This window comes from Carcharodon carcharias, chromosome 14 (genome assembly GCF_017639515.1).
Source record: "Carcharodon carcharias isolate sCarCar2 chromosome 14, sCarCar2.pri, whole genome shotgun sequence".
Taxonomy (NCBI): Eukaryota; Metazoa; Chordata; class Chondrichthyes; order Lamniformes; family Lamnidae; genus Carcharodon; species Carcharodon carcharias.
In genome coordinates, this window is record NC_054480.1 from 143271734 (window position 1) to 143392994 (window position 121261).

At 43.0% G+C, this 121261-nt stretch overlaps 1 protein-coding gene across 2 annotated transcripts; it reads left to right on the forward strand.

Annotated features, from left to right (window-relative positions):
• Positions 1-31357: 31357 nt before the first annotated feature.
• Positions 31358-110490, forward strand: LOC121287322 (nuclear receptor ROR-beta-like). Of its 2 annotated transcripts, none has more exons than XM_041205102.1 (10): positions 31358-31405; positions 85631-85716; positions 91624-91765; positions 93631-94044; positions 96452-96573; positions 98271-98403; positions 101343-101450; positions 101975-102085; positions 103822-103934; positions 107122-110490. In XM_041205102.1, exons 1-10 carry the CDS (start codon positions 31399-31401, stop codon positions 107281-107283), a joined length of 1398 nt encoding a protein of 465 aa, XP_041061036.1. In that variant the 5' UTR covers positions 31358-31398; the 3' UTR covers positions 107284-110490. The 2 variants fall into 2 exon arrangements, with proteins under 2 accessions (XP_041061036.1, XP_041061035.1); XM_041205101.1 differs by lacking the exon at positions 31358-31405 and adding an exon at positions 71987-72123.
• The last annotated feature ends 10771 nt before the right edge of the window (positions 110491-121261 follow it).

Sequence of the window (121261 nt, forward strand, 5' to 3'; positions counted from 1 at the left end):
AGGATGTTGTGCTTCAGTTATACAGGGCATTGGTGAGACCTCGAATACTGTGTGCAGTTTTGGTCTCTTAAGGAAGGTTGTAAATGCATTGGAGGCGGTTCAGAGGAGGTTTACTAGATTGATACCTAGAATGAGTGGGTTGTCTTATGAGGAAAGGTTGGACAAACTGGAGTTTAGAAGAGTGAGGGGTGATTTGATTGAAGTTTACAAGATCCTGAACGGCCTTGACAAGGTGGACGTGGAAAGGATGTTTCCTCTTGTGGGTGAGTCCAGAGCTAGGGGGCACTGTTTTAAAATTAAGGGTCGCCCTTTTAGGTCAGAAATGAGGAGAATTTTTTTCTCTCAGAGGGTTGTGCAACTTTGGAACACTCTGCCTCAGAAGGTGGTGGAGGTGGGATCATTGAATATTTTTAAGGCAGAGGTGGATAGATTCTTGGTAGGCAAGGGAATCAAAGGTTATTGGGGTTAGATGAGAATTTGGAAATCAGAATACAGGAAGATCGGTCATGATCTTATTGAATGGCGGAGCAGGCTGGAGGGGCTGAACGGTCTACTCCTGTTCCTATTTCTTATGTTCTTATGTTCATCGATAGGAAAAACAATGTACAGATTTGCCCTGGCAAATAATGTGGTGGTGATCTCCCTGTTCCCAGTAGTAGCCTGGAAGTGTCCTGAGGCAAGGAAAAGGGCAGTGGTTACTTATACAGCCATTGGCAAGGCATTGCCCAGTGGCCCAGCAGGTAGAAGGTCTTCTTGTAGGAGGTTGCAAAGATCAACAGCAGCCTACGTGGAGAACTGAAACTTTTTTATGCACTGCTCCTCAAGGATTTAGATTTGAGTCTACAGACCTTGTTCACTGGGTTTAGGCTTTCTTTATTCACCCCTGTTAGCTGCTTATGACACACAGGCACATGCACCTGCTTCTTTTCTTTGATGTTGAGATCCCTACTGCCGCTGTTGATGTTGCTCCTCTTCTTCCTTCTCTTCATCACACAGTATAATTCAGTAAAAAGGCACCCGTAATAAGCCTTTGTCTGCTTTTTCAGGATGAGCGAGGAAAGTAATTAATCAGAAACAAACAATATCTAATGTTAAAATCCCAATAAAGCTCCCTCTTATACAGACGCCAATTATCTGAGTGCCTGCAACTGAATATTTCTTTAAATACTGCACCCTGCTACCTATGGAACTAATCCATTAAGCTTTATCCAGTGTTATAGGCAATGGAGAAGAGTTCAGGTTTTTGTTGTTAATATTGAGTTAGGCTCTTAATTCCATTTTGGAATCCAAATTGGCAATCTATTCATAGGTCTCACCTGCCTTTGGCAAGGATCTTTGCTGACTAGAAAGTTCAGCTGACAAAATGGTGGGAGGCAGAAAGAAAATGACAACTAGACCGTCTGTACTTTAGTGTAATTTCTATTGCCCCCACAACCCATTCATGTCCAGTTGTAGGAGGGGAAGTGTTAAGATGTTCCCCTTGGCTGGTGAGCTAAACATAGAAATTATTTTGAACGTCTATTCTTTTTGTCTTTCTGGTCCTTGATGGATTCTTCAGGTGGAATTTTCCCATCCCACAGTTGGTTTTTGGCAGACGGAAGCGGAGAATCCAGCAACAGACAAAAAGTCAGAAATCCACCAGCGCAAAAACAGTTAGCAACTTGCCCAGTGGTGGGTTCATGGTGGGTCAGTTATCCCACCGACTAGTGGCATGAACACCATTTGCATTCATTGACATGTCATGAATGCTCATTCAAATAGCCGCTCACCGGGATTTTGTCAGGCCCTCCAATCTTGCATCACGCCGGTGGGAACTCACGTCAGCCTCAAACCCATTTGAAAAGGGGTGGTGTGCACAACCCGCACCTCAGTGCGCTGGTAACTTTGAGGTGAGTGAAACAAACATAACCTACCTGCCATAGCGCTGCCCCGGTCTTGTTACGATGAACGCCACACTGCTGGGACTGTAGGATTGGTCGCCTCCTGCTCTTTGCCCACATGGTCCAGAGGAACACCCCTGTGCTGTGATACTCCTGCAAAAATGTACTCATGGTACTCATCAGAAGCTAGCACTTCACCGGGCGGGTGGACTGTGAGACAAGGGTGGGGTTGATGAACACGAGGTGGGCAACGGGGAGGGAGGGCTGTGGAAAGGCAGTGAGGAGGAAGGGAGAACACAAGTGGGCCTTTCTGTGGTCACTCTCTAACCTCTTGTTGCTGCAAGAGTGAGCAGGAGTCCGCTTAGGAAGATAGGAAGAAGCCCTCCTTGCGATGAAAGCCTCTGAAAGCCAATGGCTTCATTAACACCGTTAAAGGGCTACTCAGACTCAGTGGCTTCACATCACAATCGCTGGATCTCAAGCATAACACAAGAATGTAGAATTTGGGAATGCGGGCAATAGTGAAGGAGGCAGAGCTGTATCATGTGTGGCATTCCATCAATGAAGGTCTGTCATGTGTTCACTAGATTTGACACTCCTAATGAGCATGAGCAACTGTTTGGTCATTAGTATTCCACATCAGAGATTGGAGCACAGAGCTAGGTTGGGTCACTCATCTCAATTAAACTTTAGCATCCCACGCATGGCTGAAGTTTTATATATTTGTGACAAAAACAGAATTACCTGGAAAAACTCAGCAGGTCTGGCGGAGAAGAAAAGAGTTGACATTTCGAGTCCTCATGACCCTTCGACAGAACTTGAGTTCGAGTCCAAGAAAGAGTTGAAATATAAGCTGGTTTAAGGTGTGTGTTGGGGGGGGGGGCAGAGAGAGAGAGAGAGGTGGAGTGGGGGTGTGGTTGCAGGGACAAACAAGCAGTGATAGAAGCAGATCATCAAAAGATGTCAACAACAATAATACAAAAGAACACATAGGTGTTAAAGTTAAAGTTGGTGATATTATCTAAACGAATGTGCTAATTAAGAATGGATGGTAGGGGACTCAAGGTATAGCTCTAGTGGGGGTGCGGAGAGCATAAAAGATGTAAAAAAATATATAAAATAAATAAATAATTTTTTTTTTCTCTTTTTATAATGGAAATAGGTGGGAAAAGGAAAATCTATATAATTTATTGGAAAAAAAAGAAAAGGAAGGGGGAAACAGAAAGGGGGCGGGGATGGGGGAGGGAGCTCACGACCTAAAGTTGTTGAATTCAATATTCAGTCCGGAAGGCTGTAAAGTCCCTAGTCGGAAGATGAGGTGCTGTTCCTCCAGTTTGCGTTGGGCTTCACTGGAACAATGCAGCAAGCCAAGGACAGACATGTGGGCAACAGAGCAGGGTGGAGCGTTAAAATGGCAAGCGACAGGGAGGTTTGGGTCATTCTTGCGGACAGACCGCAGGTGTTCTGCAAAGCGGTCGCCCAGTTTACGTTTGGCCTCTCCAATGTAGAGGAGACCACATTGGGAGCAACGAATGCAGTAGACTAAGTTGGGGGAAACGCAAGTGAAATGCTGCTTCACTTGAAAGGAGTGTTTGGGCCCTTGGACGGTGAGGAGAGAGGAAGTGAAGGGGCAGGTGTTGCATCTTTTGCGTGGGCATGGGGTGGTGCCATAGGAGGGGGTTGAGGAGTAGGGGGTGATGGAGGAGTGGACCAGGGTGTCCCGGAGGGAGCGATCCCTACGGAATGCCGATAAGGTGGGTGAAGGGAAGATGTGTTTGATGGTGGCATCATGCCGGAGTTGGCGGAAATGGCGGAGGATGATCCTTTGAATGCGGAGGCTGGTGGGGTGATAAGTGAGGACAAGGGGGACCCTATCATGTTTCTGGGAGGGAGGAGAAGGCGTGAGGGCGGATGCGCGGGAGATGGGCCGGACACGGTTGAGGGCCCTGTCAACAACCGTGGGTGGAAAACCTCGGTTAAGGAAGAAGGAGGACATGTCAGAGGAACTGTTTTTGAAGGTAACATCATCGGAACAGATGCGACTGAGGCGAAGGAACTGAGAGAATGGGATGGAGTCCTTACAGGAAGCGGGGTGTGAGGAGCTGTAGTCGAGATAGCTGTGGGAGTCGGTGGGTTTGTAATGGATATTGGTGGACAGTCTATCACCAGAGATTGAGACAGAGAGGTCAAGGAAGGGAAGGGAAGTGTCAGAGATGGACCATGTGAAAATGATGGAGGGGTGGAGATTGGAAGCAAAATTAATAAATTTTTCCAAGTCCCGACGAGAGCATGAAGCGGCACCGAAGTAATCATCGATGTACCGGAGAAAGAGTTGTGGAAGGGGGCCGGAGTAGGACTGGAACAAGGAATGTTCCACATACCCCATAAAGAGACAGGCATAGCTGGGGCCCATGCGGGTACCCATAGCCACAACTTTTATTTGGAGGAAGTGAGAGGAGTTGAAGGAGAAATTGTTCAGCGTGAGAACAAGTTCAGCCAGACGGAGGAGAGTAGTGGTGGATGGGGATTGTTCGGGCCTCTGTTCGAGGAAGAAGCTAAGGGCCCTCAGACCATCCTGGTGGGGGATGGAGGTGTAGAGGGATTGGACGTCCATGGTGAAGAGGAAGCGGTTGGGGCCAGGGAACTGGAAATTGTTGATGTGACGTAAGGTGTCAGAGGAATCACGGATGTAGGTGGGAAGGGACTGGACAAGGGGAGAGAGAAGGGAGTCAAGATAACGAGAAATGAGTTCTGTGGGGCAGGAGCAAGCTGAGACGAAAGGTCTACCGGGGCAGTTCTGTTTATGGATTTTGGGTAGGAGATAGAAGCGGGCCGTCCGAGGTTGGGCGACTATCAGGTTTATATATTTGTGATTCCACCTTGATCACCTCAATGTGTGTGCTAGTGTCTCAGGGACAAGGCAGTGTCAGCCACCATGCAGGTAGGGCAGGAGGAACTATGGGCTATTACAGTTTCCAAACGTGTCATCTTCTGAGCTTCACTTCCTTGCTCCTTGAATCATTATCGTCTTCAATGTTTCCTTTCAGAGAGAAGACAAGAGCACGTATAGATCCAGGGCTCAATGCTGTCTTTGTCAGGGTCCTAGTGCAATGGAGGAAGTGAAGGTGGGGAGAGGCGACTCCGCCTGCAGCTCCACCAGGAGGGATATGGTCAAGCAGAGTCAGAGCATGAACAGGCAGGTCAGAAAGAGAGACCAAGACAACGGGGGCGATGCGTCAGACTTAGGGATTATCGTGGAAGAGTCTCCTATTTACAAATGAGTGTGACAATGCCATGCACATCCATGCTTGTCCCAAGCTCTGGCACATCACATATGCCACATTCTTCATGAAGACTTGATGCCAAGTGGTGTTGGAGGCCAGTGGCTTTGAAGGTGACGAAAGCGTGAAATTTCTTTTCCTCTGGTTCTTTCCAAGGATCAACAGGAGACCTATGCAGCCTCTCTCGGTCCACAACACATCGATGCATAAAGGAGGTCACAGATGCCATTTACAGGAAGGCCCATCATTATGTCAAGTTTGTTCTGGACGAAGATAGCTGCAAGATTCACTGACTTCACCACCATCTAATGATGCAAACGCTGCTGTGATTGAGATGTGGACATGCCTGTGGATCTCCTCCTCCTGTACATGTCTTTTCTTCTGCCACTTTACCATTGAGGAGGCTCAACTGCCGCTAGAATATCAATGCTGATTATAGGGAAGGAAACAGTTAAAGAAGTTCAATTGCTAACTATTAGGTTGTTTAACTAAGTACCATTTGGTTGTATAAAAGGGATAACAGCTGAGACTAGTTCTGTCTGTGGAGAGTTTTATGACAAGCAATAAAACTCTGTTTGAAGGAGTCTGTCTTCGTTTCAGTCTTCATTTCTAAACAATTATTGGAACTTAACAGTGGTAGCAGAGGACAGTTCCTGCTTGTAAGTAAGAAGATTGGAAACTAAGCTTTCTTTAGACAAAAGTTTGTATTTGGAGTTAACTTTAAAAACAGAATGGTTTTGAGTCACTCAAAAAAATATCCCAAAAAATGGCTGAATCAAAATGTTGAGTGTGAGGGTATGATTACCCACCGATGTTTTACGAGCGTCAGCCATACGACCAATGGAAAATGAAGTAAACATGTGGACGCAGGTTACATCTTTGCAAAAACAAAGGATGGCTTTGGCATTTTTGCTACCATATGAAAGCAAAATAAGATACAAAGTATTTTCAGAGTTGGAGCCTGAGCATTTAGACACAGATGAATGTTTGGAAACTTTATTAGATTTTATGGATAAGATCTATCAAAAAGATGATTTATTAAGTGTTTATGAAGCATGGTCCGATTTTGACGTATTTAGAAAGTTGGGAGAAAATTCCATAGAAGATTACATAATGGAATTCAGTAGACTCTCTGCAAGATTGCACAAGTTCCGCCTAGAAATTCCCCAATCGGTGCTGGCTTTCAAGTTACTAGACTGTGCCAGAGTATCGAATGTGAACGAGGCTTCTAGTTTTGACGCAAGTTAAGTTTGCAGAACGGCACACACTGCTAGAACAGATTTCAAAAACTCTTTTAAAAAAAAAAAATTTCTCGGAAAACATTCCTTTCCGGCAGCGTTCACGGCACAAATGAGCCATTCGGTGATAAGGAAACATAGGAACTAGGAGCAGGAGTAGGCCATTTGGCCCTTCAAGCCTGCTCCGCAATTCAACATCATCATGGCTGATCCTCTATCTCAACGCCATATTCCCGCTTTCTCTCCATACCCCTTGATGCCCCTAATATCCAAAAAATTATCCATTTCTTTCTTGAATATACTCAGTGACCCGGCCTCCACAGCCTCTGTGGTAGAGAATTCCACAGCTTGACTACCCTCTTAAGTGAAGAAATGTTTCCTCATCTCAGTCCTAAATGGCCTGCCCAGTATCCTGAGACTGTGGCCCCTGGTTCTAGACTCTTCAACCAGGGGAAACACCCTCCCTGCATCCAGTCTGCCTATCCCTGTTAGAATTTGATACGCTTCAATCAGATCTCCCCTCATTCTTATAAACTCTAGTGAATACAGGCCTAGTTGACCCAATCTCTCCTAATACAACAGTCCTGCCATCCCTGGTATCAGCCTGTGAACCTTTGCTGCACTCCCTCTATGCAAGTATATCCTTCCTTAGGTAGGGAGACCAAAACTGCATGCAATACTCCAGGTGTCATCTCACCAAGGCCTTGTATAACTGCACTAAGACATCCCTATTTCTGACCTCAAATCCTCTTGTAATGAAGGCCAACATACCATTTGCCTTCCTAATTGCTTGCTGCAACTGTTTACTTTCATTGACTGGTGTACAAGGACACTCCGATCCCTTTGTATATCCACATTTCCCAATATATCACCATTTAAATAATACTCTGCCTTTCTGTTTTTCACACCGAAGCATATAACTTCACATTTATCCATGGTATACTGCATCTGCTATGTGTTTGCCCACATGCACAACTTGTCTAAATCATCCTTGCATTCTCCCCATAACTCACAACCCTGCCCAGTTTTCTGTCATCAGCAAACTTGGAAATATTGCATTTGGTTTCCTCATCCAAGTCATTTATGTATATCGTGAATAGCTGGAGCCCAAGCACTGATCCCTGCGGTACACCATTAGTCACCGCCTGCCATCCGGAAAAAGACCCATTTATTCCCACTCTGTTTCCGGTCTGTCAACCAATTCTCAATCCATGCCAGTATATTACCCCCAGTCCCATTTGCTTTAATTTTGCCCACTAGCCTCTTAGGTGGAACATTATCAAAAGCCTTCTTGAAATCCAAATACACCACATTCACTGGTTCTCCCTTATCTATTCTACTAGTTACACCCTCAAAAAAACTCCAGTAGATTAGTTAAGCATGATTTCCCTTTCATAAACCCATGCAAATTTTGTCTAATCCAGCTAATGCTTTCCAAGTGTTCTGTTACCACATCTTTTATAATAGACTCTAGCATTTTCCCCACTACTGATGTTAGGCCAACTGGTCTGTAATTCTGTTTTTTTTCCTCTCCCTCCTTTTTTAAATAATGCGGTTACATTTTCCACCCTCCGATCTGTATGAACTGTTTCAGAGTCATAGTCAGAGTCAAAATTCATAGAATTTTGGAATATGACCATAAATGCATCTAATATTTCCAGGGCCACTTCCTTTAATATTCTGGAATGTTGATTATCCGGCCCTGGGGACTTTTCAGCCTTTCAGCCATTAATTTCTTGAACACTATTTTTTTCACTAATACTGATTTTCTTCAATTCCTCCATCTCACTAGACCCTTGGTTCCCTAACATTTCCTGGAAATTGTTTGTGTCCTCTTTTGGGAAGACAGAACCAAATGTGTGTTCAATTCTCCTGCCATGTCTTTGTTCCCCATTATAATTTTCCCCCATTTCTGACTGTAAGGGACCCACATTTGTCATTGCTAATCTTTTTTTCTTCACGTTTATAGAAGCTTTTACAGTCATTTTTTAATGTTCCCTGCAAGTTTACTCTTGTACTCCATTTTCCCCTTCTTGATCAATCTTTTTGACCACTTTTGTTGAATTCTAAACTGCTGTCAGTCTTCAGGCTTGCTGCTTTTTCTGGCAACTTTACATGTCTCCTTTTTGGATCAAATACTATCCCTAATTTATTTTGTAATCCATGGTTGAGCCACCTTTCCAGTATTACTTTTGCACCAGACAAAATTGAATTATTGTTGTAATTCATGCATACGTTCATTAAATATTAGCCATTGCCTATCCAATGTCAAACCTTTTAGTGAGGTTCCCCAATCCATCATTGCCAACTCGCACCTCATTCCCTTGTAGTTCCCTTTATTTAGATTCAAGACCTTAGTTTTGAATTCAACTTCTTCACTCTCTGTATTAATTCTATCATTTTATGGTCGCTCTTCCCCAAGATTGTTAATTAATCCTTTCTCATTGCAAAATACACAGGCTAGGATAGCCTGCTCTCTAGTTGGTTCCTCAATGTATTAGCCCTCCCCCTTCAGAATGCCCTGCAGCCTTTCTGAGACATCCTTGACCCTGGCACCATGGAGGCAACATACAATCCTGCAGTCTCTTTTGCAACCACAGAAACACCTGTCTGTTCTCCTTACTATTGAACCCCCTATCCCTATAGCCCTGCCACTCTTGTTCCTCCCCTCTTATGCAGCAGAGCTACCCATGGTGCCATGGACTTGGCTCCTGCTGCTTTCCCCTGAGAAGTCATCTCCCCCAACAGTATCCAAAACAGTATATCTGTTAGAGAGGGGGGTGGACACAGGGGTCTCCTGCACTACCTGCCTTCCTCTACTCTGCCTGGTGGTTACCCATTCCCTTTCTGCCTGTTCAGTCTTTACCTGCGGTGTGACCACCTCACTGACTGTGCTCTCCATGACAATCTCAGCATCACGGATGCTCCACAGTGGATCCACCTGCAGCTCCAGCTCCGAAATGCAGTTAGCCAGTAGCTGCAGCTGGACACACTTCCTGCACACATGGTCACCAGGGACACTGGAAATGTCCATGACTTCCCACATAGTGCAGGAGGAGCATATCAAGTGTGCGAGTTCTGCGGCCATGACTTCCCTTTAGATTAAGCTCATTAGTTACTCCCTCTAAAGAATACTAACTATGCTAGGGGTCTTATTCCACTCCAAACACTCCCACTACAGTCCAAAGTCCTCACCTTATTTTGTTTAAGCTAATGGACTGCAGCAGTTTAATTAGTAGAAGTACTCACCTGATCCTACTTGCCAATCAGCTGCCTCCCCTGCATCGTGTCACTTTTGGAGTTGTGATATCACTTCAAACTCCACTGCCTGAGGGTCCTGAGAGATCTCCTCTCCCGTCTCGGCCTCTGTTTTTCATGCCCTTTTATACCGCTCTCACTGGCCTCTCCTCTCCAGTCTAAAACTCACCTTCTTCCAACCCAAACAACAGCTTTTAGTTAATTGCTAAATTAAAGAAAGACTAGACTTTAGATAGAATTTAACCCTTAAGCTCACCAATCTCCAGCCAAAACTCACTACTGCAGCCAAATAAAACACTGCAGTGCAGAAAAAGTTGGCAATATAAGATAGACTACTCTTATATTCTCTGAACCTAGCCTCTGAAAATCTGATTAAGCCAGTTATCTAATTAACTAGTTACAGTTGCAAGCAGAGCCTGTATGAGCCCTGTTTTAAGGCTGGACTAAAACTCACCTTCCAACCCTAACAGCAACTTTTAATTCATTGCTAAATTAAAGAAAGACTAGATTTTAGATAGAATTTAACCCTTAAACTCCCTGAATCACCAATCTCCAACTGAAGCTCTCTACTGCAGCCAAACACAGCACAGTAAATGGAGGATACAGTGTTAACAGGATAGCGAGATCATTTAAAAACAGGACAGAGGCGTCAGTATGAAAGGAGATTTGTAACTAGAAACAATGAGGACAGAATCACCTTGGACAATTATGGCAAGAGAAAAGAATTAGCGATTTATGATAAAAGAATGAATCCCAGAAATGCCCAGGGTGTGGTCAATCAGTGTTTTAGATGTGATTCAAAATACCATAATGCAATGAACTGTCCTAAACGATATAATAAAGTGTTTGAAATTAAACATGAGACAGAAGACTCAGAAGAAGATGGAAATATTGACCGAAGAGAGGGCATTGTATTAGTTACAAGAAGTTTCAGCTCAGTGATAAATGTCTTGGTGGCAGAGCCCTTTAACTGTACGGCGCTTGACAGCGGATGCACGTCTACAGTCTGTGGAATAGGCTGGTTAAAATGCTACCCAGACTCCTTAAATGACAAAGATTGGACTAAGGTTAAGGAATTTGAGAGTTCCACCAGTTTTAGATTTGGAAATGATAATATCCTAAAATCTTCAAAAAGGGTAGCGATTCCCTGTAAGATAGCTGGAATCAATCATTTCATCAGCACGGATGTAGTGTCTAGTGAAATACCATTACTGTTGAGCAGACCATCAATGAAGAAAGCGCAAATGAAGCTGGACATGGAAAATGACAAGGCTAATGTATTTGGAAAACCTGTGGATTTACAATTTATGTAATCTGACACTATTGTATTCCTTTAATGAAACCTAACATTTCTACTAAAGAGGTGAAAGAAGTGTTATTAGGATCAGGGAATAGGAATTTGGAAAACAAATTGTGTTAAAATTGCATTGGTTTTCCACAATCCTTCGCAAAGAATAAAAATTTTGCTAAGGGATGAAGAGTACACTAAACTTATAGAGGAGATAAGCGATAGATGTGATATATGTGAGAAATACAGAAGGACACTGTCATGGCCCATAGTGAATCGACCTTTAGCAAGGGATTTCAATGAAGTCATGGTGATAGATTTAAATGTGTGGGATAAAGAAAATAACATTTTTATTTTACATTTCGCAGATTTGGCGACAAAGTTTAGCCAGTCGACAATCATGTACAGTAAAGAAAAGAAAATAATTGGATCAGGTAATGGAGAAGTGGATAGGGACTGGATTGAGGCCACCAGTGAAATTCCTCACTGGTAATGGGGGTGGATTTGCTAACAATGAGTTCTGGGATATGTGTGAAAACATGAATATCATAGTTATGAATATCACAGCTGAAAGGCCCTTTAGTTACAGAGTGTGTGAAATGAATCATGCGGTTAAAGGTGAGATGTTTCATAAAATATTGGCAGATAGACCAAGCTGTAAATTAACATCAGCTCCAGCATGGGCTGTCCAAGCCAATAATTCACTGCAGATGGTTGGGGGCTATAATCCATATCAGTTGGTTTTTGGTAGAAACCCAAAAGTTCCTTCAGTCCTGAGTGATCGTCCCCCAGCTTGGGAGGGAACTACAATTAGCTCTACCTTTTCTGAGCATTTAAATGCACTACACGCAGGTTAAAGAGTGTTCTTTAAAGCCAAAGTTTCAGAAAGAATTCGGCGAGCTGTAAGATACAATGTACAACAATTGGAAAGTATTTTCAATCAGGGAGATGTGGTATAGTGTAAAAGAGAAGGACTTAATGAGTGGAAAGTTCTGGGAAAGATTATAGGCAAAGACGGTAAAACAGTCCTTTTACAACATGGGAACCAGACTAGTTGGGTACACTCATCAAGGTTAGTTGGTGCAGATTACAAATTTGTGTGTCTGGAAAGAGTAGGAAGGGACGAGGAACCATGTACTTATCACATATGCTGCATGGCTGTGAGGACCAGTTAGCTGAAGTTGACAGGGCGTCTGAAGATGGAGATAGTAATTTGGACAAAGAAGATGGAGTGATTTGTCCCAGAGGACAACTGCCAAAAGCTGGCATTAAAGTTACATACTTGCCAGAAGGGGCCAGTCAATGACGGGTTGAAACAATTGTAGATAGAACAGGGAAGGCTACTGGAAAACATAAAACTGGTTAAATGTACAAGAAAAAGGGTAGGAAGTTAGGCCTATGGATTTGGAACATGACATACAAAAATGGAAGGTATGAAAACACAGTATCAGTTTAGACAGTGGGTGTGGGAGTGAACATGCCTCTCGGAAGAGATCATGAACTGTTGCAAGAATATCTATAAACGGGAGAGGGAAATCAAACAGTAATATCCGGAGTGGGATAGAAGGCAGGATGGAGGGCGTAGCTTAACAAGGGCAAGGAATACGGCACAGACTAGTAACGCTACTAGGAGCAGAAGCCCATGTGATCAAGAAGTCTTAGTAGCTTCAAACAAATTGGACAATAAATTAATAAAGGATGCCAAACAGCAAGATCTACATCAACAACAACAGAAAATGCTGGAAAAACTCAGCAGGTCTTGCAGCATCTGTGGACAGAAAGACAGAGTTAACGTTTCGAGTCCGTAAGACTTGTTCAGAACTAAAGAGAAATAAAAATGTGGTGAAATATAGATTGTTTCAAGGAAAGATTCCTGATGGGACTTATAAAGCTAAAGCCAGGCTGGTAGCACGAGAGCTGGAGGAAAAATTGAGTGACCGGGCTATAAGAGTAGATTGACCTACGGCAGGGAAAGTTATGCTGAAGATCTTTTTAGGTCTATTTGCTACAAATGCTTGGCAATGTAAGTCCACTGAGGGCGGGAAATTGGGGGTTGAGGCCAAAATGAAATCAGCCATGATCGTATTGAATGGCAGGGCAGGCTCGAGGGGCTGAATTGCCTACTCTTGCTCCTAGTTCTTATGTTCTTAAAGCTGCTTTTGTGCAAGGACACCAACTTCAAAGGGAAGTTGTTTTCCATCCATCAAAAGAGGAACCAAACGTAGAAGGAACTCTTTGGAAGTTAAGTAAATGTGTATACGGTGTAAATGATGCCTCCAGAGTTTGGTATTTCTCAGTGAGGTCAGTTTTGTTAAAGTTGAGCTATCTTCAGTTGGAAGCAGACCCAGCAATGTTTTATTGGCAGCATGGAGGGAAACTTGCAGGCATCTTTATGATGCATGTAGATAATTTTTCTGGTAGTAGCGAATTTGAAACAACAGTCATTAATGGGCTCAGAATGGAGTTTTAAATTGGAAGCCAGGGTTCTGGTGTATTTAAGTACATTGGATTAGAAATCAGGCAGAGCAGATCACACGTCCTTTTACATCAGCAATCCTATTTAGAGAATGTCAATCTCATTGCAATTAGTTGTGGTAGGGCCTCCCAGAAAATATGCAGTGACTTCTGAAACAGAAAAAGAGCAACTTTAAAGTCTAATTGGGCAACTCAATTGGCTAGGCAAACAAACAAAGCCAGGCATCAGTTTTGACGTTTTGGAATTGAGTGCTAAAATGAACAATACCAAGGTTGAAGAAATCATTAGAGAAAACAAAATGTTGACACAATTAAAAATGGAGCAGTGCATTTTGAAATTATGTTGATATCACAGGAATGTGAATCTCACAGTGGGACACTATCACTGACTGAGAGGAGGGCTAAACCTTGAAATAAGTGAGGGCATCTCCTATGCTTATCTATGTACTATATTGTTGGGTGATGTTAGAAAAATTAAAGTTTTTGTGTTCAGTGATGTGTCTTACGCAAATCTATGTGATGGATTTTCGAGTGCGGGAGGATTTATAATATTTCTCATGGGGGATAAAGGCAAATGTTGCCCTCTGGCATGGGAATCGAAAAGATTGTTGAGGCAGTAGATATGGCATTCTTTATATCAAAGATACTGGCAGAAGTTTTAAATGGAAAAGGGTATTCAGACACGGTATCTATCGAATGTCTTATAGATAACAAGTCACATTGGGGAAAATGTTCGCTCTACAAAGTGCATTAACAAGAAGAGATTGCGAATTGACATTGCAAGCTTAAGACAGATTCTCAAGAAAAAGGAGCTTGCCAAGGTCAAAAGGATTGATAGCAGCTACCGATTGTCTGACGGCTTCACCAAAAGAGGAGCGAGCTTCAAGAAGTAACGAGAGATCCTCAAAGAGGGACATCATTTTCACAGGAAAAATTTGTGTGGTCATTTCTATACATGTGTTTTTATTTATTTTTAAGGAGGGGAATAAGGTCAATTTATTGAATGAAAAATATATATTGTTGTTTGTTATCATTTTTTTGTGTGATTATATAAACAGAGTTACTTTCTTTTTAAGAAGAGGGGAATCTGTTAGCGAAGGAAACAATTAAAGAAGTTCAACTGCTAATTACTAGGTTGTCTAACTAAGTATCCATTTGTTTGTATAAAAGGGATAACAGCTGAGACCAGTTCTGTCTGTGGAGAGTTTTATGACAAGCAATAAAACTCTGTCTGAAGGAGTCTGTCTTGGTTTCAGTCTTCATTTCTAAACAACTCTTGGAACTTAACACCGATGAACTGCCCTCACTCAATGGTGTTCCTTCAGGAAGAAGGGTTAGAAATGCTTACATCACATACTTCCAATAAAGATTTAAACACATCTCCCTGACATCACAAAAGGGTGCGGAGACTAGTTCAACCAAGGCTGACATCACAGGAATGTGAATCTCAGTGGAACGCTATCACTGAGTGAGAGGAGGGCTAAACCTTGAAATAAGTGAGGGCATATCCTATACTTATCTATATACTTCTGCTATTACATTACCAGATGCACGTACTAACATAACAATATACATACAAATCCTCCGTATCAACAGAAATCATTTCAGCTCAGTGCCCAGGTTTTTAAATGTCCAATTTTCCCTTTAAGCTTCAAGCTCTTGATAAAGCAACTGCAATCAGATTTTCTCATCCAGCTACATGTATAATGTGTAGATTAAATGGTTGCAGTAATAAATTCCATCTGAATAGCCTTGCACTTCTGTCTCAAAATTTGTCCAGAAACTTTAAAGAATTTTGTTCTGCATAACCAATTGTCTCTGACGAATTGTTTGCCACTTAAATTTCAAAATGCTGCAACACTAACACCAAACCCAAAGTGTCCTTTTTGATCGTTGAATATCTTCCCCATTGTACATTCAACTTCTGTGAAAAATACCCTACCAGCTTTTCAATTCCATTTTCACCTTGTAACAGTACAGCCCCAATGCCTATATCACTGGTCTCAATGGCCAACTTAAATTGCTTGGCGTAATTGGGTACTGCCAAAACTGGTGTTGTAGTTAATACAGTTTTCAAATTGTCAAATGCCTTGCGTCCACTGAAACTTATTGTTCTTTTTTGATTGTTCAGCCAGTGGAGCAACCACTTGGCTAAAATTTGGTGCAAATTTCTGATAAAACCCACTCATGCCCAGAAATCTCAAAACTTCTCATTTTGTTGCAGGCAATCTAAAATAGCCTTGACTTTCACATCTCTCGGAGCCACCTCACCATGTCCAATGGTAAGGCCTAGATACATAACTTGCGCTTTTGCAAATTCACTTTTAGCCAAATTCACCACCAAATTAATTTCTTCTATTCAAGTAATTAATTCTTCCAGATGTTGTAAATGCTCCTCCCACGTCTGACTGAAAACTATCAGGTCATCAATATAAACAGCACAATTGCTCAGCCCCACAATTACGTTGTTTGTCATCTCTGAAATGTTGCAGGTGCATTTTTCATACCAAACATCATGACTTTAAACTGATATATGCACCTGGTGTCACAAAAGCTGACATCTCCTTTGCTTTCTCCGATAACGGTACTTGCCAATACTCTTTTAGCAAGTCAACCTCTGTGATAAATTTTGATTGTCCCACTTTCTCAGTACAATCTTCCAACTATGGTATAGGATATGAATTCACTCTTGTCACCACATTCATCTTTTGATAGTCCACACACCATCTTTGTGTTCCATCTGGTTTTGGTACCAGTACAATAGGTGAACTTCAGTTACTGCAACTAGACTCAATACTGTCATTTTGAAGCATGAATTCTATTTGTTTCTGTACTTGTGATAACTTTGCCAGATTTAATCTATAAGGATGTCGCCTTATCGATGATGAAATTTCTACAGACACATCATGTATGGTTAAATCTGTCCTTCCCACCTTATTTCCGCAAATAGGTTTGTATGACTGCAATAGCTTTTCAAATCACTTTGACACTTGTCTGGAAAGTAATGCAATTTTATACTTAAATTTTCAAGTACCCCCTCATTATCCAATTTGATTAGAGGAAAATAAATCTCAGAATACAGCATTTCTACATCTTTCTCATTATCTACTACCACTAACACCTCCTTTTGGCCCTCTTCCACATCAAAGTATTTTTAAGCATATTTACATGACACCCCTCTGCTTCTTCTATCTGGAGTATTTATTAAACAATATACTTCACTCAATTTTTTTTCAATAATGTAGGGCCCACTAAACCCTGCCTTTAATGAGTCACCCAGTACTGGTAACAGAACTAACACTTTCTCTCATCAACAAAACTATGAGCGGTACCTTTCCTGTCTGCTTTCACTTTCATCACTTGCTGTGATATCTTTAAGTGTTTCCTAGCTAACTCATATGCTTTGTCCAATCACTCTCTGAAATTTGATACACAATCCAGGAGAATAGTTTCTGAATTTTGACCCACCAATTTCTCATGAATCAATTTCAGTGGTCCCCTTACCTCATGACCATAAACTAGTTCGTAAGGACTGAAACCAGTCAATGCATTAGCAGAGTCCCTAATAGCAAACGACAAGAATGGAATTCCCCTATTTCAATCCTCTGGATAATTCTGACTTTACACTCTCTTCATAATTTTTAGAGTTTGAGGCCATCTTTCCAAAGATCCTTGTGACTCTGGATGAGAAGCTGTAGACTTCAACTGCTTTATTCCTAAACTGTTCATTGCTTCCTTAAATGCAAGTAATAGATTTTGCCTCTGCTTCTGAGTAAGCTGTGTGATATAAATGTTTCATTTGCAAGTCCTTTTTCTGTAACTCTATTAACCTCTTTGAGTTAAACACTTCAGCTGAATTGTCTTCTAGTCTTTCTTCCTGAACAACCTTATCAAACACAGTGTCAGCTAATTGGATCTCCACACCTTCTCCCTGCCTTTCTACATCCTGTTCTTCTTGTTTCAACCTCTGAGCCTATGATCTCGTTATCACACAATCTGGAAACAATCCAGGATGCTCTCTGCAACAATTCTCTTTAAGACACCTCTATGGGCTAATCAACTACCATAAGCATCACCCACATCTGTGATCTAGCAATAACATTACTTAGAATAAACTGAACCCCTGCAAAGGGCAATTTTTCCATTACTCCAACAATCACCTCACCTGTTTTCCACTTATTCTTTGGTCAGAAATTTTTGTTCCAAGGGCAGGCAAGCGCCCAACCCGAATGGGAGTGGAATAGTGCGCGATGATGTCGGGCGAGTGTTCCAACATCATCGCGTACTCTCTCGATATTTCACTCAATGGGCGTGCACAAGAGGTGGCAGTGCGCCTGCCAACAATTAAGAAGCCTATTAAGGCCTTTAATCAATTAATTAAATGGAATTTTTCACTGCCCATCCAACCGTTCAGTTGGCTGGTGGGTGAGTAGGCCAGGCGGCCTTTGCTTTTAGACAAAACCTCATCAACAGGCAGGATGAGGTTTCAGACAGTAAATAAAAAACAATTAAAAAAATTTTAAACTCATTTTTAACATGTTCCTGCTTATGTGACAGAATCACGTGAGGGGACATGTTTTCCTTATTTATAAAATCTTTCCTTCTAATGTTAAAAATCTTCAGCTCCCTAAGGCAGCTCTTCTGTGCCTTCAGGGAGCTTTCACTGAGCACACCCACCACCCCCCCCACCCCACCCCCCCACGCATGCGCACACTTCATCACTCGCACTCCTCCTGCCCCCATCTCGACAGCGCTGAGGCTCTGAGTGCGCCTTTTATGTTGGCTGGCCGTTATTAGATCAGCCAACGTGAAATTGCGGCCAGGGCCCAATTATGGGCGGCAGTTGGTTTCAAGGCTGTTTCTGGGCCCACCCGACCAACGAGGTAAAAATCCTGCCCTTTTAAATTTACCTTCTACAATGGAATAGATTTAGCATCTCCATGAACTGCACTTATTATCACTTGTTCCTGCAATAATCCCTCTGAACAACAAATATCACTATTAAGCATTGACTAGCCCCTGTGTCTCTAATTTTAACATCGTTACCTACTCCACCCTGTACACATGGAATGACTTTCCCTTCACACACAAAATCTTTAAATATTTCTGCATTCAGCTCCTCAGAATTCTCTTGGGTGAATTGTGAACACATTCCCACTTCTTTATCTTTCACTGATTCTTCCTGTTTTACCTGTACACAAACCATTGGTTTCTCCTGCGCCTGAACCTCAGAACCCACAGTACTTTTACTTCCAGAACTTTTCTGCACCCCTATAATTCCAGCAGATTTTCCCTGCACTTTCTAGCACACAGATTTTGTATGTCCAACTTTATTACAATAAAAACACCTCAATTTGCGAAGGTCACTCTACTCTCAGCACCTTCCTGTTTATTCTGAGAAAAACTTTCTGCGAATTTCCACTTACTTCTTCTAATCCCTGACTACCCACCTTCCTTTCACCTTCCCATTTTCTATCCTTTTCTGATTTAAAAGGGTGATGAAAAATAGCTTTAGCTCTATGAACTAACTCATAATTATCAGCTATCTCTGTTCTTCCACATGAATTCTCACTACTGAAGGAGTTGAATCTTTAAATTCTTCCAAAAGACTTACTTTTCACCCTTTGTTTACCATGTTTACATCAAAGCCTTCAGACCAGCTGCCTTTAACCCAATTAAGTCACACACTCACACACACATAGCACTATTTTACAATACATTTCATAACATTAAGAGAATTATATCTTCCTGACAGGCGTGTGAGCGCCATGATGGTTCTTCCAGAGCTTCCTCTTTGGAAGTGGTCTGGGGGCTCACACAGGTGCTGGACTGGCTTAGGGGCCTCGATCTGCTGATGCCTAGAAAATAGAAAATAGAGTTTCAGTTAATGAGCATGAGCTAAACAAGACTGCACATGACTCACTGTCATTGTCAGGATTTGATGAGGTGATAGAGCTGTGATCCGTACTAGGTTGCTGGGAGACCCAATCCCCACTTCCCCACTGGAGTGATCCCCGTCCTATCCAGCCAGCTCAGCTGCAGCCTCCACAAATTCAGTGAGGACAATGATGTCGACTGTCCCTCCCTCAGTCTGTCATCTCTTGCGCCTGTTGTGCACCAGCTTGGCCTGTATGAAGAAGAAGGAAAGGCCTGTGATGAGAAGGGAGGGAGCAGAGGTTGGGTGAGGTGCACGTCCCCTGTGTGTGGTGAGCCCTTTCCAGAAGGGCCAGAGGATGGAGTGTGAGCTACATATTAGTTGGGATGTGAAAGTCTCGGTGAGAGAATGACGTTGATGTGTGTCCCCCGCCAATGGTTGCATGAGATCCCTGAAGAGGGTAGGCGTTTGCGTGCACGATGCCAATGGTAAGAGTTTGATATTGGAGGGAGTTGAAGGATGACTTTCTCTGGTGGAGCGGATGAGATCATTCATCCTTTTCCTGCACTGGGTGGCATTTTGGATGCAGTTGCCAGGCGCACTGACCTGCTCTGCGACAGCCTCCCATGCTGGAGAGCACTTCCTGCAGCCATCCCTGGGATAGAGCACTTGCCTGTGCATCTGCACCCCTCTGATCAAGACCTGGAGGGCCTGGTGGGTGAAGTGAGGTGCTGCCTTCTTCTTGAGGCTCTTGGCCACCTTCTTCTGGCTGCAAGACATCTCTGACGGGCTGGAGTGAATGAAATTGTGTGTTGAGCTGGCCTTTAAATATAGTGCCTGGACCTTCAAACCTGCCAGCTGATGGCAAGTGGATGAATCACTCCCAAGTATCATATCAGACTGATATGCATCTGTGAATAATTAATAACCCTCCAAGCGTGGAATTGGGTGCGAGTTCCCACCATTGCGGCCAGTGGGGCTGGCACTGCAGAAACCACCCACTTAGTCTCAGTAATGGAAAATTCCACCCTTCATTACTGCCCTGCAGAAGGCCAATGTAAGTTGTTTACAACCCAATATTAATTTTTCATTTTAACAAATCATCATATACTCAGGGCTAAGCATTTCTTTTACCAACTGGACACCTTACTGACCAGCTCCTTAACAAATGCATATATTAATTTTCTCATTAATATTCAGGGAACATTTTTCATGTGTAAAATGATAATTAGGTGGCTTCAAAAATATTTTAGTCACTGAGGGGTAGAGAGTGGGCAATGGATTTGCATGAAATTACTTGGTGTATTATTCTAGCATTGTCACTAACCATAAGTTAAACCGCAGATGAATTATACGTCCCATGTGCTTGTATTTTAAACCCTTTAAAGAGTTGAGAATAAACATTGCTTTCAATATTATCAGCCAGAGCCATTTCCGCTAGGTATATTCACTGAGAAGTGAAATCTCACTTGTTTTGAATTGGATTCACTTATTTTGGTTTTAAGGTATGGTCTTAAAGCAAAGTCATGGAAGGTGTCATCAACAGCGCTATCAGGTGGCACAAAGTCACCAATAACCTGCTCACTGACACTCAGTTGGGTTCCACCAGGGCCACTCAGCACATGACCTCATTACAGCCTTGGTCAAACGTGAGATGAATCCCAGAGGTGAGGTGAGGTGAGAGCAACCGACTGAGTGTGGCATCAAGGAACCCTAGCAAAACTAGAGTCAATGGAAATCAGGAGTAAAACTCTCCACTGGTTGGAGTAATACCTAGCAAAAAGGAAGGTAGTTGTAGTTCTTGCAGGTCAATCATTTCAGTCCCAGAGCATCACCGCAAGAGTTCCTCAGTGTCCTAGGCCCAATTATCTTCAGCTGCTTCATCAAAGACCTTTCCTCCATAATAAGATCAGAAGTGTGATGTTCATTGTTAATTGTACGATGTTTAGGACTATTCATAATTCCTCAGATACTGAAACAGTCCATGTCCATATGCAGCAAGATATGAACAACATTCAGGCTTAGGCTAATAAGTTGCAAGTAACATTCATGCCACACAGGAGAGAATCCAACCATCTCCCCTTGACATTGAATGGAATTATTGTCGTTGAATCCCCCCCTTTCAACAGCCTGGGGGTTAGCCTGGACGGAAATTGAACTGGACCAGCCACATAAATACTGTGGCTACAAGAGCAAGTCAGAGACTGGGAATTCCATGGCAAGTAACTCATCTCCTGACTCCCCAAAGCCTGTCCATCATCTACAAGGCGCAAGTCAGGAATGTGATGGAATACTCTCCATGCCTGGTGCAATGCAGCTCCCAAAACAGTCAAGAAGCTTGACGCAATCCAGGACAAAGCAGCCCTGCTTGATTGGCATCCCATCCATCACCTTCAACATTCATTCCTTCTGCCAGTGATGGACCATGGCAGCAGTGTGTACCATCCACAAGATGCACTGTAAACAACTCACCAAAGCTCCTTCGACAGCACCTTCTACCACTTCAATGGACAAGGGCTGCAGAGCCATGGGAACACCACCACCTACAAGTCCCCCTCCAAGCCACGCACCATCCTGGCTTCGAACTGTATCACCATTCCTTCACTGTCGCTGGGTCAAATCCATGGAACTCTCTTCCTAAAAGCATTGTGGCTATACCATGGACTGAAGAGGTAAAAGAAGGTGGCTGACCAGCACCTTCTCAAGGGCAGTTAGGTTCAGGCAATAAATGCTGGTTTGGCCAGCAACACCCATATCCCTGAAAAATCGGTAATAGAAACAGAAAATGCTGGAAAAACTCAGCAGGTCTGACAGCATCTGTGGAGAGAGAAATAGAGTTAATGTTTCAGCTTTGAAGAAGAATCATACGGACTCAAAACGTTAGCTTTGTTTCTCTCTCCACAGTTGCTGCCCGACCTGCTGAGTTTTTCTAGCATTTTCTGTTTTTATTTAAGACTTCCAACATCCGCTTTTATTAAGAAAAATCAGTATTTGCACAAATCTCTTTTGAAAGCTAATATATTTTAAATCAATTTATAATCTGGCTCTTTTTGCATCATAAATATCACCCTCAACATTTCCTTGAAGTTATCAACTCTGTCTGACGAGGACCTTATCATAACTAACACCGTGTTCAGCCCGGTGAGACAAGCGAAAGAACAAGAGGGCACAAATTTAAGGCAATTGGCAAAATAAGTAATGGTGACATGAGGAGAAACTGTTTCACATGGTGAGTGTTTAAGGTCGAGAACGCGCTGCCTGAGAGTGTGGTGGAGGCAGGTTTAATTGAGGCATTTAAGAGGGAATCGAACTATTACTTGAAAAATGTGCAGGGTTACAGGGAGAAGGCGGGGAAATAGCACCAGGTGGATTGCTCATTCAGAGAGCCGATGCAGACCCGACAGGCTGAATGGCCTCCTTCTGTGCTGTAACAATTCTGTGATTCATGTGATGCATTAAAAAATATTCATCCGTGCATGTTTCTGCCTCCTCACCCACTGTTCTTCCTGTTGGTTCCTCCCTTCATCACAGTGTACAACCTTCAATATATTTATTTATTTAATAAATATTTGGGATAGTGCGCATGCTCTGCCCAAAGGCTGGTCCTTTAATCATTGTCTGCTGATGCTTCAGCCTAAGCTGTTTTCTTAGCAGTTTTTGGCAGTGGTGGTTTGCCATTGCCTTTCACTCTCAGGTACAGGGCAAGGAGCCGACCTAAGCCAGAACGGGAATCGAACCCACCCTGTTGGCATTACTCTGAACCACACACTTGCCACCCAACCAACAGAGCTTACCAGCCCCAAAAATAAATATATATATTATATAAATAAATACATTGAATGTTGTACACTATGAAACCACACAGTGTTAATTATTACATCTTTGGGGGATTATGCATTAATAATATAACACTGAATAATGCCAATTTATTAACATACATATCTCCAGGCTTACATTTCATCTATTCCTTTCTTTCTCACATGATTTGTATTTCTAAGTATGCATTATTGTGCCTAAAGAGTTTTAGTATCAAGCACTATGTTCCAATTTATTTTGTATCACCCAAAATATTTATCCACATTTGCATGCTGAGTAGGAGGGTATTACATGACAACTTACTTGGTCAGTAATAGTGTTTGATACAATGCAAAATCTTAATTGGAGTGATTTCAAAAAACCACTGGAGTACTTTGGAAGTGTAGGCACAACTGTGCTGTAGAAAACATGTAATGTTAAGTCTTAAGTCTAGGAAATCAGTGTCAGTCTCTTCACTGACATTGATAAAACTGGTCCAGTATATGCTAAATATATCCATTATTTCCACAGAGGACGCACAATGGCGAATTATACAGCAATTTCCTATGTTTCTATCTCTGCAGTCTCCTTACTGGTTGTTGTATAGGATCTCCGTCTAATTTACTGTGTATATTATTCCAAAAGGACAATAAACTCAACTGTTCAAATTATCCAAAAATCTATCAAGCACTTTCTGAAACAATTGCCAGATATCTGCCCATTTTCCTTTCCCCCTGCAAACTATCATTAACTATGATGCAACAGCAGGTAATTATTCTCCTTCCTTCAAATACTAGACTGATTTACAATAGTACAAGTCCACTTTTATACCGGACAGTTCGGTTTTCAACTGGCCAGTTGTCTGTCCGGTACCTGTATGTCCGGTAGTTTTATTTTCAAACCCTTTTGTTTTCTATTCTCTTGTCCATTTCCCCATTCTACATGCACCCCGCACCAAAACACGCCTTTATCCAAGAACAATCGGGTCAGCCAGGTTCGTGGCCTACCATTCTTAGCCAGTGTTGGTGCTGGTGTCCCGACCCTCAGTCCAGGGAGCAGCCTGGTCTCCCAGCAGAGTGGAGGCATTGTGGAGATCGCGATAGACACAGCATTAATTTGCTTGCTACCTTCCAGCGGCCAGGCGGGTTGATATTTATTGTCAGGTTTATCACGTCAGTCCATATGGAGAGGTGTTAAGTGGCTGCACCCTAGTGATCAGTAGGGCAATGTATGTATGTGTAAAATTCCAGCTACAGTTCTCAAATTATTGTCCAGTGTATATTTGGTACGCCTGCCGTGCTGATGGGAAAACTTGTGGGGAAAGGGCATAGTGTACTCAACTCAAAGCAGAGACTGTATAAGGTGCCCTGCATCTGACAGAGAGAATGAAGTCCGGTGTCCAGCATTCTTGAGCTCCCTATACAGTTGTTGGAATTTTTCTGACATGTGCAACAGCTAATTTATACGGGCAGGCATCTGGAAGCATCCAAATCAACTCCAATATAGTTAGATGCCATCAACTGTGAAGCCAAGTAGCTAACTTAGAAAATACATATTAGCAGAAGATGGTTGGAATTTGGATGGAATCAGACTTCCTTGCACCCTTACAGTTCATGTACTAAAATGGTCATCTTGTTTTACATTTCTCCTTTAGCGTCCTTTTTTATGGCTTCACAGTACATTGGGGTTATTTTGGTGAAAGGGTGAAAATATGTGCTGAATGGCTGCTGTGCTAATAAGGATTAAATGGTTGAAGGTCTGGTTTTAGCGCACAATTTTAGTCCTAAATACTGATTACCATAATATGAACTTGCCTGGAGGTGCTAAACCAGACACAAGCACCGATAAGATAGAATTCTCATGAGGCAGTATACGTGGGGTTCCAATTGTGCGTGGCTACATCAAGCTGAATGTAGACCCTCGGTACACAAACACAAAGTGTCACTACGTGCAGATGTTCTACCTGTCCTCGGTGTTGTGAAGGATGGGTCTGGCCACGCTGCCGCGGAACGCTCCAAGTAGTTGGACCGTGCCGTACCACCTGTCCCTCATGGAAAAATTTATGCAGAGAAACACCTTAGACCACAAGTCCATCAGGCAGTGGTCGGCACGTAACATCTTAGAGGCCCTGAGGGAAAAGGAGAGGGTGGATCCTGTGGGATGGTTCCCCGAGCAGACTGTCAAAGTCATTTGGCAGAATGCCTCATCGCCAGAACTTTCCAACAAGCACCAAGATGTAGCTTGGCTGGTGGTGAGAAAGGCCCTCCCCGTCAGATCCTTCCTCCACACCAGGAGTCTCACCCCCTCCGCACATTGCCCTCAAGGTGGCTGTGGTGGGGAAGAGACCATTGTTCACCTCCTTTGCAAAGAAGATTTGGAGAGAGATGCAGTGGTTTCTGTCGAGGTTCATCCCGAGCAGTTCTGTGACACAGGACTCTGTGCTCTACAGGCTATTCCCAGGGACATACACCAAGACAAACATCAACTGCAGCTGGAGGATCAACAACTCAGTGAAAAATATTCTTTGGTCTGCCCAAAACTTGTTGGTCTTCCAGTGTAAAGAGTTGTCCCCGATCGAGTGTTGCAGACTGGCCCATTCCAAGGTCCAGGACTACGTGCTGAGGGACGCACTAAAGCTTGGGGCAGCCGCCGCAAAGGCACAATGGGGAAAGGTCGCTGTCTAAGTGCACCGAGGGGCTGGGAATTGTATAGACCCCTCAGGCTGTATGACTCACAAGGAATGTATGCAGTGAATACTAAATGTATCATAATTGTAATGGAGCACCTCAGAGTGCAACATGATTTATGTCGATAACTTGAATACCATTGCATTGACTGTCTGTAATGACCATATTGAAATGCCTGTAAATGATTGTAGTGAAGCACCTCATGATCTATGTAGAAAAGTTGAATATGATTGCGCTTTTTGTGATGGCCAATTTGAAATGTTTTGTAATGTTCTTCAGATTTTTTTTTGAGGGAAAAATATACTTTACTCGTAAAATGTGGGTTCTCTCAACCACCTCCGCTGCAGAGTGTTCTGGCTGAGCAGCATGTTTCAGGGACTGAGTGAGAGGGTGCACAGGTGCTCAGAAATGGTCCTAGTGAGTCAAGTTCAGAGGAGGAAGGACATTCTATACCTGCAAGGTTGGGGTGGGGAAGTGGGGTGATGGTAGGGATCCATCTTGCACCCCCCCCCCCTCCGTCCTTCACTTCTGCAGCAGCTGGGGCTGCTCTGCATGGCCTCATGTCCTTCTCCCATTCCCCCTGGAGGCTACAGGGCACCCTTAGCAAAATGCCCATGGCCAGACACTCCTTTCTCCAGGTGACTCTTATACTAATTCCAATAAGGGGCAGAAGCACAGCACTGTTCTTTTTTAGGTGCATTTCCAGAATAAATGTTGGTGAAGTCTTGACAAAACGTTACAGAAACCACTCCAATGTATTTCAAAAGTCCTCTTCAATTCTCCAGCAGCAAGTGAACAGTAAAAGATGATACACTTTTAAGTAAGAATTCTCAGAAACAACTTGGTTACTCCCAATCAGCCGGTCGCTGTCAGGAGAGGGCACTTGGTCAAGAGCTATCCACCAAAATGCCATGCAGCCTCCTAAGGAGTGCTAACAGGCAATTTAAGTATCAATCATACCTGAAAACAATCCTCAGGATGGCTGCTTCGAGCACAAGCTTCAACTCCTTTGCCAAGAAGGCGTCTTGTGCTAAATGCAGGCTAAACCAACATTTCAGCCAAGACCCCCACCTCACCCACCTTGGAGGGTTTTTAGCACCAAAAGTATCCAGGTAAATTGCCCCAATGAACTTCAAAACAATTTTAAGCGAGTTGGTCTAAGGAGTAAAATGTAACAGTGACTTTGATGTAGGTTTACCTCCTTACTATTAGTAAATCTTGACTTTAAACTGATGATCATTCAAAAGTACATTTATGCAAGTTCAAGTATTTTCACTGTTGGGGAAACAACCTGTGTCAGCATTAAGCACTCCCACTCAATCCTAGTGCTGTTTGGAATTAGGTAAGGTGAATTGCCTTCATCATTGTACCAATAATGTACCCCTATTCATCGGTCTATGGGATATGACTCCAATAATGTGGTACAAAACACAACACGTAGCATCTTTAATGGAATAAAATGTCCCAAGGTACTTCACTAGACCATTATTAGACAGAATTTGACACCAAGCCATGTACGGTGATATTAGGGCAGATGACCAAAATCTCAGTTGTAGGTGTAGGAGCATCTTAAAGGAGAAATGAGAGGTAGAGAGACAATGTTTAGGAAGAGAATTCCAGAATTTGAGGCCTTGGCAGCTGAAGAGAAGACTGCAAATGATGAAGCGATTCAAATCAGGGATACTCAAGAGGCCGGAATTGGAGAAGCATGGATCTCAGGGGGTTGTTGGGCTGGAAGAGATTGCTGAGATAGGGAAGAGCGAGGCCATGGACGGATTTAAAAACAAGATTTTTAAAAATCACGTCATTGTTTAAATGAGAGCCAATATATTTCCATTTCCAGTCATCCTAGCGCTGGTGTAAATGGCACTGCTAATTTAGTTTCATGTTGCTGAATTATCTGCAATTTCTTTTTACTGTAGGCTTGCAGCCAATGGAAATTATATTGATACAACCCAAATCTTCTTAGGATCCCCCCAACTTACAAGGTGAGATGACTTTTATCCCATGAATTTGGGCTGGATTCAAATCAATATCAAAGGGATGAAAAGTCAGCCTCCTAGAGTATCACCTTAGATTCCTGGCGATATTTAACAGGCGTCTATTTGTTTGGGAAGACTTTGCACTGTTGATTTCTCCTTCAATAAACTAATCTTGAACTGTGAGTAAAACATTTCAGAACTCATATTGCACACAAGATGTGAGGTCAGGCAGAATTATATTCCTTATTTATGATGGTCTTTGGAAATCATTGGCACTCAGAGGTTTAATAGTCACCCGAGTTGAAACTCTCTTTTTCCTTCAAAACAGTCATTGCATCTCAAAAGTGATTAATTAAGAAGCCTGCTAAGATACTTCAATAATGTCATAAGGCACCATATAATTATGAAATTGCCCTTGTAGACAATACATTAACTTTTGAATGTTTTTAAATGTAAACTTTTAGTTAAAGTCATTTGGTAGTATAGAACTTGTGTATTGATGAAAAAAGAGACATGCTATCAAAACTTTTTGTCTTGCACACATCAGGACAGCTCGCAAGAACAACAATTTATACTGCATGAGAAGAGAGTGCTGATTGGTTGGCAGGTGGATTCTGATTGGTGGAGGCATCGCCATGGAGAATGCAGCACGGACCAGTTAACTGCCCAGCTTTGTTCAAATTCAAATCGAGCAGGTCAACAATGATAAGTCAAGGCATTGCGCTGGGGAATGATCCAGGAAGTGAGTGTTCCCCAAGCTTTTGTTTAGTTGAAAAAGATGCAATGAGTGGACATGTTCCCTCTGTCTGCAAAAGATAGGGCCCTGTGTGTGAATATATGTGGCCTCTGGCATGTGTAAGTGAGTTATGCTGATAGCCTGACTATCTTAAGTTGGTTTCAGTGTAATTCTTAGCACAATCAGGATTGTTTAGCAAGTATTGGGTATGGTCAGTACTTAGCCTGTTACAAACAGCTAAAGGGACATGCTTTTTGATGTGATTTTGTTTGAATGTGATCAAAGTTGCGCAGTTAACTATTCCATGCTGCATTCTCCATTCTCATGCAGCATACATTGTTGTTCCCCTTTATTGTTGGTAATTTCTTGCAAGCTGTCCTCATGAGTGCAAGACAAAAAGCTTTGATAGCATGTCTCTTTTTCAGCAATAAACTTATATTTCTACATTTGTAGTACTTTAACCCTAAGAACAGAAATATCAAATATGCATGCTAAACTGACCATAATTTCTGGTGAAACTCAGCAGGTCTGACAGCACCTGCAGAGAGGAACGTAGTTTTTATTTTTATTTTTATTTTTGTTTTGGATTTCCAGCATCCGCAGTTTTTTGCTTTTAATTTATTATAATTTCTGGTGATCATTGTTGCTTGCTATATGATTAATTGCAATGATCAGAAATCATTATAGCCTGCTTTGCATGTTGCTCTGCAGTTAGTGTCTCAGAATGCACCGACAATTGGTATTCACTGAGATGAGAATCAAAATCTACAATTTAAGTAAACCCAATCCTAGAAAGTCCACTGTATAGATAAAAGCTATGCTACCCAAAAGTGAATGCATATCACCAGTGTTTAAGTGATGGTTATAAATCAAACCATTTTCTCCCTTGTAGTTGATAACAATCTGAAACTCTGGGAGTAAATTGTAATCACTGCTGTGCACTGGTTATTCACTTACCTTTGATCTCAGCATTGGGAAACAATGGGCACTTTGCACTCAGCGCTGCCAAGAAAATTTGGGCAGTGGCTTGTCTTTCTATTTTCAACAGTGTTATGATTCTAAAGACCTTGGCTTCAGCCTGCGACTGAAACTTGCTATTTAACTATGATTGATGAAATATGAATTTGCAATACATAAAGATCTGACTGGAGGAAAAGGTGCTCCGATACCTGACAAAATGTGTCTGCACTCACTTTGTGCCACATGCCCACAAGTAATTGTGCAATGTTTTATTTCCTCCAATTTATTAGTTTAGTTAAATCTCAAAAGGCAAATTTGTATTAGGCCAATTAAAAGTACAGGCGGGTCTCGACTGATCTTCACCTCCAGTTCCAGTTTTGGGTTGGGGTGTTCTCAGGAATGGAGCCTTTGATACGAATACTCATGTGATTTAAAAGATTCTTCCAAATCGCTGTCAACGTGATCACTTGCCTTTCAACATGGAAATCACATGATTTGCAATGGTTTTAAACAATAAAACTGGTTTTGATTACTGCCTTTCAGGTAAATATCATATTATATCTTATCACATGAACTTCCAGGATATAGAAATAAATACAAGCATCACTTGCCATTTAAGCGAACATTAAAAACACATCTCAGGTCCTTGTGAAAACAATTTTACTGTAGGATATTACAAAAGTTCACAGGTAACATTTGACTTCCTTGATTGTATCCAAAAAGTTGCTACTATGGTAACAAGTTTCCTTTAAACATGAAAATCATTTTTTTCCTAGTGTAGCAAGGGAGTGAGGGGGTGGGGCCAAAGGAGGGCAAGGGAGTGGAGGGTGGGGCCAAAGGAGGGCAAGGGAGTGGAGGGTGGGGCCAAAGGAGGGCAAGGGAGTGGGGGGTGGCCAAGGAGGGCAAGGGAGTGGGGGGTGGGGGGGCAAGGAAGTGGGGGAGGGCAAGGGAATAGGGGGGCCAAGGAAGGCAAGGAAGTGGAGGGGCCATGGAGGGGAAGGGAGTGAGGGAGGGCAAGGAAATGGGGGTGGCCAAGGAAGGCAAGGGAGTGGAGGGGCCATGGAGGGCAAGGGAGTGGGGGAGGGGGCGCAAGGAGGGAAAGGGACTTGGAGGGCAAGGGAGTTGGTGGGGGGCAAGGATGGCGAGAGTGGGGGAGGGCAAGAGAGGAGGAAGGAGGGCTGCCGGAGGGGGATAAGGAAGAAGGTTGGCGGACGAGGCAAGGGATGAGGGTGGATGAGGTGGGGGGGGGGAGGGGAAGGAGGGCGAGCAAGCGAGGGAGGGAGGAACGAGGGAGAGGAAGGGGGAACAGGGAGAGAAAGGGTGGGACGGGGGAGGACGGGTGCAATGGGGGAGGAAGGGGCAGGGGAGACGGATAAGGTGGGGGGAGTGGTGGTGGTGAGAGGGGGAGGGGGTGAGGGAAGATGGGGGCGTGGGGGGGGGTGGGAGGAGTGAGTGGGAGGGAAGGCAAGTTGTAAGGGGCAAGAGAGGGAGGGGAAGGGATGAAGGGAGGAGGCAGAGAAGTGGCTGGCTGAGGGTGGGGGAAAGAGACAGCGGCTGCCAAACCTGGGCTTGCGGAGGGAGGAGATGGTGCCGAGTGGATTAGCTGTGTGGTAATAGGTCAATGGAAGGGGAGCGGCTCCCGGTAAAAATAGGAGGAGGCAAAGGCGGAGCGAGCGCGGCTGGAGAGGCGAATCATGTGAAGGTTGCACATGCCGCCCGCTGCCGCTGGAAACTGGGCGAGAATTTGGGGTTGGAATTGATGAGAGAGCGAGTCAGTCCCCAGCTCCATCCCTGATATCAACTGAGCAAACAAACCAGCGCGGGGAGATTGGCTCCTCTTATTGTTTGTTTTTTATTCCCCTTTTCCACCTGAACACCCCCCCCCCCCTACCCCCTCCACCACCACCACCTTGTTCCAGGCGATCACCCTGCAAATAGCAGACATGAGAGGTAAGTCCAGCGATGCGGTGGGTGGGTGGGGGGGGTTGGGGGGTAGCGGTGGAGGTCGATTTCCTCTTTTTTAAAAAAAGAAACTTTAAAAAAAAAACGTTTACTTTCGATTCTGTGTGTCCGAGGAGAGTTTGTAGTTTATTTGCTGTTCCCAAAAGCGGGGAGATGGTTTAACGCCAGCGCCTTTGGGGCGAATCCCGCACATTCCCTGTGATAAATAGTCAGGTTTAAGTTTGAAGTCCCGACGCTTGGGTTCGCGGCTCTGTCTCTGAGGATGAGTCTTAATCTGTTTTATTTTCTCACTCGCTAGTTTGGTGTCTGGAGCGAGCTGTCAGCCTTGGATGCTTTCGCTAAATTGTCCTTTTCTAACCCGTTTGCATTTCAGTTAGGTGCGACCCATTCTATACATTTCATCTCCATGTGTGTTTAATTCTTCAGTTGTCTTTGCATTAGAGGGGTTGTTCTTGCTGAATAGCATTGCCTCACTTTACAATCCTTGCGACCCAGATCACTGCTGATTTCCAGATTTTATATATATATCTATATCTATATTTGAACGGAGCGGGTTACAAAGTTCGCCTGTAATATTGTATGTAAAATCCGCGGGTTGTAACTTTATCTCATCTGCAAGGACGTTGCTATTTTACTGATTTGTTTTGATCTGGAACTTTGTTTATTTGCCTGTAGGTGTGCTCATCCCGTGCAGTTCCGTTTTGCTTTAAATGTAGTTCTGATGTCTGTGCACTTTGTGTGCACGTTTTGCAATGGCGTACTTTTGCACGGGTTTATTTAAAATGATTATTTCGGCGTGTGCACTGCATCAAGGCGAGGCGGTGTGCTGATCAGCTGTCAGACTGCGAGAGCGTCCCAGTGACCTAGATCTGTCAGGGGGGATCAGTCCGAGGAAGAGAGTGTGGTGGGGTGAGAGGGAGGGGGCGGTGGTGGCTGTGTGGATGCGGGGTGGGGGTCGCTAAGTGCTCCTGTGTATCTCAGTCCTTGTGTCTGCTGAACAATGATGTACACAATCAGAGCAGACAAAGAGAAACATACACCTACCTACTGTAATTGATGTGCCTACTGCAGCTTTTTCGTACAGAATGGAGTAAATGTCTCCTCAGCGTGACTTTTTTTTCCAAAGCAATCAAAGTTCAAGGAGTTTCCACCCTCAATTTCCTCAACTGTATATTAAAAATAATATTGATTAGCGCTGAACTTTAGTAATTGTACCACTGGTTTACCAGGAGTCCAACAGCGTCCATCACCATTCATAGGATTCGGTGTGCAGTCTAACTTCAATCTTTGTTCATATCCAGGGGAGGAGAGAAAGTCGTACACACATGCCATTTATTTGTATGTACTTCTCAGAAAAGGCAAAGATTTAACCACGTTTGATATCTCTTGTTACATTTTTAAAACAAAATCTGAATTTAAAAACAAAACAATGAATTTTAGAAATCTGAAATTGAAGTCAGAATATAAGAAAGTAAGCTTCATTGGAACCTGAAATGTTACCTTGGTTTCTGTTCCAGCTACTGAATGACCTGCCCAGCATTCTCCATTAATTTGTATCCTACTGAACAAATTTTGATAATGTTCAGTGTAAAATATGTGGACACCTTTTGGGAACAAATACTTTAAGAATTTGGGAAAATTCCTAATTCACTGTTTGTACAATCGTAAGGTCTGTGCATCTGTTATGTAGTTGTACACTTTAAGATCGCAGGCATCCAACATAAAATGAAGGGTAAGAAGATGGATAGAATGAAGAAGGCAGAGATCTTTGTAGGTGTTGGTACATTGCCTGAGCGCCTTTAGTTGCTACGTTTGGTCACCCTGTGAATTTTCCCATCAGCGGCACAGTTCTAATTATTTTCTGACTATAGCAATACTATCAGAATAATGGGTGGTGCTAAATGTAGGATGCTGCATGGTTGGCGATTTTTAAGAGAATGGCTGTTATAATCCTCTGCTGGGGAGGCAGATGGAGCCCTGTTGGTTTCGACTCCATCTGATGTGACGTGCAATAGGTGTGAATAAAATCTAAATGTTAAAGAAGGAAAGGCTCTAATTAGATTTCCGGGAGTGAAGATATTAAGCTACTTTGAGATAACCATGGTATTTAAATGTTGGATTTAGTGCATTTTGATTTTCCATTTGATTTTGTACTCAGAGTAACAAATGAAAAGCACTTTCAAAGTGAACTGCATGTTCAAAATATACATGTTCTATTTTATACCAGCTGCAAGACATAGGGAAGATGATACATGAGCAGAATCGTAGATTTTTGAAATTCATGGAGTCTGTAAACTAGGAGTTTTAATCCCTCTCACTCTTGCTTGTCTTTTCAACACATTAGATGTGGTTCTTTCACACAAAGTATCGTTCGATTGGGGAGTGAATGGATTTGCTTTAGACTTCTCCACTTTAACCCTCCCCTTTCCCAAATGTAAATATTACATCATTTGCAAGAGCCTTCACCTCATGGCCTGAAAGACACCTGGCAACGAGAAACTAGAGCGTGTAGTAACTTATTCTGAAATCAGTGCCATTACCTTTTCTGCCATCCCTTTTTTGTGCAGCATATTTAGATTACATCACCAATATTGAAATTTTTCCTTACTACCTGAACACCAAGGATGTGAAAAAACAACCTGTACTACATTAATTGAAAAATTAATTGACCTTAGGTCTTCAAGTATGATTTGAAGTACCTAATTAAACTGAAGTCTCTTCAGTAGTATATAGCTACTCGCCTGTACAAAGTAGGACAATAGATGTCAGAATGCAGAAGTCACATTTTTAAAACAAAATGCAAGTTGCAAAATTTGGTGATTTGTGCATCAGATTTTGGGGCAAATTATCTAATCAGAATGCCATTTCATTCTGTACTAGCATGTTTTAAAAATCTCAGTACCAGCGTTTAACCACAGTGTTTGCTCTTCAAGTCTGTTCTGTTCTGGAGCTGTTCAGATTTCAAAGTTCACTGCATCAAATGCAATTGATTGACAGCTTTTAGAACCAAACATACTAAACAAACCATCAACGCCTTCTATAGAGCCGGTCAGTGCAGAACTAGGGTGGAGTCAGATTCTGCACGAGCACCAGAATTGCACAGATGGTTAAGAGAAAAATGGAGTGTTGCCATGTCATTGGTTATATAACCATGTAGTCAGAACCCAGCCAAGGTTGGTCTGTTACTGATAAATTTATTGTGGAGATATTTAGCATTACACAGATGATTCCATTGGGATGATGTACTGTATTTTTCCAGTTTTGTTTTGTTTTTCTTATGGTCTTACAGCTTGAACCTTTTTTTTATCCACCTTCTGCCATCTCGTGCTAGTTAATTAACTTTTAAATATTGAATTTAATTTGTTGACAGTGTTAAAAATAAAAGTTACCACCTTTCAAAGAATATAGCAATTGCCAATGTACACCGTATCAGTGCTAATGCTCAGCCTTTGGTGTTTTCTTAATTGACTTTTTTTAAAGTATATATGCAGCATGCCAAGAATGACTATTAATTCTTGGTGCTCTGAAGCTTTTACACAATGATCAGCCTGCTATTGGCATTGGGAAATTGTGTAGATTGACTTACTAAAGACTGAGAACAAGACACGTTCTCTTACTAAAGTGAACTCTCACTTGCTAGGGCTCCTCTTTGAGCATAATTTAGAAAAATAGCTCACTTCTGCCACAGCTGTTCATGGAAAATAAAATCAGAGCTGCAGCTATGTAACTAGAGTCAGGGATTTTGTCAAAGTTGTTGGAAAGATATTCTTCGGAGCACTGTCAATTATCAGAAAAATGGACACTCGGATCTCAGCAGTTTTGCTTTTCTGGTGTCAAAGGACTGTAATTTGAAAACTTTTTTGAAATGGAGGCCTGGTAAACTGAGTTAATCTGCAGCAGGAGAAAGCTATAGCCTTTTGATAGATCTTTCAAATATTTTGTTATAAAAGAAATCAAAAACTAGCAGCCTTGATTCTGAAGACAGTTTGACCCTCATCTAAAAGCATTCAGATTGGCGAGAGAGAAAGAATGTTTCCCACTATAAATAGACATTTGCTGAGGTAATGTACCAAGAGTAGTTGTTGGCTGTGAGAAGTTGTTTCTTTGTGAAATTTGTTTTGGGATGAAGTTTTATCTTTTTCCCATCAAAGTTTTGGTTTCGTACAAGCTGCAAGACATCTTGCACAGAATTGGATGATACAAATACCAGGCTGAGTTTCTCACATGTTGCTGTCTCTGTTCCATTATACTCGTCTTCTACCCATTTAGGGTAGGGAGTGGCTTTGCAAGATTTTTGAACAGAAATTTATGGTGTCAGATGATAAACAAGATAGTAAAGGCAGGATCAAATATTTTTAACAGCATTTAGAAGGCCACTTCTCTATAAGGAACCAGCACAGCATAAGGGGATACTCTTGCATTGATGAGAAGTGAACATCTGTCTTCATGAATGGGAAATCAGGTTTGAGCCAGAACCAAAATGGAGGTCCTGGTAATCAAAATCTAATCTGTTCTGGCATAGATTTGCAATGCTTTTGCCTACAATGGAACCGTCACTGCACACTGCACCTACCGATTGGTAGCTCGTTACCGTAGCATCATTCACAAATGACTGACAATTGACCGTCTAAATCAATCTCTGGAAGGTGTTTACTAATTTATGTATATTCAAAAATATATTTTGACAGACTTGCTTATTCCAGCGTCGCTGTATTCTGAATGAAATCTAGACGTGGCCTCTTTTTAAAATGTATATGAAACCTTTCTAATACTTCGGTTTGACGTTTTTTTATATCATTAAAAAAACCTAAAACATGGCGCATAGCTTTATGAATTCTCATTGCTGGTTCAGGTGTGATTGAAGCCAGCAATAATTATGATTTGTGTTTATGATTCCTCAACCAGGATTAATTTCAGTCCTTTATATTGTGACTTCTTTTCCTGGGGCTTTTTCTCATCTGATGGAGCGTCCCTCAAAGCTGAGCTAATTTTATCCCTTTGGACTTAATCACTTTAGCAGTATTCATCGCTGAAGTTATACTGAAAAATCAACACAAAACATTTTTAATTTATTAAATAGTGACCCAAGAAATTCTGTAAAATTAGAATTTAGTGATACTTTGCACATTTATCAAAAGTGCATATTTCATGTTACCACACATTTTGGGTAATGGGCAATTCATTGTAATGGGAATGTAAAGTTTTCAGAGTAAAATTACTATGTGTTTAACAGCCAGTGCAATTAGCAAAATAAATTATTTTTCTGGAAAGATGCCTTTTTAATGGATAGCTACATGCATTCTGGATGAAAGCAAGCAATAAAGAAATAATTTGTTATGACATATGGAATTCAATTACAGGGTGCAGAATATAGAACTGGAAATTTGAAAGAAATACTTGGATTTATTTAGCATTTTATCGTAACCTCAGGACATCCCAAAGCGCTTTACAACTAATAAAGTACTTTAAAAGCTTAGTCATTGTTGCCCTGTATTCAGTAAAAGATGTTAAATGCTTGTACTTCTTTTTTTGAATGCACTATTCAGTTGAGAGTCACTTTCCCTCGGTTTATTCCATCAAAGAGTTGAGGCCTAAAAGTTCAACCCCAACCCAACTATAGGCGGGAGAAAATCAGTTGGGGTTAAAAATTAAAAAGTGGCACTGTCTCACCAACCTGCCACATATACTGCTAAATTCGGCATGACCTCAGTGTTCTGAGTTTAGCTGGGTTCTTTGGCTGTTTCTAGCCTCCCCTGCGCCCTCCCTGTAAATATCGGGGTCACGGGTTTTCTGAGTGGATATTGAGAAAGGAAAAGTAAAGCTTAAAAAATATATATATTTTCACAATAGCTGGATGACTGGAAGTGAATGACAAACTCCTTTTCGATTTCTAATGAAAAGTTGACTCTCATATGCATGCTAAAGCCAGTAGGTTTATAAAATACATTATTTTGGTACAATGTCTTCACTACCCCTCATAGAAACTTCCAGAAGAGCTTCTACCAAAAGTACGATCTTTATGACAGAAAAGCAGTAAAATGAATACAAGGCAGCTGAGCCACAAAGAAACTAGTTTTTCACAAAATAATCTCGACTTCAAATTTTATTTTTTTAACATGGATTTGACAGAACTATATTTCTAAACTTGATAACAAAAGGAAAACAGCACTCTGGGTAGTAATGACAGTTTTACTTCAGATATTTTGGGGCTGAATTAAATTGTCTTAACCTAAATAGACGGGTGAATAAACCACAGTGGCTAGTTCACTTGCCAGCAAAATCAAGCCATGGCAAATTGTTTTGCCGTACATTTTTGGTATTACTGTAAAATGTCTCATTTATTTGTTATGTAGATTTGGAGTCATTATTTGGATTGCAAAAGCTATAGCCAAATACACGAAGCTGTCCATTGAGGCTGAGTTACAGGTAACCAGCAGTTTGCTGATGCCTGCAAGCTTTAGTATGTCAGATCATAAAAGATGCACAAGTTGTAAACATCTGGATAAAAGCAAAATACTGCGGATGCTGGAAATCTAGAACAAAAACAAAAATACCTGGAAAAACTTAGCAGGTCCGACAGCATCTGTGTAGATGGATACAGTTAACATTTCGAGTTCGAGTTTTTCCAGGTATTTTTGTTTTTGTTGTGAACATCTGTCCTGTCCATCTCTGGAGACGTGCCACCATTACCATTATCTTCTTTAAAAGAAAGCCCACCAGGTGTGATTTTGGTGGGCGGCGCATGTAAAATAGGAAAGGTGCCAACCCCACCACCACCTTCCCATTCACACCCATTATATTGGGGGGGGGGGGGGGGGGGGGGGGGGGGGGGGCAGTGGTGAGCGGGTGTCAAAATCAGCAGCCTGCCCGCCATAAATAATCAAGGACTAGTTGAGTTTAGTAACAAGCTAATCGAGCCTCATAATGCGCTGGTCCTGCCATAATATCGTTGGCTTGGGCAGGCCATCTTTTTAAAAAATTTTGTAAAAGGGTGGGAAGGAAGGGGAGTACAATCTACGGGGGGTGGGGGAGGGGGTGATATCCATTTGTGCATGGGGGAAGCCCCCCGCTAAGATAGTACCCCCCTGCTTTCTTTCTCTCTACCTACCTACTTGCTCTATAAAAGCCCACCACCCCCTCCCTAAATTGTCCAAACTCACCCTGCCCAAGATCCCAGACTTACCTGGCTTTACGATCCATGGGCTGCCTTCTTAGGCCTGCTTGCAGTCCTGGCAATGCCCACTGCTACGCACTTGGTTCTGCTGGGACTGCTGGACCTACCAACCAATCCGATTGCCCAAGAGTTCCTGAGGGTGGCACTTCCCCAGTGAAGGGGAATTTAAGCCTCGCCAATGGTGCGTTATTAGTTGTGGGTCAGTTGGCAAGGAGTGAGCTGGCTCCGTGCTGAGTTTGCTTCTGGGAGTCCTGCAGTATGCTGCCCCCAGTCTTTTATAAGGGAAAACTATGGAACAAATGCAAGCCAATTGATGCAAATCTTTTAAGTTGTTGAGTGACATTAATGCGTGCAAGTTGTGACCTTGCAGATAGCTTGTTGATCACGTGACTGAGAACGTAACAAAATGTTAGACGAGAAATACCCAGCTTGAGCATACGGTCATGATATGGATGTATTTTGAATAGATATTCACTATCAATAAAGAGCCACATAAAGTGCTGGGAGAGGTGGAAAAGTAGATTAAAAATCCAAGGTCGCTTCGGGGGGGAAGCAGGGAAAATCTTTTCCTCTCCAACCCCTCCCCCGGCAATCAAAACTAGTCCAACAGATTGCATTTATTACACTTCAGATTAGTTGGCACTTGCCTCTTGCTCTCTGCCCCAGCCACAATTGGGCCAGTTCTCTTTTGAAGGCATATACGGAAACAATGATCCAAAGGTCAGCAATTCTCTGAGAAATGACAAACCACCTAATATTTAACCTAGTTCTAACCTTGTAACCTATCCAATCTATCTAACTGAAATAATTTTGTCATTATGGAAGGAATCTAAACCCTTTATTATTTTATAGACCTCAATCAAACAGCCCTTGAGGAAATACTGCCCTAAAGACCAAGCTAACTGGGTTAATAATATCTTTTCACTAGGAATCAATCTCATGGCCCTCCTCTGAAATGTTTCCAAAACCATAATACCCTCCACTGTGTGAGTGAGTGAGTGAGTGTGTGTGTGTGTGTGTGTGTGTGTGTGTGTGTGTGTACCCCCAAACTGGACGCAAGGGGTTAGATGTTCATCTTGGGTAGCACTGCATTGTAAAAGGGGCAACATCACATCAGGCACCTGTTACACACCCCACCTGATAGTCAGTTCCATTGATGGATACAGTAATGCAATTCCACCCAAGCTACATCTCTACCCTGGTATTCTAAAATGAGGCTTAACCAAGGTTTTGTACAAGGGAAAAATGGTAGGTTTTCTTGTATATTGAATAGTCCTGTTACCCCATTGGCTTTGCATATAGCTTCATGACATTGGATATGAACTTTTAGCACGTTGTGCACGATAATATCAAAATCTTTTTCTTTCTTCACAAGCTTTAGTTCTGTTCCCTGTATTTATTCGTAATGTTAATCTTGCCCATATGGATAACACCATACTTGCCCCATTCTTTTAATGCATTGAGATATGTTCACAGCACGCGTCTTCCACAGACCTAATGCTCTCACAAATGGTACTTGTGTTATAATAGACAGTTGGTGAAGGAAGAAACCAGAGCCAGTTTTCAGTTGGAATAGACTTAAGCACAGACTAAAACAGTACAGCTATATATCTCCTCACATGACCCACCCCCCGGTAGAATCTTGTGACAGATGCTGGCTGGAGAGCTGGTAAGAACACCGCGCCACTTCTTTTAGGGAAGGCCTTCCATGCCTTGTGCTACTCAGGCACTTGACAGGCCAGCGGAGGACCTTACTGCGGAATCAAGAATCCTGGGGGTGGAAGTCCTGCCCAGTAAGAGCTGCCAGCCAATCAGACACTGACAGCTCTATTCTACGGCAGCACCACTGGGGAGATCATGGCTGCTGCCGATATGGCACTCACCTGGAGCCCTGGATCATCACTGGATCCCAGAAGTGAATGATAGCGGGACGGGTGAAAGTTGCTGGGGGTAGGGAGGTCAACAGCAAGGGTAAGAGGTGGCTCTCAGTACTCTTCCCTCTTTCCAATTCCATGTCCCTCAATCAGGCACTGAGCCCCTTTGAACAAGGGACCTTCCTCCCCCCCCCACCATCCTCAGGGACTTGTAAGCAACCCTGCAGGAGTTGGTGCTCGTTGTGCTTTCCCCTTGGTGAGTCCCTGCCCACTGCTGGTTTAGTACCACTGGCAATGGGTTGAGGCCCTTTTAACTAGACATTAATTAAAAACAAAAAAACTGCGGATGCTGGAAATCCAAAACAAAAACAGAATTACCTGGAAAAACTCAGCAGGTCTGGCAGCATCGGCGGAGAAGAAAAGAGTTGACGTTTCGAGTCCTCATGACCCTTCGACACTTAAGGTCTTCAACTGGCAGCAGGGCAGAAAGCCTGCCCATGGGCTATCCCACCATGGACTTAAGTGGGGTGGAGGTGAGAAGATGGTGGGGGCTACCACATGCCATCCTCCTGGCTGATTAAATCACCATGTGGGAGGGAAGAAGATTCTGCTTCCTGTGTCAGTAGGTGTCTCTTTATATGTGCTCCAGTAACCATCTAATCAATACCCTCCATCTGTTTATACTTAACTTCAATTGATACAGTTAGATTTTGCAAAAGATACTGTGTTGCTTACAAGCATATACAGTGCCCATCAAAAATGTAACAGAAACCTGTTATCAGAAATGGAATATACTGTGGTGGAATTTAACTTGCTTTAGATATTCATACCCAACAATGGCATTTACTTGGGGTTGTGAGGGGGAGTTCTGTAGTGAACTGTACTTTCAGAATTTCCCCTGCATTTCCCCCCCCCAAAAAAAAAATCAGAGGTAATTTTCAATTCCTGAAACTGTTGTTGAAGGTCTGTGAATTGCTGCTTATTGTCAATTTACTGGAAATAACTTGTCTCTGTTTTAACTTTGTATGAGAACTGGAAACTATGAATAACTTTTTTAAAGTGGCTTATAAAAGGTAAGATGGCAGAAGAAGGTGTAAGGACTGTCAAACAAAGTAATTCACAAGAGCCCTTCAGCCTGAACAATAATGTGATCAGATTGTTGTCTGCAAAACCTTATTGTGCATAATGAATCCAAATGATGCCATTTTCTTTCCCTTTTGGAATAATGACTTGGGTTAATTGTACCAGATCAAGCATCAGTTGTGCCAGGTATTCCTTTGTCATGTATTTTTATGTTAAAGATATAGCTAACAGTATGGCAAAACCTTTGAAAATATCAGTTTACAGAATTCCATAATGATTCCACAGCATGCTCACAGAAATGAAATTTCCAAACTAAAAATCCATGACAAGAGACTTCTTTACTAGTCCAGTCCTGACTAGGAATCACAACTGTTAAAATAGATTACACACAGAGGCTTGTTTTTAAACACTGAACCTTTGTACCTCTGCTGATTTTACCTGTGATTTTTTTTTATAATGAAAGGACAAGTCACATTTAGCCACATAATACTCAAGGGGACTAAATTGAAAAGCCTCTGAAAATAGGCACAAGGATCATTAGATTAACACAAGTTCATTGATTGCAATGCAAGCAGCACATTAACTCTGTGCTCTCTGATCATTTGAATGATGTCTGTGTATGGCCAGGACCAACTGCACACTGTTCATTGGCCAGGAGCTTCAGCTGGGAGCCAATATCGCGAGTGGCTAGCACCACATAAAGCTCAGCTTCACATCCAAGAGGGAAGGTGCATTGTCCCTGGAGTAGATGTAGTTGGAGAGAATCAGACTTGGGAAAGAAAGGGGACTGTCACAACACAGAGTATGAACTCCACCTTTGCCAGCAAGGAAGTGGTGGTCAGGGCTGCCCACACACCTGTGGACCTGATCATGATGCAGTGCCTGATGGCCGACGTTGTAGCTTCCGTTGCAAGACAATCGCAAGCCAACCGGTGCCTCAGTGCTGCAGCAGAAGTTCAGATTGTTATCGTACAGGGTCAGCTTGCTGCCACGTGAGGTCAGACTGCTATTGTGGCTGTTGCTTATAGTGCACAAAGGGGTTGGCAGGGTGTCGGAGCGATCCAGCAATTTGTCCTCTAACAGGTAGGATCGGAGGATCTGGGAATCGGAGAAAACTCTCCACCGGTTGGAGTCATACCCGGCAAAAGGAAAATGGTTGTGGTTGTTGGAGGTCAATCATCTCAGTTCCAGGACGTCACTGCAGCAGTTCTTCAGGGTAGTGTCCTAGGCCCAACCATCTTCAGCTGCTTCATCAATGACCTCCCTTCCATCACACCAGAAACAACTGGACTAGCTGTATAATTACTGGGGCTACAAGAGCAGGTCAGAGGCTAGGAATTCTATGGTGAGTAACTTATCACCTCACTCCCCAAAGCCTGTTCCCCCATCTACAAGTCAGGAGTTTAATGGAATACTCTCCACTTGACACCATCCAGGACAAAGCAGCCCGCTTGCTTGACACCTCTTCCACAAACATTCACTCCCTCCACCACCAATGTATAGTAGCAGCAGTGTGTACCATCTACAAGATGCACTGCAGGAACTTACCCAAGGCTCCTTCGGCAGAACCTTCCTAATCCACAAGCACTACAATCTGGAAGGACAAGGGCACCAGACACATGGGAACACCACCACCTGCAACTTCCCTTCCAAGTCACTCACCATCCTGACTTGGAAATATATCGCTGTTCCTTCACTGTCGCTGGGTTAAAATCCTGGAACTTCCTCCCTAACTACACTGCATAGGTAGTAGGTATACCTATATCAAAGAGACTGCAGCTCACTACCACCTTCTCAAGGGCAATTAAGGACAAGCAATTAATGCTGAGCTAGCCAGTTACACCCATATCCTGTCAATGAATATAAAAAAAAAACCTTAGGATTGCTGATGTGTTGCCCCATGGAGCAGAAACCTGCTGTCCCCTCTCAGGGATACAACATTCATCATCCCATGCTGCCAATGCCCTTGCTGCTGCCTGTTGGGCAGGCGGTCCATGCTGCTGCTGTCCATGACGAGATGGTGCATTTTGAAGCTGAATTTTCTAGCTGCTTGAGGCTGTTCTCCGAGGCTAACCGTGCAGTTTTCCACCAGTCATTCTGCAGCCACTGGGCTAGCACTGCGTAGGAGCACACTAGGACAGGCAAAGGCATTTAGAAGATAGGCAACAAGAGATAGGCACAGTAGTGATTAGTTGTAGTCAATTTTGTTTGCAATCTAACAGGATTTCAAGTGTACATTTGGTTTGAAATATTTATTTGTGCTTTTTTCCTTTTTGTGTTGTGACCAAATGGATGCTCTGAGTGACAGAAGGTAGATAGGGTGTGAGACTGTTGGTCAATGGAGAATTCGGATTGCATTTACCTGTATCATATTCAGTTAAGTTCTTCCCACACAACGCAGGCAGAAAGGGGCCGACTAGGTTGCCTCCTGTCTCCCTTTTCCTCTTTCTCCTTCATGCTTCTGCTCCTCAGCTGCCTGTGGTATAGCTGGTGCAAGGTTTTCCCCCTCAAGATGACAAAGTTATGAAGCATGGAGCAGACCATCACAAATCTTGACATCTACATCGCTCCTCCAGAACAGTCCATGCAGGGGAAATGTTGTTTCCGCACACCAGTGGTCTGCTCTATCGCAGTTTGTGTGGCAGCATGGCTTTCATATTATGTACCTTGTGCACCCAAAGCGATGTTTTGCAGCCAATAGCACCCAGCACCGTAGGAAAGCCTACAACCCTGATGAAGTCACGTGCTCAGTCTTCCTGCTGCTCTTTGGCAAAAGGGAGTTGTCTTTGGAAAGAGAGCCTCATTCAACCTCCGTTAAGCATCAGTGAATGGCAGAAAGCGAGATGTTTCATCTATCTCCAGCTCCGGCCTGGAAGGAGCTAGACATATAAACACATTTCCACAGTCACCTTCACAGCCACTGGCAATGCAGTCTTTGCCATACCCTGAGGTTGCACTTGTGGTTGCAGCAGGAGGCAGATTTCAGTGGGGATGTCCTTAATGAAGTACAGCTTAATGAGGTTCAGCTCGGAGAATTGTTCCCAGTGCACCCTGGCAGCACCCCTGATGAAAGCCCTTCTCCCTTCCCCCTCCTCCCCCTCTTCCAACAGCTTGTCCTGCCTTGCAGGACCTGTTATTTCTCAAAGTTATGCAATTCCAATGGGAGTGCCTGGAAGCCAGTGTTTATGCAGAAGCCTTGAAGTCAGCAAAAAGTTCTTAAGCATGTGTTGCACCACTCACGTGGACTTTTGCAACTTGCAACAGGAAGCAGCAAACACTTCAACAATTGTAGCAACGGCCGGAAGAAATCAGTTATCCGCGAACCTGTAAATAATGCTATTTCAAGGGATTAATTACTGATGGCTGGCGGGATGTTGTGTGGGCTAAGAGAGGGTGTTGGCTGGAATAGTGAGGCTCAAAAACGGCAGTAGTGGCATCAAATCAGTGATGCATGCTGATTGCAGAGCAGGCAGGTCATAACGCCAATTCTTCCAGCCCACGTACACTTCGCATCAACTAAAATTGCACCGGTTTGGCATCCAGCGCATCTCATTCCCCCCCCCCCCCCCAAGTATAAGTCTGCAAACGCGCCACTGACACAACTTTGGAACTCTAAGGCACTTGGAGCACCCAAAAAAAGCACTATTAAGCTCAATTTCTGATCATAACTTTCCAGAGAGATGAGAGTATTATTTTCATTTTTTTTTTGTATTTATGTTCCTTGGTTTTATTTGTTATGAGACTGAGAGAAAGGAAAATAGCCAAGGGGAGGGGTGCAGGACCTTTTAACAAATGTGAGTGCATAGAGGGCCAGATTTTCTAAAGTAAAACTTAATTTATTTTCCTCTGTCATCTCCCATACACATGGAATCAATTTTAATTATAATTTTTGTTATCTGTTGTCAATTCATATTCTGACCTAATTGTATTTCAGCTAGTTCACTCTTTTCCATCCTTCCCCACAGTGGCCATAATGTTTATGCATAGAGATTTCTTAAACTGAACTTGGAACCTTCCATCGATTGCAAATATACAAAGCTTCCTTGGTTATCCTCCTGTGAAGAGGGTAACAATGAGTACAGATTATATGCATCGCTGGAACCTTGTTTATTGCTTTTTTCCACATGATCAGAATTGGTATTTAACACCACCTAGTGTGCAATAGTTAAATTGCACTCCATGTTATTAACATGCAGCATTGTCTCTTTCTTACTAAAATGTTTCAAAGGTTCTGGAAACTTCAGTTAGTATGTTCGAAAAGCTTTCTTTGATTGTGGTAGACAATGTAGTGCATCCTTCGGGCAAGTCATGTCTATCTGGCTGTTTTAACCACCAAACAATTAATGAATGGACACTTTTTTTTCCAATTAATTAAATACCAGGGTTTAAAATTCAGTACCTTTAAATAATATCTACCTGAAGCACCATCTCCATTCCTGCCCAGTGATGTTCAGTACAATGATGCTGCTTTCTCCTACTGTCACTTGTGCAAGTAGAGATTGTTTTGGGAGACAGGACAACTCATCAGCCCTTGCTCTCTGAGCAGGCTATTATTACTACAGGCTTTCTGCCTGATTTTTCTTTGTACAGCCATACATTCAGCCCTGGATCTGCAGAAGTCGGTATGCTAGTTTGGTTCATGTTCAAATAGGGGAATACCAATCATCTGTAACTTTAGTGGATCAGGATGGAAAGTAGCACAAGTGTTTCAAAACTCTGCTATTCCATTGGTGTGATACTGCAACACGGGGCTGATTTGCTGCACAGTATTAATTTTCCATACAAGATTGACATAACCAACAGGAGTCCTTTACTATCTTTTTTTCTAAAGAGCCCTTTCCAACCGCCCCCCCCCCCACCCATGCTGTAATCCTGATGCTTGTGAATTCTGTCAATCTAGACCATGCAGCCCAAGCTATTCGGTTCTCTTTGCACTTATTTCTAATTCACTGATTTGTCCTGTTTGAATTTTGTAGCCCTAGAGACTTGGCAAAGGACATTTTTAGCGCACACAATAAATGCTTGAGCACTCCTGTCTAATCGGACTAAGTGGTGACCTAGTTGAAGATTTCTGCCAGTGCCACTTCTGAGCTGTTTCTGCAGACGTTGACTTACATGATTTTTCTCATTCCTTTCCCCACCCTCCCACCCCACCCACCTCGGTGCCTCTTGGCCTTCAAACTGCCCACCTTAGAGCGAGAATTCGCCAGTTAGGAGACTACAGGGGGAAACCCTCCATTCCCAATGCTTTACAAACCAGTGCAAAATGAGTGTTTTAGCTGCTTAAGTGTTGAGCCACAGAATGGTGTGGTGAAAGTAAATAGATTTTAGTGAGTTTCTGCACTTGGACAGCCACAGTCATGAAACAGTTGGATCATCAATGTACAATTTGTACAGTTTTTAACAGCTGTAGTGTTGCCTTACTCCTTTTTAATCAGATCACGATAAGTTGTGAAGTAACTGTACCGCTTTTGGCACTTCTCTCTGACAACCTCTTACTTTCAGATTTTATTTTGTGCAGTTTTAAAACCATTTTTTACATTTTGACGACACTCAGACATTCATCTTGTTACAATGCCACTCTGACTGAGTTGGATCATCTAAGTAGTTAGTATCTAATGTTGCAAAATTTTCCCTTAAAGGGTAAGCAGTTTTCTAGAAAAAGAACAGTACAAAGGATCAGATGTAATTATCTACTCGCAGCAAGTTATCTCTCTTATTGAAGTAGAAATGCTGGCTGCAAGAACTTTGTCTTCTTGTGGCCATACTCTAAGAAGCAAAACAGCCGAGTTGACATTTTAAAAAGCTATTTACTTCCTTTGCCACTCAGTTTTGAAAAGACTGTGTGTGGTTTCTGTGCACGCCAAGTAATTCACATCTCTCTCTGTGCCAGTGGGCCACTTATCTCTTTGGTTTGTGGGTGCTGTGTATGACAGTTTCAGGTTGCCGTTCTCACCATTGACATGGAAAATAGTTGAAGTCAAGGGTGATAACTAAATTAAAACAAAAGTCCTCTTGAATTCACAATAGCTGATACTCCTTCCCTGCTTCAATGTTTTTCATGAAACACCTGAACTGCAGCACCAATCTCGAACCAAGCCTGAGATGCAGTTTCAAAGCTGACTGCTGTCTTTGTTTTCATATTCCAGTTTTCTTTTTGTTGTTTGGTTAGATTTTTCTCCTCCAAGCAGGTTATATGACCCAGTGCTAAGATGGTGATGTGATATCGACTTGTTTGTGGTCATTGCTTCAGAAGCTTTGGAGCCAGTGTCAGAAAGTTCATTTTAAACAGAGCACGGGTATAGCTTGTTTCTTCACCACAGAAATTCCTTGCAGCCTAGATTAAACTTTAAGTAATCGACCAACTGAGTAACATCAATGATGCACCACCCCAGGTGCCAGCAATACACCTGTCTGCCTAACCTTTCTCAAACTGGACAGTTGGCCAACCTCATGAAAATTTACACCCTTTTCATGTTTACAATTTTTGGACAATTTCAAGCCCAGCAAAATTGGAAAAGCTTTCACTTGGAAAGAGTACCTAGTCCTAATTTCTAAAATTTGTGAAGAATTTAAAATTATGGCAGTACAACAAACTTCATCTTACAACTAAAAATCACTTCTGTAGATGAAGACAGAACATAACTGAAGCATTACAATAATGGCTTCGCACTCGTGGTACCTAGCACCTATCCCATTAGGAATCTCAATGGTCTAATGAAGAAAACTGCAAGGTTTGTGAGATAGCTTGAATACTGAAATGATGACTCGGGTGCGCAAACATGTCTTTTTTAGTATTTCATTTATATATTATGGCTGTATTATGGCTGCTGAATTTTTTGGCAGTTTTGATCATAATAAATGATTTTTGAATAGTAGCAGCCTAATGGACAAATGTTGAGATGACTAAGGCTATCAATTGGATTCACCTACTTGATCTATCAATGTACACGACAGGGTGGCTGAGGGGAGGTGCAGCACAGCTCAAGCCTTACTATATGATGCTGTTTCACTTTCCACCATTGAGGAGACATTGCACAACAGGCTGTGAATTGGAGACAGAGGCCGTCAGTTATGAGGCTACAATACAATGCAAGTTCTCCGGGAAATGCAGCTCATAATGAACTGTTATGTTTCACAATACAAGGTGGGAAATTAGTCAAGAACTGATAATGAATGAGATGTGAATGAAAAGTATCAGCAGATCCATTGGGATTATCATTACAGCAATCTGAAGGCGCTTCACGGGAGCATGACAGAGCAGAATTTGACACAGAGCCACAAGATATTAGAGCAAATGACCAAACACTTCATCAAAGAGGTGGGTTTTAAGGAGCATCTATAAGGAGGAAAGAGAAGTATAGTGTTCTGGGGAGGGAATTCCAGAACTTAGAGTCTTGGCAGCTGAAGGCTGATAGTGTACTTAAAATCAAGGATGCTCAAGAAGTAGAGGAGCACAGATATTCCTGAAAGTTGTGGGTCTGTAGGACATTACAGAGATAGGCAGGGGCAAGGCCCTGAACAGATTTGAAAACAATAAGGAGAATTTTAATGTACTAAAGTTGCCATCTCCCGCAAGCTCACTTGTGATATAATTTGAGATCACTATCTATGACTTTCTAAATTGGTGTACTGGTAAATGCATTGGCTTTTTGTAAAAAAAAACTAATTTGTTAATTGTGTGTCAGTTCTGCCTATGTAGTTGTTAGTGAGCACTAACCACTATATGCATGCAGTGTAAACAAAACCTAGCAAGGCCATTCAACAGTTACTGATGCAGTCTTTCCGTGTTCAACGCAAAGGTATTTACGGCTGCCCTGTAAAAATGATTCATCTCATCTAAGATTGTGTAGAAGAGCAGGTAAGCTTCAAAGTGGTGATGAATCCATTAAAAGAGATCACATGCATGCATTTCCAATAATATCTTGTACGCCTATCGATGTGTATGTTTTAGGCCATACTCTAGTTTCAAATTGCCTCAAAATAATTAAACGCGCCCACTAGGTAAATAATAAGTGATGAAGTTCCAGACACAATTGATAAAATTGTAAAATAGACAATTAATAGCAAAGTGATTATCCAAGTGTTTAGGACTTTGAAGTTATTTTACTATCTGCTATTGGAAATGCTCTGTGAAGAGACGCCTAGAGGTTTACAGCAATACAATTAATGTTAATTTAACATCCACTTTATGATTTTACTGTCAGTAGTTTTCATATCTTGACACTCTTCTCTTAGGAAATGGTCTGAAGCAATGGAAGGATTTGCAGGTTGGTTAACAGTTTGGCAGGCAGCAACGTTAGCAGTCTTTCTGTTGCCGTAACCATCTTTACCATCCGTTAGGTTGGTTAGTTCTGTATGGCAGGAGGATTTTCTGGATTCTAACAACAACTGATGAGGGTCAGGCCATCCCTATTGGGGATGAATACCCTGCTGGGCATCAGCCCAGAATTCGGAGCCACTTCTCAAGACTGATAGGAACCGGGTTTGAGCCCTGGGCCTTCTGAGTCAACGCCTGGTGTCTTACCATTAAGCCAACACCATTAATTAAACTCAAAACTGTAAGAACCTAGGAATCTCAGGAATGAATAAGACATTAGCATTGGAAACGCTGACTAGCTATGTTGGGGGAATGTAAATGGGGTGCCCAGAAGTGGTGTTAGGATCACACCACTGACTTGGATTCAGAATCTCAAAGCCCACAATTGGTCAAACCTGAAGAAGATGCCGAAGTAGATGGGGCATTGGGATTAGAGGAGGCAGCTCGGAAATCACCAGTCACTTGGATTAAATCTGTGGATGGGCAATGGCAGATGTGGACAAATGTAAAGTACCGCACGTGGGAAGGGAAAATGGGTGACATGGTCCATAAATAGTTTTTAAATAGCTAAGGGTTAAGTTACATACGAATTTGGAACTGAAGTAGGCCACTCAGCCCCTCGAGCCATTCTATAAGGTCATGGCTGATCTGCTTGTAACCTCCCACCCACCCTCGATAACCTTTCACCCCCTTGTTAATCAAGAACCTATCTAGCTCTGCCTTAAAAATATTGAGAGAGGTAGAAGACTGAATGTTCATCAAGTTCTACACAGCAATCAAATATATGGACAAAACAGAATACAAATTCAAAGTCATGAACAGTCCTTTGGACAGAACACACCTTGAATCCTGAGCTGGATTTTGTGGAGCCGATGGTGGGGGGGGGGTCTTGTCCACCAATTGGAAAAGCGAGGGGGAACCCCTGTCAAATCCATGAAGAAAGCCCATTGGAAGCACCCTTCAGGCACTTGTCACCACCATCAGGCCTCCCCCACAGTAGTGGCCCTCAGCAGTGGAAGTTCTGCCCGCCAGGGGCTCCCAGCCAATTGGAGACTAGCTGCTGCTGCTACTCGGTGCCAGCAGGAGCGCTGGCTGTTGGTGGCACTGCACCCACCAGAGGACCAGGAATATTGTGGGACCCCCAGCCCTGAGAGGTGAGTGGGAAGGTTGGAGGCAAGAGAAGGGGGGCAGTTTTCAGCACCCGCTTCCCTCACTTCCCTAGTGCCTGATAACGAGAGACAACCCCCAGGAGGCTACAGGTAAACACGACATGATTGGCTGGGCAGCTTCCCAAGGCTGAGGGGAAGGTGTGTGTGGCTGTTAACTCCTTGAGTTAAATTGTGGTGGCCTCAGGGATAATGGCTGTCAATATTCTTGTTAGTGAGCCTAATTAACAGTCCACCGGCAGCAGCTAGGAACTCCAAGTCAACCCCCTCCAACTTAATCAGGGGAGGCGTTCCCACCACGAGGAACCTGACCCAGGCCTTCTCCTGCGTGGGCCCAGACACTTGTGGTTCCCGCTGCCTTGGGTTGCCAGCCCATTGTGTCCAAATCTAGTTACAGTGATTCCAACGGAACATTCAGGTCCTGGAAAAACTACAAAGAATCAGGAGCTCGATCTTCTGTGTCAGTGGTTTGAGTCAACAACTGTGGAGGCTTGTGCTTTTCAACCTTGAGTGGAAGTGCCCAAGAGGTGATCTCTTCCAGGTATATGGGGTAGTTAAAGGTATGAAGAAGGTGAATCCCTAGAACTACTTGAAGCCAAGTTGTGAGACGAGGAAGAGTTTGCCTTTTTGCTACCAGAGTGAGTAGCTGACCACATCCCATCGATCAGTCCCACCCAGATGTCAAAATAAGCACTGAGGCCTGGATTTTCATCCTCGAGATGGGTAGCGGAAGTCGGGGAAAATTCCCAGCTCGGCCCGCCAGCCTTGGGAGGAAGTGCCCGCAAAGATGTGATTTGTCAACGCGGGAGGAGTGGGAATGGGCTGCAGCCAAGCTAGGAAGATGTTCAAACAGGGTGAGGAGGGGGGCTGTTTAAAAGGCCCTCCTTGGTATTGTGGGACTTCATCCCAGTTAAAATAAAAACAAGCCCTCCAGTCCTCACCCTCACACCCCCTCACCCTCCACTTGCCCCCCCCCCCCCCGCCCCCCATGCCAGCTGAAGGCACTTCCATGCCTATTACCCCATTTAACACTGCATAAAACTAATGAACCCTATCGTGATGGTGGGACCTGTAAAAAAAAAAATTAAGTCATTCACTGATAACTTTCCACTTCCTTTGTTTAAAAAAAACTCCTATTTGCTACAGCCCAATATTAGTGTCAACCATCCAGACCCTTTTATAGTTTCAGTAGCTGAAACTGCAAGCACTTGAAACCTCTTTATCTTGTGTAAATAAACTTGGTGAAACTGACAGCATAGGTAAGAGAGCCAGAGCTGTCAATCAGGCAGTCTTTTCTCTGAGGCTGAAGTGTTTCAACAGGCTAATAGATTTCTGGGCTCTCAGCCAAGGTTTATTATGTATTCTTGGCTGAGAACCTAGACGTTAGAGTGCTAAACTGAGTCTGAGCCCCAGAGAAAACACTGACACTGTTATTGGGCTGTAGTAAATAGGACTTTTTTTAAAGTAAGTGGAAAGTTATCAATCAGTGACTTTTTTTAAAGCTTTATTTACACATCCTACTATCACTGGAGGGTTCATTGGTTCCATACAGTGTATAGTGGGTGAATGGACATGGAAGTGCCTTAGCTTTTTTTTAATTCATTCACGGGATGTGGGTTTCACTGGTTAGGCCAGCATTTGTTGCCCTTGAGAAGCTGGTGGTGAGCTCACTTCTTGAACAGCTGCAGTCCATGTGGTGTAGGTACACCCACAGTGCTGTTAGGAAGGGAGATTCAGGATTTTGACCCAGCAACAGTGAAGGAACGGTGATAATTTCCAAGTCAGGATGGTGAGTGACGTGGAGGAGAACTTCCAGGTGGTGGTGTTCCCATTTACCTGCTGCCCTTGTCCTTCTAGATGGTAGTGGCCGTGGGTTTGGAAGGTGCTGTCGAAGGAGCCTTGGTGAATTTCTGCAGTGCATCTTGTAGATGGTACACACTGCTGCTACTGTGCATTGGTGGTGGAGGGAGTGAATCTCTGTGGATGTGTTGCCATTCAAGCGGGCTGCTTTGTCCTGGATGGTGTCAAGCTTCTTGAGTGTTGTGGGAGCTGTGTTCATCCAGGCAAGTGGGGAATATTCCACCACATTCCTGACTTATGCCTTGTAGATGGTGGACAGGCTTTGGGGAGTCAGGAGATGAGTTACTCGTCGCAGGATTCCTAGCCTCTGACCTGCTCTTGTAGCCCCAGTATTTATATGGCTAGTCCAGTTCCATTTCTGGTCAATGGTAACCCCCAGGATGTTGATAGTGGGGGATTCAGTAATGGTAATGCCATTGAACATCAAGAGGTGATGGTTGGATTCTCTCTTGCTGGTGATAGTCATTGCCTGGCACTTGTGTGGTGCGAATGTTACTTGCCACTTGTCAGCCCAAACTTCAATATTGTCCAGGCCTTGCTGTAGTTGGACATGGGCTGCTTCAATATCTGAGGAGTCCTGAATGGTGCTGAACATTGTGCAATCATCAGTGAACATCCCCACTTCTGACCTTATGATGGAAGGAAGGTCATTGCTGAAGCAGCTGAAGATGGTTGGGCCAAGGACACTACCCTGAGGAACTCCTGCACTGATGTTCTGGAGCTGAGATAACTGGCCTCCAATAATCACGACCATCTTCTTTTTGTGCTAGGTATGACTTCAACCAGCAGAGTTTTCCCCCTGATTCCCATTGACTCCAGTTTTGCCAGGGCTCCTTGAATGCCACACTCATCAAATGCTGCCTTGATGTCAAGGGCAGTCACTCTCACCTCACCTTGGGAGTTCAGCTCTTTTGTCCATTTTTTAACCAAGGCCAAGCTTGGCATGGGCATGATTGCCTTAGGGAGTGGGAGGGGGCATAACTTGGCATGGGGGCACGAGGAGGAGCATTTGAACTTACCTTTTTAAAAGATCCCCTCTTGCAGACTATGGTCCACAACACATCTGAGGTGCCATCAACCACAACCCTTTTGAAAAACTGGCCTTGCAGGCTTATGACCTGAACCAACCCACGCCCTTAAAAGGCACTCCGGAAACTCGGAAACCCCAGGAATGAGATCAGGAATCCTGGAATCAGGTATCCAGCTGCCATTTTTAAAGAGCTCTTGAGTCAACCAGACCCGGTAAAAATCCATGCCTCAGGAGCCTGTGCATAGCTTGACAAAAAAAAATTCACTTGAGATCCAAAGCTGAGGGTGGTTTGAACCTCCTGAACGTGGTCCTGGATAGGGACTGCGGGCAGGTCATTGGCCTTGTGCCCATTTTGAGGTGAGGGCTCAAATTTAACCTGCAACCACCCAACATCATGCACAAATGCAGCGGGAAATAGAATCGTGTGCCTCCACTCATTCCAAAATTCCCAACTTTCGTCGGAATTTCTGGAGTTAAATGAGGATAAAAACAGCTGCTGTCAGTTAGGAGCTTGATGCAGGAATTGCTAACGCACCACGTCACAGTTGTTCCTGTAGGTGCTGCAACACTTTGTCACCTGTATTCAGTTGCCGTTTTACCTTTTTCACTTACTAAGTTACAACTGTCACTTACTTCAGGGTGTAAAATTTTAGCAGTGGGAGAAGATTGTCATCTTTGAATGTAGAAGCCCCCCCCGCCGCCCCCCGCCGCCCGCCGCCCGCCCGCCCGCCGCCCGCCGCCGCCCGCCGCCCGCCGCCCGCCCCCGCCGCCCGCCCGCCCGGCCGCCCGCCCGCCCGGCCTCCCCCACCCACCCCGTGTTTCATTAATAATTAATAAAGACTTGACTCAGCAGCACAAATTGTAAGTTTTGCAGTTTTTCATGCCTGTCAGTGTTTGAAGATTATATTTGCATATTGCGTACTGCTTTTGTGGTCTATTTGAAGTCTATCCACATTGAACTTAGATCATCAGGTACTATATGTATTATTTATCTTGCCTGCCCCACTTTTCACTGAAAAGTAAATGAGAAGCTTGACCATGGTGAGGTTAGAAAGTATCAAATTCCATAGGTATGGATTTTGGGATTGTGAGCAAAGTTTAAGGGAATATTGCTCAATATAATTCCGTCCTACATAGAGGACTATTGGGCTCCACTGTGTTGAAGTGGAATGTCCGGTTAATTTTCTTTTCTCTCCGCTTTTACACTGCTGAAGATAAGAACGTAAGAAATAGGAGCAGGAGTAGACTATGTGGCCCTTTGACCCTGCTCTGCCATTCAATATGATCATGGCTGATCTTCTGCCGGAATATCACTTCTCCACCCGCACCTCATATCCCCTGATTCCCCTGAGGTCTGTCTATCTCAGCCTTGAACATACTCAATGATGGAGCATCACAGCCCCCTGTGGTAGAGAATTCCAAAGGCTCACATCCCTCTGGGGGAAGAAATTGTTCCTAATTTCTGACCTAAACGATTGACTCCATATCCTGAGGCTGTGCCTCTGTGTTCCTGACTCCCCAGCTAGGGGGAAGCAGTCTTTGTGTCCACCCTGTCGAGCCCCTTCAGAATCTTGTATGTTTCAATGAGATAAGAACATAAGTAGGTGCAGAAATAGACCATTCAGCCCCTTGAGCCTGCTCCTCCACTGAAGATCATGGTTGATCTAATTGTGGTCTTAAATCCTTGTGTTCCTAGTATGAGAACATACAAGTCTCACTGATAATCAACATTTAAAAGTTTCATGCCTTATAAAAACTATTCTGCTTTTCTACCCTATTCTTACAACCAAACTGAATAACCTCACATCTGCCCACTTGCTTTACCTGCCCATATCTCCTTCCATGCTCTTTGTACCTTCATAGCTTATATTTCCACTTAGCTTTGCATCATCAGCAAGCTTAGATGCATTACTCTTAGTCTGTTTGTCGAAGTCATAGATTGTATATAGCTGAGGCCCAGCATTAATCCTTATGGCACTCCATTGTTACAACCTGCCAACTCGAAAATGCCCCATTTATCCCTAATTTCTGGTTTCCGTCCATTAATCAATCCTCCATCCATGCTAATGTATTACCCCACCTCCATGAACGTTTACATTGCAAGTTAACCTTTTATTAGGCAGCTACTGAATAGCTTTTGGAAATCCAAGTATACCACTTCTACTCTCTACCCTTTATCTACCCTACTAGTTAAATACTCAAAAAAAAACACTATTAAATTTTTCAAACATGATTTCCCTTTTGCAAACTCATATTGACTCTTAAGTGTGTTGTTAAGGCTTCCTTAGTAATAGATCCCACTATCAGCATCCTGGGATTACCATCGACCAGAAACTGAACTGGACTAGCCATATAAATATTGTGGCTACAAGAGCACTTCAGAGACTTGGAATCCTGAGGTGAGTGACTCATCTCCTGACTCCCCAAAGCCTGGTTTCCATCAACAGGGCACAAGTCAGGAGTGTGATGGAATAGTCTTCCCTTGCCTGGATGAGTGCAGCTCCAACAACACTCAAGAAGCTTGACACCATCCAGGAGAAAGCAGCCCGCTTGATTGGCATCCCATCCACAAACATTCACTCCCTCCACATTGAGGCACAGTAGCAGCAGTGTGTGTACCAATGTACAAGATGCACTGCAGGAACTCACCAAAGCTCCTTAGACAGGACCTTCCCAAACCCTCGACCACTACCATCTAGAAGGACAAGGGCAGCAGACACATGGGAACACCACCACCTGGAAGTTCCCCTCCAAGCCACTCACCATCCTGACTTGGAAATATATAGTCATTCCTTCACTGTCGCTGAGTCAAAATCCAGGCACTTTCTCCATAACAGCACTGTGGGTGGACCTACACCACATGGATTGCAGCAGTTCAAGAAGGCAGCTCACCACCACCTTCCCAAGGGCAACTAGGGATGGACAATAAATGTTGTGCAAGCCAGCGACACCCACATCCCATAAACGAATAAAAAAATGATTCCCAACATTTCCCTGGCAACCAATGTCAGACTAACTGACCTTTTAATTCCCTGGTTTTTTTTCTCTCCTTTCTTGGATATTGGTCTCGGATTTTCAAACTTCCAATCTGCTGAGACCATTCTAGAATCTAGGGAATTTTGGAAAATCTACCTCTGTAGCTACCTCTTTTAGATTACTAGGGTGTAGTGATCAGGTTCCTTAAGTCTCTCTAATACTTTTTCACTGTGGATAAATATTTGAAGTTCTTCACTCTGATCAGTCCCTTGGTTACCCTCTATTTCTGGTATGTAATTTCTCTCTTCTACTGTGAAAACAGACACAAAATATTTGTTCAGTGACTCTGCCATTTCCTCAATTCCAAGGATAATTTCACCTGTCTCTGCCTCTAAAGGGCCAATGTTTATTTTAGCTACTCTCCCTTTTATATACTTGTAAAAGCTCCAACCATCCATTTTTATATAAAAGCATAATACTGCGGATGCTGGAACTCTGAAACAAAAACAGAAAATGCTGTGAAAACTCAGCTGGTCCAACAGCATCTGTGGAGGGAAAAACAAAGTTAACGTTTCGAGTCCATATGAAGAAGAGGAGTCACATGGACTCAAAACATTAACTCTGGTTTTCTCTCTCCACAGATGCTGTTGGACCTGCTGAGTTTTTCCAGCAATTTCTGTTTTTGATCCATTGTTATATTCCTGACTCCTTTACTTTTATTTAATTTCCCTCTATTTTTCTACTTTTTGGTCACCCTTTGCTGGTTTCTACATCTCTCCCAATCCGCAGCCTCGCTGCTACTCTTTACAACATCATAAACCTCTTCCTTTAATCTGATATTATCCCTAATTTCCCCAGTTTGCCACGGAGGGATCTTCCTCACCCAGTTTTTGCCTTTTAATGTACTTTTGTGGAAAACTTTAAATCCTTTTAATGTTTCCTACTGTTATTTACCATTATGCTTTTCAGTCTATTTACCCCAATCAATCTCAGCCAGCTCTTCCCTCTGACCTTCATAATTGACTATTTTTAAGGTTTAAAGATTTCTGTCTTGGACTCTATATGTCACTCTCATATTTAATGTAGAATTCAGTTGTATTAGGACCATTTTTTTCCAGAGGACCTTTGACTGCAATTACTGATTAACCCTGCCTTGTTAAACAATACTAGATCTAAAATAAATTTGTCCCTCGCTGGGTCTTGCATTTTCTTTTCCTGGGAGGAATTCACAAAAAAATTCTGCAAACTAATCTTCTAGACTATCTTGGTCAGTTTGATGTGTTCGGTCTATACAAAAATTAAAGTTCCCCACAATCTCCAATTATTCTTTGCTTAATGCTCTGTTCAATGTTATAACTATTGTTAAGGAGCTTTATATTACTCACACCTGTGTTTTCTACCACTTTTTATTCCTAATCAATCAGCACCTATATTAATTCTACTTCCTGATTTGAGTTCAGATTCTTTATTACTATTGTCCTTATGTCATCCTTTAGTATCAGGGCTACTCATCCTTTTCCATTCTACCTGTCTTTTCAAAATGTGTATGTGGAATAATTATTTCCCAACCTTGGTCACCTTGCAACAATGGATTCTCTAATGGCGATTTATATCAAATCATTCACCTCTATTTGTGTAGCTAGTCTGTCCATCTTAATATGATTGTTTCAAGCATTCAGGTTCTTATTCTTCTTGAGCTCCCTGCCCAGAGGCAAGTCCGACCCACAGAGCTGTGATCTCCACCATGGCTAGATCAAGGAGGCAGGTCCTGAATCCATCCTAGCTGGAATGGGAATCGAACCCCATGCTGTTGGCACCGTGATCCATATCTGCCAATCAGCTAACTGCACTGCCACAGCTCTCCACTCTCTTTCTCTCTCTCTCCCCCCCGCCCCCAACCAAAAGAGTGTGAGTTGTGGTGGCAGCATACACTTTTACATGCATGTTGTAGTCTGGAGCTTTGGATAGTCATGGTCGAGACTCCAATTTCTTTCCATCACATGGCTGACCAGAAATCTCTCCCCTTTTACCATCTGCCATTGGAAGTATTTACAAGTTGAGTATCGACTAGTTTTGCCACATTATGAACCCTCCTTGGTCATCAAGTAAGTCCTGGAGTGGGACTTAAACCCAGATCTTCTGGCTCAGAGACAGGGACACCACCCACTGCACCACAAGACCACCTTGCATTCAGATAAAGAGCCTTTAATTTTATTTTTTTCCCCCTGTGCTTTATATGGGCCTTATTCGCTGATGCACTATTATTATTAAACCCCCTGAGCCATTCTGATCAGCTACTGGAGGTAAAAAAAAGATAATGAACTGGAGCATTTCCTATTCCTGGTCTGCACCAAGATCCCACTTGCATTAAATTTCCAACTTTAGCACTTTGTTTACAAAGTACCCAGTTTCCCGATCGCTTCGCCATCGGAATTTGCACTCTCAAGATTATTCCCTGTCTTGGAGGATGGATCCACAGGAGTTGGTAGCTGCCTGAACCTCACCCAGATGGCTAGACAGTAAGTGTTGATGACCTGTGGGCAATACTCCCCATTGAGTTTTTTTTTTTAATGGGATACTGAAATCGATTTTGTTCCAGGCTGAGGTGTGTCTTCTCATCACCGACAGGTTGTATTTAGATCATGTAGTAAACTGCCCGTGTGCTTAACAGAGGCATGCTCAAAACAAATCCTTAGCACTGATTAGAGAGCAGACCTAAGACCATGATGCCTCTATAGCTCAGATCTACATCAAATTGCTTTTTCAATTCTTTTTCATCTTGTTTTTTTTTAAAATCCATATTTTCCGATAGATTTTCTCCCCTCTGTCCTCTGGCACTGAAATTATCTCTTCCAAACTATTTGTACTGAAGCCCTTGAACCAGTTGCCAGAAAGTGGACAAGGCATCTCATCCCTTGCTTCCATTCTAGCTTACATTTGACTCTTCTGGTTTCTCAGATAGCGTCACAGTAAAGAAAGTGTTGGAAATTCATTTGTGTAGAGAATTAGAAAAGGCAAGCTCTTTCCTACCATTCAGTACTCTGCATAGCGATGAAGTAATACATCTCTGTGTCACAGTACTTGGAGTAATACACCTCTGTGTCACAGCACTTGGAGTAATACGTCTCTGTGTCACAGCACTTGGAGTAACACGTCTCTGTGTCACAGCACTTGGAGTAACACGTCTCTGTGTCACAGCACTTGGAGTAATACGTCTCTGTGTCACAGCACTTGGAGTAACACGTCTCTGTGTCACAGCACTTGGAGTAACACGTCTCTGTGTCACAGCACTTGGAGTAACACGTCTCTGTGTCACAGCACTTGGAGTAACACGTCTCTGTGTCACAGCACTTGGAGTAACACGTCTCTGTGTCACAGCACTTGGAGTAACACGTCTCTGTGTCACAGCACTTGGAGTAACACGTCTCTGTGTCACAGCACTTGGAGTAACACATCTCTGTATCACTGCACTTGGAGTAACACATCTCTGTATCACTGCACTTGGAGTAACACATCTCTGTATCACTGCACTTGGAGTAACACATCTCTGTATCACTGCACTTGGAGTAATACATCTCTGTATCACTGCACTTGGAGTAATACATCTCTGTATCACTGCACTTGGAGTAATACATCTCTGTATCACTGCACTTGGAGTAATACATCTCTGTATCACTGCACTTGGAGTAATACATCTCTGTATCACTGCACTTGGAGTAATACATCTCTGTATCACTGCACTTGGAGTAATACATCTCTGTATCACTGCACTTGGAGTAATACATCTCTGTATCACTGCACTTGGAGTAATACATCTCTGTATCACTGCACTTGGAGTAATACATCTCTGTATCACTGCACTTGGAGTAATACATCTCTGTATCACTGCACTTGGAGTAATACATCTCTGTATCACAGCACTTGAAGTAACACATCTCTGTGTCACTGCACTTGTCCATGCGCTTAAGTTCAACCCTTCCTGGACACCAATTTATACAGGTATATTACAACACAGATGTGCATTTTCCACTGAGTTGTTCAAGATACTTATTGACTTTTACTGAATCACTGGATAATTCTTGTACACCTTCAAACCATTGGTTCTTTCCCACGTTAGAGCAGCGATGACACATCAAAAAATAATCAATTGGCTGTAAAGCACTTTGGCACGTCCTGAGATTGTGAAAGGCACTACATAAATGCAAGTCTTTCTTTCTGGCAATTGATTCAAGAATCTCGCTGGCAGAGCCCTAGGATTAGGTGAGCTGAGTGACCTCCTAACTTGAGAAATAATGAGGTGAATAGAGGAGAGAAAAATACTTGAATGGAGGGAGAAATTAATTTGCAGTGCCACATAGACTTGCCGTGATTCACTGTGGGCCATTAGCTGCTTGCCATTCTTCAAAGATATCAAGGCCACCGGCCCCAGAAAATCAACATAAGTCTGCACAAGAACAAATTTCTCCCCCATGGAGTTTTTCTTTGGAAATATATAGAAAATAATAATTACAGTGCTTGATTTTTCTTTCCATCATATTCCTTCATATTTAATTTGTCCACATAATCTGCAGATACTCACTCACTTATAAAAATAAACCAGTTGACAAGAAATTAGCCCAATAGCTTTTTTTTCTCTCTTCGATGGTTCAAGATTGATGCTTATGAAAGTTTGTTGTTAAATTAGGAGCAGGAGGTTTAACGACAGGAAGAAGATTGCTGGAATAAAATAAACAATTAAAATTAACATTTAAATAGAGGAGCAAAAAGAAATACAGAATACTTAAATTGCTGAAAACCTCTCTGAATTATAAGAAAGAAAGAACTTGCATTAGTGTAGCATTTTGCACAACATGAGAAAGACCCAAAGCATTTTACAGCCAATCGGGTACTTCTGAAGTGCATTCGCTGTTGTAAAGAAACCAATTTAGCACACGGCAGGATCTCTCAAAGATCAATGAAATAGTGACCAGTTGAGGGATAAATGTTGGCCAGGACACCTGGAAGCAATCTCCTGTTCTTCTTTGAATAGGGCCATAGGATCTTCTACATCTCCCTGAGAGGGCAGAAAGAGACCTGGTTTGACATCTCATCCGAAAAGGTGGCACACCCAACATGCCCACATCCCTTAGTGGCACTGACGTGTCAACCTACCACTTGTGTTTCAGGAGTGAGACTTGAATGCACAACCTGCTGACTCAAGTGAACCAAGGATGACATCGAGGGGATTTCCAAACGTGTAAATTATAGAAATAATGTCCTTTTTTAAAGAAAGGAGTAAATGTCTTGTCTGGAAATTTATGAAGCATGTTGAATCAGGAAATAAATTTGTGAGCCTTGTCAGCTCAGTGCAATGCATTCAGTTTCATTCCCTAAAGGACCGAAAACCAGTTGAGAATTATGTTATTAATACATTTGGCAACAAAAACTTGAATTTACACCGCAAATTTTAATGTCATAAAACATTCCAAGGTACTTCACAGGGATATTAGGACTTGGAGCTTGACCCTGGTTAATGCTCTGTGAAGTATTGATCACAACGTCATAGGAGATATTACAGCTATTGCACGGAGCACAGCATAACCAAGGCGATCCACCGATTGGAAATATAAGCTGCACTGAATGATTAAGAAAGTTACATTCTAACTTTGTTAGAAAATAACAAGTCAGATTGTTTGCACTTGACAGGATTCAAAGTAATTTAAAAGTTAGGAACATAGTCATAAGTAGGGAATTTATGTAGAGCATTTCCATGCAGCTTACTAGATACGTGGAATAATTTACCCACTGTAACATAAATCTGATTGAGAAATAACTAGATATATTTTGTGAAGAAGGAGGAGATTGAAACTGAACGTCCAGGACCACAAGATTGAAATCCAACAAAATGTAACGGGCAAGTTGGGCTGAATGGCCTCTTGCTGTTCACAGGCTTACCCCAGTTTCTGTCTGCCACTAATTCCATAAGGGAATATTAGCATCGAGAAAAGGGGAGCAGTTTTTTTTTGTGACCAGCACCTGACCACAGCCGTTCCTCTTTTACGTCTGAGTCAGTTGTTGTAGGTTCGAGACCTATTCCGGAGCCTTGAGCACATAATTCAGGCTGATGCTGTGGTGCAGTACTAAGAGAGTGTTGCACTGTTGAAGGTGCCATCTTTCGAATATCATGCCAATCTGAGGAACATTGCTTGACATAAGGAATGCCATGGCATTATTTGAAGATGAGCTGGGGAAATCTCCCAGTGTCTTGGCTGGCATTTATTCATTAACCGATATCACCCAAACCAGTTATTCAGTCGTATATCTCACTGCTGGCTGTGGCTCCTCGCTGTGCCTTATTTCTTTGTTACAACAGTAATTACACTTCAAAAATATTTAATTGGATGTAAGGCGCTTTCAGATATCCTGTGAAGGGTAGTTTTATAAATACAAGTCTTCTCCTTCCTTTATGCCCTTCAATTCCATGACTGTGAGAATAGCTCTGCTTTCTAAAGAGGCTTAAGTCATGTCAACATGATCTGAGCTCTGCAAACAATAAATATATCATTGAATTTCCTGCAATAATTGGGTGAATTTCTGAGCTTGTTAATGTCAGGGGCTATCAATACCAGTGTACTTAATCATGGTCCCTTCATAACATAGCCAGCTGCAAATTAAAACCCTACTTCCTACATTAGTGATCCTTATGTCCTGTTGAGTAAGATAGTAAAATTGTGGTGAATTCTGAGCACTTGCTGTTTAATTCACCAGACAGTGGGTTGATACTGTCCACGAACTCATTCCTCAAGTGACCTTTACAACCAACAGAGAACGAAGATTATCATCTTCTCATTCAGGTTGGATTCAAGTCAAGAGGTGAAAGCATAATGTGCAAGCCCACTACCTACTCTGTTCAAATTGAATAATAAATTAAAGCAAAATGGCTTCAAATAGTTGTGTAAGAAATCCAGCACACCACATAGCTGTGGTTCATCCACCTAGCCTGTAAATAAATATGCATAACTTCTGCTTATTGTTGAATTAAAGGAAGTGCTCACCACAGTACACTTTTTCTAACTGCACTGTGGTTGTACACATCAAGGAAGGTGATCAAATTAAATAAATAGGAAGCACTCAGTACTTTATATTGCAGCACGTGGGCAATATAAGATGTCCTCATGTAAGTCTACTCATTTTTTTAAAAATACTTTGTCGTCTGTTTTCTTGCATAAGTTTTCAATGTACTGGCTAAGTAATAGTGTGAGACATAGTGTAACAATTGGGAATAGTATACTGGATCTCAATAGCTAAAAGGGCGATAAAACTGGAAAATTGTACATTTGAATCACATAAAAATTAGTAATGACTTAGTGTGATACAAGTCGGCTTCTTCAGAAGTGTGTGGTTTCAGACTATGTGGTTAACATAAAGACTGAATTTAAAAAGGCATCTTTACATCTTTGTGTCATTTTGATTTCCTACAGTAAATCTTGCAGCATACTATAAGGTGGACAGGGAAAATTCACTTAACTGTGCGTACATTTTAAAAGTGAAAACATTTTGTAACTTGTCTTGCTCCAAGGTCTGAATTTCTTTGGCTGGGCCCTGCTGCTGTTCATGAAGCTTCTAGCAATGCTTGTGGTTTTGCTGTTTCACCTGCCACTGGATTCTGCTGATGCTCAGCACAGGCAAGGACTTGCAGCAAATGTTTGTGTTTCAGGGGGTGCTTCTTATCAGTTTTGCTGCATCTTTTCCCTAAGCGCTATTTTCTGAAATCACAAAAAAGGGTTACTTCAAGCCTAAAACAATTTCGAGGAGGAAGAGTGGATAAATCGGGCAGTTTTATACAGCAATGAAAGCTGTTTTCTTCCAACTCTGTTGTAGATTGTGCCAAAATAAAATAAACTTTGAAATAACCAAGTTTATCATAGCATGGATCTGTGAAGGCAATCTTTTCTTTTACTGCACTTATCTTCTATGCACCTCCCACACACCCCTTCTTATTCTCATTCTCTTCAAAGATTTGTCCAAGATCTTATTTCTTATTTCTGGGACCTTGCCCAAGTTCCTGCTCTTTATTTGCCAGTTTGGACAATAGTTACGTATCAGATTATCCAGCAGTGGGGGTTATCATAGAGAAACTCAATGCTGACTGTACCTGATACTTCCACCTTCCAAAAGGGGTCACTGGACCAGCTGGAACTCTAACGGAGTCTGCTTTGCTCCCTAGCTTGAGGGCATTAAAGCCATTTGGAACAGGCCCACTGTCTCTTGCTTTAGGACTGTCTAACTCAACACCGATTTGGGCATTGGAACATTTCAGCCCTGATCTGTGTGCCTCAGTGATGTCTCATGTGACACATCGCCCGCTAAGGCATTAGGGAGTTCCAGAGGAACTGGTTGTGGTCTTAAACTTGTCTGCTGTCCATTGCTTACATAATCGGGCTCATCAAAGGGATGAAGCCACTGTTGCTTATTTTTGTTTAGCTTTGTGATGGTGAATGCTTCGCTGATACAGCTACAATAGACACAGTAACAAAAGTTAAATTAAGTTTCTCCTGCCTGTAATAGCTAAATCAAGGTTTTTATATGGTCTATTTTTAGTTGACCATTGTCATATTGTGCAGTCGATAGAATCTCACCTCTTGTGATTGGTATCCAGAACGCTTACACATTTCATTAATAACTTGGGGCAGAATCTTGCCCTTGTTGGGTGAGCTCAGTGACTGCCACCCACTATTGAGGCCGGAAGGCAATTTCACGCCGGTTAACGCTCGCCCAGCGAGAAAGGTGAGCAGCAGCGCTCAGCGCTGTCTGTGTGGGGGGGAGGGGGTGGGGGGGGGGTAAGCGGGGCGAGCACAAACTTTGCCCATGTGTGCGCGTACACACTTCAGAATCTCCCTGAGGCAACAGGGGGGATTCTGAAGCACACACTCGCGTGCATGAAATGAAGAGTCCTTCTTTTAAAAATAAAGAATTGATAAACGTCATAAAACATGCGCCCCCATGCGACTCTGCCACACGCGCAGGGACAGGTCATTAAGTAGAATTGTAAAACTTTTTATTTGCTTTTGGAAACCTCATCCCGCCCAAGGGTTCCAAAACAATGCAGAGGCCAGGGCGCTTGGCGATTTCGCCTGCCCGCCAACTGCAAGGCAATAGATTTTAGTTAATTGATTCTTTAACTCCGGCACACACCCGCTAGACCAAACTATCGCCCGACTGTACTTTGACGTTGGGACACTCGCCTGACATCGGCGCCAGTCATTTTACGCTCCAGTGGGTCAGGTACATGCCCGCCTGCCAAGCCAAACATTTCGCCCTTGATTACTTTTAAAGTTTGATCACGCCATAAACAAAAACCAGGCTTACCTTAATTGTGGCGCTGCCTAAGTGGCTTGTTTAAACTTTTATTTACTCTGATCAAATCTTATTGTTGTCATAGCAATTTTATGTCTGAGCCAAAAAAAAAACCGTTTCAGCTCAGCTGTTCTGGTGACTATCAGTGTGACCAATATCCCATATGGTGTGTTTTTTTATACCCTCTGGACGTGTCAGATATTTCCAGGGGGGAGAATTTTCCAGTCAGCGAGCGGGGGCAGGGCCTGTGTAAAATGGGGGCACACACCCGATTGGGGGGCGCCGATCGGGCTTGCTCTCACTCCTGCCCACCCCCCACACAACCCAACCACCACCCCACCACCCCCCCCCCAAAATGGGGGGAAAATTCAGTCCATGGACTATTTGCAGGGTGCTCATTCTATGCTGACCTAACCCAAATCTCCTGAAAATCAGACCCTACTTATTAAACTGTAGTACCTTCCATTTCCCGCAGCAGCCATCTACCTGGACTCTGAGGCTGCAATATTTGAGGAGTTCTGCGCAATGGAGCTGCGCTTTCCATAGGAACTGATTTGAGATTGAGCAAGCTGATTTAATGTAGGAACCACGAAGGGGGCAGACAGAGCATTTACATTCCATCAGCTGGGGCTGAATTTGTGCTGGTGTCCCAAAGGTGAAAGGATATTGCCCCACTGCACCAGCTGGTCTGGACCCCTCCAGGGAATTACATGATGTTACCAATTAGAATGGGAAATATGAAGGACATTGAAGGTAAATAAAGTTCAATAACCTCCTCTCTAATACTTAGTCCAAGCTGAAACCTATTAGTTATCTGGCAATGCAGATTCCTATTCCTTCGTTAATTTTTGTAAGGACTTTCTTGAGTATTCCGGAGCACACATCCAGCTTCACGGGCAGGATTTTCCGGTTGTCGGGCGGGTGGTCCCGAGTGCAGCCGGGAAACAGTCCGCTGCCCTCGATCGGCCCCTGACCGTGATTTCCAATCAACAGCCGTCCAGCGTGAAAGGCGCACTGAGGAGCTCGGCGCTGCCGGGTTGGGGGGGGGCAGGAGGAGGGCGAGCGCTGAAGACAGCGCATGTCCGGTAGAGCGCACACTGATAACTCCCTGAGGGCGCAGAGCTACGCCAGGGAGCTGAGGAATTGTGGACTCAAAAATAAGGAATTTAAAAAGAGAGAAACGTGTGACACATGTGACTCAGTCACATGAACAGAGACACAAAAAAATTTTTACACATCATTTTTAATATTTTTTTTGATTATTGCTGGGAACCTCATCCCGCCCATGGACGAGGTTTCATAAAAAATCAAAGGCCTCCTGGTTAACTCACCCGCCCGCCAACCCTAAGGTTGGACGGGCAGCGAAAAATAGCTTTCAGTTATTTGGTTAAGGACCTTAATAGGCCTCTTAGTTGTTGGCAGGTGCGCTGCTGATTCTCACGTGCACCCCGCCGACCGAAATATCGCGCGAGTACGCGATGACATCAGGACATTCGCCTAACATCATCGCGTGTGATTTTATGCCCGCTCGGGTCTGGCGCACTCACTCCCCTCCCCCGCGGGACATAAAATCCTGCCTAAAATTTTGTGAAGAATTGTACTTACATTGACTGCAACATATTTGAGAGAAAATATACTACAAGGGAAATATAGCTACGCACACCCTGGCAATAGTGTGTGCTTAACAACTGAGCACATGGTTTGGCAGTGAACCCAAGGCATTAGGTGGGAAGGGTAAACAAGGAGTCCTGTCTAACTAAAGGTCCTGTTAGTTGGAGTCAGTGCCCCTGCCTGAGTTTGGAAGGGTTGGATTGTTTGCGATTTATTATATGACTGGATAGGTGTCACATCAAAGACCATATAATGAGTTTGCTGTCAGATACAGTAAATAGCACATTAAAGTAGTGACTTGAGTCACAAATGCATTCGGTACAATACATACATCATTAGCTTGTGGAACAAGACATTACATTTACATCAGTACTAAACCTGTTCTTGCCAATGCTAAGTTCAGACAATAAATAATTTAGCACTGAGGAACACTAAGTTTGGAAAATTGTCTTCAGAATTTTGTAGGAGGCTTGTCCTCAGTAGTAATAAGGGCATTTTTCATTTAATTCTGTTCTAGTGGTGTCATTCAGCTCGATTGTTTTTCACAAAATTGGTACAAGGTTTCTCCTGTGCCATGTTGAAAAATATAAAGTTTCTTCTTGAACTGAAGTGTTTTATTAACTAAGAACATTTAATGAAAGCTCTTTCACAGGGTTCACTGGCTTTAAGTGGCTAGCATTGTCCATCAATGATTTGAAGTTATGTATGCTTATCAGGCACAGTATTTAATGGAGACAACAAGGGTCTCGCCTGCTTGCTGGAGAGCTGGTGAGAGCCCTGCATTGCTTCTTAAGAGTAGGCTAGCTGAATTAAGTGCCAATCAGGTACTTAACTGGGCAGTAGTGGGCCTTCCCCATGATCGAGGACAAGGGAAGATGGTGGCTGCTCCTGCTAATACACCCACCTGGGGCTCAGGATCAGCGATGCACACATTGAGTGATGGAGGGAGATGGATTAGGGGTCACGATGTGGTGGGGAGGGAGCGGGTGAGTCAGCAGCAAGAGCAGGGGTGTGGCTCTCTGCGGGTCTCCCCTGCCCAGTGCTGAGTCCCTCGATCAGGCACAGTGCCCACTGAATGAGCCATCCCCCCAACCCCCTTCACACCCTGTCTCCACCACCTCCACCCCACCCCCGTCCCAGCAAGCAACCCTGAAAAGCTTTACTTTCCGGGCTTCCCATATGGTGAGTCCCATGCATGATGGGAATTAATTGCCCACTTAAGGGCCTCAATTGGCGCAGGGAGGGAAGACCATTCACAGACCTTCCCACCACAGACTTAATCAGGACAGAAACGGGAAGGTGACAGGTTAGGCTGGGATTTAGGAAGAGTAAGAGGTGACTGGATTGAAACCTTTTAAGATCCCAAGGGTCTTGACAGGGTGGATGTGGAGAGGATGTTCCCTCTTGTGGGAGAATCTAGAACTAGGTGTCACTGTTTAAAAATAAGGAGTCGCTCATTTAAGACAGAGATGAGGAGAAATTTTTTTCTCTGAGGTAGTGAACTCTCTTCCTCAAAATGTGGTGGAAGCAGAGTCTTTGGCCAAAGTCTTCTGTTCAGCGTGTGGGCCCCGCACACCAGTGACGTTGGGTGTCCTGATGTCACCGTGCGTCATTCCGATCTTCAGTTCAGCAGGCGTGCACCAGAGTCGGCTGCCACACCCACCAACTATCAAAGGCCTGTTAAGGCCATTAATGATCTAATTAAAGTACTTTTCAGGGCTGCCCGTTCAACCTGAAGGTTGGCGGGGGGGGCAGGTGAAGAGTCCAGGCGGCCTTCGCATTTTTCATGGAACCTCATCCACGGGCGGGATGAGGTTTCATGAAGTGTTTATTAATTAAATAAAATGTGTTATGAAAATTCATAAACGTGCCCCAGCTCATGTGACAATGTCACATGAGGGGACTTGTCTGAGTCTTTCCTCATTCCAATTTTTCAGAATGAAATTAATCTCCCTGAGGCAGACCCATGCCTCAGGGAGATTTTTGCGCTCATGCTCGAGAAAGCACAGGCCCCCGACTCTCCCTTTCTCCCCTTTGAATGTTTTTAAGACTGAGCTAGCTAGATTCTTGGCTAATAAAGGGGCGAAAGGTTATTGGGGATGGGCAGGAACGTGGGGTTGAGGTTACAGTCGGATCACCTATGATCTTATTGGATGGCGCAGCAGGCTTGAGGGGCTGAGCGGCCAACGACTCCTAATTCATATGTTCGTACGCCTGATTTAATGTCCCCCTGCTGCCACATAGGAGGGCTTGCCGCCCCCCCCCTACCCAACCCTGCCCCGAGGCACTTATTTTTAAATGATATATGAATAGTCATGCGAAAAAGCTTTATTTATCTGCTGTTAGTTGAGATTTTAGTTAGTAGCTTTATTCAGTTTAATTGCAACTTGAGTAATTATCTATGGTGCAATTTTTCAGGCCCCAAAAATCTGCAGCCTTTCCAACAGACTTTCAGCATAACCACCACAGGAATCTACAGGGACCTGGGTATGTTTGGTCCTGACCTTGTGTCCCAAATTTCTGGAATGACCCCTTGTAGATCTGGAGCCTCTGACTGCCTCTCACAATGTCACAATGGCTGGGGCCAGGAGTAGGGACTTCAACGTTTGAATTCTCATGAGCTGCTCACCTTCGGGACTCGGAGTTGGGTCAGCATAGGTAGGCCTTGAAGTGGGGTCTTGGGTCACCGTTACAGCACTAGAACCTCTGACATGTTTCCTGGGTGCTGGTGTGGTGTTGGGGGGTGGGGGGTGGAATTGGGACTGGGGACTCCCTGGGGCTCTCAAGCCACACTTACTTTCTTGCCTTTACAGAGGAAAGAGCGGAGTTCCCTGGCCTGGTGAAAGTGTTGAAATCACAGGACCTCCCCTGACCTGTAAACTTTGACCTGGTCACTGGTAAAGATATAAGTTGGGCACACTTAGAGCCAAGTTGGATGGGTTATCAGTACCAAATATGCCTTAATGACTAAGCATTGCAGTAAGTTAATTAATTTGTAGGAATTGGACAATCTTAATTATTATATATTGCACAGGCAGCAGAGTTTCATTAATATTCTAGTTTAAATTTTTCAATATGTTACCTGTCAGGAGCTTAATTTTATCAAGAATAGGCTAACTGGGTAATTACCACTGATAAAACAAAGAAATTTAAAGTCTAACCTGAAATGGCAATTTTCTACATTGATGCAGAACTTAATCTAAAATGTGAAGCAATCTCCATTTTCTTCAACTGGCCAGCCTAGTTTGAATCTTGCAGTATGAGAAAGAAAGGTCAATCTTCAGACTGACCTGTCTCCTCTGGCCAAAGTGGAATTAATGCTTGCAAAAGTGCATAAAGATAAATGGCGACCAAATTAGTGTACCTTTTAAGCAGAGACTTTGGCTTCCATTGATCTGTGTGACAAATTGGAAGAATAATGAGTGAAAAATTATCTACCATTAAGTCAGCAGTAAATTAATTGGCCTTTCAGATTTTCACACGCCATATCAGAATTCATTATGAAGAGAGGCTGTTATACAAAGGTGAAATGTAGAAACAACCCATGTCCAGTATACTTAAATATATTTCTGGGGAAAAAAAACTGTTTTTCCATTCAGATGAGGTTTTGAAAATCAATGTTTAAAATTTTCTCTAGTTCATTTTATGGTCAGCTTCTATTAGTTGTGAACTAACAGTGATTCAGCCAATGACGTTCGTCTCAAAGACCTTAATTGATCACTATTGCCAGCATTTCGCTTTTTCATTTAGAGATTGAAAACCTTTCTTCCATACCTCTTGAGAATTGATTTTTTTTTAACTTGGCAAGTAACCATTTATAGTTGGGAGTTGCATTACTGCCAGGGTAAATGATTCAGCTTTTCAGAGGTCTTTCATTGTCACTCATTTTCAATGACTTCGCAACTGGACTAGAAGAAGAAACTTACCTTCAGAATCAGGTTGCAGACCAAGTGATTAGAATGACTATGTAAGATAGAAGGAAGCGATTGCAGGTGCATTTTGTAATACGCCTCCAGGGTCTGAAAGTAAAACCTGAACAAAACATTGCTGTTGAGTTGGGTTTAGGGCCGATCATTAGATATGTTGTGGAATTGAAAACTGAGTAATGCAGTTTGAAAGGAGCTGAATAGAGCTTTCGTGTTAAATCCTATTAGTATAAGAACTGCTTTGCCTTGCATGATGGAAAATAGAGGGTGGCAGGTACTGCTTGTAAATGGCTAGATAGGGTTTAAGAGGAGTATTGAGTGCAATTTTGAAATGAAGAACCCATCCCACTGTAAGTATCAAATTGTTGAAGTTACTAATATAGAACAGGAGGTAAACTTGATATTTTGTTTTCTCCAGTAGACGTTTATGCTAAGTGTTTAATGTATATTTCTGCACAAAAACAGCAGGAAATACAGCCCAGCACTGCTTCAAAGTTGACAATGTTCATCAGAGGGCATTGCTGAACGTCTAGAGAAAAAGCTGGAAAAACTTGTTTGATGACATGTAGATAATGATGAGATAGATGTTTGCAGGTTTAATCAAATATCAACTGCCAATAAATACATATGGGTGTAACTTCACTTTTTTTTTTCCCTTGAATTCTATAGTAGTTACATCAAAATAGCTGTAAGCACTTTGCTGACAAAGGATAATGGGAAGTAATGATAAATCAGTATGAAAGGTTTTTGTCATAGTGCTACTGCTTTGATGAAAAGTCATGGTCCTGAAATGTTAACTTTGTTACTTTCTCCACAGACACTGCCTGACCATTCCAGCAGTTTCTGTTTTATGTTTCAGGTTTCCAGCATCTGCAGTATTTTGTTTTGTATTACTGTATTGAGATTTAATTGTGTATTCTCATGCAGAATATTAATGCCTTCCAAATCTTGAAGAAGGGTCTCTGTACGAAATAATCTCAGCAAAGCTAGCTTAGCACTTTCCAGTAATGCCGTTAAATCTCTTTTGATCCTGCAGTAACGTTTTCCAAAGAGCAGTGTGATTCAAATGCAGGCAGAATTTTATAGATTTCAGGCATTACCAATAAGTCCTGTAAAAGTCCTGCACACTCAGACCTCCGTTCTACAGCACTAAATGTAATTCATGACTAATGATCATGCTTAGTGTCGAGACTGAAGCTCCTGTTTAAATTTTTAAAAATAATAAAAGCAAACCTTGTAGTTTTGTTTAAAATACAGAATACTTTTAACTGTACGTGTCAATACGAATTCATCAAGAAAAAGTTCATTTCTAGTCTTTGTCAGCTTTCAAGTGGTCCGACTATAATAGAGTTGTTTGTCTATAAAATCTGCAATGTATAACTGCGTAGTCTCGATTTCAGAAAATCCATTCCTAATCTATTTTAAACGTAAAAAAGTTTGAAACCACATTTAGAAAAAATTGAGAGATTCTGGAAGTAGTTAGCTACCTGATCATGCGCACTTGTAAGAAAATTCCTTCTGCATTTTCAGCAAAATAAGCTGTGAATTTTTTTTTTAAGACAAGACATATAATACTGAACAGGAAATATTTTTGTTTCCTTTGTAGTTTCCTGTTATTTTTATTTACCTGTTCATTTTACTGTGAGTTTTTTTTTAAAGCAATTTTGTTTTTCTTCATCAAAAGATCATTTTTTTCAGCTTGTAACTTTGGTCTTGAGTTGTAACATCAGTACTGGCGCAAATGTTGAAGACCATTACACAAGATGCTATTAGGGCTTATATAAAGACCATCGTGCCCTAAGGAGTAATTAGTATGGATTTATAAAGAACAATTCTGCAAGAAAATAACTAAAAAGATAGGGTAAGCACAATCCGGAAGATGTAGCATGTATTCTGAAAAGACATTTGATAAAATTTTATATGTGAGACATTTTTTTTTTTAAAAGGCTATGGCATCCTATTTGTGACCATAAGCTGAGTTCCTGGCACCATATCCTCTCTATCGGCTTGACTGCCTATTTGGACCTCTATAATATCGCCTGACTCCACCCAGCTGTAGCTGCACCCCTCATCCATACTTTTCTTACCCTCAAGCTCAGCTATTCTAATGTGCTCCTAGCCTATCTCCCTATCTTCCACGCTCTTTAAACCCAAGCTCACCCAAAACCCTACTAGGTCCCACCTGCCCATTTGCTGACCTATTTTGTCTCCTGGCTCAGCAACACTTTGATTTTAAAATTCTCCTCCTCATACTCCAATTCCTCCATGGCTTTGCCCCTCCTAATTCCTGTAACCTCCTCCAGGCCCAGAATCTACAGAGGACTCTGCAATTCTCAAACTTTGGCCCTCTGATCTCCCCACATTTTCTCGTCCCATCAGCGGTAGCTATCTTCAGCCATCCAAGTTCTGGGATTCCCTCCCTAAAACTCTTTGTCTCTTGCTCTTGCTCTCTCCTGTTCTAGGATGCACCTCAAAACCCACCCCTATGACCAAGCCTTTGCACATCAATTCTAATGATTCCTAATGTTCTTTGGCTGTGTGTCAGTATTTGTCTCATTACGCTCATTGGTGAAGCACCATCAGGCATTCACTATGTTAAAGGTGCTCTAACACTACAGCTTATTGGATGTTTCCTTCACTCCTTCTTAAAATTGATCCTTGTTCACACTATTTCATGTTTGTTTTTTCTGGGGATTGTGGAGTTAAGTATAAGTCTCGATATACAGCATTCAGAAAGAAGGGAACCTTACCAACATTGATTTGGTTTAGTTCCTCAGGTCATGAATATAAGAATATTGAATTTGTAAAATAAAATATAAACAAGAAAAAGTCACCCAGTATAATTTAAATATAGAGTTTAATATGGTTTAGGCAGGGTTAAACTTGTACTCTGTAAAATTAATTGCTTCTAATAATTTCAGTTAACTGAAAATATGCCGTTGCTTGGAGCAACTTCTTAGTAACTTGTGTCCCAGATACTGAGGTCATGTAGTTGTCAGGAAAGCAAAATCTTTCAAGTGTGTTCTGTTTACATCTGGCACTTATTTATTTCCGCTTAATATAACCTCAAGTAAATATACCCCAATCTAATGAGTCAAAGACTAGCAAAGACTACTTTAAGCAGAAAGTATTCTGTTGAACTTGACTGCAAAAACCGGTGTTATATCCAAGTCCGGAGAGCTTACAAGAATGTTCCACCCTTACCCTTAATTTAAACATCACAATCTGTTCATTATACTAATGTATATCTGAACTTCAGGATTGTTTGAGATTTTCTTGAAATCTGATTTATATTTGCTGTGACATTTACTGTTCATCTTATTTGCAAGGAACTCATGGGACAGAATTTTCCGGGTGATGTGTAGGGGGCAGGCTCCACATCAGTGTGTAAAATGACGCGCGGTGATATCGGGCGAGCGTCTGCATGTCACTGCGCACCATCGCGATATTTCGCTGGGCAGGCGCGTGATGAAGCTCAACGCGCGCCCGCCATTAATTAACGGGCTAGTTAAGGCCCTTAAATCAACAATCAACGCTGATTTTCAGGTGCCCATGCGATCTTCGGCTTGGCGCACAGGCACAACGGGCAGGCGGGTAAGAGACAGTTTAATAAAACTCATCCATGGGCGAGATAAGAGGGCTCAGTGGGGTTGTCAATCTGGTCTGTGAGTACTTATGACTGAAAGTATTTTAAACTTGCCTGTGTGATCTGCAGTAGTTCAGAACAAATTCCAGAAGCTTTCTGTGTACTTTGAACCTTCAGCTCAGCACTTTGCAGTCAGGAATCTTTAACGGGTCTGCAGCTTTCTGGAGGCCTCCCTTTGGCCTGGATATGGGTTCTGACATGTCCACTGGAGGCAGCTCCTCTGAGGAGGAAGGGAGGGCTAGAAGGGGGAGGAGGACAGGAGTGCACATTCAGCCTCCAGGGGAGCCACCTTTGGGAGTTCAGGTGCAGGCACAAGGGGTGCAGGGCCAAGAGTTAGTCCAAGGTGGAAAGAGTTGCAGACGACACCACTATCCTGCTGCCAGGGTTTACAGACAGTGAAGCAGCTACCTCAATATGACTGAGGTGCAGTGCCGAAGGAGGCTCCGACTGTCAAGGAAGACAGTCAACTATATCTGTCAGACGATTGGGCCTGAGATCCCTGCTAACTGTGTGGGTGGACACCCCATGCCAGCGGCTCTGAAGCTCACAGTTGCCCTCAACTTCTTTGCCTCTGGCTCCTTCCAGCGGTCAGTGGGTGATCTTTGCGGTGTCTCCCAATCAGCTGTCCACACTTGTGTCAAGCAGGTTACAGACACTCTGTTCAGACGTGCATTGACTTTCATCCACTTCCACTGGGACCAGGCAAGTCAGACACAGTGAGCCGGAGGCTTCGCGGCCATTGCTGGCTTCCCCCGTGTCCAGGGTGCTATAGACTGTACACATGTAGCCATCAAGGCGCCAGCAGGCGAGCCCGGTGCCTTCATCAACAGGAAGGGCTTCCACTCCATGAATGTGCAGATAGTGTGTGACCACAGGATCCTGATTCTACAAGTCTGTGCAAGGTACCCAGGCAGCTCCCACGACACCTACATCCTCAGACGCTCCCAGGTGCCGGGGATCTTCAGTGCTCCAGCCTGGCTGGATGGATGGCTGCTGGGTGACAAGTACTATCCCCTCAGAAGGTGGCTCATGACGCCTCTCCACCATCCAAGAACAGAAGCTGAGCAGCGGTACAATAGGAGCCACATCTCCACAAGGGCTGTGGTGGAGAGAACCATCGGTCTTCTCAAGATGCACTTCCGATGCCTGGACCGCTCAAGGGGCGCACTCCAGTACTCCCCAGATCGTGTCTCGGTGATAGTGGTTGCATGCTGCACTCTCCACAGTCTTGCACTGAAAAGGGGGGACGCAGTGGACGATGAAGACGTTGACGTGATGGATGTGGCTGCACACGATGAGTCCAGCACTGATTGAGGTTGAGGAAGCACGGGAATGATATGGGGCTAAACACTGACCCGGGACTACAGCCGGGTGCCCCTGCCTCCTTGGAGACTTTAATCCAATGAACCTTTAGCTCACTCCACACCCGTGGATCAGGAGGCCCAGCCTTGCCTGGCGCTTCCATACTCGGCACCTACATACTCGGTGCTACATCTGCCACTCCATCATCTGCAATTAAGGGTTTGGACGTAAACCTCAATGTCCACTCAAACACTCATGACATGTCTGTAAAACATACAAATGCAGAACAAAGGAGCCACCCTCAGCTATGGTAACACATCAGGATTTTGTTTTGATCCATCATATGATCCAACAAAATGAATCCAAAACATTTTTACAACTGCAAAAAAAAAAATTCCCTAATCTCGGGCCAACACAAAAGGCCCAGTGAGAAACCCGTGGTGTGCCTAAGGTGCCTTATGCTTTTTGGATGCTGTGTCTTGGTGCTGCCCCCTCGCTGGGAGTGGTATCTGAGCCAGCCTGCTGACCCTGCTGTCCTGTTGGCCTCGATGACCTTGGCGGCCGTCCTCTGGCCCGTGGAGCCAGTGCTGGCCCCGCCTGGGAGGGATCTGCCAGTTCCACAGCTGGCATCTCCCCAGTCGTTGCAGCCTCACCGGACGATACGGTCACTGGGAGAGGGGCAGAGGAGCTGCTGCCCCCATCCAGAGTGCCCTGAGAGGAGCCCACAGGCAGCTGCTGTGCCGACGTGAGGTTGCTTCGGACCTCCCTGCTCACTGCAGATGGATGGGCACCGAGCTTGGAAGCTTGATGCCCAGACCATCTCCCACATTGGCAATAACCAGCTGTGGCCACTGGCGCTGTGAGGGCTTGCAGGCCCCAGCATAACCTCAGGAGAAGCTGCTTGTTCTCCTGGAGGCCCCTCTCCATGAGAGTCACCACTCTCTCCATGGAGGAAGCATATGACACTCTGCCATGAGGCTCATTGCATCACTGATGCTCCACATGGACTCCTCCACCATGGAGAACAAGTGAAGCATAGTCTCATGCAACACTCCCAGATGCGCCTGCACACCCGGCTGCATTTCCTGTGTTTGCTGCATCGCAGACGACTCCAGAGACACATCAACAGGCACCGACTGAGCATGTGCCTGGTCCCCTGCAGTCCTCCGACTGCTAGCACCATGGGCACTCTCTGTCTCTGCCAGTTCCTCCAGCGATTGTGAAGTACCCTCTCCACTGTACCCCAGGACACTAGTCGATGTTGCAATGCTCACTGAGGTGCTAATATCTACGCTGGTGCCTGCCTCACAGAAATGGTGTGATGCAGGTGACAGTTCAGGGCCCTCAGGTGTGAGAGGGGGCATCTGTAATGGAGCCTGGTAGACAGGCTCTGATGATGCTGAAATGAACAACAGGGACAGTGGATCAGTTAGTGTGCACACAATGACACACTTCATCCCTTTCTCTCTGGCTCATTATGCGCTAAACCTTCTAGAACCTATGGAGACGAATATTGATGGGGTGGCAAATAGTCAGGAGGAGCCCCAAACATTAGAGGCGGATACAGACGGGCTGGTCAGATGGCCTAAGGAATGCCAAATGGAATGTTATGTGGATAAGTGTGAAGTGATGCACCCAGGCAGGAGAAACAAGGTACAGGAATGCACAAGGAATGGTAGGACTGTGGAAAGTAAAGAGGATCAGAGGGACCTTGCTGGGCATATCGACAGGCCCGTTAAGGTAGTGGGACAGGTACATAATGCATTTAAGAAGGTAAATGCCATACTTGCCTTTATTAGCCGAGGAATAGAATATAGGAACAGGGAGGCCATGTTGCAAGTGCAGAAAACGCTACCTAGGTCGCAGCTATAGTTCTGCGTGCAGTTGTGATCAGCGCTTCATGGGAGGGATGTGATTGGCGTGGAGAGAGTGCAGAGGTCGCTGACCAGGATGCACGCAGGGCTGGAGAGTTGGAGTTATGAGGAGACATAGCATAGACTGGGGATACTTCCCCTGGAGCAGAGGGGATTGATGGGTGACATTATTGAGGTTTATAACATTGTGAGGGGCATAAGTAGGTTCGACAGAAAGAAACATTTCCCCTTGCCGGAGGGATAAGTAACCTGGTGGCATTGATTTAAGGTAAGGGGCATGAGGTTGACAGGTGAGGTGATGAGGAACTTTTGCACACTGTAATGTGGGACGCACTGGCTGAAAGGGTGGTTGATGCAGAAACCCTCCTAACATGTGATAAGTATTTGGACGTGTAGTTGCGATGCCATTGGATTCAAGGCCAAGGGGATAGTGGTCAGAAATGGGATAAGACGACTTTGGAAAGTACTGGACACGCACATCTTCGAAGGGCTGAGGGACCTTTGTCTATGACCCACATCTCTGACTCTATCAGTCTGTGAATGAGCAATGTTGCAACAATAATGATTCAAACAATCATCAGTGCTATGGGTGGTGGGAAGATAGAGCGGATGTCACTGTGGATCTGAAATACCTGGCCGCTCCACCCCAGCCTCACTGACACCTGTTAATCTGGGGCCCTGGTGCCTCTCAAGCTCCAGGGCCTCCTGCTTGAAACGGCTCAATATCACCAGCTGGGCCTGGCCTCCTCCAGTGGGTGAACGCTCATACGCACAGTGTGTGCATTCTTCTCCTGCAAAACAGGGAAGACCATTCATTGTGGCTAATGGCACATGGACTCTGCACGCGCACGCTGCACCCTAACCACAGTGGCCCATCTCAGGCCTCCAGTGCCTCCTCTGCCACCTTGGACACATTCTGCATCCATCACTTTCAGAGACACACGGTCGTAGCTCCCACAGCCAGGAGGCGCAACTACATGCAGCATCATGGGCAGCAGATGGCCCACGACACCTTGAGGCTCCCCTTCCACAATCCACCGTGAATAGGACATGTGTTGGAGCTCTGAGCGTGCGCCGAGCTGCATCTCCTGTCGGTTGCCCCCAGACTACTCAAGTGCGACTAAGACCAACACTTGGTGCGGGGAGAACCCATCTTCTCATGAACCACTGAGGCTGATGTAAGCATGGGCACCATTTGCTTGTCCACCCAGCGTACAACAAATGCCTAACATGAGTCACTGCAGTCGCGACAGTAAGACTGGTGGGGGGGGGGTGCTCAAAGGCTACCTGCTGGGTTAAATGCCCAATGCCAACATGGCGCTCACCCTTCCAGAGTGCAACAAATCGTTGAAGCGCTTACAGCACTGGATCCAGGTGCGTCACACCACATCGCGGGGAGCTGGAGCTCACCACCTCCTCCCAGGCACGTTTCATCATGTTGTGGGGGGGGTGGGGATCTCTTGCTCCCATCCTGGGGCAACAGCACCTCCCACTGTGCAATCACCTTCTCGAGCAGGGCAGCAAGGCAATCGTCAGAAAAGCGGGGGGCACATTGCCCCCCCCCCCACCCCCCCCACCCTGTTGGCATACCCTGCAACCTGCCCTCCTCCTCTGGCCTTCCCTCGACATTGATCTGCTGTGCAGACCCCCTGTGGTGCCACCTGCTGCTGGCCATAGCGGACAGCCTACAGGAGGAGGCCTTTTTTTATACAGACTGCCGGGTCGCCATTGGACCCGTTGGTCTGTCCACGCCCACAACAAACTTCAGACTCCCGCTCTCTACGGGAGTCCAGAAATGTGCTGGGTGGGCCTTAATTGGCCTGCCCGCGCAAAATGGCGGCGCCTACTTCAGCACCTGCTCCGCCCGCCCACCAAGGGATCACCCATGGAGTTGTTCATGGATAGTTAGGGGCCTAGAGTGTGAACTTGATTAACCCGGTCTGTCCCTTTTTCTAAGGGTAGTGCTCGATATATTCTCTGGAAAAGTTTTTGAAATGTACAAATCACAGTGATTATTGGTAACTGTAAAGTATGAAAGTTAGCTGGAGCAAGGCAATAGTAGCAACAAGTAAGTTTCAGGGTAGAAGGAGGCGATAGGAAATTCTTTCCAGCTTTAACTGTAGCAAGTTGTTAGGCTTCCACCAGAGTCTGATGGACAAAAATCAGTCTGTTTACATATCGTATCTCAGCACCTTGTGTAACACGGCTAGAATTGCTGGTTGATGAGCTTAGAGCTGCTGTTTGATGACCAGGATATTCCAAAAGTGAGGCAGAAAACTCATGCAAATAACAAAATACTAATACAAGAGCAATATACCACGGATGCTGGAAATCTGAAAGAAAGACAGGGGGTGCAGATCAGGCAGCATCTTTGGAGGGAGGGAGAGAGTTAACATTCCAGGCTGATAACCTTTCGTCCGAATTGTTCTGAGATGTTAACTCTATTTCTCTCTCACCACTGATACCGCCTGACATGATGAGCATTTCCAGCACTTTCTGTCTTTATTAAGTAATGAAGCACCTTTTGATTGTACAGTAAGCTGTGGGTGTTCAGTAATGCAGGCGCAGATACTTCCTGCTTTCCAGCTGATAATCACTGCAGTACCAGGGGCAGAATTTTGCCCTGGGTGGGGGTGAGGGTGCTCAGTGGGGGTGGGGATCCTCGGTGGGGCGGGGGGGCGGGGGGGGTGGGGTGGGGTGGGTTGCAGTCGGGAAGCCGACAACTGCCCACGATTGGCACCGCGATTTCACGCTGGCGGGCCAATTAAGACCCCAGTGTGGAACGCGAGCGGCAGCGCTCAGCATTGCCTGTGCGGTGGGGGGGGGAGAGGGGGAAGGCGAGCGGGCCTAGTGTGAACTTCACGCATGCGCCCGACAGAGCGCTTCAATCTCCCTGAGGCACGGCGCTGCCTCAGAGAGATGAGGCGCTGTTTAAAAAAAAAAGCTAATGAAGAGAATAAAAATGTCATAAAACGTGTCCCCTCCTGCGAATCTGTCACCTGAGCAGGGGACGTGTTTTTGATTCAAGTGTGAAATTTTTATTTTATTTTTATTTGCTTTAGGAAACCTCCTCCCGCCCAAGGACGAGGTTTCCTAAAAAGTGCAAAGGCCGCTTGGTGTTTTTGCCTGCCCCTCCCACCGTTAGGTTGGATGGACAGCGTAAATCTGAAATGAATTACCCTTTTTAATGGCCTTAATAAGCCTTTCAGTCATTGGCGGGCGCAGTGCCGAACGAAATGTCGCCGGACTACGTGATGACATCGAGACGCTCGCCTGATGTGATCGCACGTCATTTTGTGCTCAGCCGGGTCCAGCACACGCCCGCCCGCCCGTCGAGCTCCATGTTCTACCCCACGTTTTGGCTATGATACAGGTCTTATCAACCCAGAGGTCATGAGTTCAAATCCCACCCTGACAAACTGTGAAATTAAATTCAATAAATCTGGCAACTTGCTGGCAGACTCTAGAAAAAACTGATGGTAAAAAGCTTTCCAATTGTGGTAAACCGATCCACCTCACCCAGTCTGATCCACACCCACCACCGGCTGTAATTGACATTTAATGGACCGATTTTTAGTTCCGGAGTTGAGACCCTGACATCGGGCGTGTTTCTGGGTCCTGACCTCCCGTTGGCGTCGAAAGCCTAAAGCAGGTTTTGAGGTGCAGGCCAATCAATAGCCAGGATGCACACTGGTCAACCAATTAAGGACGGAGGATGGGTTCTGGAGCGGGAGGGTCAGTACAATGACGACAGGCGCTGCCAGTGTAGGTAGCAGAAGAGGAGACTTTTTAAAAACTTTAAAAATAAAAAAGAGGCCGCAGCTCCATGGCGGGAGTTAAAAATGCTAGCTGAAGTTCCGGCCCCTTCCCCACCATGACACTGGGAGGCCGCCTTCACTCATTGGCTGGGATTCTGCCTCAGCGATGGCGAGTGGGGAGAATGGTGCCTGGAAAACTCCAGACAGCATTTGTGCGATGGCCTTAATGGAGTCACCGCTTGCGGACTCGTAGCCATCGCCCCGGCAAACCGGTATGTTTAAGAAGGGCCTGGAAGTGGAAAGAGGCCGGCAAATTGGCACGCTAGGATGGTGGCAGGAAATTGCAGCCCTGTCCCGCTCTGGTCCCACCTCCAAGGCAGTTTCAAGATTTGACCCAAAATGTCTTTTGGTCCAGCTAGGCATGAGCGATCAATGTTCCCCTGTAAACCTAACTTAATCCTGAGAAAAGTTTTATATATCGGACGGAGATTGATGCATTTTTTGGATATTGAAGGAATCAAGGGATATGGGAATAGTGTGGGAGGATGGAGTTAAAGTAGAAAATCGCCAACAATCTTATTGAGTTGAGAGACCCATGAAGCAATTAAGTCAGATTGTTATTATGTTACGTTCCATATCCACTTGTCCTAAACCTTTGATTGTGAATTAAAATTATTTTTAAAATATATTTGATGTTTCAACATCTGAACTGGAGGAATTTCTCAAAGGCTATATCTACTATAACAGAATTGGAGCATTAGAGAGATATCACACTAATATGATATATCAGTCTGAATTGCCTATAGAATGTGCTTCTGAAAACAAATAATCATTTTTTTCCAGCTAGATTTTACCTTCCAAGCTGCTATTGCATGTATGCTAAAAAAAAAATTGAATTCACAACAGGGAAGGTTGTTCATTTCCAAATCCAGAGTTGAGCTGCAGGCTATTGCAATGATCTTGAGTCTTTTCAATACAGGGTAATGAGACCAATCTAATGTACTTGTCAGGGGCAAGCAGCAAGATATCCGTGCTTGTCCCAACAGGCACATCAGAAATATTTTGAGACTGGTGGCAAGAAAGGTTGAAAAGAATGAAGAGGAGTTTGGCAACAAGGTAAACTGTGTTGTGCCAAAGCACTTGCTTGCAGTTACTCAAAATCAACCTTAAGATAGCAAGTGAACCTGAAAAAGTGGTCCTCTGTCTTCACTGGCTGGAAACAAGTATCCCTGAACCCACATCCCCCTTACATGAAAGTAAATGGAAGGCAAAGTCATCACCAGGTATATCCTGAAAATGATACCCATCTCCTGCTCCCTTGACCCCGTTCTTACTAAATTGTTGTTCACTCAACTTACCTTATTGGGCTTCCTTGTTGCTGATATTATAAATAGATCCCTCCCTTCCGATGAGGTATAAGTTCCTTTCCTTTCTTTCAGAATCTCTTGTCAAACTGGTAATAGGCAAGGGAGTAGGAGCCATGCCATCTTTCATTTTTTTGAACATTTATTTTTCCTTCCTGATCTAAGTCATTGAGACCAAATATAACAACCCTACCAGCTGCTGTCACCAAGCCCAGCTGACTGGGAACGGACGTGAATTTATATAGCTGAGCTATCCGTTTATAAATGGACTATGCCATTAGGGTAAAAGGAAGAGATTGCATTTATTTTATATCTTGTCATGTCCATGGGACACCCCAATAACATATAACAATGGGTGGTTTATTTTGGAGGTGCAATCACTGTTATTATGTAGCTAATGCAGGTAGAAAGAAGATCAATATTAATATATTTTAGTGCATCTGATTCAGTTCACTTATTTCTATTTAATATCTCTCCAGTACAGGTCCAGGTTCATTTAGGAATGGAGTAGCTTGAGGAAGGGCAAATGGCTTGCAATGTCCCCTGCCGATATTTTTCTTGGTTTCTTCCTGACCTTTTCAGCTTTTTCCGTTTTTATTTTCGGACCTCCAGAACTTGGAATGTTTTGTTTGTATTGTTAGAATGTCTCGACTGTCTTTACAGCCAGTCACCTTACTGCAGACCCCTCCTTTCACCTCGCTCTGTTACCTGTGCAAATCCCATCTCAGTGCGATGTTGCACTTGAGTCACACGCCCGTCGTTATTAACATTGGTACCCTCCACCTACTTCCTCCACCCCTAAGAAACATATCGTCAGACAGTCTATACTTTACATTTTGTTTACCAGTACAGTTAAAAATATATTTCCTATTTGTGATCATGCGGACAATTGCAAAATCACTGACGTATTTTAGAACATAAACTGTTAGGATTTCACTAAATAGAGCGTGTGTAAAAAAAAATATACAAAGAACTATGTCAGAAGTAAACAAAGTAAAGGCATATGACTTGGTATCATGCATTGCTTTAATAATGCACAAGGGGTATTTGTATTCTCAGAACAAAACTGTCTTAGTTGAAAATATATTTGCTGTGGAAATATTGAACAGTTTCTAACAAGAAACTATAGTATTTAATTTGCTCAAGTCTGTATCATCGGAGAACAAACAACCATGTTTGTCATATTTGAGGCTTGCAGACTTCTGAAATTCAAAGGTCAATCAGCTTTTTAACATTGTGTTTGGGTAATGGGAAGTTGTAAACTTCCAAAATTTGTTTTCCTTTCTACTTTTATGGCCCAAAGCTCATCTGCAGGATGTCAAAATGTCCTCCCTTCAAATCTATTCAAGCGAAAGGTGCATGCCAGTTCTGTGTTGTTGCGTTACCATACTATTGCTCATGTTGCCCATATAGGAGCATTGTGGCGAAGGTGCAGATATTGTTTTCATACCACTATAAAGTCTGTAGGCAGAGGAGGGACGTTTTTACACACTCTGGGCTTGTATTTCAAAGTTCACTCGAAAATGGATTCCAATACACTCACCAGAGTGGAGACACTTCTTTGTAAATGTAATGGGTATAGAGGCTATGCTCATTCCCGGTCAGTAGGTTGTATATTTTTCCTAACCTATGGTATCTGTACTGCCTGGGATCAGTGGCTTGAAATTGCGGGCTAAATAATTCAAAGCATGTTTTTCAAAAGCAGGAAAAATGCATGTTCGTGACCCCCTGGATAAAGGGCTCAGAGTGATTCAGTGTAATTTCCTGAGGAACATTTGGAGATGCAGAGAAATGAATTCCTGCTTAGAAAATGCTTGCTCGATTTGTCACTACGTTTAATTCATTTCAGAAGTGACTAAGAAATCATCACTTCATTGATTTCTTACCTTTTTTTTCCATTCTCTTCGTTTCAGCCCAAATAGAAGTGATACCGTGCAAAATCTGTGGAGATAAATCTTCAGGAATCCACTATGGAGTCATCACTTGTGAAGGATGTAAAGTAAGTGAGACTAAAGCACATTTTTAATCCCTCCTAATTTATAACTGCACCTTCCCTGCCATTTCTCTGTTCTGCTTTCTTAGTCAGGAGGGAAGGACTCAGATTAGTTGGAGCCTGAAAATAAAGAGTTGCAGAACGTGACAATTTCACCTGTACCTTTGAAAAAGCTATCTAATTAGACCCATTCCCCTGCGCTTTTCCCACGTCCTTTTTCAAATGGTTCATTTCCAAATAGTTACCCACTTCCCATGTAAAAGCTACAATGGTTTCTGCTTCCGCTCAACAGCACCATCTCCCCCCCCCCCCCCCCCCCCCCACCACATGCAAAAAAAATTCTCTTAAGATCGCCTGAATTTTATGTAGCAATCTACAGTTCATGCTCTCCAGCTTGGGATCATGAGAGTAATATTGCCCAGTTTTACCCGAGCAAAGCGTCTGGTAATTTTGAACAGCTCTGAGAGAAAATCTAATAATGTTCTCTGTTCTAATGAAGGGAGGTTCCATTCTTTTGTCATTTCTCATTCCTAATATTATACTGAATCCCTTCTGGGCCTTAGAAGGCCTTAGCATCCTTTCTAAAGTAAGATGATCAACTGGGTACAGTATTAAAACTGAGCCATATCTAATGACTTGTATAGATTTTGTATTACGTTCTTAGGTTTGTATGCTATGCCTCATTAAAAACCTAGGATTCCAAACCAGCTTATCAATCTGTCCTCCAAGTCTTTGTGCTCCTCTTACATCATTGGGACATGACTGGTGTGCTTGGGATGCCAGTTGCTCCCCAAGAGGTTATCAAGATGATAAAAAAAATTAGCCAGTGGGGATACTGGCATTGTACCTGGGGGAAAGGCAAAAAATTGGTGCAGGAGGGCAATGGCCAACAACAGTTTACCACTTCAATGTGGAACCAGGAGGTGCACTTGGAGGGTGGAACTTGACAATAGTGAACATCAGCCTGCAATTTTCTGATGTTGTTGCTATGCTTCCTTAAAAACATCTTTCTTATTCATGCTCCTTTTATATGATTTTATGCGTGACATGAATTTTGTGTCATTTGAAAGACTGAAGCCCACAATCTGTGTTGACTGCTAGCTTAGTGAAGCACACTGTGCAGCCACATTTACCCTTTTATGTTTCTGAGACCAGTTGTGCATCTGACTGGATTAGGGTGAAAAGGCTCGATTAGTGCCAAGTTACAGGCAGTGTGTGACGTCGAGTTGCTTCTGCTGGGAAATAGCTACTGTTATAACCATTCCTTTTCTCAATGCAATACAAAATGTGAAAGTTGATTCTGCAGCCTAACCACAAACCGAGATTGATTCAGTTCATTTAGCTGTAGCTCGTATACTTGGAATTTGCCAAAATCATCTGATCTGCTCGATGCTATTGACCCTGATAACTGATTTAGGTTGCTGAACCACAGCCTGATGGAGGAGAACTTTTTTTCATTCATATGGATTGTGTGAAGACAGAAGTCCAAAGGGAATAGGGTTGGTTCCCCACAGCAGTATGCATTGCTCTTCAGGTGGTTATGAACTGTTTTGAAGTACTTGTCCAACTGCTAACAGGAAAATTGTGGGCTCAAAGATGCTCAGTTTTTGTGAATTTCTGTACAGTAGATAAGACTGTTCAACAGTTTACCTCTGTGAGTTGCTATCATTCAATCTTGACTTACACTGTTGTTCATTCTGGATCATGTGGAGAAAATAACTGATAACTGCATATACATTAACATGTCTTGTCAAGTTAAGTTGTGCACAAGATTTCGGACAGAGTGAGAGAGTCTCACAAAAGATGATAGTAATGGGCAATAAAAAAACGGACTTGTATTCATATAGCACCTTTCATGACCACCGGACACCATAAAGTGCTTTACAGCTAATGAAGTGCCTTTGAAGTATGGCCACCGTTGTAATATGGGAAATGCAGCAGCCAATCTGCGCACAGCAAGCTCTCTCACAAAGCAAAGAAGTAATAGCCAGGCAATCTGTTTTTGTCAGGTTGTTTGAGAGATAGATAGCAGCCAAGGCACCTTCAGTCTGTCAGCAAGCATGACCCAGACCTCCCTGTCGCTTGCCATTTCAACACTCCACCCTGCTCTCATGCCCACATGTCCGTCCTCGGCCTGCTGCAATGTTCCAGTGAAGCTCAACGCAAACTATAGGAACAGCACCTCATCTTCCAACTAGGCACTTTACAGCCTTCCGGACTGCATATTGAGTTCAACAACTTTAGATCATGAACTTTCTCCTCCATCCCCACCCACTTTCCGATCCTCCTTTTTTCCAATAGTTTATATAGATTTTTCTTTTCCCACCTATTTCCATTATTTTTAAATGTATTTCCATCCATTGTTTTATCCCTACCATTTAGCCTATTTCGATCCCTTCCCCCCACCCCACCCCCACTAGGGCTATCTGTACCTTGCTCGTCCTGCTTTCTACCCTTAATGTCACCTATTAGCACATTTCTTAGCTAATATCACCACCGTCATCACCTCTTTGTCCTTTTGTCTATGACATCTTTTGGATATCTCCACCTACCACTGGCCCTCTATCCAGCTCTACTGTCCCACCCCCCCCTTAAACAAGCTTATATTTCACCTCTCTTCTATTTTTCCTTAGTTCTGTTGAAGAGTCATACGGACTCGAAACGTTAATTGCGTTCCTCTCCGCAGATGCTGTCAGACCTGCTGAGTTTTTCCAGGTATTTTTGTTTTTGTTTTGGATTTCCAGCATCCGCAGTTTTTTGCTTTTAACTGGGAATAACTCCCCTGATCTGCTTCGAATCTATGCCATTGGATCTTTATGTCCACTTGAGAGGACAGATGGGGCCTCAGTTTAGTATCTCACCTGAAAGTCATCTGACAGTTCAGCTTTCAGTGTTTTACGCTAGCATTTCATCTTGATGTTTGTCACTATCTATTCCAAAGTCAGGCTTCCCATGTTACCATAAATCTGAGCATATCTAAAACTCTGCTGCCTACTCACAGCAAGTCATGTTCACCAAACACCCTTGTGCTCGCTGACCTATTTTGGTTCCCAATCTGGCAATGCCATGATTTTAAAATGCCCATCCCTGCTCTCAGAATTCTTTAGGGTCTTGCTTTTCCCTACCCCTGTAACCTCCTGCAACCATAACAACCCTCCAAGATCCCTGGTTAAGAATAGCCAAGCTCTCTCAGCTACAAATAATGCATGGGAACCAAGAGTTCACAGGAAGAGGAATGAAAGAAAATATATTAAAGAAAAGAATAATTCTTGCAAAAACACTGCATTATAAAGACAATGTGACAATAATATAGGTCAGAAATTTTTACAGGCCCGACCCACTCAAGCGTGAAATGACACGCGTTGACATGGGGTGAGCATCCCAATGTCAGCGCGCAGTCACGTGATAATTCAGTCTACGAGCGAGCGCCGGGGTTGGCAGCGCGCCCGCCAACAATTGGTAAGGCCTGTTAAGGCCATTAAATTATCAATTAAATTAAACTTTTTTGTTGCCCGTCCAACCTAACAGTTGGCGGGCAGGCGAAAAGGCCAAGCGGCCTTTACATTTTTTTTGGAAACCTCATCCACGGGCTATATGTATCTTGCTCGTCCTGCTTTCTACCCTTAATGTCACCTACTGGCAAATTTCTTAGCTAATATCACCACCGTCAACACCTCTTTGTCCTTTTGTCTATGACATCTTTTGGCAATCTCCACCTATCACAGGCCCTCTATCCAGCTCTACCTGTCCCACCCCCCCCCTTAAACCAGCTTATATTTCACCTCTCTTCTATTTTTCCTTAGTTCTGTTGAAGAGTCATATGGACTCGAAATGTTAACTGTTAATTTCCAAAAGCAAATAAAATAAAAACTTTAATTTTTCATTGAATAACATGTCCCTGCTCAAATGATGAACTATGGATTGCTTTCAATGCACCAAGCCCTTTTTCAATGTAAGTCACAGGGGATCAGGTCAGCTCGAGGCGGCAACAACAGGTTTTGTGATACAAACGGCTTTTGTGGGATTTCAGGATGTCTTTATCCAGCATCCATAATAGCAGAGAAACCACTTTATCTCTGAGATTTAATGCTTGCACAGCTCTATCCGAAGGATAGAACAGTTTCTCTGCCACTATGGATTCCGGGGAAAGAGCTTCCCATCCTACTGAAAATATTTACAATGCACACAATGGCCACTTTTGTGAATAAGGACAGCTGCAAATAAAGGACAGCTGATTTCATTCTGTATTGGAAGCTATTGAAACGTGGCAAGAACACTGTCACAACTGAGCTCAAGGACCTGCTCAACAAGCCCTGGACTGCGCAGGACATCCCAGATGACTGGAGGCAAGGAGTAAGCATCAAGCTGCCAAAGAAAGGGAACCTCGGTGACTGCAACAACTGGAGGGCATAACACTGCTCCCAGTAACTGACAAAGTCTTCAGCACAGTGCTGCTGAAGGGATTGAAAGCAGAAGTAGACAGTACGTTTACAGGCAGGTTTCTGGACTGGCAGATCATGCAGATCTTGCAGCTCAGGGACATCATACAGCAGAACCTATAGCATCAGAGACTACTTGTTATCAACTTTGTTTATTTTCAAGAAGGCTTTTAATAGTGTCCATGAGCAGTCACTCTGATACATTGCAAGACAGTACAGCATCCCAGAGCAGTATATTAACATCTTCAAAGCCTTATGCTGTGATTCCAGCTGCTGCATCAAGACCAGCACGGGCACCACACACTCCTTCAACAGCATCCCAGGAGTACGGCAAGGCTGCTTACTTTCCCCATTCCTTTTCCTCTTGAGAAAGGCAAAGGTGAGCACAGACTTTGGAATCCTGTGGCAGTAACACCAGTTGACCTACCTGGATTTCACAATTGACATCGCTTTGCTGGCCAACAAATTGCATGCATTCTAAGACATGACTGCCAGTCTTGAGAACTGCGTGCCAATGCTGGTCTGTGCATCAGCTGCAAGAAGTCCAAAACAGTGATGGCTGGATAGCAACAAGACCCTCCCAGCGGCATTGGGAAACAGAACATCGAGGACATTGACCACTTCCCCTAGCCAGGAAGCAGCATCTCCAGGGATGTAGAGATCGACATCCAAAGAAGAATTGGCAAAGCAGCATTGGTCTTCAGTGGCTCCATACAATCCAGGCCTCCAACACCAGTAACATGAGATTGAAGCGGCCGCTCTACATGTCCATTGTAGTACCAGCTGCAGCCTATGCCAGACATGGAAGTGAACAGCAAAGGTGTCAGGTAAGTTGGACGTCTTTCATCAGCACTGCCTACATAAGATCCTGGACATCATATGGAGACAACATCACCAATGAATAAATGCTACAGAGAACTGGTCAGAAGCACCTGCGGGACATCATGACAGAGAGACGACTGAGACTGGCAGGACATGTATTTTGCCCTCCGGACATACACCCCAGTAGAGTCGCAGTAGAATGAACAAGGTCAGATGGAAACAGAAGATGGGGCCGGCCAAAGAAGACCTGCTGAAGAACATTTAAGGAGGACCTTCAAGAGCGGGACACCACTTGGGCTGAAGTGAAAGAAATTGCAATGGACTGATGGTGGAGTCTTGCTCATTGTCCCGCACAGGACCTGAGGACCTAAGACTAAGATCCCATTCCCTAAGCGATCCACAATTTGCAGGTTTCATTTTACTTTTGAAGCACATTTCACTGTTATGTAGGTATTTAATCAATAAATGGAAAGCGGGCACATGTTATGAACTTGTGTCAATCACTGGTCCCAAGCAGTGGGATATCTGCTATTTCTTGACAGTATCTAGGTCTGAAGCTAAGAAGCAATGTAAATGCTGTGTGCTATCGCAAATTGACACCATTAGTAACTGTCTTGTAAGTTTTTTTTTAAAAACTCGTTTTCTGAAACAGGGTTTCTTCAGGAGAAGCCAGCAGAATAATGCTGCGTATTCATGTCCTCGTCAGAGGAATTGCCTGATTGATCGGACCAATCGGAATCGTTGCCAGCACTGCCGACTGCAGAAGTGTCTTACTCTTGGAATGTCACGTGACGGTAAGAGAGGAAACTGGAACTGGCTGAGTTGGCCTCTCTTTTTTGCTTAATGCTGTATTTGTTACTAACCTTTTTTTTAATGTGTACACATGTGCTTTAGGAATTATCCACAATTGGGAAATTGTAAATTGGCGTTGCTTCAAGTAGTTTGTTGATTTTTGGACCCAAAACAGACCCCAGGTCCAACAAGCTGCTCAACTGATTCTCATTGGCAACACTTACTGGCAGCACTTCAGTGAGAACCTGGCTCCATTCTGGCATTCTTACTGACTCAGGTTTTCTTGTGAGACAGCCAGATTTGGATTTAGATCGTATTGGGTTTGTACGCGTCTCTATCTGCTAGTATAAGTTCAGTACGTTGGACCCAAGCAAACAAATTCCTGGTCAAGCTATAAATTTTATTCAAGTATTGAATTCCAAGGCATAAAACCAAACACCTCAGTTTCCTGTTCATCCTCCTAGATCCAGGCTTAATGTATTCCCCAATTATCTTTTTTTATTATTAAGCCGCACTTGAAGCCTCAGCATCGTAGATTTCACCTGCAGGCAGCAGCAGGTTTTAGAAGTTTGTCCAGTTTGGCTTTTCTTCATTTCTTCAAATGAGTGAGTGATTGAGCGGACAGTAGCCCAAAGACGTCCAAATTGGTTATTTTTATCTGCAGTTTACAGAAACCCTGAGCACCGTCATTGTGTAGGCACTGCTTTTTTTGGTAGGGAGGTAATGTGTTTATCGGGGTTTGACTATTGACAGGCTGCTGATAGCAAGTTGCTGTGGAACTGGGAAATGCAATGCACTTTAGCAATAGGCACCATTCTCACCAGTTTCTTGATGCTGTATTTTATTAAGATGTAATTTGATAAAACGGTTGATTTTTAAACTCTCTGCTTTCCACTCTTCTGTATCACTGTTCAGTCCCTCTTTTAAATGTCTGCATTGGCAGAATGTTGGACAGATGTTCACTTTTAGTGTTTGTTTTAAAAATCAAATCAGCGGCTCTCACGTTTTGGCAGTTTTAAAATTATTGTCTACAGCAGAATTTAGTGAAAAGGTTACTTTTGGTATTGGGATTTTTTAGTCTATTTTCACAAATTTTAAAAAAGCAAAGCACCTAAAATGAAAGGAGGTTAATAAGCAGGTGAAAGTTGTTTTGCCAGAACAAAAGGCAATTCTTTGGCTTACCTTGGTAATCGGAAAATGTCTTTTGCTGATTTTTACCGCCAGTCAGAAGGAGACCGGTGGTCTGTTTTCCAACCTGCCAACTCTCATTCATTTTAAGCTTGAAATTCAGGCATAATGTCGGAACAGGGGGGAAGGGGTCTTTATTCTGTGCGCAGCTTACGCCACCTGAGCTGGAATGTGTGGGATTGCCAAAAGTGCAAAGAGTTTTGCTCTCACCCGGATGAACGGGAGTCATTTAATTGTAAGGGAAGTGTGTAATGTTTCATTTTATTTCCTGTTTTTTTTAATCAATAAAGATCAGGAGAAACAGCATTTTCAAAACAAGAGTAGAAATAGCGGACCAAAATAACAACAAAGATTGGCTGATTTCTTAAGAAATACTTTTCCTTTTTAAGTGAAGACATTTCTCTCATTTAAGGACCTGCAACAACTCTTGGATTAGTAATCACATGACTGTACAATTGTTAACAAGGGAAATTGGTGACCGTCAATTGCTAATAAACGCTTGGCCCAAATAGCCAAGTGGTTATGGTATTGGGTTTGTAACCCCAAGATCAAGAGTTCAAATCTCACAATGGCAAACTGTGAAACAACGTAACTTCATCTGAATAGGAACAGATGGAAACGTGTTTGTACTCGAAAGAGTTACAATTGCTAATAAGGATTTTCCCTTACTTTCCTACAGCTGTGAAGTTTGGTCGTATGTCCAAAAAGCAACGTGACAGCCTCTACGCAGAGGTACAGAAACATCAACAGCACCAGGAGCAGCTGGCAACAAAGGAAGATTCCGAGGGACTTGCACGAGTCTATACAAACAGTGTCAGTAGCGGACTGGGAGATCTGGATGACATCAGCAGCACGTTCTCAGACGGACTCCTGTTTGACTTTCCGCTGACCCCTGACGGAGGGAACAGTTTTTATAACTTTGATCTTTCAACCTCCGCCGAACCATCTCCTGATCAGTCTGCTATAGATGTGAATGATATTAAACATATTAAACAGGAGTCCATTTATGAAATCATGCTGGAGCCCAGTTTGTTCTCGTATCCCTCACCAGAAAATGGTCAGCTCGCCACAGAAATATCAATGGCAGAGATAGGTATGTATCACTACTCCTTATCAAGTCTGTATGTAGATATGTGCTAGAAATGTGGGCTGACATTCTACTTATTCTGCTCACAAGATGACAAGATTTATAACTCTGAAACACCATTTGGTCCATTCTAATTCATTCATCCTGAGAGATACTCAATTTTTTCCCATTACCTGCTGTATTGCGAAATGAATGTTTCTCTTTGAAATAGTTAAGATGTGCTCCAGTGATCCTGTCCAAATATTCTTGCTTCCCACTAATAACTTGAAACGGAAAGCTGCTGTACTATCACAAGTTAGGGAATTGAAGTTTCATAATGGGCCCTAATTTGCTGTTGAGGTGACGTTGAGCTCATGGCCTTCTCTGTTCCTTATGCGCAAAATGCGACAGCGGCTTCAGGTGGGAGGGGGAAGCAGGTGTACCAATAACCAAAAGTTGTTGTCCGCTACTCCACCAATAGCTTTGCAAAAGCAGCATTTTACTCTGTGTCACCAGTGACTTACGCTGAATGTAACGTGGTCAGATTGTAGCCCATTGTTTTGTGGCATGCGCTGTCCATTTGACTTGTTCCAGCTCATAAAGGTTTTGCCTATTGAGTCTTTGAAAGTGGTAAGGGCACAGCGAGGGAAATACGGGGACCTGGGACCTGAGTGAACAGGGGAAGCAGCAGGGGGGGCTGGATTTTACGTGCCGCTGCCAGATGTGTTTTTGGCAGCGGTGGAGGGTGGGGGGGGGGGCACGTAAAATAGAGTGGGTGCCAACACTACCACCTTATTGCTCATCCCCATAATACGGAGGGTGGATAGTAACCAAAATTGGCAGCCCGCCCACCACATTTAAATAATCAAGATAATCGATAATATGCTGCCTTAATACATCTGGCATGGGCAGCTGGGCGGGGGTGGAAAGGCTGTCTTTTTAAAAGTGCTTTTTAAAAGGTATGAGGAGGAAGGGGGTGGGGTTATATCTTCAGGGGGTGATCTTTGCGCATTGTGGGGCAGACCCCCTAAGACAGTGCCCCCTCCTGCTCTATAAAACGCACTATCCCCCATCCCTAAACTGCCTAAACCCTCTCGGCTTTAAGGCCCCGGACATCATGCTCCGGGATTGGTGGGCTGCCTTCTTCTTGGGCCTGCTTGCAGTCCCAGCAGTGCCCACTAATGCGCTCTTGGCGCTGCGGGGTCCCCTGGTGCTGCCTGCCAACCGGAGTGTCCGGCAGTTCCCCGGTGCCGAACTTCCTCCCCAGTGAGGGGGCGGAGGTCCCACTGTCAAGCGATTTAGCCCGCCCGAAGGTGCATTATGGCTGCAGGATGGGCTGGCATGGAGTGAGTCTTCTGTTGGGTGGGAGGGGGTTGCAGTGCAATGACCTGTCTGCACCTCCCCCCTGCCCTCCCCCGCTGTAATATGCTGCTTGGGGTATCTGCTCAACCAATGAAAACCATTTAAAATATAAACACATGGAGAACTGGGAAGGAGGGTGAATCCAATGTCAAAACAAGTACAGAAAGAGAAGTAAAGAGAAGAAAAATTGGATTAATGGAGAGAAAAAAACACAAAGGAAAAATAAGAAAAAATTCCTTTTTCAAATTTGACATTTTTTTAGAATCTCCCTGGAAAATTCAAAGCCTGAAGGAGTGAGACTCCACACGTAACAGTTATGTTTCAGCGCTAGATAACGAACAATTATCATGTCATTTGAAGTATACTTTGGCTATTGAAAACCTCCCCCTAAATAACCGCAGTGGGTTTCATTTGTCTGTCTTGAAATAAAAATTTTCATGACCTTCAATGGAGAACCAGGCAGCAAAATGCCATTTTGATAATGCGATTGACGAGAGTGGCGCAACTCTGACAGCAACATTTGGATTTTTGCACTTAACTACTCATTTGTTCCTTACCCGGTATAAATAGCGGTGAGTGGCATCAGCCTCATGGTTATTTTGAGAGCATATTGTGGACCATGACATCATTTTATTTGCATGTTTTCTCTTCCTTAACCCAATGTTTCTTTATTTCTCTTTTTATTTCTCTTTCTGTATCTGATTTGACAGTGAATTTCCAATCCTTGATATCTCCTTAACCAATGAGACTTCTTTTTGGTTGCCCTATTCCCCCAAGTCGCAGATACCATGTTTCTGTTTTTGTGCCATTATCAGCTTGGATTTCCAACTTTGTGGGCAAAATTCTTTTTAAGCTGGAGGGTTTAGCGGCAAGCGTAAATAACAGCAGATGCCGTATGATGCTCTGCTACATTATGTCCTGACCCTCTAGGAGAGCAATCAAAATGAGTGCCTAGAAATGCCTTTTTTTTTGGTTTTGCAAATAGGATCCATTGGATTAAATTCATGAGTATTGCTGGTTCCGAGCCAAGTGTCGCGTACCATCCTTTTAAAACCTGCATCCTCTTCTCCAGATCAGATAGCGCAGAATGTGGTGGAATCACATTCAGAAACTTGCCAGTACACAATTGAAGAGTTAAAGCAGCTTGCCTGGCAACCCTATACACAGGAGGAAATCAGGAACTTTCAAAATAAGGTACTGATCAAACCTACTTTAAGCAATAATTACTACAATTACAAAGTTAAAATCTTCATACATTAAAAGCACAAAGGCTAATTTAAAATAACATTTTCATTCACTCCACACTAATATCATGGGGCGAAAAAGATACTTTATACCGGGATGAGAATCTGTTTATAGAGACGATACAATAAGAACACATTATATTCCTAATTTTTACCTTTTATAGACATCAACAGTAATGCGAGTGTATTCTAGTGCTTATCTAGTCTTAACTATTCCTATACGCCTCTGGCTGGTCTTCCACATTCTACCCTCCCTAAACTTGAGGTCATCTAAAACTCTGCTGCCATGTCTTGTCTTGCCCCATTCCCCTATCACCCCTGTGTTCCTGTGATCTACACTCAAGCGACTTCTTGATCTTAAAACTCTCAGCCTTATTTTCAAATTCCTCCCCTCGTCCTTCCCTATCTCTGCAGCCTCCTGCAGCCCACAACCCTCTAAGATATCTGCATTCCTCTAATTCTGGCCTCGTTTGCATCCCCTTTTACAATCGTCATTGGCCCGAAGCTCTGGAATACCCTTGCTATACCTGCTTTCCTCCTTTAAGACATTCCTTATAACTTACCTCTTTGACCAAGCTTTTAGCCACTGACTTGAAGTCTCCTCATGTGGCTGGCTGTCATATTTTATAATGTACCTTGGGACGTTTTATTATGTTCAAAGGTGCTATTTAAATAAAAGTTCTTGTTGTTGCTTTCTCATTCAATTAATGGGAAAATCTGCCTCAGCCATTACACTGTGACAGTTGGGGTTGCTTAAGTGCTTTCTTTATGCTGTCACATTGCAGCACAGGCATTAAGCTCCATTACTGCAATCACTAAAGCCACGGGACTCGTCACATAAGTACAAGCGGAACTGGGCTGCACTGCACCTGATTTGTTAACATAGGCCAGGGATTTTGCCCCTATTCGGGCGGGGGGTGCGAGCGGGAGCGGCTGCGAAAGCACTGCCCGCAATCGGGCCCCAACCCGTGCTGCAGCGCTCAGTGCTGCCTGGGTTGGGGCGGGAGGAGGTCAAGCGTGCAAGTTCACACATGCGCGTGAATGTGCGCGGTGAAAGCTCCCTGAGGCACAGAGCCGGCTCAGGGAGCTTAAGATTTTTTTAAAAATGAAAAATAAATAAATTTTAAAATGTTAAAAAAAAAACATGCCCCCCCTCATGCGACTCTCACATGAACAGGGACATGTCATGACTGAAATGTTGAAATTTTTATTTAGTTTTTAACTGCTGTTGGAAACCTCATCCCGCCCGTGGATGAGGCTTCCTAAAAAAATCCAAAGGCCGCTTGGCCTTTGCGCCTGTCTGTCCCACTGTAATCCCACGTCATTTTACCCTTGTTTGTGTCAGGCATGTACCCGCCCAGCCAGTGAAAAATTCTGCCCATAGAACTAAACCACCGAGTTTTGTTGTGATGGTATCCAGATGTTGCTGTTTGCTTCTGCAGGATATCTCCTGTACGGCGGCAAAAAGCTTGATTTCTAACAATTGTATTCTAAATTATAAGAATTACCTAATTTTTTTTTAAAAAGTATAGATAAAGAAACATGTCGATCACCCAGTCAGTATTTGCTTGACAGGTATAATGTACGGCGTAAAACCTGGTGATGTCTTCTGTACAATATATTTAGTTTGACTCTGTGTTTGAACAGTCCTGTGAGGCCATGTGGCAGCAATGTGCAATCCAAGTGACAAATGCGATCCAGTACGTGGTGGAATTTGCCAAGCGGATCAGTGGATTCATGGACCTGTGTCAGAATGATCAGATCATACTCCTTAAAGCAGGTACATATCACATCCTATTCTGACAAAAATAACAAGGTACTAAGAACATAAGAAATAGGAGCAGGAGAAGTCCACTCGGCCCCTCAAGCCTGCTCCACCGTTCAATAAGATCATGGCTGATCCTCTTGTGTTTCCATTTCCACATTCCCGTCTAACCCCGATAACCTTTTTGATTCCGTTGCCTAACAAGAGTGTGTTTACCTCTGCCCTTAATTCAATTCAATGACCCCGCACCTCCACCACCTTCTGAGGCGGAGATGAGCACAGAACATTGTTTTTAGGAAATTTGGGCATTGGGACTTAGGAGGAATATTCAGCAGCAGTGTGCAACAAATGAAAATCCACAGTGGAAAACAGTAACATCAAAGCAGGAGTAAAGCTGAGGGCCTGAGTGGGACTAAGAATTCTAACCCTGTATTGTCACCTCCTGGGCCTGTTATGAATCCAAGTGGGATGACAGGCTCTCTATTGGATATCATTCAAGAGACTGTAATGAGGGGCTTCACCACTCAGCAGCATCAAGTAGACTACTTTCCAGTTTAATTTTAGCCTATGCTTGAAAATTATGAAAATGTTATTCCTGGAATATTCATTGCTATGAGTTGACAGGCAGTATGTCTGTAAATGTGCTTCCCCCAAAGTTTTAATCAATCGTAGACAAATTATCTTGTTTCAGAGAAATGAAGATAATTAAGTACAAGATACATATCTATTCCAGATGAGCCTATTACAAAGGGGGAGGGGGGTGTGGAAGGAAACTAATAACTACAGAAAGACCCTATTGTAGTATATAACACTTCTAGAGTGTTTTTTTTAATTCATTCATGGGATGTGGGCATCACTGGCTAAGCCAGTATTTATTGCTCCTTGCTCAGGGGACATTTAAGAGTCAACCACATTGCTGTGGGTCTGGAGTCACATATAGGCCAGACCAAGTAAGGATGGCAGATTTCCTTCCCTAAAGGGCATTAGTGAACCAGATGGGTTTTTACAACAAATTTAAAAAGGTTTCATGGTCATCATCAGACTTTTAATTCCAGCTTTTTATTGAATTCAGATTCCATCATCTGCTGTGGTAGGATTTGAACCCAGGTCCCCAGAGCATTACCCTGGGTCTCTGGATTACTAGTCCAGCAACAATACCACTGCGCCATTGGGTGTCTTTCAGTTTATAAAACGTCTCCATGCTTTTGAAAGGCGCTCGGGGAACCTGAGCAGGAAGAAGAACAGAAGTCGGGGAGGTGATTGAAAGGTTTAAGGAAGCTCATGAAGGTGGGAAGAGAGCAAGATAGACAGGTTTAGGATCAGAATTTTAGAGGAGGGACATAAAGGCTGAAGGTCCTACCACTGATGTTGAAGCAGAGAAAAAGGGATATGTCCAGTAGACCATAGATGCAAGAGAGGATGATCCTTTCTGGTATCTAGGGGCAAAGTAATTCAACAATATTACAAAGGTGAAGTGCACCTTGCACCTTTTTATTTTTAACAGAAGTTATTTATTTCAAGATTTGTGTGGATTTATGAATTAAAAACTGTAGGGAAATAATGGTATTTACACTGCTGTGCACAGTTCTCAGATGATCTTTACACTTTATAATTTGCGCTATGACTAGGTAGATGTTTTTAATTATCATTCTCACTGGTGATGTGTTTTTCTTAAGCTATCCCTTTGAGACTGTAATGCAAAACAACCACCAGTGAACACTCCTGTGTAATAAATTTCCTTCACTTCAGTGGCAAGTTGTAAATTTGTAGACCACATAAGTGTTCTAGAATGTAGGGAAGCACCAACACAGCAGCTATATGACTGTCTTTGGAAAATTCCTTGGATGTCCTTAAGTGCGTCTTCATAAAAACTGATAACACTCTGCATAATAACATTCAATTTTAAAATGGAAAGATCTGGCATTAGGATATGTCAGAGATAAGCTATTAGAGCTATTCAGAGCTGAAGTTATTTTTGTTACAAAATAAATTGCAGATGTGAAAAGCAAATAATAATGAAAAAAACAGACTGGATTTAACACCTGGTTTTGAAAATAGTAGACCTGTCAGTGCATGGGAGGGCCAAGCCGGGTATGTACTGTTTACAAACCAGGAACATTGGAGCTAATGTACATGATTGTGTTAATCTTAGAATTTTAGCACATTTATTTGTGCTTGCACCATTTATTTATTTGAACACCATTTCTTCCCTCATTGTTTCACATTCTCCCTTTTCAAATACTTAATCCAATTCCACTTTTAAATGTTGTTCATGTCTGCCTCAGTGACAACTTGCAGTAACGTTATGCTAAAAACATTCTGAATAGAAAAACTTTCTGTTAACTTTTATCTTTGCTCTTCTAGAAAAAACTGTGAACTTGAGCCCTCTTGTTAGTTTGCTCTTTTTTCTACTTTTCCATTGAAGGTTTCTATTAGTGGATGTTTAATATCTCCTCCCTTCAGTTGGTCCCACATTTGACTTCCTCTGTGAAAACAGAGACGAAGCTGGTCCTGTTTTACCAACAGACAGCTCATGGGATTGGGAGAAATAGTGGTTCCTCCTACCCTGCTCCCCCAAATACTACACTGTACTTTCAACAGAGAGTAAAATCAGGCTGGGTGTAAATACAGCATTTCTCTTCATTGGATGGATTGGGTTAAAATTACCCCCGAGAGTACTTACTGACTCTCTACCATTCTCCCAGTTGTCAGATTCACCCCACCTTTAACTAACCTTTTACCCCAGATACGCTTATAAATAGCCTTTTAAGTTGAAGCAAACCAACTTTTTAATGCAATTTTTTCCACTCATTTTAAAGATGCAGTTTGGAATGTCTATTTTAATGCTGCTGTCAAACTGGAAAATTCTAACCACTCATTGAAGTTTCTGTTCCAAATTAAAAAGTGTTAATTTTGTGAGATCAGAGAGAGAATTTTCTGTCTTCCTGTTCTAGGTTGCCTTGAGGTCTTGTTGGTTCGAATGTGTCGAGCATATAACCCCATGAACAACACGCTGTTTTTTGAAGGAAAGTATGGAGGCACACAGATCTTCAAATCATTGGGTAAGATTTGATACGCATATAAATAAGGTGGTATCACAAATAAATGCAACTAGCATAGAAATTTGGTGCTAAATTGGCACCTAAGCTTCCTCTATGGAAGTCAAGATGCGCACACTTAATACAAGCCAGGAGTCCGTCACCTGCCTTATTGGTATAGATACAAAAATAAGGTTAAAGCTTAGATTTGAATTTCCATTTTAGTCGTGGAGTAAGATGAATCGGAATAAGGTCAATTTCCCAGCTCTCGCCCATGAAATTCACATGCTACAAGAATGGAAAATTGAGACCATTGCACACCATGGAGAGTGAAGACCCAAATCTATCTTAAAAAGTTTCGAAATTCAGGAGGTTCTCTCAAATGTTGCTTTAAGTCATTCATTCAGATTTAGGAATCCACAAATGTAACTTACTCTTGCAGCTGTTGTGTGATGATGATGACAAATTGTATCTCCATTACCCATAATCTATTTTGCTCAAGTTTCTGCAGCTGGATTTACAGGGCTAATGCTTCCCCTTTTCCTCAGGTTGTGATGATTTGATCAACATTGTCTTTGACTTGGCAAAAAACTTGTGCTGCCTGCATTTGACGGAGGAAGAGATTGCATTGTTCACAGCTGGCATCTTATTGTCTCCAGGTATGTCAAATATGGATGTTAAAGCATTGAGCTGGAAAATGCAATGACTGTTGGCCGTATCCTGACCTTTAAGTGTTTCATTGTGTATCGTCTGGTGGTGCTGTCTGTTGGTTCAGTAATATTGAACTAAATAATGGGTTCTTTTCCACGATTCCTTGGTTGAACAGCTCCACCTGACCAGTGGAGCCAAAGTGCTTCTTGAAAGGGATGTGTAGTGGGGGCAGGGTGAGGGTGGAAGGAAGATGTAAGTTGGCTCATTTTATCACATGTGTGATCAGATGGTTTATCCAGTTGATGGCTGGACCCTGGTATGAATATCTTGGATTTCAAACACTGCACAATTTATTTTCATTGTTTTAAAATGGAAAGTGAGTACCACGCGTTGAAATGTTTGAAGGAAACAGGAGACTGAGAAATGCATGTCATGTTATTGAATCTCTTAATTGTTAGACAGTAGAAATGCCATCAGTCCAGAACTCAAATATTTTCGTTCTTCCCTCTTCTTCCTCCTTCTTACATGAAGAAATACTTTAAGACAATGTCATATCAAAAAAAATCATTAACTGATCTGATCCAGCACTGATAAAATTGAGGACAAGAGTTTCTTTGTTGTCAGTACTTTCTGATCAAGGTTGTTCCAAATTTTAACTGTTTTGTGGCTGCTGTTCCTCTTTTGCTTCATTTTTATTATTCATTCAAGGGAAGTGGGTGTCGCTGGCTAGGCCAGCATTTATTGGCCCCTTATCGAGCTCTACCTGTCCCACCCCCCTCTACCAGCTTATATTTCATCTCATTTCTATATTTCTTTAGTTCTGATGAAGGGTCATAAGGACTGGAAACGTCAACTGTGTCCCTCTCCGCAGATGCTGTCGGACCTGCTGAGTTTTTCTGGGTATTTTTGTTTATGTTGAAATATTGTCCTAACAACCATCTCAATAACGGAGCAACCCTACTGAATAACAGTAGTGTTGACTGAAATTGTAGGTCAAAGCCTCAAGTTAATGCTACAACTTTAAAGAAAGAACTTCAGTTTATAAGGTAGCTTATCACATTCCTGCAATGGCCACAACATGTTCTTTGCCCAATTGATTTTTTTGATGTGCAGTCGTGGTTGTCACGTAGGCAAACCCGGCATCCATCTTGCATACAGGAAAGTTCCCACAAACAGCCAGCAAGTTTGAAAAGCCAGTGAACCTTTTCTGCAGGTGTTGGCTGAGGGGCAATTTTGGTGGGACGTTGCGAGAATTTCACTTTCAAAAAGGAATCTTTTTCAAAGGCAGACAGGGGCTTTGTGTAATGTCGTAGCTGAAAGGTGACTATTTCTTCAACATTTGTATGGAGCTCTGAGCAACAAAAAGAAACAAACGAATGCAGAATGATGTTTAGTGACTTTTTTAAAGTGAGCTGCATGTGTTAGACCCTACGTTGGACGAGTAGCCATCAAGTTTGCCATAGAAAAAACCAGCAAGAGGCTTCATGAGCAGCCATTCCATTGGGTTGAAATTTTTCTCTCGCAAAACGGGTAGTATCAGTTTGGCTGCCTGTTACATATAACATCTGATATTTCATTCCATTAGCTGCGATGGAACTAATAACAGCCACTGAGTATAACGGGCAGCCAATCTGATATCTGATAGTTTTGCGCTGTTGACCGAGAGGAACTTCTAACCATTATCTTTCTAAACAGTTCCTTTAATAGGTGTGGAATAACGTCTCACTTTGCCTCTTTCTTTTAGACCGACCATGGTTGACAGAAGCTAGGAAAGTCAAGAAGCTACAGGATAAGATTTTTGAGGCATTGCAACACGTCATTCACAAAAATCACCTGGATGATGACAAGTTATCAAAGGTATACGGATCTGTTTCATAAAAGCAGAAATTATTACGATTAAGCACACAATCAACTATAGACAAACAACATGCATTTGTATAGCACTTCAATGTAGAAGATTGCTCGAGGTTACGTCACAGAAGCATAAGGGAGAAAATAAGGGAGCCAACAAGACCAAAAGGTATCAGGAGGTGATCAAAAACTTGGTCAAGGAGATGGATTTTAAGGAATGAAAAGTAGTCAGGGTGTGGAGAAAGTTTTGAAATCCCAGAAAGATGCCTGAAAGCCTATTGGCCAGTGGTGGAGTGAAGGGCAGAAATTGACAAGACTGCAAGCAGAGTTCAGAGACACGTTACAGTGCCAGAGGATGGTTACAGCAATGGGGGGGTCTGAAACACAAAGGTGAAAATTTAAAACCTGAGGCATTGGGGAACGTGGAGACAATATAAACGAGTGAGGGTAGATTGACAAGCAGGTTTTGGTGCAGGATGGAACACAGGGAACAAAAGTTTTGATTACCCAAGGTTTACAGAGGGGGAAAGAATGAAAGACTGGCCAGGAGAGTATTGGAATAAGGTAGACTGAGGTTACAAAGGCATGAGAGATTTGCAGAGCAGGCAATCTTACAGAGGAAGTAGATGGTCTTTGAGGTGGGGAGGATATGGAGTAGGAGGTTCAGCTCAGTATATAATGGAGTATCAAGATTGTTACTAGTTTGGTTTACCACTGTATACTCAGAAAAATGGGGGCCTGGTGGGAGAGTTTTAACAAGGACAGGCATCTTTGGCAAGGATATAGACTTCATGCAAGGGCTGGAAAATAATGACTTTGGACTTTCTTGTATTTAGTGAAAGGTCATTGCAGTTTATCCAAGCCTGCATTTCATAGAAGCGGCTAGACAACACAAAGGCAATGGATTTTTCTGATGTGGCTTGTGTTTTGTTTTGGTGAAATACTGAATGAATGATTAATTCAGCTCTTAAAGAAAGATTTATTATATGGCTATTTTTATTTCCACTCTCGTAATCCTAATCCCAAATATAATCTTCATCTGGCAGAGCAGCTCTGCATATTTCTAGATTCAGGTGCTATGTAAATGCAAGCTGTTGTAATAGAGGTGGTGGTGGTGGTACATACGCACATAAGAAACAGGAGCAGAAGTAGGCCCTTGGCCCCTTGAGCATTCAATAAGATCATGGCTGATCTGTTTGTGTTTCGAATTCCACATTCCCATCTACCCCCCCCAGTAGCCTTTGATTCCCTTGCCTAACAAGAATCTATCAACCTCGGCCTTAAAAATATTCAATGGCCCCACCTCCACCGCCTTCTGAGGCAGCGTGTTCCAAAGTTGCACAACCCTCTGAGAGAAAAAAACTTCTCCTTATCACTGAAGTAGTACTCGTAGCAAAGTTGGCACCTGGGAAAGATGGCAAGCAGGTGTTAAAAATAAAAGTTTGAGAGGCACTTTTTAGTGACCGACCCACACCCTGAGAGTGATCGGTCACCCCCACTCCAACCCACCTCCATTAAAACCGCTTTGGGGAGTTAAAATCCCCCGGCACTGCCTGTTACGTCCATGAGTTCCTTGATCATCTCTTCCTCTATGCACTTGAAAATTTATCTTAATTCATGCTGCTTACTGTCACTTTCACTTGGCATCACATAACTGACATCACAATCCTAACCGCCAACTGAAATAGCATAGCATGTCTAATCCCACACACAAAATGATTCGTTATGTACTGTATTCAACATCAGAAAATGATTTCACTGCTGAGGAACTTGCAAACATTTGTCCAGTTATTAAAAGTAAACAACTAAAATGGTTCCATGAATAATGACCACAGTGGCTATAACAATAAAATCATGGCAATTTTCAATTTTAATCAAGGAATTAGACACAATGTGCACTTAACTTTAGTCTCTGGAGCACAATCTCCATCACATTCTATTTTTAAAATGTCAGTATACGTAAAACAAGTGACATCCTGAATATTTCACAGGCTTTAATAAGTCAAACTGAGTGAATGTCTCTTGCAAAGGATCATACATGAAAACATTCAACAGGACTACAAGAGGTCCAGGCTGCTGGATTATGCACTGGTTGTTTTACAGTGAACTGGTACAATTTCATCTTGTAAATCCCATGTTTCAAATGTAATTAGTTTCAATTCACATAAACAATGAAAAATTGGTCCTAAAAGTCTTCAGTTAACACTTACATCGTGCCAAAATATGCATAAATATGTTAGCAGTGTAGGGGGATTTTAAGTCTTCCAGTCTGTCAGAAACAAGACGGTGGTTCCTCAAAAAGAGTGTGGTATGACTTGCTGCCCCCTCCCTGCCAATGGCAAATCTACACCAGCCAGGCCACCTCATGTTGCAGCAGGCCAATGTCCACAGGCTGCCCCAGGAAGGTTGTTTCCCCACCCACAGTCCCGGCAGCCTCATGCCAATGAGCCCAATGTTGGAACTGGCAGGCGGTTGGTCTGCCTACTCTGCTGATCTATTGCCCGCACACTGCTTGTGTATAAAATCCATGATATAAAAGGTGATTTTAACCTAACCCGCACATTTGGAAGCTGACAGAATCTAGTGCAATTCTGGTTTGGTATCCTGTCCGGTTTTGAAGTCAGTGTAGAGTGATATTGGGCGGGTTATAAAACCAATGTTCCACCCAATCCTGTGGGCTTCCTTCCGGAGAAGTAGGTTAAATTGACCTCATTGAAACCGCAAAAAAAGTCATGCAGACTATGCCAAATGAATACCAACTTTTCAGTTACCAACACAATCTGCATTACTGTGATGTATTTTCCAGCCTACTATCAGGTTCAGTTTAGACCACACTTGTACCTGAACCAATGTGAATTCAACACAATTTAAGAGTGAATTGTCCAATTTTACTCAGTATATACTTTTTATTTGAACATGACATCTGAGCCTAGAAATTTTTTATCACATTTCTCTGCTTATTATTTTAATAAGGGTGTTCACATCACTTTTAAAATAGTGGAATGATAGGATATAATAGAAATATATTAGAAAGTGTCAAGACTTCATATGTTAGTCTCCCAAGCATTAATTTCTAGGCCTTGAGGCCTAAAAATAAAAATTCTACTATTCCGGCATAATTTAGATATATATTCAAGAAGTTCGTCCTGTTTTCTCACATCTCAATGCAGTCTTTTCTCTTCCTCCTCAACAGCTGATCTCCAAGTTATCAATGGTGAAGTCAGTGTGCAACCTTCATGTGGATAAGCTGCAGCTATTCAAATTGCTACATCCACAAACAGTGCACAACTTTCCGCCACTCTACAAGGAAGTATTCAGCACAGAGATGCAGTATCCAGATTCCACCAACAGCTAAACTTATCAGTTCCGTGCAACACAGCATTCCCAAAGTGAAAATTAATGGGTTTAAACTCCTGTATCACCAATTGCAATAGCACTAGGATGAATGTACTGCACTTCATATGGTTTCACCGCAACAGTCAAAAGAATGTAAATACTGGATACTAAATAGTGGAAAAACCTTGTGCATGACATTTAAAAGCAGCTCCATTGTGTTCATGGACCAGAATTAATTCAAAATTGCAAGACCGACCTTCCAACGCTCTGTCTAAAATCTGTTTCTGCTGGTAAAAAGAACAGTGAATTAAAGGAGTATAGATAGTATTTTATCTGTAATGCAAACTTATATATTTTATGAAGGGTGTTTCTTTTTACTCTGAGTTTTCAGTGATTTCAGAGTTGTTCTTGTGGTTCATCATTGATGTTAGACTTATTTTCCAGGCAATGTTTGCTTCAGCGGTGCTACTACATGGTGAAGTTTTGAAGGAGTGCATCAAAATTCCTTGGAATTAAATTACAACAATGCTGAAGCCAGCAATTAAAAACTCTGAAATCTTATACATGTAAATGTGTATGTGTTTATATTACTAATATATATCTTTAGGAAATGGTCAAAATGACACCTGCATGTAATAATAATTAAAAGGTTATGGTGTCCATTAGCACTATGACCATGTTAGTGGACAGTAGTCATAGCTTTGCAATGTATTTTATTTTATCCTTAGAATAAAATCCAGTGTTTCCCATAGTAGCCATAAAATGGCCTGTTCGGCTAACTACTGGAGGAGCATATTAGATGCGTAAGCATTAGGGTTTCTATATTTTACCATTAGGGAGCCAAACTATTCCAGGCTAAGGGGAACCTGAAGAACCCTTAATAAAATGACGAAAAATGCAGTCACAATCTCTGAAAAGGTTTCTCTGTAGTCTGCTGTAAGATGGCTGTGATCTTCAAGAAATACCATCCGTCAGTCAGTAGAGCACAATAATGAAGTGACATTTAGCCTCTGATTTTGTAGGCACCCAGGAAACTAAATTAATGTAGCTGAACTACTGGTTAAAATAAAATTCATGTTAACTGCCGATCTATGCTCGACAGACATCAGTGTGCACCCTTAAAACAAAAAATGCACTTTTTCTCACTGAAAATTGACATATTATCCCCCTCGCTCAACCCAGTATATCCCAGATCAAGAATAGTTTCCAAATATTATTTACAACCATTGCTAAACCTTAAGGGAATTCATCATCCATTACCTAATTTTCCCACAAAGACAATGTATAGTGTCTAGCACACTCCTGCAAAGTTCTGGGACACCCATTCCTTCGTAACATGTAATGGGAGTGGTTGAACATTCTTGCAATGTTTGAAAGAACTGGCTTTTAGAAGTATCACGCTTGTTTTGGTGTATCTTGTAATCTATTTTTTCCATTACTGATACCCTATAAGGGAATAATATATAACAATGTACAAGCAAAATTGCTTAATTTAATTATTTATTGGTTCAATTATAGCGTGTAGCTTTACATACAGTGATGGATTTTCAGCACAAATGTGATTTTAAATTTTGATGGAGTTGCAGGGGGGGCCAGCGAAGAAAAAGAATCCATTCTAGCAGATAGGAGGTTGCAGACATAAGTTGCATGTGTGCAGATCAATAGCAGTGATGAAGATCCGTAGAAAGTGACTTGTGCACAGGAAGTGGCATCAACAGAGAAATGAAATAGAAGATGGCAAATCAGATGTCACAAACCTGATTGTTACACTGGAATCTGTCACAGATAAGGTTATGTGTAATACATACAAGGGAACCTTCCAAGTTTTTGATGTGCTCTGTAATTAAATGCACTGAGTGAGGTGATATTGAGCCTAAACAGCCCAGATTCAAGCCCTGTATGTTGGTCAACATCTGCCAGGGTAGACGAGACTTTACTGTGATCGAAAACAGTTCCCAGGACTGAGGAGGAGAAAAATCAACAAAGTCAGCTGTCGTTCCTAATCGTTATTCATTGATTGACTTCTGGAAGGTGTGTGTGTGTAGACAGTTGTAAAGCCCACTGGAATTCTCAGTCTTGATTCAAATGTGGTCATTTGAACAAAGTACTAGAAAGCTATCAGTGCCCACTGAACTAAAATATGACTCACCACCATTAAGAACATAGAGGACCGAAAGGAAGGAAGATGACCAAGCACAGAACATTGTAAGACGGATAGTGTTTCGTTTCACTGAATGGGACTTCTGAACTAGTACAGGGTTTCCAACACCTTTCCCAAACCTGTCCTCCCATACCTGGTGCAGCATCTAATCTGGAAAACTAAAACAGCACATTGGCAATAGATGCCCTGAAGGCCAGTATTGCCTTTTAAGTAGGTGCATTAAGAAAACTTCTGAAACAGCAAAGTAGAAAGTACTATTTTTTCTATGTTGGGTACATTTGAGATGTTTGGGCATATGTAAGCTAAGGATCTGCTTGCTGGATTCCAGATTTTAAGCACTTTTTGAATTTAAACTATTGAAAATTTCTTTGAAACATTTGTTAGAGGGAGAGGCTAATATGTGTTTTTTGATTTTGCTGTTCATTGACGGGTCTTATATATTCATTTCCACTTCTTCACTTGCAATGTAGGGCATCTCTTCTAGTTGGATATGGAAGAATATAATTGGCTGGTTTGTTGCACATCTGCATAATGTAGTGTTTAGCAAAAAAAAAGTATTAAAAAAATTGATCCACTGGGATTCAAAAGGTTGATCCATTCCTTACAGGATGTGTTTCAGTTCCTATGATAGAGTAGTGTCTCGCACCACTTTAAAAAAATTTAAACTTACACTGTGTGTATTATTCTTGTGAATGTTGTGAAAAGAAGAGAAATGAAACAACACCCAGCTTTATGTTTCTCTTTCAAAATGTGGAAAATGCTTTCCCTGGCACATTAAATAATGGACAATATTTGTTATATAGTTTAGAAAGTTATTTGGATTTTTTTTGGTCTGTATTGTAAAACTGTAATTCTATTTTTTTTTAAAGAATGAAATACCTATATAAATGCAAGATGAGAAGAATAGAAAGATTTTTTAAAAGTCTTGTCCACATTTCAATGACGAGCAAATTCTTATTTTAATATATTGACAATTTAAGAAAGATTGGGTAACAATTAGTGAATGGATATAGATGTATAATGTAAAGGATGTGTACATGAACCACATTAAAATTATATATTGTATGAAGAGTGGGTAAATACTAAATGTTTTGTTCATTATCTATTGATTGCATCAGAAGCAAACCATACATTTTTCTATCCATTGCAGTTCATAGTGATGTTTGTTGAGAGATAAATATTGGCCAAGATATCAAGGAGAACCCCACACCTTTACTTCAAAGTAGTACCATGGGATTCACCTGAGAGGGCAGGCAGATATTGGGTTTAATGTGTCATTCAATGCCAACACCTCCAATGGTGCAGCATTCCTTCAGTACTGCGCCGAATGTCAAGCCTCTGGAATGGGGCTTGAATCTACAACCTTCTAACTCAGATGGAAATGCTACCACTGAGCCCCATGGCTGACACATGAAACCAGTGTTTATGTTATAAGATAAAAACAAATTACTGCAGATGCTGGAAATCTGAAATAAAAACAGGAAATGCTGGAAACCTCAGCAGGTCTGGCAGCATCTGTGGGGAGAGAGAGTGACAAAGACTCGAAATATTAACTCTGTTTCTCTCTTCAGAGATGCTGTCAGATCTGCTGAGTTTTTCCAGCATTTTCTGTTTTTATATACGTTATAAGCCCACAGAATAGTAGATTAAGTGACCATTACCCATGATACACATTATGGAGCTTACAAAATCTAATTTTACTATTCAACAGAAATTGGCACATAATTACGAGTGCTATACTACAGTTTTGGTTATATCTTGTACAAGGTTGTTAAATTTATTTGGATCGTCATTGCTGAAATGCACAATTTTTAGTCCTTTGCTGTGTGAGGGCTCTAGACAGACGACTGAACTGCAACAAGACTGAGAAATATTGAAATAAGAACAAAATGGAAATCAATAATATCATAGACAAAAATACTTGACTTTTGTCACGTTAAAATCAATTTTTCACTTTGTCACATCCACAGTGGCAAAGGGTGATCTGATATTGGGTTAGAGCCTCTGCTAAATATTGTCAGTTTGAATGGTCCCTGCTACTTTCAAAAATGGAAGCTTTTTCCGATCAGCTTTACAGAATATGTTCCACTGTTTAATATATATTACAGTCAGAGAAATGTTTTTTTAATTCATTTATGGGATGTGGGCATCACTGGCTGGGCCAACATTTATTGCCCATCCTTAATTGCCCTTGCGAAGGTGGTGGTGAGCTGCAGTCCATGTGGTGTAGGTACACCCACTGTGCTATTAGACAGGGGACTTCCAAGATTTTGACCCAGCAACGGTGAAGGAACGATGATATATTTCCAAGTCAGGATGGTAAGTGGCTTGGAGGGGAACTTCCAGGTGGTGGCATTCCCATCTATCTGCTGCCCTTTCCCTTCTAGATGGTAGTGGCCATGGGTTTGGAAGGTGCTGTCTTAGGATCCTTGGTGAGTTCCTGCAGTGCATCTTGTAGATGTTACACACTGCTGCTACTGTGCATTGGTGGTGAAGGGAGTGAATGTTTGTGGATGTGGTGCCAATCAAGCGGGCTGCTTTGTCCTGGATGGTGTCAAGCTTCTTGACCGTTGTGGGAGCTGCTGTCATCCAGGCAAGCGGGGAGTATTCCACCACGCTCCTGACTTGTGCCTTGTAGATGGTGGACAGGTTTTGGGGAGTCAGGAGATGAGTTATTTGCTGCAGGATTCCTAGCCTCTGACCTGCTCTTGTAGCCACAGTATTTATCTGGCTAGTCCAGTTCAGTTTCTGCTCAATGGTAACCCCCCAGGATGTTGATAGTGGGGAATTCAGTGATGGTAATGCCATTGAATGCCAATGAGCGATTGTTAGATTCTTTCTTGTTAGAGATGGTCATTGTCTGGCATTTGTATTGCACGAACATTACTTGTCAGCCCAAGCCTCGATATTTTCCAGGTCTTGCTGCATTTGGACAGGGACTGCTTCAGTATCTGAGGAGTCACGAATGGTGCTGAACATTGTGCAATCATTAGCGAACATCCCTACTTCTGACCTTATGATGGAAAGAAGGTCATTGATGAAGCAGCTGAAGATGGTTGGGTTGGGGATACTACCCTGAGGAACTCCTGCAGTGATGTCCTGGAGCTGAGATGACTGACCTCCAACAACCACAACCACCTTCCTTTGTGCTAGGTATGATCCCAACCAGCAGAGAGTTTTCTCACTGATTCCCATTGGCCCCAATTTTGCGATGGCTCTTTGACGCCACACTCAGTTAAATGCTATCTTGATATCAAGGGTAGTCACTTTCAAAGGTTGACTTGGGAAGTAATTTTGGACATTGTTGCCAGATTAATCCACATGGTTGCCCTGCAATGGGCTTGAAAACTGACTGGAAAGAAAACAGGTGTAACTTTTACCGAATAGCCGAATCTGATGTAAACCTTATGCTCCAATCTATGCGTTAACTTATTGTGCACATCGCATACCAGTTGTTTATTGTCACAAACATTCCAATTAGTAAAGCATCATTGATGTAATCAAGAAAAGGCTACATCAAAGGGGGGAAAAGTTCAATAAGGCCTGTTTTAAGACGTGAGATTGTGAGGCACAATTACCACATGCCTGGTTTTGTGGAGGGACAGAAACTTCAATAATTGTAGTAAACAGGCCAATGCAGAACGTGCTGCTGACTGGCTGCATGTTTGACAGGGGCCCACAGCATGCCTGGCTATCCTGCACAGCTGGCCTGGACCCTCTGATAGTGGAGCTGCTGTAACTGTTTCAGGAAGTCTTCGCCGAAAGGTAAAAGACAACAAGTGGAGCCACAAGCCACAGCGAGGGTTCCAGGTATTTGGGTGCAGCACTGGATACCTTGGAGGCTGAAAATGACTGATGAAATATTTTCACAGGTCTCCTTGGAGCACACCCTGCAAAGGGAGTCTCGCCCCAAGAACCTGGCTGCAGTGCTGCAAAAAGTTCAATGACCTCACATGAGTAGTCCAGGTCAATGAATACCTAGCAGCCAACTTCTCTCACTGGTCAATCCATCACAGTCCCATCATACACTTATCAGCATTCAAGGATCAAGCCTAACATGCTGAGACTTCACCTCATCTTCACACACTTAACAATGTTGCCAGCCTCACACCCACATACCTCCAGCTATTGAGCTATGGTTGGCACATTTGCAACACACTGACATTCTTCCCTCTCTTTTGCAGCAGAAATTGGCCTATTCCAACAGGCTTTAGCACAGAATCGATTAGGATCAGGCACACCTGCAACTCCTGAGCTCTCTGGAGGAGACGATGCTCCATTTCATGGGGCCGGCTGTGACTCGTTACCTTCAGGATGATGATATCTCCCGCCTTACCCCCCTCCTCCAATCCCACCTCATCCTTATCCTGCTGTATGCCATGAAGTGCAAACTGCAGGTGTGTAATGAGGAATTTTTGCTTTCCAACTAATTCCAAACCTCCGCGTCTGTATTCAGAAAATCAAGAACTACCACCTGGCCAGCACTGCAGCCTCTTCATAAAGGGTGAGAGCTACACCAAACCTCCTATGAAGAAGCACCGTCACTTGATCTGACACTCGCAGCCAGCAATTCTTATACGCTCATGTCAAAGGGGAGGATTCCGAAGTCAGGCTCACAAGGCCGAGAACTGTTCGAGGTTGTCCTTCAATCTCCCTCGTGAAATGCAGCTGTTATCTTCCAGCCGCAGTGCAGCCACTGGAATAGAATTGTATAGGAACACTTGAACAGGGAAAAAAAAACCAAGACAGGTACAATGGAAATGCTCAAGGGTGAACATTATTGGATGTGTTGTTGGATAAAGCTATGATGGATTTTCTTTTTGATGGTGCTTTTAGTTCAGGATTTTGGCCAAAAGGAATCTGTGATGGTAAGTAGAAGATGGATGGCAAGTTGGAGACTTGTGCTACAACTGTTGTGGGGCCAATATCTCAGAGGAACCAGAGTCTGAGTATCCGTTCACCATCGGCTTTTTATCCGGAGAAAAGAGGTCAAGGGTGCCTCTTCCCTTCCTCCTCCTCTTCTTCCTCCTCCTCTTTGTACTCCTCAAATGGCATCCAACAACCTGATGGCAAGGACTGCACCCTCATGATAGCAACATCGTGGATGACACAGCAGTCCACCACAAAGCTGGCGATGTGCTCCGTGAGTACTGGAGGGATTCCCACCTCACCACCCTACCACCACCACCACCACCACCACCACCCCACCACCCCCCCAAAGTAGCCCAGGCAGCAGAATCATTGTTTCTGAAGGTTGATTGTTTGCTCCATGGTGTTCCTGATTGCTGCGTGGCTCCTATTGTAAGTGCATTGTCCATGCATGGTCAGGTGGCAGAGGGGAATTAGGAGTTGGGTGTAGAGTGGGCTTCCCAGTTTCTGGTGCCTTGTGGAGGGCCGAAGTTCAGGGGTGTGCCTGACTGTTACAGGATGAATGCATTGTGGTTGGTGCCAGGAAAGCAAGCATTCACCAAGAGGATCAACTGGGCATTGCCACACATCAGCTGGACATTAATATAGTGCTAGCTCTTGCATTTCCAGTACATCTCCCCATGTGGAGTCCATCTGTGTGCAATTGATTGCACCCTGTACCAATGGTTAATCCAACAATACCACGTGCTCTCCCCTCCTGACTCTCTCTAGTCACAGAAACACTGTCAGTGAGAAGACAATGAAGTTCCCTCTCCTATATCTCCTCTGTCACCTCACTAATGCAGCAAATGATGGTGAACTGTGAGATGCTCCTAATATCTGTTTCCACCTGGAAGGAGCCGTTAGCACATGAATTTAGGGCCACAATAATCTTGACAGCTAATGGCAGTGTCATCCTCCCCCTACTGTGTAGTTGCAGTTTGGGTTGCAGGAGGCAGCACAGTTCAATCATCACCTTCTTGGTGAAAAATAAGCACCTCAGACCCTGCTCCTGGCTGAGATAGAAGTACAAGTGCTCCCGAGATCCTTGGTAGGTAGGACCTCCTATTGTGAGCCCTTCTTCTCCTGCCTCTGCACACAGCTTCCCTTCTCTGCTGCCTGTGCTCCATGTCCAATTTGCTGGAGCCCTAAAGGGATTGCAGGTAAGCTGCCATTACTGAAACAGGCCTTCTCCTGACAGATCTCCCAACTCCTCTGACTGCCTTGGCAAGATCCAGCACCACACCCTTGTAAATGAAAAAAAAAAAGTTTACAAAACTCCTCCGGTAACACGAAACACAATCTTTCCACTGACTCTGCAGCAGCAAAAGAATGTCAAAAGCACCTCACCTGAATGTTGGATGGTTAGCCCTTTAAACAACACACATACAGCATGCCTGTGCTAGCACCCTGATAAGAAAGAAGCAATGTGCCAGGAGCATTTCAGCTGGCAATTACACAGCTTTGGACTTCCATGGCACCAGGAAGATTACTGAGCCCAATTCCACAGCCCTTCTCTTTTTCCATTCATATAATCCAATTATGTTGCACAATCCACACTAAATCAAATTGTGATGCACTGCCTCCTGTGTCAAACAACATGCCAACAGTTGCTTCATTTTATCATGTAGATGTTGTTCATTTAAATTGGGCTTCTGTTAACGGCCCTTTGAAAACAATTGTTTTGTCTTTGTGCAAAGGAAACAATGAAAGTACAGACATGAAGGAATGTCAACACAGTAGATCGGGAGAAGAAATGTTGAGAATCGGGGGCACTGGTTTAAGGTGATTGAGCCAAAGGCAACATGAGGGAAAAAACTCTGAAGAAGCGTCATACAGATGCAACATGTTAACTCTGTTTCCCCCTCCACAGATGCTGCCAGAACTGTTGAGTTTTTCCAGCATTTTCTGTTTTCATTTACAAGGAAAAACTATTTCATGCAGTGAGTGGTTAGCGTCTGGAATGCACCATCTGCGAGTGTGGTGGAGACAGATTCAATCGGGGTGTTCAGTAGGGTATTGAATGATTATCTTAAAGACAGAAAAATTTGCAGGGTTACGTGAAAAAGGTGGAGGAGTGCGTCCAGATGAACTGCTCGCGCAGAGAGCTGTCATAGGCATGACAGGCCAAATTCTGAACTTCTGTGATTGGAAAAATAGCTACTGGTTCCAAAGGCTGGCAATTTGCCTTTGTTTATATATTGCTGGGGGATGATTCCTTATCTGGTCAAAGTTGTTTGACAAATACTTTTGACAATGTGTGCAAATTTTCTACTCTGAGCAGAAATGGAGTGGCTGGTCCGCAAATGCTCAAAAAGAAAAAATAAAGATGATTTACATTTATATAGCACCTTTCACAACCTCAGCAAGTCCCAAATTGCTTTACAACTAATGAAGTACTTCTGAATTGTAATCTCTGTTGTAGGAAATCATTAAGAGGTGTAATGGAACTAGCAATAATCTTCGTTTTGGGCCGGGCTTTAGTTAAAATCATTCCAGATAGGGATGGACTGTGATCCACATCCTTATCTCAGTGATAGAAATAATTTACTAGCCTGTTGCAAAGGAACCAGGGTTCTTTCCAAAACTGGCTTCCTCCTCAACAGAACCAAGGGGTATGTCTGGAGCAGCCCTGTGACAATTTTCAATTCAACCATATTTCCAAATCTTTGAAGGGAGCTATGGATGCAAGGTTTATCATATGGACATTATCAAAAGATTCCATTTAAAAGATCCTGAGAACTATTTCAGAACCATTCATTTTTTTGGTCAAAGAATGTGTTAATCTAACACTGGTCTGCACTTCTCACTAACAAAGAAGTAAGGTTGCAAGTGTCAAACAGAAACAAAATACTGGAGATATCCAGCAGATCCCTCAAAGACCGATTAACATACTGTGTATTTCCAGCATTTACTCTTTCTGTTTCAGTAATTTTCCTTTTATATTGTGGCAAAATGTGTGGCTTATATACAGAGAGGCAAATCAGTCAGACCTCCAAGATTATCTGATGAAACCTTTCGCAATAACACACCATGGCAGTTCTGACCGGGTCATTTGCAAGATAGGGACATTATGAAAATATCTATTTCAGTAAACTGATGGACTAGTGAATAAGTATCCAGTCCGCCAAGCCACTGAGCTATAAAACGAAAGGAGTTTTGCAGCTGATTTAATTAATCTCATCCAAGGTGCAGGTCCAAGTGAGCAAGGGGGCAGAATCAAGCTCGGTTAAGATCACACCACAAATAAGTGAACCAGCCAGTTGAATGAGTTACTGCCTTTAGTAGAGAAGGGGTGGGATGAGAAAATTAGAGATGGAAAAATTAAACAAATGTCCACGTTGCCAGCTTGTCGTTTGCTGTTATTGTGTCATAACATAACATTTTGCAATTTAAACAGTTGCACAAAACTACCCTCATACAATACACAGCAAATGCTTATCCATGTAACATATTCGAGTGGTGAATGATGATAAATAAAAGGTGTGGCAGGCTCCCCATTCTTGCAACACGATGCAGTCTGTCATTTGAACTTTGCAGCCACGAGGTTACATTGAAGTTCCTCCAGTTTGAAAAGAAATAACATCATAAAGATTCAGAACTATTGTAAATCGCTAACTCCAATGGACCTAAGTTAAAACAAAATTCACCAATTATAACCTTCACAGATCAAACCCCATTTATTATATTACCCTTGTTAAATTTTTGTGCATGCATCAGATTTAGTCAGATATTTTATCTGTGGCCCTTTCTGATCCTCTGTAAACTTAGGCTATGCAAATGTATCTTCTTTTCCCCAGTTTTTTTCTTTTCAAGGTATTTCAAGAGCTAGCTAAGGCCAAGGCTACCTAAAGACTTCCATTACCTTGTCCAACTGGCCATTAGTCATGGTTGATCCTCAACAGTGGCTCCAGTTGAGGAGATCAAACTTGTGCCTGATTTTGGCCTCATCACAGTGACCACTACATGTCGGGTGCCCCTTCCTTATCCCACCTGAGACCAGTGACACAATACAGACACGAAATCAGCTCTTCCTCGCTACACTGCTCAATACCACAACAGATGGTGCAATTACCTGCTGATCTATTTGGTGGTTCATTAGATTTACTCTAACCTGCAGATTTGGCTGATTTCCTCTCATTGTCTATGAACTCAATGACCCTGATATTTACAGTTAGGTGGGGAGGAGACGTCGGCATGTGTTAGCAGCTGTTGGACTTGGAAAATCCAGGAATACTGCTGAATTTAACCACAGGATTGTATTAGGATGTTTTTATTCAATTTCCAAACCGGTAGCCAGCCAGAGAGAAAGGCTGACCACCTTAACAGTGGGAAAGTCCGTGGCAAAAGGCAGCAGGTGGAGATCTTTGAGTCTGGTCCCCAGCAATCCAGAAGGTGGGGGGAACACAGCGGGATGTTGAAGCCTCGAAGGGCAGCACGGAGGGGGAGGGAAAGAGCTCCCAGGCTAGGAGAGATCGTAGCAGGGGAGAAACTGAGTAGAGGGTGAGATTGTGGGCTTGGAGTTGAGGGAAGAAAACACAGGGGAGTTCACAGGGTAAGAGATATCACCATGGGCAGTCAGAGGGGAGGAAAGATCGTGGAGGCTGGGAGAGATTGGGAACAAGAAACAGAGGAGACATCGTGGATTAGGAAATGGGGCAAGAGATCATAGGAAGAGATTGTGGGAAGCGAGACAGCGAGGGAGAAGAGATCACTTCACGGAGGGCGATGGGGAAGCCACAGCAGGTTTGCTTGTGGGGGTGGGCAGGTTATCGGGGGAAGCACTCTGCTTCCTCTAGGCTAACAAGCAGTGCTGGAAAATGTCCTTCTCACATCCATTCAGCTGCGTGTTTCCCGAACTCTGGGAAACCCAACCTGTAGCTGTTAAATTTAAATGTCTGTCAAACCCTGGGGACTGGTCCATTTTCCTTAAGCAGGTTGCTCTGATTCCCCAGTTAAAGCGGAAGTAGACATGTTCACAATGGGTTGGTCCAGCTTTCATATTTTTACCAATTTAACCTGGCAGGGGTGGGGGGGGGGGGTGTAAAATTCCACTCCCCCCCCCCCACCCCATGTGTCTAAACTGTGTGGACAGGCATTTAACCACCAAAAAGATATACATTATATTATTAATAAGATCTTTAAAACAATCAGTGATTTGAGTTTATTATTCCCGGCACAAGCAGCAGGTTGTCGCTTCCCAGACCAGCGGCTGTGGATTGTCTCGCTTACTCAGTTTAATTAATTACTGTTCGGACCATTAAATAGAATGACTCATAATGATAATGTACTGCAGCTTTGGAACATAAATTAGCCAATGTCGTCTTTATTCTCTTGACTACACGAGCATACCCTCTATGAGCTGATCACACAAAGACAATGATGACATTGGCACAGACCCGTTCAGCGACCAGGCCTCTCAGCTGATGAGCTTTGGAGCCACCTTGTGGATTCTAGAGATACTGCTAGAGGGGGAACCAACATGGGGATACAATTTTTAAAGTTTAAAAGGACCAAGTTAGCTGTACTGTTCATCATTATTGCGGTTTCACTGTAATCCACTAAATATGTTGTAATTCTGCTGGGGACAATAAACAAAATTGTTTCCAACTTCTTGTGCTGCTGAATATATGGAAAGTCGTTTCAAGAAATACAATAATTCCAGTGACAAGCGCTTAAAAATGTTTGCTGCACCAGCGATCTAATTAACCCCTCCACTGCTGCAGATGATTTCACTTCCTCCAGCCAGTCAGTTGCCCGAACTAAGGATGAGTATGTTTGTTGGCGTACTTTCTACCATACTTCAACAAGTTAAAACTTGCCAAAGATTGTGCCAGTGCCTTGATTACATCAAGCTTCAGTATATCTGAGCTTTCACTTAACTGAAACAGCCTGTTGGAGTTGGTTAGTTACCAATTCATCCATTTAAAGCTTGTTTTCAGTGCAAAAATCCATTGTAAGACACAGCAGGGTAAACACAACGGATTCACATTTAACCTTTTAGGGAAAAAATTGTAAAACAAATTGGTAGAAGAAAAATCTTTGGGAACAAAAGAATGGGAGAAATAGGAAGGAGAAAGTAAGCAAAATTAAAGTGTGTTGAAATCTAAATTGTGTATATAGTTCTATATACCCAATATTAGTGTAATTAGCCACAGATTAGATGGGAGCATCTTTATTACTGTAATAGTTTTATTTCAGTTGAATGGTATGTGAACTGAAAGCTTGGAAAATGTTACATTTTAGGAGTACTTTCGTACCCATTGTCCAGTCAACAGTTTGAGGATTAAAAGAGATTAGAGGTGACAATGTTGATTTTGGAATCCCTGCAGAGTGGAACCAAAAATGGTGATCTCCAAGTACAAAAATCGCCAAAAATTCACTGCATTGACTGCCCGAAATTTTGCATTAAATTTTCCTTGTGTCATGTGGCACTACCACGAAGCTAAATTTAACAGATTTACCAGCTCAAAATTGGGCACCATAAGCTGCTGTAGCCATTAGCAGCAGCAGCAGAATTTTATACCACAATCTGTAAACTCATGATCTGATGTAATCCTCACTCCTCCATTACCATCAAGCCAGATAACCAATCCTGACTCACCGAGGGGTGTAGAAGAGGCAGCTGGGAACAGCATCGGATGCACGTGAACAATAGTGTACCAACCTGCTGAAGCTACAAACAGGGCCATGTGCATGCTGAACAGTGCAAACAGAACGAAGAACCTGTATTCTCTAGAGTTTAGAAGAATGAGAGGTGATCTCATTGAAACTTACAAAATTCTTAAGGGGCTAGTAGGGAAGATGCAGAAAAGATCTTTTCTTTTGCTGGAATGGGGAAGCGAGGTCTAGAACCAGGGGACACCGTCTCAGACAAAGCTGCAAGCCATTTAGGACTGAGATGAGGAGGAATTTCTTGGAATTCTCT

Bases quoted from the DNA above. Each gene is read 5' to 3' on its own strand.
- LOC121287322 (XM_041205101.1), top strand. The intron at 96,574-98,270 runs GTACTGATCAAA...GTGTTTGAACAG, and splicing joins TCAGGAACTTTCAAAATAAG to TCCTGTGAGGCCATGTGGCA. The intron at 102,086-103,821 runs GTATGTCAAATA...TCTTTCTTTTAG, and splicing joins TGGCATCTTATTGTCTCCAG to ACCGACCATGGTTGACAGAA.